Source organism: Cuculus canorus, chromosome 1 (assembly GCF_017976375.1).
Source record: "Cuculus canorus isolate bCucCan1 chromosome 1, bCucCan1.pri, whole genome shotgun sequence".
Lineage (NCBI taxonomy): Eukaryota > Metazoa > Chordata > Aves > Cuculiformes > Cuculidae > Cuculus > Cuculus canorus.
The window spans coordinates 31,006,973-31,151,151 of record NC_071401.1 but is presented as its reverse complement, the minus strand read 5'-3'; the positions used below and the strand labels follow the sequence as shown (position 1 = coordinate 31,151,151).

The following is a 144,179-nucleotide window of genomic DNA, read 5'->3' as shown; positions in this document are numbered from 1 at the left end:
GGTATCATGGTAGCTGGTTTAGGTGTATAAAAATATTAATCTAAGGATGTGTCTACAACATAGTACACATCCTTAGATTAATATTTTTGTTTGCACTGGGAAGGTGTTCCTGAAATGCATCCCCCAGGCATCCCTGCTTTCCATGCTATAGTTTGTAGTCTCGGAGGCATCATCTGGATCCCTTGCTGATGAAACTAAACCAGAAGATGTTCCCTAGAGACACATGTGATGTGTTGATGGGATGAGACTGGAGTGAGACCAGAGTATGTAGTGTAAACATCAAGCTTTCAGCACTGTTTCTCCCTCTCTCAATGTGCTCCTATTGTACCTGCCATTGTGGAGATGTCTGGATACATCCTAGCTAAACTGACTTAGAAAACTTGCTTCTTTGCAGTTCATGTTAGAGAAGGTGACTCCACCTTGGGCATCAAACTATCATTCTATCTACCCACCTATCAGTTAGGACGATGCCTATGGAGGCAGCTTGACATGATTTCAGACTCCACAAAGGGCTTTTGCAGAAAATGTATCGGGAGTGAAGAATCTCTGCTCTGAAAAGTGTAGTTGCAGCTCCTGACTCCTGTCCCTCTTGCATCCCAGGAATTCCCAGAAACCTGCTTCCTGGCACAGCACAGCATGTTGTGTAGGCACAGAAAGTAGCTAGGACTCAAGCCCCGAGCAGAAACACTTCCTAATGATGCTGTGTGCATTGTAAAGCAATTTCTGGAACCCAGACTATGTAAATAAACTCCTCTGCTGACCTCTTTCTCCCCTCTCAGTGCCCAATCTTATAAATAACTCTTACTTCCACCTTCAGAGTTTTTCCAGAGCTCTGCCGAGGCTTTTGGTCTGCCTATTTTTATCTTTGCACTTATTGACAGTGGTTTCCTTCTCTGTCTATTCAAGCTGCAGCCTAGAAAATGTAAAGGTTAATTGATTCCCAAACTGGCTTTCTGTGGATGGGTCTGTAAAGTTTCTGAAGACAAAAGGAGAGGTCATCATTTCTTTCCATCACAACTGGCACATACACCTTCTGAGAGTCACCAGGGGAGCCACACACTGTCTGCCTCGAAAAACTTCCTGAGACTCAGGAACACGCTCTCAGATACCCAAGTACAATCAGTCATCTCTGGGGAAGCCATCAATGAAGGCTGTCATGCATGTAAGAAGCAGCAGAAGGGCAAGATGCATTTTAGATGCATCTAAAGAGAAGACATAAAGACAGATAGATCCCATAAAATGTGATCGTTTCTGATGTCTAGTTTTATTCCCATTAAACAAAAGGAGGTACAACACCCCAAACCATGCGTAGTTTCAGCAGCAGATTTTTTTTTACAATGGTAGTCCTTTCTTGTGGAGTAATAATGCAGAAAAATGGAAAACAATGATATTGACACTTTAAGCCACAAAAAGTTAACTGTTAGACAAGCATAATCATTTATATGAACTTTTATGCTTACTTGATATTCTGCTTCAGGCACGGAATTTCAGACAAATCCAACAAAACAGCTAAAATGACAGAAAAAGCTGCAATTTACTACAAAAATTGATTTTTCAGAGGTATGTGACACAGGCCCAATTTTCAGAGACATGCTTAAAGTGGGACACATGATTAAAGAACTTGCTGAATCAGAGATTTTGTGTACAAAAGACCGGTTATGCAGCTAACGGGCTGTGCAAATAGACTGTGTGATTTCCTCATGCAGTTGTAACTGCGTACAGACGAGCTGCATGTTCATTGCTGCTACAGTTTATGTGAACGCTACCTGAGAAAATACAACACTTAGTTTGGCTGTAACTCCAAAGATTTTCCACTGTGAATTGAGTTTTAGCTTCAACCTTGTCTCCACAGGTAAGATCTGCCTTGAAAAACCAGTAGGTTAGATGTGGTCTGTGGTACAATGATCTTCCAAGACATGAAGTGACTCAGACACTTGATCTGAGGGAGTAATTGATAGCAGCGACAGGTTGCCGTCCAACCCTTGGACCAGCAAGAAGATGAGGTTGATAGCACAGTTTGTGGGTGAGTTTCACAGCTGTTATTTGCCAACAGAGGAGTGTCAGGATGGGTTTTGTCCAAAACCAAGGTGAACATGCTCCAGCCTCTCCCAGTCTCTGCTCCGTTTTTTTTTTTTTTTCATCCCTGGCTTACTGTCCTGGTCTCCTAACCTTTGCAGCGTTCCCTATTTTCCAACCTGTGAGCTATTTGCCCTTCACCCAGCCTTTCCTCCCAGTCCTTGGTGCAGTCTCTGTAGCACTCCAGCCCACAGAACCAGTGCCCTTACCTCAGTCACGGTCTTTGTTCTTTTCTCTCTTCCTCTCCTTGTCAGGCTCCTGGTCCTCAGATACTTTCCACGTGACCTCCCATCTTTGTGCTGGTGTTTGTTTCCTTTGACATAGAATCGTAGAATGGATTGAGTTGGAAGAGACCTTTAAAAGTGACATGTGACAGTGAGGAAAGACTTGTGGCTCTGAGCTGGATCCAGCCTGCAGGGATGATAGCTCTGCAGTGTGTTTGGTATGTGAAGGCTTGTGAAAAGGTGAAGCATGCTTAAAGCAGGTGAGACCCTAGGAGAATTTAGCATCATGTTCAGACAAGACAAAGACAAAACCACCATCTCCCCCACAAACGAGGCTATGAGAATAAATTCATTAATAAGCCCGTAGTAGTGTTAAGCGGCACAAAAAGGACCATGGGGAAAGGAACAAATCTGCTTCTGAGACAGGCTTAAATAACACGTGGTCAATGGGGCATTGGGCTGCGCATCAAATAATGGTGAAAAACAAAACACTGAGGAGGTGCTCACTTATTGGGCACCATCCTTTCTGGGCAAGGAAAGAGACAAGGGATTGTGACTGGTGGGGGAACGGTGTGACTGGAGGGTATCACAGCAATCTGACTTGAGGGCAATTCAGAATAAGAATTCAGAAATCTAGTTGGTGAGGAGAGGTTGTGCCCACATAGGCTGAGATGGGAGGTATGAATACTCCTTTATCATACAATTAATGAAGTCCCGAGGCTTCTTGCAGAGGCTTGCAACTGTAAATTTCACAGTCCACTTTCATACAAATGTTTCCCAGGTGTATCCCACTTTGCAGTTTAATATTCCTTCAGCGTAGTTTTGTGTGTGCATGCACAGCATTGTATAGATTGAAAGCAACACCTCCTACCACACCCACAAATGAATAGCTGGAACAGATGATAAGGCAGATGTGTAAGACATTTGTGGTATGAAATGCTACTGAATAAGCAAGCAGCTGTGTATGATCTAGCTTCTTTTTCCAGATGGTCACAGCGAGCAGCATCCTGCAGGGAGCATTATAATGGTCAAGTCCTGAGCTGACAAAGGCTGAGTAAGTGTAATAATATCTGCAACTTGAAAGAAAGGATTGTACAATTCCTGCCAAGAACAGATGGCAAGATAGTGTTCTTTGCCACAACTGATACTGACCCACTAGCAGGAACCACAGATCTTTATTGCAAACATATCTTATGACAATTGATGCAATCCCTTCATCAAAGAACCTTGACTGTTCCTCTGGTTAATTCCCCCATCCAATCAACATTACCGGGCAGTATCTGGTATAAGGCTTAGCCACATAAGCAGCTCCTAGATTCCTATCTTGTGAAGATGCTGGCTTGTATCATTCATTACATCAGCCCAGTCAGATTAGATAGAGAAAGGGGCTTTATTCACACTGCGTATCAGCAGTGCCGCACGTAGATGCCGTGACTCTTAAAGGATCAAAGGAGTGATGAGTGATCCAGATCCCAGACGTCATGGCAACAAGAGGCCTACTTGTGGCACAAAATTCAGGCAGATCCTCTGTTGAAAGTGCCTACATGGACCACAGCAACTACTTGTCTTATGTATCTTAACATAAACTGTGGCTTGGATTTTCCATGAGGGTCCCTTTTGGAAAAATCACGAGTTCCATATCTTGAGGAGCTAAGGGTGGGTACTCAACCAGTGCTGCAGATCAGCTGATGAAGGGCAACTTGATCAGCTACTACAAATGCTTACAGTCATGGACCTGTGCCCTTAATCCAGACAAGGAAAACTATTTTAGCACAGATTTGCCAGCTAGAGCAAAGTTAGCTCCTCATCAGCCTTCACTTCAGTTTGAGCTGTACCTTTAAATATATGATAATGAATTAAAATTATAAATATTACTTAATTTGAATGTTAAGAGGTAGCAGTTAGAACATGCTAGCTAAATAATTTTACAATAATACTTTTTTGTCCTAAACTAAACAAGTACTTACCAGCTGGTAATGAAATCACCTCTAGTGTTTTATTGTTCATTCATCTTAGCTTTCCTTTTTGCTGTATATGCACTCTGCTTTCTTTTCCCACAAGACCTTCCATATTTATACTTGCTTGGGAAAGCTGTTGCTCTCCAGCCTACCATACATAATATCAAGCCTGTGAAATCGAGTTTGCCCTTGACCATTCACCCTGAAGCCAGCGAAGAAAGAGATGGGAAAGGTGAGAAGAGGAGTATTTTTTAAAGAGATATGCCAGTGACTTTTTAAAAACCACCCTTTACCCACCGTTTGTAATGGCTAAGGGATAGCCAGGACATGCAGATGAGCACTGAAATGGAGTTGGGGGAAACAGGTCTATCCAAGAGGAAAAGGTGATTCCCATGCACAGGGGATGCCAGGCCCAGGCTGTCTCAGTGGGCAACACCCTGAAGTATGGACCATCAAGGTAGCTGTGGGGCAGTCTGAACCTGCCCCTATAAGTATGCCCCATCCAACCTCCAACCATCCCTCCAAACCCAAGCACATGCTAAAAATAACCCTGGTGGCCTCAGGGAGAGCCCAGGGCTCATGTCTGGTTTAAAATTCAAATCCAGGTGCCCAGAGCAATGCCAGCCTGAGCATCTACCTCCTCTGGGCAACACTTGTTCCTCTCTCAGCTCCTCTGCACACCACCAAACTTGCCCACTCAGCACAAGTCATCTTTTGTAATGTCAACTGAAGTGCATTCATTTCCCAAACCCACAAATTAAAAGCAGAAGCAGCCTCTGCAATTCCCATTGCACTTCTAGGAGGGATGGGTTTTCCTCTTCCATCCATATAGCTTTTCATCTTTACTGCCATACATTTATATTAACTGTTGGGGTTGAGGGAGTTACCGTTTTCTTTTCAAACAGATGAAAACTTTAATCTTGCAGATCAGGCATAAGCCTAAACGCTCTCTGTGGCATCACAGTCTGAACCCTCCTTCAGTGCTGAAAGCAGGGTGTTTGCCTTCCCCTTTCATTAGCTCAGTGGTTCCTAAAAACCCAAACACTTGTCTTTGACAGTCTGCACTCTGGTTTATTAAGATTCATAGACAATACTGTTGCAAACACCAGTGGGAATAGAAAGAGTCTGCACATACCAGCTGAAAAGTACTGAAGTGACATTCACTCACAAAACTAAACATAATACATCTAGGGAAAAAACAGCGGAAAGGCATATGTTCAAAGGGATGAAAAACCTAGAAAATCAGAGCTCTGGAGGAGAGATGGGAGCAACAGAAAGTGAAGGATGTGCTTTACAAGGTACTGTGAAAGGAAACGCTCAGGGTGATTTTGACCTGATGTTACTGTAACCCTGTGGGCACACAGGGCAGTGTCAGTGGTACGTGCTGAAGCCTGCTGCACATTTGCTCAAGCAAGGTGCCAGACCATAAAGCTGAAGACACAGCAGAGTGAAGCATCTCTGTGCTGGAGCCAGGCTGCGGTTTGCTTTTCCCTGAAGATTTTCAGCAATATACACCTGCAGTCCAGCAGAATTACTAATCCTGTCTTCACCCAGGAGTTTTCCCACCTGCCCATGGCTGCTGTGCCACACAGTGGCTAAATTCTACCCTGACAGCAACAGCAGCAGAAGTGTCTTCACCACATCAGTCCCTGAACCAGCCAGGTCTGCAGAACCTCCTTTGTTCCTTGTGTTGCAACAGGAGACATTCACTCAAGCAATAAATCAGGAGATGCAATTTTTAAATGTTGGTGTGCTGCAACACAGTTGTAGGTATCGAAAGGGTTTTACCCATCTATAGAGCTGCTGATGGAAAGACTACAGATCAAAGTTCAAAATGTATAGCTCATAGTGCTATCACCTTAGATTAACCTTTCAGTATCTCCCTTGCACTTCTCGGAAATGTAGGAAAATACACTTCAAAGGCTCATCGATTTCAGTGGGACTCAAAGCAAAGTGTGTGCTCAGGGGATGGGCCGAGGCAGGACCTATAATGTCTTCTTTGAACAGTAGATCTGGGATGTTATATTTCAAGTGTATTTTGGATATGAACACACTTACGGTTCCCTAGGACCTGTTCTGCACTGGGACACATTCCCTTTATTCTTCTAAAATGGTGCAAAGAGAACTTCACTGGTCAGAAACGGTCAGGGAAGCATCAGTTCCATGCAAGCAGACATCTTCTTCTGTTGCCTCCTTTCTCCTACCGAACCAAGAAACCCAAACTGTATACATGAGATCTGCACAGAAGCTCTTACACATTCCCTGGGAATAATCTAGCACACCTGAGTCTTCTAGGGAAATCAGGCCACCAATGAACCTCTGTGACAGCTGTAGAAGTTAGAAAACTCCAGTGAATCCTAGCCTCAAGGAGCTGCTGACAGGTTCCCTTTGTTTCCTTCCATGCATGTGGGCTCCATGCAGAATGTAAAGACCCTAATTTCCCGGGTTGATCTTAACTCATTAAATAAGAGCATTTTTATGACATGATAGAAAAAAAGGAAAAGCCACACTAAAAGATACATCGAATACATACTGCGTCTCTCTCTTGCACCCAAAAGGTAACGTAGAAGGAATAAGAGACTTTACACTGGGATTTTCTTCATTTCTGTTTGCCAGAAGCTCAGGTATGTCTTCGTCTCCTTGGTCTGCCTCTGCTCATTCACTTTGTTCATGGCTGAGGTTCTTGTGTGACACAAGCAACTCCCTGTGTCCAGATGTCTGAATGCCCAGACATCTTCCCCAACATTTTTAACTTGGAAGGGCTTTACAATGGCTTCCCTTACAGCCCTTCATCTACATCTGATCCTCTTTCTGTTCTTTTCCTCATCCTGGTGTTGGTATTCCTAAAGCTGCATCTCCATTCAGAGGGCTCTTCCTCAATTTAAAGGAGTTTTTTAATCACTTCCAGTCTTAATCTGCTTTTAAAAGCAGAATGCACAGAAAATGTTATGTATAAACATGGTTTAAGGCAGTTGATGTAGCTACCTTTGATCTTATCTTTTTTCATACTTCCCTAGAGGAGTCTGGATAATGATGTCTTTCTGGTGGGTGTTTTCTGAGCCTTTTGGGGGCTTTTTTGTTACATGATTTTATCTTCTAGATAAAGGCAAGATCCTTGACTTTTTCAAATTATTTTGATTTGCAGACGTCTATCCTGTGTGCTGAAATAAAGGGTTCAAGCCTATCAAAGGCTTATTGGTCTTCACTGCTTTTTATAAACTCCTTCGAAGCATTCCCTCAATGTCCAGAAAAGCCCTGGGCTTGACCATGTTTTAAAAAATCTGAAGATGCCTCTGTGTTGATAAACATTCAGGCCCAAGACATTTGAAGAAACAATGTCCTCTTTCTTATTCCCACTGTGGTGAGCGCACGTCCGGCTGTGCAGGGGTCTGAGCATCCCATGGCCCAGATTCCTTTCCTGACTTGCAATTGTTTTGCTCCATGACCTATCTTCGTCATTGCTCCCTATAGCCCTGATTGCTGTCGCCTTCCAGTCCTGGGAAAGGAACTTAACCTCTCTGAGGTTCAGTCGTGACCTCTGCGAAAGAAAATGCTTTAGAGCCTGACACGAGGAGTGCTGTGGAAGCTGGAAAGGAGCTGCTTTTGCTCATTAACGGGAGCTCAGAGGAGTTAAAATGAAGGAAGAAATAGCGTATGGTTTCAATAATCCTTCCTGTTGTCTGAATCATGCTGGCCTGACAAGAAGTGGTGCCCTGCTACCTGGCATGCCTCTTTTCTGGCCCTTATCAATGAGCCTGTCCGAACCGCACATCTCCTTGCCGCTCAGTGGCTGGCAGGGTCCCAGACAACGGGCAGCTGTTTGCAAGGCATCTCAGCTTTTTGCCCCACGCTCTCTGACACCCAAATGTTGGTGGAGAAAATGTCAAACATTTTCATATGTTTTCATTTTGCTGAGGCTTCACTGGACAAGCCAAGTTCTCTCCAACCCTCCTGGTGGGAAATAGGGCTCTGCTGAAATGCTCACCTTCTGGTGTGCTGTTTCCTTGCATGAACCGAACACCAATTCCCTGCTCTTAAAATCTCAGAATTCCTGCATGAAATCCTTCCCTGACATGAAGAAAGTTGTTTTGTTTAAGGACCACAGCACATTGCTGCAGGTTTCATGTTAAAATGTCTTTTCTACTAGTAACCCTTCATATTCTCCTAGACTCATCTCTCAAGCCAAGCAAAGAAGGCAGATTTACATGTCATGGTTTTGAACATTTGGTTAATAACAACTCGTTCATCTCCAAGGAGCAGTCTAAATGCAAAAAGCAATTACGCTACAATAATTTTCAATAGTCTCAATCTCTGCATTTTATTGTGTCATGTACAGATGTTCTTTTTCCCCATTGATGATTGAGATGAATTGGCTGAGGGAGGGGAAGTACATGTTTCATTTTAGCTCTTTAGTACATTTTGAAACTAAACACAAATGCTTTTATTGTGATTCCTCCTGTACAGGCTATTGTTATTTATTAACTGTGTAGGAAGTCTTCCGTAATGTGAATATGTGGTGATACCTGACATCGACAGAATATTTCTTGAAAATCAATTCCTCACAATTTGTTAACACTACCACACTCTCTTAACATCTTCATTTCTAAGAATTTATCAATTATGCCATCAAGAAAATCTCAATTTATTCCTAATGACCACTTATATTAACAGGACAGTGATTTGTATTTTTCTGGATGCCAAAATAAATAGAGAAAATAATTTAGCTTTACTCGCGTTCTTTCTATTTTTGCGATTCAGGTCACTGCATACTATCCTAGAAAATATTTTCTGGTAATTCCACTTCTGGAACTATAAGTGAATTAGGCTGCTGAATCTGTGAGAGTGCCAGCACATTTTTGCTATACAAGCAAAAGGAAAAAAATAACAATAATTATTTTAAGTGTCCATTGAACCACAATACATGAAAAAAAAGAGTGAAATCTCAGAGAAGTATGGTTTTGGGGACATAATATTGCTGTTACTAGACAAGTAACTGTCACATCTGTGCAAGACTTTTCTATTTCTATTGTATTTCTCTTACTCTTTCCTACTTTATTATCCAGCTTCAAGTTAATATTAAGGAAGCAGTCAGCTCCATCATGAATGCTATGTTGGATGAAAGGTACCCACAAAGATGCAACATCCATGGAAAAAACACTATAAAAAATAAAATCCCACAACAAATAGATTTTCTTCCCACTTGAAATACAGTACAAGTGTTGGATTAGTACTTAATCCAGTGGCTTATAAAGATGTGCCTCTTAGCATTAACAGGTAGAAGAAAAATACAATATAAACCAACTTGAGATCAATAAAGTACTACATTGCAGCTTATGGGTGAAATTAAATCTCAGGCTCACAGTTTTTAAATTATGGTGCTTCTAATAAAAGTTACTGTGGGGTTTTTTTTAATTTATATTGCCTATTATATTTCAAAGAAGGAAAGACTTAACTTTGAGAGCATCTCATTTCAGCTTGCCATCTGCGTATTCTGTGCTTTTCCATTTTCCTCTGATTTTTGATAGCACCTTTGAAAAGATAATTAAAACATATGAATTAGCTGAGGATAAGCATTATGAGCAGCAAGCTCACCAAGAGCAAGGTCTCTAAAACCACAAGATGGATGAGAAGAGGTATGTATGCATGGTAATATTATTATTCTTTCCATTAGGCATTTACTGCTCTCGATCTGTTACAGAGCTCCCACTGGTATCAAATGAAGTCATATGCATTGATCCAGATGGAAGAAAAGGCTCTTACAGGAGGAATATTTTTATTCCTTGCTCCTTGTGTGACAGAGAATTAATCAAAGCATAAATGCATGGATTGGGGAGTTTGTCACAGCAAACTCAAGGCCTGATCCAAGGAAAGACTTGGGCATCTCTGGGTGGGAGATACTCAACACCTGGATGTCCCAAGTTAGGCAGCTATGTAACCTACATAGCATGTTTAGGGATGGATTCAATGCCTACAGCTAGCCTGGAAAGCCCAAGGCACAGGCTAGACATTGTCCACAGATAGGGCAGATGAAGCCACCCTGTTTTGGGGAGAGGTGAAAGAGTTCAAGCAGAAGGATGGAAGCTGTGTTCACCGTCAATACTCAGCAGCTCCTTTTCCCTGCCAATACAGATGGCATCTGCTGGTGTGTAGACCATGGTCCTATATCCAGTGGGGCTATGAGAGATCTCCAAAAGGTTTCTGCCTTTTTGGTGGTGGCACTGTTAATGCTGAGGGCCAACAGCCAAAGGCCAGCTCACTCCTGGGGTGAGGGCATTTAAGCCACAACTCCTCAAGAAAGGGCATCACCATAGTCGTCTTCTGCAAACTGGGCCACTAATGCAAGGGGAAATGCAAGATCTGGAGGGCCAGATGGGAAAAAGGCTTAAATTTATAGGCACTAAGGAAACCCCTGTTCCCAGCAGTGTCTCTGCATTCAACCTTGTCTCAGAGAGAAGAAATGTGGACACCACAGCAAAGGCTGGCTGAAGCCGATGAGATGAAGATGCGGATGCTCAGGGTCTGGATCTGACCCTGAGGAAACTTTGACGGTGGGAGCTCTGTTGCCTGCCAAGGAGATGCCACAGCAGCCAGTGGCTGCTGGGAAGGAAAGGCTCCATGCTGAGTTTTGGGACATAGCAGTAGGAGACATCATTGCCTGTTGCACAAACTACACAGTTCAAACCGTATCAGATATCCTGAGCCCTTTAAAGACCAGTCCCAAAAACTTGCATGAACTGGAAACCTGGAAATAGGGAGGGTTGGACACAGCCAAACTGGTGAGGTGGAGGCACTGCACAGCAGCACAACATCTGCCTCTCCATAGCCATTGCACTATGGAGATTTTCAGACCCAGCAAACTCTGTTTAGCCTCTTTGCCCTTTGAGTCATGTCTGATTTATACTCATCCCCCACATGTATAACATTTGTTTGTTTCTGTAATATATTAAAATTCAGTAACATTCCATACTTGGGGGAGAGCTTAGAGGGAGGGTAATGACTTACACATGTACTGGGCTACATTGGATCTTTTCCAGTATCATAAATAAGAGGGAGAGCAAGATTTTACAGCTCAGCCATTAATGAGAACAATCCACTATCACATATGGAGAAATACTTTAGTCAGTAAAAGCTGACACAACACTGATGGCTTCTAGCTGTCCAGTATGAATCATCTTCATAGAATAAATTCCAAGAGAAAATATTATATCATTAGTTGATTTGTAACCTCACTGCAGGCAGCTGCAAATAAGTGTTTGCACTGATGTGCTCTAAAACAGATTAGCACAGCTCTAGAAAGAAGTTAATTAAACTTAATTAAACAGTGGGAACTGGACAAACACACTCTATCAAGGGTTAAGCCTCCTAGGTATTCCTTTGCACTACCTGCCCTTAACTCCTTCTGTGCTTTTTTCCTCCTCTCCATGCTGTGTTTTGCAGAAAGAAAAACTGAATGAGCAATGCAGAGGAGTCAGTGTTCTTTTAAGAAATGGGCATGACTTGAAACTTCTTCACAGCATAAAAAAAACCTCAGCATCCTCAGGAAGACACTCAAACACTGAGTGGAAAGAGTCTGAAAGGCAGAAATGCAGGTTCAACAGCCGTCCAGCTCCTGGGTTTGGATTACACCAATGTCTCTATCCTCCACTCCTGGAGGATAGAGCTCAGTCTTTTTTTCATACTTTTGCTGTTAACAGAAGTGCTTTTCCATCTCTGACACAAAATTTCTCTCCAGGCTTATTCATGGACCACATTCTTCAGGACAGGGTTTATCTTCCTTTGCAGTCTTGCAAAGCACCAGACATGCTCTTGCTGCAACCTAAGACAGCACAGCTGGGAGCCTGTTTGAAGTGGGCTCCCTCCACAGGGATGTGTTGCCCTGAGGGGTGGCTCATGTCTGAATCACCCCCAAAAGCGCCTGTTTTTTCTCACTGACTTGGGTGACTAAGCTGCAAGCGTAAGCGCCTCTGCAACGTGCCTGATGTTAGATGGGGAGCCAGCGCATATGTGGAATATAAGTGCCTAAACACCTGCGTGGATCCCAGCCCTTTGGCCTTCCCTAATAAGATGGTTAAGCTTTATGCCTGCCTACGCATGCAACGCTGCTAGTAAAATAAGAGCTCACAGTCATCGATAGTTTCTGTAGCTAATCATTAACTTTGCTTGCACGCGTTTGCCCATGCCTTGGGAGAATCAAAGGACAAGTTTTGCATAAACATATTAGCAGAACCATCATCAGTAAACTGCTGATTTTCTTAGCATTCAGTGCATGCCTTTAAACATCCTCCAAGTTGTGCCACCCCAAGCCAGCACACTCCATTAAGAGCACCACCACAAGCCTACGCAAAGTCTGAGGCTGAGATCAAATTACACCTGAGGCTCAGTCTTTTCTCACTAATTTATTCTTATAAGGATATTTCCTTTCTTTAAACTATTAAAGAGAAAGGAAAATAATGTTTTAGGAAGCTGCACACTGTGAAATGTTTTTACTAGTAAATAACAAGTAGCTTTTAAAAGCTGACACATCTGAATTCTTGCCTGGACTTCCACGAGGAGCTGATTTTACCAACAGCAAGCACCAACGTTCAACCTGCAGCGAACAGCAAAGCAGGCAATGTGCTCATCACTCCTCTTTCATGAATTTCACTGATACCTCAGGACTCTGGGCCCAAATCCATTCCATTGAGCTTGAAGAATGAGTGAAGTCAACTGTCCATGATCCAGGGTAACAAGGGAGTTGGGTTTGCCAAATAACTGAAAAATGCAGAAAATAGGAGTAAAGAAGAAGAGCCTGCTGGAAGGTTTGAGCTTTATGTAGCACAAAAGCAATTCTCAAATATGAGATGACCTTGAAAATCATTCAGCTCATTTTCACATGAACTAATTAGCCCAGGTGGCTCCTGCACATAGGAAGGAGCTCGTTCCTGTGTGCATCTAACCAGCATCTTAGATAAAGCAACAGGAAATACTAACTCTGTGCCCGAGACAGAAATGTATGGGGAGTAGCAATAGACGGTGGAAGACAAAAAAGGGAAGAGACATAGCAATAAAACCATAGGTATTTCTGCATGGTGGGCACCCATCTCCGCTTTTGTGTTGATTCCAGCAGATCAGGATAAGGGCTGTGCTGCCATGGACAGACAGCCATAGGCTCTCAAATGGCTGTTGTGAATGGTCATTCCCCATGCAGCAGAAGCACTGAAAAAAGCCAATTGCTAAGTAGCCACAATAAACATGAAAGAAGTACTGCCTCTGAAGTGCTGTATAGGTGACAAAAACAGGAACAGAAAAGTTAGACATACAGACAAAAGTAAATAGGGCAGTCTCTTGCGACAAGGCATCTAATTCAGTATGAACTTGTTTGAGCCCAAGCCAAGATACTGCTGTCTAGTGAACCTGATCTATCTGTGGGGGTTGGCATGATCCCAGACACAGCCCAAAAAAGAGTAAAAAAGCAATCCCAAATAGCTGCTTATGTTAAAGAGAGTTACAACAACTTCTTAGCCCTGCCACACTAGCACTGGGAATTTCCCCTGCGCAGGCACTGTAGAATATTTTGGGCATCTGAAGCTTCTCGGTTCATTTTCGATTCACAGCTTTCAATTCACTGCTTTGCTCTTCAATAGTCTTATTAAGAAGCATGCAGCAATACATTTGCATGGATATCTAATTATATTCTGACAAGATTTCCATATAAGGAAATATTATTGATTAAATTAAAAAAATTCTATAGAGTCATTTCTATACATTGTGCCAGACCTCAGATTTATTTTGGACACTGTCAGCAGGAAACTTTGTTAATGAAATAGAAAAAGGGAATTGTATAAATTCTTACATTATGCGATAGAAAAGATTCCTGAGATTTGCATCCAAATCATGTTGGATTTTTGAGAGATTTGAACATTTAACAAGTCTTTGTTCCTTATCAGCACAGAGTAGAAAAGAATAAATTAGCCTCCCAGAAATTGCCTGATAGTTCTGATACCGTTAGCAGCAGAGGAAATCTCAAGCAAATCAATCACCATATTCCAGAGGAATTACTGCCTGTGAACCAGGCTATTAGACTCTCAGCCTCCCTCTGCTCCACTTTGCAACAATATAGGGACCGGACAACCACAGGAATATATCAGTTTTTCATCCAGATATTTTTCTCACAAATGCTGCCTAGCTAATTCATGGGGTAATTCTACCCCTCCCTAACTTAGGCAATTTGTTAGGTGCCTGAATGCTTTCCTTCTTTGATTAAGAGTGCAAACTTTCGGAGACAAAAACAATATTCCCTTTGTTTTTGTGCAGCACCACACACAAGAATAGGACTCGATAGGTAATTAGAATAATGACCGTAATGGCTTAGCAAACAGAATGAACTCTTGAGTGCAGTCGCAAAGGATTGCTCGCCTTAGCTATTAAGAGGGTACTACAGAATCGAGGTCATTGTCTCTGCAGGTGATCAGCAATTTAACAAGAGTGCATTGCGCATGATTTCCATCTCCGCGATAGCCAAGCCTGCAGTATATTCTTCATGAATCTCACTGGAGCAACTGCAAATCTCTCTTTCAGATCACTCAGAAAAACAGAGATGTGTTGGTGTGCCAGCAATATTGTCTTTCCTCTGACCAAGTCATAAATGAAGTGATCTCAAGGATCAGTTCACGGCCTTTAATCTGTAATACATTAAATATAATTTATACCTTCTCACTAGCGAGAGTTATTGTTACAGAGCCAAATGGATAGTTTCTGTGACGTGTCTGATGACATTTGCTGTTTTTCATGGGTTCTGCAGTTCGAATCATTTTGCATGTCTAGATAGTGGGGGAGAAGAGGGATGACTCTCTTTCAAACTGGGATAACTGCATTCAAAAGGAGACGCAGCTATATTTTGGATTCCTGACCATGATGGATTCATCTGTAAAGTTAACGCTTGATAGCGTCTGCTCTAACTATGGTGATTTGGATATAAGTTGGATGGATAATTGGCTGGGTTGCCAGAGTCAAAGGAGGGTGGGCAGTGGTTCAGAGTCTGGCTGGAGGAGTTTGTCAGGTTTTGAAGTCAGGAGCGTGGTTTGTCAACAGGACAGATTGCCTCATCACTAAGGTCACAAGTGGTACTAAATCAGGGGGAACAGTCACAAAGCTCCAGAGCAGGACCATCGTGCACAAGGTACTAGGGAAGTTGTCCAACAGGAATATTAGGAAGTTGAGGATAGGAAATGCGAAGCTTGGGGAGGAATAACCCTTTGCACCAGTGGGGGCTGGGAGCAGCCAGATGGAAAACAGCTCTGCAGAGAAGGACCTCATGGCAGCAGAGGAGATCAGCATCACTCTGGGCTGCAGGAGCAGGAGCACAGCCAGCCTTCTTGCCTTTGCTCCTTCTGCTCCTGTTGGATTACAGGCCCCACTGTCCATAGGATGGTCTGCTGTACCCAAACATATTACGATTCCACCATCCAACAGATGCTATTCTGTGTGTGGCAATTCCCTTTGGGTTTTGTCAAATGCAGCCTGTGCTCAGGCCAGCACACTTCTTAACTCATCCTGGTAGGTTATGAGGAGAGAGAGAGAGCTGGGCAGCAGACTGCACTCGCTCAGCCTGCAGATTCCTTCTGCACGAGCTAAGTTTGGGCACAGAGCTCTTATTTAAGTTCTTGAACTTTCCATTCCCTTTTTGGGCTAGATTATCCCAGCGGCTGAGGCAAATAACTACCTGGCTCCTCTCATCAGCGGGGGTCGTTCAGCATCTTGCACGCTTAGGTCCTTCAGATACACAGCTCTGGTGTGGCGAGCAGGCCTGTTTTCAGCTGACATGGGAATCTGTGCCTATTGTTCATGTGTGAGACAGGAAAAAAACGCTCTATTCATATCTACTGCCAATGGGATGTCACAAAAAATATCAGACTAATGAGGCACTTTATAACAATACTCAGTCAAGACTTTTGTTATAGTCAAATCAGTCTCTATTTTAGCAGTTCCCTGTGGCTTGTACATGCTCGTGATTATTGTGGGCATGAGTGCGGTCATTGACTCCAAACACTGCCATCCGTTTGCATACTCCAGCTCGGAGGCATTCAGTCATAAACCCCGGATCTGCTGAGAATCTGCAAATGGGAGTTAGCAACTTCTCACATGCAAATGCAGGGAAGTGGAAAGCATTCAAAATCACTGGGTATGCTTGCATAAACCTTTTATGGCACACATTAACAGTTTGTGATTAAGTGAAAGGAGGAAAAACTAGATTGACCCCATGATTCAATAGTAATGACATTTTATAGAGTAAAGAGGGATTTCAAATCTGACCTCTAGACATGGACGAGGAAGTCATTCAGTTTTGTATGTGCACCACGACATACATGGTAGGATCCAGTCTGGCCAATCTAAGCAATAAGCTTGTATGTAGGTGTAATATGCATGGTGTCATCTGCTCCAATGTACACTGGGCATGCCTACATCTGACTAGGTATCTGCATTCACCAAGCAGAGCAATGAGCTTGTTTTAAGCTGCTGTTGCCTTTTTACTGTGTGTAACAGGTGAGAGGAATGGCTTCCTAAAAGTGTCCGTTCCTGCTTATTGACTATCAAGGGTGACTAGATCTGGCCACGTGACCAACATGGTGATAAATTTCATTAGGAGACAAAGAGAGGTGAATAGTACCCTAGTCCCTTGAGAGTCCTGTAATGTTAGCAATTAAAAGATTCCAGCAGGAATGGACACAGAGCCTGTGTCCCAGCACAGTGATCTACACCGGTCTACAGATGTCTCTCTGGCATGCCTTTGTTGGAGACCTTTTCTCTCTGCTCTCTCTTTGGAAGACCAGTGGGTGCCTGCAATATCAGCACAAGCTATGGGCCTGAAGGAGGCAGGCTGCTTCCCAGCGCATCAGCCATTCAGAGTTTTAACTTGTGTAAGAGATATGACCCAGCAAAAGGACGTTATGAACCAGAAAAGGTCAGAATTATAGCAGGAGTTATTGGAAACGGACCATGTCAAGACTGATGTCCCAGCCCTCTAGAGCATTGGCTGCAGATGTAGAACTTATTCAAGGCAGTAAGTGGTTTCTTCAAATGTGTGCATAGTACAGGGTTTGCTGGAATGGATCCCTTTTCATAAGGAAGCAGCAGTTAGAGCTTTCTCTTGAGTGCAAATCATACAGTAAAAGTTGCAAAAATAGTTTCTACTATAAAGCCGTGCTTTCATGGCATACCAAAAAGGTTGCCTTTTCAGATGGGATGTTTCAGGGTTGATTGCAATTCAAAGGTCACTGCTGGAAAGTCAGAACAAAAGGTTTTTGGTCAGTTGTGAGCTATGATTGTCCCTGCATGTGCAAGGAATTCAATTGCTTTCAACTTCCTCTGAAGTACATATCACAGACCAGTGCGGTAAAGCCATGATATGGGATAACATAGAGTCATAGAATCATACAATCATAGAATCATAGAATATTTTGGGTTGGAAGGGACCTTAAAGATCATCTAGTTCCACCCTCCCTGCCATGGGCAGGGACATCCCTAGATCAGGCTGCCCAAGGCCCCATCCAACCTGGCCTTGAACACCTCCAGGGATGGGGCAGCCACAGCTTCCCTGGGCAACCTGTGCCAGTGCCTCACCACTCTCATAGTGAAGGAATTCCTCCTTATGTCCAGTCTAAATCTGTCCTTCTCCAGTTTATACCTGTTCCCCCTCATCCTATCACTACAAGCCTTTGTAAAGAGTCCCTCCCCAGCTTTCTTGTAGCCCCTTTCAGGTACTGGAAAGTTGCTATAAAATCTCCTCTGAGCCTTTTCTTCTCCAGGCTGAACAGCCCCGACTCTCTCAGCCTGTCCTCTTAGGGAAGGTGCTCCAGCCCTCTGATCATCTTTGTAGCCCTCCTCTGGACCCATTCCAACATCTCCATATCCTTATGTTGAGGATTCCAGAACTGGACACAGTATTCCAAATGAGGTCTCACAAGGGAGGAATAGAACCACTAGGATGAGTTGGTGGGTCTATCACTGTGTTCTTGAAACCATGTCGCATTTATAACCATCGCTGTGAACCCAGGACCAAACCTGAAATGGCAGGGAAATGAAAGTCTAGGCACTTTTCAGATCTTTCCTGATAAGGCTGCATATGAGACATGGGCTTGTCTGACAGTATGAACTTTAAGGTGACATTACTTAAAAAGTGTCTTTCAACATTGCATCCTTCCCATGGAAATCAGCAGTCATTCTAAAAAGACTTAAATATGGCTTAAATGCTTTAAGCACCTAGAAGACTTAATAAGGCTTTAAGTTGGCTTTAATGCTTACATTGTGCTGCCTTAAAGATTTAAGGCAGCTTAAATGCTTATGTGCCTTAAGAAGTTAGGGTAACAATCCCTTTGTCTGCACAAAGCCCAAATAATCAGGATTTATTTGGTGAAACACTTCAGGAAGGTCTTCACCTCTTTCCTGAGGATACTAGAAGTGTCTTCATTAAGGTGACCTGGCAGCACCTGCTTACAGTTTTGCCTCTCTACTTAATCATCCACCACTTCTGCCTGGCACCCAGCACCTCAGTATTTAAGGTTTATCCCATCCAAACATATATGCCGTGGGCCTGAGAATAACTCCTACATCTCTCTTGTTCCTGTAGGGAACTGAGGCACCATCAGTCTGAGGGATTTGCCTGATGCAATGCAGAAGTATGAATTAGAGTCTCTGATCCACCAGGATCCTGGAAACTGCACCAGTGTCTCCCATGACAGCTGGAATGGCTTCCCTATGCTGGTTTTTCTCCTTTGAAAACACAACCCTTAAGTCAGCTCTATGAGCATGGGTGAAACTGTACTGACAGGAGGTTGAATTTATTACTGTTCTAGCTTGGTGTAGCCCCACTTCTCTGGGACTCATCTATTTCCTCTTGGTCAAAACCCATTTTCACTTTAATGCCAGTCTCCCTCACTTTTCTGCTTCATTATGTAGAAGCCAGGAAGGCACGTTTTGCTATCCAACTGGACCAACTTCTGAGAATTCTTCTCCCTTTCCCTCTGAGAAGCCAGTTCTCCTCAGGAACTATTCCTGTTGCTGGAGTTTGGGAGTGCAGCCTGGACATGGACCTGGGCAACTGGCTGGTTTGAGCAGGAAGCTTGGACTGGATGACCTCCAGAGGTCCCTTCCAACTACAACCATACCGTGATACTGTGAAATGTCCCACATGCCTCAACATCTGCTCCTCTGACAATTTTGAAGTAATTGCAGAGGAAGCTCATTTCTAGCACATAGTTTTCCTCGTTGACAGCAAAATTCCATAATATCTGTTGGATAATGGTTGCAGTCGGCCTGGAAAGAAGAACACACAGCACGAGAGGAGAATGTGTTGTGTCTGGGAGGCACAGCTCTGGGAGTAATCACTGTCAATTGTCCCTGTTTCCATGCACTTACGGAGTTATAAAGTTTCTTCTTCCTCTCCTCTATCACGTTCTCTCAGTTGCTCTTCTTGGAAATCTTTTATGCAAAACAAGTGCAGCCCCACAAAGCAGGACCAGCTCTAGGCACGGGCAGAGTGCAGATACACACAGGGGAGAACATCCTGAAGCAGGGAAGGGGGAAGGCACTAGCTCAAGGTCTGTGACCCTGCTCTTCACTTTGCCTGTGCTGGCGTCCTGGAAATCAGAGAGACCACTGCTGATGCTGCTGAAGGAGAGGCTGGGGTGTAGCGATGAGCACGGTTGCAGCCTCCACTAGCAGAAGGAGTTGTTCTGTTCAGCTCTCATGTTCTACAGACAGGCTTAACAATCATAGAATCATAGAATCGTAGAATCACTAGGTTGGAAGGGACCCACTGAGTCGTTGAATCCAACCATTCCTAACACTCTCTAAACCATGCCCCTCAGCACCTCATCCACCTGTCCCTTAAACACCTCCAGGGAATATGACTCAATCACCTCCCTGGGCAGCCTCTGCCAGTGCCCAATGACCCTTTCCGTGAAAAATTTTTTCCTGATGTCCAGCCTGAACCTCCCCTGGCGGAGCTTGAGGCCATTCCCCCTTGTCCTGTCCCCTGTCACTTGGGGGAAGAGGCCAGCTCCCTCCTCTCCACAACCTCCTTTCAGGTAGTTGTAGAGAGCAATAAGGTCTCCCCTCAGCCTCCTCTTCTCCAGGCTAAACAACCCCAGATCTCCCAGCAGCTCCTCATAAGACTTGTTCTCCAGCCCCCTCACCAGCTTTGTTGCTCTTCTCTGGACACGCTCCAGAGCCTCAACATCCTTCTTGTGGTGAGGAGCCCAGAACTGAACATAGGACTCAAGGTGCGGTCTCACCAGTGCCAAGTGCAGAGGGAGAATAACCTCCCTGGACCTGCTGGTCACACCATTTCTGATACAAGCCAAGATGCCACTGGCCTTCTTGGCCACCTGGGCACACTGCTGGCTCATGTTCAGTCAGCTGTCAACCAACACCCCCTGGTCCTTCTCAGCTCTCCATCCAGACTTCTTATATTTCTTTCCCTTGATCACGGCACAAGCCACTGCGTTCATCTTTGGCCTGGCCTTTGTCACTGATTCTTGGGGTAATTACATCCAATTTTGCATGTAATGCTTCATAGCTTAACCTGGTATCACTCTACACTGAAATTACATGGACAAATTCAGCTCTGATGTGTGAGTGCTCCCTACATTATTTGCCTGCAGCATTCCTCCATGAGGCCACTGGAGCTGTACCAGTCCATCCACAGGCATGTTCAGTGCGCTGAAGTTCATTCATTAGAAGTTTATTCTTCATCCGTGCCAGTTCAGAAGCAGGGGGACAGGGAAACGCTTGGGTCCACACAACCAATTTGCCATTGCCTGGCTGGCTGCTGTAACAGCACAGCACAGAAAGCTTCCCTTAGGATTAGCCATGCATTCAGCATGCCAGGAGGTCTCCTGGCTTTTAGAATGGGGAGAGCATCCTTACGGGCAGAAGGATTTTCACAAAGCACAGCCAGGCTGCCTGGCAAGGGCATGACTTACTCTCCACGGACGCTCCAAACAAGGGTTTGTCAATATTGCTAGGGGCAGAGAGAACCAATCCTTTGTATTTGCACTGAATTTGTTTTGCAAATGTTGTTTTGAATATGCTACAAAGAAATGGCCCTTTTCTGGCTTTTCTCCAGTGCCTGAGACACATCCTATTTCCTAAGCAGGCCATGAATGGAGAGTTACGTGGAAAGCATTGGCACCATGAGCAGCCACAGCACAAATTCCTTGTGCCAGGTGTTCTGTAACTTATGTCCCATTTGTGCCAAATGGCGCTACGAGCTGCTTTTCTTCTGAGGGGAAGTTTCAAATGTAAGACAACCACTTTGGTATGTAAATGGGGTAAACTTTCCATACTCAACATTATAGTTAATATTTAATAATGGTCATTACTATAATAATTGTTATGAAGATGTCTTCGTCTTTTCTATTAGTACTTCACTTTGAAGTTACCTACCGCTCTGATACAACTAACTTTTCCTATTTATTTTTTCTTTTTTTGTAAGCAGCTTTGGAGAAGTAAAAAAATGGGGAATGCAGCTGTTTATGCTAATAGCCTTTTTTTGGTGTATTTTAACATGAGATAGATAGATAGATAGACAGACAGACAGACAGACATCCACTGTATGGGCTGGGTTACAGGTGATACACATTCAAGTAAATATATTCACACTGAAGAGGAATGTGGAAACTCTTCCACAGATTATTTAGCACACTACAGAGCCATGAGGTTACTACCCGTCCAGAAAAACTAGAGAAACTAGCTCTGATCCTTTAGAAAAGAGCAGTTGAAGGGGACTTCAAGTGGTTTAGAATATAATGACAAGAAATCAAGGCTCTAAATAACTTATCACCTTCAAATGTTGCTGCTAAGCTGCACGAGTTGGGATCCAGTTTAATTTTGAATAGTGCCTTTCATGCAAATCACATCTCTGTGTGCTTCAAGGCTCTAATTAGAGTGTTATGACCAAGAGAAAAAGAAAAATTGGAGATATGAGCAACTGTGGGTTTAGATAAGCTTTGAGTAAATGGGAGAGGCAGTGAAGCAAAGAGCTAATGTCATCTCCCAGTAGGGGTCAAGAATTTAAGCTCAGTGTATGGAGGATGGGTGGGTCCGAAAGGAATGCCAGATGATTTAAAATAGCAGAAGGAGCTAATGTACAGGATGAGCTGCTGTGGGGGAGAACACCAGCAGCTGGTAGAACAAGATTTTTTACCGTCTTTTGTTCAAATGAGTTACAAAAGACAGGGAAAAATACTTGGAGGTGAATGCAAAGGTAACAAATTTGTGCAGACTTCTTAACATGGTCATTAGATGGGCTGTCTTCTGGAATATGCTATTGTGTGATTAGTTCTTGAATTAATTAGGAAAATAACAAGTGGCTCCTTCTCCCCGTGGTCAACACTCTAAAACACATTAACACCAGTGCACAGCCAATTAGCAAAGGGCTTGCAACATCAAACCCAACAAAGGATTGCTGGTGTGCAGGATGAGATCTGGGAGTCTTTAGCAAGTGCAAGAGCTACAACCAATTCAGGGGATAAATACTTAACACCTGCGAGGGCTGGACAACGTGGGGTACAGGAAGGACTCCATGGGCCATCTAGACCGATCAAGAATACCAACAAACTTTTGTATGCCTGATTTTTCTTCTGGATAGCATTGGCATTGCTTTGAACTGCTTAGTGCTCATAGTCTTGGGATGTGTTGTTTTCCAAGGCCCAACAAGAGAGAACTTGCAGACTGCTGATAGCCAAGTGCAAAAAAGCAGGGAGTAACGTTGGGCTTTGCAGCTTATTTTCTTATGAAGGTGGTTTGGGGTTATATTTTTCCCCCTGAATTTTCACAGATAACTACATTAGTATAATCTGAGTCATGTGTACATGTATACAAAGAAAGAGATGTCCAAGGAGTTTATGGATTTGTCATCCCAGCACTGAATCTCTGAGAACGATCCTTCCAGACCATAATGAGATATTGTGTCTGCTCATGGAGACAAAGCCTGTCCTTGGTTGCCTGTCCAACTTTTCCAAGGGAGTGAATAAGAGTCATGTGTATGTAACCCTTCTGCCAGGACTTGATGGGCAGTAGTGAAGGCTGGGTTCAAGTGTAAGGGCATCACTACAAACACTCTAGCTTGAGCTCAGAAGCAGCAGCCTGGGAAAACCAGACTAAACTGTCTTATAGGCAGTCATTCTCAAAGTATTGTCAAAGAAGAGTTAGATAGGAAATCAGAAATTCGATTATTAAAGGGAAAAAAAAAGGAAACTTGAATAAGGTAGGTAAACAGCATCATAATAATGAGTGCCTAAACTGTGACACTTTCACTTTCTCTTGCTTTGGGATATAACTGCTTGGCAGCTTTCCCACTCCTGCATAATCTTCGCTGATGGTTCCAGAGTTACTCTTGCGGGATAGCAAGGACTTACGCAGCTGTGAGTCTGTGCTCTGCCCTGTGTCCCCGGCTGCTGGGTGCTCCAGAAAACATGCTACAGTGTCTTCCCTTTGCAGCTCAGATGCTGAAAGCTGTGGCAATAAGTTCAGGGAGCCGCTCATCCCAGGCTCTCAGTAAAAGATCTGCTTAGCCTGTGCTTGCACTTGTTATTGCAATCACTAACTTTTCTGTATGCAGTGCTATTTAAGCAGCACATTCAAAATGAAGACATTACAGCCCTGGCCACTGGGCTTCTTGTTTCACCTGCTAGCAACAAAGCCCCTCCAGGTCTGGGCCCTTTGGCCTGTGGGAATTCCTGGAGCTGCAGGGGAATGCACAGGGGGAGTGCTTTCACCGGAGTCTCATCCATCAGGTTCGCATCTATTTTCACTGTCTAAAGAGAAGCTTTTTTAAATGGGAATTTATTTGGCTTCCTGTAGCACGTGCACAGCATCTCCAACTGATTGCAGACATTAGCTAAGGACGTCCCAGCCCTCTAGTTAAATCAGCCGAGTTATTTGCTTTCAGAAATGTCTAATCCTAGAAGAAAGTGAAAGGATCCCAAAATAAGGTACATCTGGAGTACATCATTCATGGGATTTATTTTTTTCCCACTAATCTTAGGCAATTACTAATTGGATCGCACCTCAAAGTGGGACGGCTCATAGATCATTTTTTCCTCTTGATGTACCTACTAGGCCTTTATAGTCACATAAAAGCCCACCATTCCTCGAACCTGGCTGAATCATCTCTTCTGTTGCAACCTTATGAAAATAATTCTTGTGCATGAAGCAAAGCATTTGTTCTTAGTGTCATGAGAGAAACAAGAAATCACACACCCATGGACATGGCCCTGTATGCAAACAGAATGAAAAAACACCTGCTCAGTTATGGCAATTAAGGTGTGTGGTGCTCTGAAAAAGCAGCATTTCCTTTCAGGATGTTTATATCCATTCTCTTTCATTTTCATCTGGTGTCACTTTGCTCTTGTGTTAAATAAAAAGAAATAATATGTTCAGCTGAAATTCTCTGTGTTATTTCAGCTGACGTGTTTGATGTTATCTACAGTCATTCTGTCAGGTGCTTCATATGTACCATCACTCTCACATAAGTCTCTTCATCTTTCAGTCTCTTCTGCTCTTCAAGTCTTTTTATTGCTCTTTCTAAAGAAAGACTATTTTGACTTCATCTCTGAAGTGCCTCACATGTTTTTCTTGCTTCCATTAACCTGGGCAAATTGATGTCTTCTCTTCCCCTCCTCCTGCCCTGCCCACGGGGACGCCTGTAGCCAGGTGATGCCTTGGCCATATTGCAAGTGAACTTTGGCTTTACACGCTCGTTGGCAAATTTTATCCATGAACAATTTTACCCAAATGCACATTTAGTTTTCTGAGAAGCATTTTTAAAATGCTACTGAGAATGTAAATCTAGGTTTGAACAGGTTCTTCTTTTTACTGCAGCTGAGCTAATAGATGACCAGAGAGCCAAAGTCTGTCATTGCAGAAGCCACGCCAGTCTGCTGATGTCCTGCTATATTCACCAAATTGTTTTAAAGTAGCATTTCAGTTATCGGTTCAAACAGGGCTTCCTGTTCCTAAGTCAAGACTTCCTGGTCTACAGCTTTTATTTTCAAGACTGGAGTAAAATCACTGTGCTTTGGAGGGTCTTAGCGGTCCAGAGGAAAATGTCCCAAATTCCTTTAGGACTTAGGGGGAGTGTTTTTACTGACAAGTCAGTCTGATATTGGTTCCAGTCCCTGGTTATTTGATACACTGTGCGGAAGGGGGAAAGAAAAGGTTAATGAGCCTCCAAAGGGTTGGGACTTTCAGGCTGGGAAAAAATATCTGATATCCTGTCTCAAAGGTCAGTCCCTAGGAGCCTCAGGTCATGATGAGGAGTGCTTCTGGAGGGAGAGGTGGCTGCCCAGAGGGCTTCTGTGGAAGCAGCATCTCCTGGTGACTGGAGCATTTGGCTCAACCTGGGTCCAAGGAAAATGCTGGACAACACAGAGGTGAGAAGAGCAATGACAAGTGTAACCAGGCTTTGCTGAAGAGATGGACCGTGTTTGCTTCACCCAATGCATTCCCTCTTCCATGGCCAATGATAAAGCCTTACCAATTCCTCTTGTATTTCTTCTTTCAGACTCCCGGTTCTGTTTCTCCTAGTGAATTTACACTTATTGAGGTGGGTAGGAGATATACCTGCAAAAGTGGGGAGCCCATGATTGTAAAAACCCTGCATTATGGTTTCTCAATGGGTTCACACAAAGGATATAACTTTGGGGGCAAAGAGATTCATTAGTGTGGCTTGTGGTTATGGGCATAGGGATATGGGGACAATCAAGAATATCTGTGTGATAGCCGAGATTTACCAACAAGAGACTCTCATGTGGGCTGGTTTGTCCTGTGAAACTCTTTAGGACACGGCACGTCCCAACAGAACATAGCAGAACCCATACAAGGACATTCCCTCTCTTTGTCATTTCTACTAATACAAAAGTACAGTCAAAGCCATAGAGCATTGAAACAATCCCTTCACTGTGTGATGACCGATGGATTTATGCAGCCAGAGCCATCACCTTTGCACTGGGGTAATGACAGAGGATTTAGCCCTTTTTTATGAGCTTTAGTTAACGTAACCCCGTGTATACCTGCTGGTTGCACGGTTATTGTAACATAGGATTGTGTTTTTCTCAGTAAGAAAGAAATGGCTTTTCCTCTGTCTTGTGTCCAGTCTCTTTCTATGAGATAGATCCAGAGAAATGGTACAAGGCACACAAACTCCTTGTTGCTGTAGTAGTCAAAGCTTTTGGCTTTACTGCATCTCAATAAATAACTAAAATGTCCCATCAGTCCAGTAGCATGGGGAGTGAGAACAATGTGTGATCAGATAATTAAATGTCTTGTCTTTAAACAAGAAACAAAGTCATTTTCAATAGAGGCTGCTAAACCAAGCACCCTTGCTCATCTGACGTGCTTTCAGGGCTGTGTTTGGTATTCTGTGACAAGTGATTGTGTGGGGATTTTGCTGGATGGAAACACTGAAAAAAAACTTGTTTATTCTGCTGTTCTGGCTTACTCATCCCAGATATGACATTTCCAGTCCCATTGAGAGCCTTAGAGACCACGGGTAACCCCGTTCAGCTCTGCCCTGGGTCAGCACAAAGAAGAAACAATACCCAGGCAGCTCTGCTTAGGCAGGGCTATGTCCTTGCCCTGTGTCCCACAGAAGCCATTCTCCATCTCCTCTAGAGAAAAAGGTGCTGTAGGCTGTGGAGAAGCATTCCCTGGCCTGATTCTACCCTATAGATCCTTCACTGGGCATCACTGAATTGCTCAAGAACAGCCTCCAGGGCCAAGTGTGAGATGCTGGAATTTGAGAATGACTACGCACAAAAATCAAAACTCTTCCTCAAGCTGCCATTTGCTTTATGACCTACAAGATATCAAACATTTATTTTATTCTATTTTATTTTATTTTATTTTATTTTATTTTATTTTATTTTATTTTATTTTATTTTATTTTATTTTATTTATTTTAATGTTGTGTAACAAAATTGATCAAACCAGTAACTGAAATAATTAACCTCAAGGAGGTAAACAGGATACAGAAGGAATAAGGAAAACCAGCTAGCTCTAAAGGACAGTTGTGTCCTACTAATCTACTATAACACTTTGCACATTTAAACAAAGAAAAGTAGATAGATCATTTTGACTTGGATATTGTGAAACAAGAGCACAAAAAAATCCATAGAAGGGTTAAATAGTGAGGTAACAAAAATTGCTAATTATGCTTTACTTCCAGTTGACTGAAGGCTATAGGGAATTATGCAGGGACCAGAGCAGCTCAATGCTACCTGAAGTCCCCAGATGCCAAATGCAGTCTGGTGCATGCTGGGAGGAATGCCGTGAATACTCAGTTATACCTCACAGAGGGTTTGACATGCATCAAAACCACTCTGAAAACAAAAGCAAAGGGATTCTCCTATTTTTCTTTCGTTGTCCCTCAAAGCTTCCCATCAGCCACACAGCTGCCTCCCACAAACCACTCCTGAAAATGCCTTTTGATTAATACAGTTTTTTTTAAAAGGCGGCAGAGAATAGTCAGCTTGTACTGCTCTCCTTTATGGTCCCGTGTCTGACTTTGCTTGTTTTATACCTTGAGCTCGGTGGGTTTGCTGTATATGTCTGCAAAACCTGACTGCATGCAGCCCTGCTCCATTGGCCATGACATTGGCCAGAACAGTGGGATGAATAAAGTTGCATGAAATTGAAACACAATAGCTTGTAAAGGGATTTAAGGATGTTTTTCAAAATATAATGCAGAATTACTGACCCCCTGGACCACCATGCCACAAGAAATCATTGAGATAAGATGCCCCTCAATAAGCATGAAGGTTTTAGAAACAAGAACCCATTATCCTTTCTTTCTTAAAAAATATTTTCATCTCATTTTCCAATGTCACAAACTAGTTGTGAAGGGAAAGATAAGGGAATGTCACCTGAAATTTTATTCCCTAATTGTCCCTCTAAAGGTTTCTTGCCTCTGAAATACTTGTCTCCTCTTACGCTCAGAAATTGCACAGGAGGGGAAATGGTTCCTGGCTTTACATGGGATGCCAGCTCTTATACCCAGCAAAACCTTTTTGGCTGTATTCACCAGTTACAGCAGATACTTTATGATTCCCCTAAATTCCAAGTTATTGATCTGTTTTCCAGTTATCTGGGCCTGTTACACAACAGCATTCCCAGGGAAATCCCAGACTCAGAGCAGAGCCACACCTGGAGTGGACAAGAGACCAGCAGCTGTGGCTGGGAATTTTCTCCTGGGCTCCCACCTCCTTTCCAACTTTCCTGCGGTTTTATAGGCAGAGAGAGAAAAAATCTGGGCTGGGATACTGGATTCGCTGGCCGACTGACAAGCTCGATCTGGTGCACATCGCAGCCCCAGATTGAAGATTGCGTGTGACCCCCAGCAGCCTCAGCATCACCCGCCAGCTGCCTCCATGGGCAGAAGTGAGAATGTTAATAAACACCCAAATGAAAGGAAGTTGTTGGGTTGTAATTAACATATGCTATTAGTATCTGTCGCTTTGGCCAGCCGCAGCAGACAGGCTGAACCCATACATACAAATGAGTGTCTGCCTGAACTGCACGGAGGGGAGGGAGAGATGATTTCATTGTAAGCGTCTGGTGCTGTCAGCAGCTTTAAATCACACGGGTACTTACTAACAAAAACAGTAACGACCATTGTGTCCTGGAACAATAATATGGCTTTTAAAACCTTGTGTTATTCAATAAACCGTTCTGAATGCTTGCTTGACCTTTTCTTTTCACCGGAGATGCTTAATTTAAAAGATATTCCAAGGGAGAAAAATCAAGGTCTGGTCCACCAAAGGTGTTTTTGGTGTCGTTGGTCAGTACCTATGACTCTTTTGTGACTCTCCTTAGTGCCACTGCCAGCAGGACAGGTGACGGAATCACACCAATCCAGTTCCAAAGAACACCACCAAGGTGTTCCGGAAGGTCAATAAGAAGCCTGGAGCCACCTACACTGGCTGGGACCATTTCACTGATGCAGTGATGGTACTATTCTGTTTTCATTACATTTTGATAATAATTATATTTTCACCGCCTACCTCACAAATTCCACTCTCTTAGAGGGCAGAAAGATTAAAATGCACAGACAATTCTCTGCCCACTGGCACTGTCGGAGACCTCCTCATTACTTGCTATTGCTCTCGCCTTGCTCCAAAGAGATGTGTCAGGAACTGAAGGCTTAGCAGGTTGCATCCTCTCTAAAAATTTGAATTAAAGAAGTAATAATAATTTGTAGCCCCCAAATATATTGCTGTAATTTCATTGCAATTCTTTTTTTTCCCAGTGATCTTAGCCCATCTCCTCTAGGTTTTAAAATGTTTATTTACATAAGCGATTAGTTCAAGTACCATCACTACCAAAACCAGTAGATCTAGGACTGCAAACCTAATTCTGCTGAATTGCTAAACTGTGGCGAAAAACAACAAAGTCAGAAATGCCTGGGCTTTGCTCCAAGACACGGGATTTATATGATCACATTCTGCATCTTGGTTCAGTCTGACAGAGTATTTTCCTACTTTCTGTGTTAAAAGAGCTTCAAAGGTCTTTGCAGGAGTTTCTCTTTGGAGGCATTTGAGGTGGCAGATGATAATTAGACATTTCTATAGCACAGAAATTATTTCCTTTTCATTTCCAAGTTTGCAGGCAGAGCTGTGGTGAACAACCCTGTCTGACTCATCATCTCACCTTACTGCTTTTAAAAGCCTACAATTCCCCTATTGACTTTTTTTTTTTAAAGTCTCATTGCCTCTGAAAAAATCCTGTTCTGTTGTCCTTGCTTCCAGCTTTCCACAGCAAAGATGCCACTGTCTCCAGTAGAATTTGTGTTTGAAGAGGCACTGCAGAAAACCAATAGGATTCATCCTTGGTCAGCAGACCCAGCTGGATGCAGCCAATGATCCCCAAGATGGCCTGGGAAAGGCTGTGGGACCTTCCCTTTCAGCTGCCGCTGCTCCAGGGAAAAAGCTGAAGGCCAGATGAATGACGGAGCTGACAAAGAAGTTGTTCCATTTCATGATTTTCCCGAACTTCATAATAAGATCCTTAGAGGTGCTTGTGGTGATACGTCCTCCCCTACATGCAGAGATGGACCAGAGAGCTTGGATGCACCCAGTGCCACTGGATGCACAATGGAGCTGCAAAGTGGTGGGCTTGGTTTTCCAGCCTTTATCTTTACCTCCTATCTTAGCCCTGATGTAATTCCCACATTTCCCTTCTGCTTTACATCACAGCACGGGCGGGAAGCCATTGCATCCACCCTAGCTCATCATCAGGACCTTGGAAGGTTCTCCTCACTGTACCTTCATCAGTCAGTGCCCTCTACTGGAAGAAAGACCCAGGCTGACACCCTGCTTTCTCCAAAGACCCACCACCAGTTCCTGGCCCTATACGGGCCTAGAGAGAAGTGAGAGGGCTGCAGCCCACCCCAAGGAGAGCAGGGGGCTGCAGTCTGTATGATCAGGCTTGCTTTGGTGCCACTGCATTAGTGCTGCAATGCCAGGTGGTACTGGAAGGATGTCTTGAGATGGAGGCCTCAACATTCTGTCAAGATTATTGGGTGGAGAAATAACTCTGTAACATCATATCATGAAGCTGCTACTTCTTGCAAAAAGACTGCAACAAGATTTATTATTCTTCGTTCAACATAAGGTGGGCTGGGGAAAAAGTCCTTGACTGGGAACCTGCAGCTTGAGCCCAGCTCTTCTGAAGTCTTCAGCCAGCCAAGGAGTAGATTTCAGAAACCATTTTTAACATCAAGAAAAAGGGGATGATCTTGTACTATGGGTATTTTCCCCTGCGTGAAGTCCCACCACCTGTATTCCCAGGGAGAAAACTCATCTTTTTTAAACCAAATTCCCAGATAAAGACCTAACTCTGAGGGAGCTTTATGGAAGCTGGTTTCACTGGTTTTGTCCACAGAAACTATTTTCTTGATGTTACAAATTTAATTCAATCTTTTGATGATGCTGTTTTGACTTGGGAATCTCTTCCACCCAGTAGTGGTTGTTCAGCTACATAGTGTTCAAAAACATGAGAAGAAAAGGTTGCCAGCAAAAAGTTCCACTAGGAAGTAGTTTTAACCTTAAAATATGTATATTCATCATTACTTAATGTATTTAGTGCAGTGCCCAGGGCAACACATTACATGAGGTGGGGATACAGCTCCAGCCTTGTGCTTTTTCCTTTTTATAGGTGCAACTTCCATCAATACGAGCCAGGACTGTCCTGCTGCCCTCTTCATCCCCATGCTCCCATGTCCTTCATGGACCAGCACTGATGCCCACCCACCAACAGTAAACGACTCTGCAAATAATGGCAGTTGTTTTCTGCCAGTCTTACTCAGTGGCTCATCCCATCTCTGCTGAAGGAATGGGGACCAAAGTGCCATGGAACCACACCCTGAGCTTCCTATGGGGTCCCTGTCTTATGCCTTCAGTTCCTGTGGGCTTTTCCTATGCCTAAAGTTAAGTAATCTCGCCTGTCACATTTGCAGGATCAGTCCTCACATTTCCACCTGATGGTTCCCACATATTCTGGTTTCATGTGGGTTTTCAGGTTTCTGGGGAGCCGTTTGGATATATTGAATGCAGAACCAGGGAGCAAGCAGCTCTGATGGCCTCAGAAAGGGTTCAAGGTTTACTTTTCCTTTATTTTGCATATACTAAAGTATCTCAATGTGCTTCTCCATCCAAATTTTGCCCTAGTTGAAAATATACATTTATAATTCCAAAGGTAATGAGCGTTAAGTCCAAACACACTGAAATGAAAACAATCATACTTTTGCTTGATATCAACCATCTGCTAGAAATAGATGACAAGCAGGCATGTGTCATTTTTGTTGAACTGATGGTGTCTTCACAAGAAAGTGTCAAGAAAGGCCAATTGGCTAATCTGGAGATAAAAACTTCATTTTCTGTGTTTGGCGCCTTTATGAAAAGAAAGCACGAAGACTCCCCACGAACACGTCCCATCCCCTCTGCCCTGAGACATTGTCCCCCAGAGCCTTGTTGGACATCCTCCAGGAGCTGGTGTCACCAGCACCCTCAGGGTGGGGGGCAGCCACTCTTGTCAAGGGCAGACCCCAACACTGGAGATGTTGGGGTGACAGCACCATCCCCACCAGGTGCTACTTCTATTGCACCACCACAGAGCCCAAAAGAGGGACAGACCTTGTGCAACAAAGAAACCAGGTTTTCTTCTGCAACTAAATTTTTGTTGTTTGTTAGCTTTCTTTACATAGAAAAGAGGGACTTCAGGAAGAGGAAAAAAGTCCCTCTTATGCTTTTTAATTCGTTAAAAGTACCTAGAAGGTTATGGAGTCTGGTATAACAAGCAGAGCAAGATGAAAGTACAGCAGTTTTAGTATTAACATCTTTTCTTTATTAAGTGCTTTGTTGCTTTGAAGAAAAGCTGAGGCTATTTGTGATTTGTTTGCATTTTCGTAAGACAATCATGTATCCAGTTTCAAGTCTCCAAGACACACAAACTGAGTGCAAGTATCACAGCATGATGAATCCCATAAGGCACTATCATCTGGAAACACAGGATTACATGAAAATATTACATTTGATTTTTAGTACAAATTTATATTTTCCTTCCATGGCTGTGACTCCCATATATACAGTGAGAAAACTAAAATATATCAACAGGATTGTGGGGTTTTTTTAGAAAAGTAATATGTTTTAAAGCTCATTTCCTAATTGCAAAAGGACATGACTCACGCTTTCTTGCATGCTTGGATGTGACTGTACTGTTGGTAGCACACAGACATGAGTGTGGCAGCTTGAAAACCCCAGTTCATGTAAGAGAAAACCAGTTTTAACAGCTACTTTCTTCCTCTGGATAGTTGTCTGCTGCGTGAGGTATCTGAACACGTGAGTGTGGATTTTTAAATATGACAAAAAACTTATCTCCCAATGTCCAATCTGCTCCCTTAAACGCAGCTTACACATATGTAGCCCTGTGCTCTCAGAGGTCCCATGTTTCTCCCAGGCTAACAGTGTGTTATGAGTAAATTCTTCCAAAGGGAAAGGTGGATTCTGTGCCAAGTTTGAACTTTATTGAGGTTATTTGTGTGGAAATCCTTCATTTCTGGCTGCCATGATGGAGAACCTTCAGATGACTTGGCTTCTTCTATAGTGTATGTGCTCATGGCTTTCAGAAACCTTTTAGGATGTCACAGACTGAATGGTGGAAATTGCTGGTCACCTTTGAAAACATATCCCTTCGGTCTTGTCTGTGCATCAGGATGACCAGGTGAGCAGCAAGCTGAGGGCTGTTGCTGTCAGCAGACAGAGGAAGGAGGGTGGTTGTGGTTGCAGTGCTCCTGTGCTGCTGGAAATCTGAAAGTCCTTCATCAGCTGAGCCTCCCTGGGAAAACAAGAGCAATCTGAATTTCTAATGTAGCAAAACAAGCAAGAAGAAAAAAGGCCTGCTTTCGAAGGTCCTTCTTATGCCTCATTAAAACACTGAAAGAGAACCAAGTGAGGTCTCACTGCTGAGTCCTTTTAATCTCCTTAACTTTGTTATGAGTTTGTTTGGGGGTTTTCCCCTGTTTGTGATTGTGCTAAGTCCTGACAGCCATGAGGCAACATTTTCTGAATCCCTGGCTTTACATTCAGCAGTAAAGGCTGAAGAACAGGAGTTCTGCTTCTACCCACGTTCAGTGCTCTGGAGATCAGTTTTCTGCTTCATGCATTCATCCATGTACATAGCTGAATTTGTTATTCTTCCATCCAGTCCCCAGCATGGCCTGCATCTCAAGTGGCTGCAACTCCATATCTGAACTTAGGAAAAAAGAGTCAATTCTTTTGGCATCATGTCACAGTGGCTGCTGGCACTCAACAGAAATGGAGAAGCCTCCAGTGGCCAGACAGGAGAAGAGCTATAAATGTCACAGGTTGGCCACAATAATATGAAAGAACCATGATCTTCCACAACCTTTCCAAGTATATATCATTCAAAATTTATTTGACCTTTCTGGCTGATTTTTTTTATATATATATGTGATTTGACAGACGTTTCTCCCTCAAGTTTTTTAATGCTTCAGCATTACAAAAATGCATTTCTAGTCAGAAGTTGGATGTGTCGTCCAATAACAATTATATAGCACAGAGTAATAAACCTATTGTTTAGCCCAGTAAATCAAGCTGTTTAATCAAAGAAGCCAGACTGTTATTTCTTCACTGAACATTTGTAGTTCTTTATTTGACTTCTTATACATTGATGTGTGTATACATATATCTATACATATAAACTCATATATGTTTCAATGCTTTGAGCACTGTCATCTGCAGTACAAGAAAAGTAGAGCCCCCGTGTTGGCATGGGGCTGCTGATGCGTCGGAAAAGTGACCCTCTGAGCAAGGCTGGGTCCTGAGGTTAAAGTGTCACTAAACTGGTATCAGTAAGTGTGCAAGCTGATGCTCTGGCAGTGCCTTAATCATCTCTGCGGCAGGAGCAGTGCTTCCCCTGGGACCTGACACATTGAGCAGCGGGCAACACAGAGGACCCATGCGCTGCTGCTTGGATCCACAGCTGCCAAACAAGTGCAGGCATTGGGCAGGCAGCAGAGAAATCTAGGGGGTGCCTTGACCCCCAGCCAAGACAGCTTGAAGGGTGGATGACCAGCCATCACTGGCCTTAGGAGGAAGTTTAGAGGAGCCAGAAATGCCAATTCACAAATGTGAAACATTTATTAGCAGCCAGCACTGTTCTTCCACTGAAGTTGGCAACAGACAGAGGAAGTGAATCTGCTTTTCTGATGATCATACACAGTGATCTGCTCATCCTTCCCCAAAACACAGTGATGACTGCTGAAAAGTCTCCCTCACCTGAAATGACTCTGTCACACAGTGCTATCCAGCACACAAAGGTCCACTTGGCAGTGCTCTGTCCCCCTTCCCAGACCCACACCTTTGCAGCTGGGTTGGGTGAGCTGGAAATAGTGAGTGCTGCCGATTTACCCAGGCTTCCTTTTGCTGTTGCAGCTTCCTCTGCTTTGTGGTTTGCATGTGGTTTCTTTGCAGAAACACACACACCTCCAGATATAAGAAAACATATCATCCCTATTAAATGCATTTCCGTAGGATTATGTCTGTCTGGGGCACTCATGGATGGGCAGCTCTTCATCTTGCAGGCTTCCAGCACCAGGTTTATCTCAGCTAAGCCTTTCCCTATATAAATAGACTGTTGGCAGATAAAACACATGCAGGGACTGTGTTCTGCCAATAAATCCTGGTTTCTGCTCTATCTAGCCCTTTAGCAATTTGTCTTCCAACCATGCTTTTGCACAACAGCCTCCATTCTTGCCTGGAAGCTGCCTGTTGTAATTTTGTATGGAACAGGATATGTCTTGTTCTTCTGGAATTTGGCATTGCAGAAAACCTCTGCCCTCTGTTTTCTGTCTCTTTTTAACGCTACCTGACAGCAGACAAATAGCACTTGATGTGCTACCCTTTGTCTGTGCCTGGGTACATAGATAATCATTTTCTCCTTCTTTTTACTGGAGTGAGCTGTGTGGGCAAACTCACACGAGGCCCAGACAAACTGCACTAGAAATAACGCAGGTTTGTGGTGTACAGCTTTTGGGTTAAAATTTTTACCAAAATCTAGTCTAGGTCGATTCCCCTACCAAAACTGCAGTCCTAAAGTTGTGGCAGTTTCCATGCTGCAGCCAGCTGCATTAAGTCGTATCAAAAAAGCCTGATGATCTCTTCCAAGAGGCAGCCACCAAAACTTCCTTTTGCATCAGCCTGGCTGTCCTCTGCCCTGGAGATAGGCAATCCCAGCTCCCCGAGGCTGGAAAAGTGCATTAGGTTACCGCCAAAAATGAAAAAGCATGTAACAGCAAGAGATTCAGGCTTGCTTCCCAGATTTGAAACCATTGTCCTATACAGCCTTATGCAAAAATCGCTTTTTTTTCTCCGTTTCCTGTAGCTCCTTAGCAGGAAAATTGGAACATTTCCTTACTCCTAATCCCTTCCTGCCCACCAGAGGGGTCAGTTTTGCAGGGAAGAAGCTGAGTTTTGCTACAAAAGGGTACAGCACAAGCAGGTCCTGATCTGATGGGAGCTGGGGATGGCAGGATCATTTTCTGAGTGCAGAGAGGCACAAGCCATCTGGATGTTTCTTTAACTCCCTAATAAATCATCAGAGGTTAGAAACAGCTATAGCTTCTTCAGGATCAACGGGGATCATATTCCCCACCAAAAAGTTGCCCTGAGGTCATCAGAAGTTTACAGGCCTTAAGATGCTTTGACTTCTCCAGTGGGGACACAGTTTTATGGGAACAGAGTGTTTATGGGAGGGGGATGACTTTCACCTGGCAAGGCAGGGAACCATCGGCAAAGCTTCCACATTTTTTCTCTGTCTCTTTTGCCTGTCAGTGCTACAGTGTTCAAATCCTTGAGCAGAACCTCTCTTGGCTACCAATTCTTGTTGATTTCTGCAATGCTTTTCAGGAAATTATGATGTAAATACTACCAGGTGATATTCTTATGTGGAGCCTGTCGAGGACTTAGCACATGAGTGAGGTTGGTTTCATTCTGGGAAACATGCAGCTCTTGAACAAGTTGCATATAGAGGAGAAACATTGATGTTGAAGGAAGTGGTTTTCTTTTTTGCTAAGTATTTATGTCAGGGGATCTCTCCTTGGACCAGGTTTTGACTGGAGATTTTTGGAGGAAGAGACTGACCTGCATTTTGTCAACCTGTGCTGGCGGCGGTGGCATCTCACACCAAAAATCATTGAGCTCCACGTGTCTGCTGTCTCCACCACCAGTGAGCTGCAAGGGGAAAACATTGCTAGGGCTCAACTGAGCCACAACACAAACTGCTCAGAAAAAGCAGCACTTTAATTTCAAGGAGTCTTTTGGATGTCAGCGTCGTGCATGTCCCCAGTGAGAAACAAAATCATTCATGATGATGTGCCAGTCAGGCTGCAGCCTAGTGAATTTGAGAGCAGGAACAGCTGGATTTCAATGGACTACTAAAGTGCTGCAGTCAAATGCCATCACTGTGGACCTGCTCACATACCACAGACCTCTGGAGAGAATCATCTTTATAATGACAAGGATCACAGATCTTGCACCTCCCCTATCAATGAACATTTTCCTTTTGGGTACAATATGTTCCTGCAAATTCCAATGATAAACGGCACTAATGGTCTTTGCAGTCATCTGATTTAGCTACAGAAATATGTCCTAGTGCTGAGCTAGAAACACAGCTCCCCACAGCATGAATCTGCATGGGAACAGGGTGTGTGCAGCATGTTCCATCCATGGATAAGCTAATCCTTTCTGCAGATAAAAATTGCCAGCAAAACATAGCTTGAAAAAGTAATTACTGAGGTTGTTTATTTATTAAAGGATGGATAAAATTTCAGAGCGATAAAATCATTTCCTTGAAATATTTTATTCAAATAATTTACTTCCTTTTGAAAGGCTTAATCTTTCCTTTGCTGAACTTATTTTTTCACTCCTAAGCAAGCGAGCAAGGGCAGAGATGGCCCTGATCTGAATAGGCGGGATGTGCAGCCACAAAACTGTGTTTTGTGATATGGGAGCACGTGTCACGCCAGCTGGAGCTAACGTGCGTGGAGGGGGGACGACTAACACCCCACAGACCCCTCCAGTAAATGTTGCATTGTGTTGGTAAATGTCTCATTGTGTTAATTCACAGGAGCTCTGCAGACAACTACAATGAAAATTGTTGTGCAGGCTGTGTCTGTGGCTTGGATCGTGTTGGTGGGGTACACCTTGCAGGGACAGAGTTGGTGGGAGGTGCAGAAAAGGCATCATGTGTGTGTTGCAGCCAGCCCAAAGCTTTTGACTTAGGGATGGAGCTGAGGATTTATTTTTCAGTGAGCTTCTTTGATTAATCGCATGTAACTTTAGGCAAAACACCAAATAGCGCAACATTTTCTGTAAAGCCACAAAAAGCTGGCAGTGCTGGAGAAGTGGTGAAAAATGAATTGTTTTTTCAAAGTTGCATAATTACTTTAGTAAGGTTGAGAGCCAAAGCCTGGAAAACTCTACAGAGCAAAAAAATCAAAGCCACTGAAAAAAATAAAGGGTACATCTCTGGCTTAAGTGTTGTCCTGGACTTCTTAGAGTATTCTCTACCCCTGCTGTGCAGTGCAAGCTGCCTTCTGGGAAGCAGATTTGCAAACAGAAAGATTTAACCTGACTGCTATGGAAGTAAGTGAAGTGCTGTGAGATTGAGCTGGGAGTCCATCACTGGTGGATTTGTGCTTGCCTGCGTGATCTGAAAGCCCACTGCCCCAAGGCTGTTATGCTACTGACTTGGTAGAGAACAGTAGCGGGAAGCATAAAATGTTATGAAATAGTTCAAAAGATAAAGAAATGGTAGAACCTTCTCCCTGGGCCGGCTGACCCATGATGTAGCATATGGGTACATCACATCCAGATGCCTTTTGTTGTCAAACATCTTAAAACTGGTTTGATGGGTGGTGTCTTCCAGTGGGCATTTTAACTGACTACTCTTGCAGAGAGGCAAGGCAAAAGAGGGTGTTCAGCTCCTGAACAACAGCAATGAGGGACCAGTGATTCATCACATTTGCCTTGTAAGGGATTTTGTAGGCTTACCTGGCAGAAATTTCTTTGTGAATGCAACCTTATGTCGTAGCCTGGCATAGATTTAAAAGGGGACAAAAGGAGAAAGAGGGAATTAATGCCTTCTCTGCCCCTCAATATTAGCCACCAGGTATCAATACCTATCCTTGTTCCTCTCTTAAGTAAAAGGAATGGCCATCTTATATGCTTCCTCTCAAACCCTTCAGATGGCTTGAAGCTGCTTACGTCTATTTTTGTGTTGTCTGCTAGCCCATTTCCTAGTTCTCCCAAAGCGTCTAGCAAGCAGAGCACTATACAGATCTAAAAGATAAAAAAAAAAAATATGAAAAATAGGTGAGGAAGCTGAACTACAGCAACAGAAATTTAGCAGGATTTGATGGGCTGGCATCAAGTTGTTTTTTCCACCAGTGTAATTCCACCGATGCAAATGGCAACTAACTCACATAAGCAAAAATCCTAACTGGAGTTGGGTCTGTTGCTGAAAGATGGTGAAAGAATGATACCTCCAGAAGCTGAACAAATTGCCTGTTTCCTGGAGAAAACTTCAACAGAGAAGTAGAAGCAAGCGTGACTAGAACTGAAGTAAATAGACATGGAAACATATCTGGACAGGGACTGACGAGAAAATCGAAGTGCGTGGCCTGGGACCTCTGGAGGGCCAGGTGATAGGTACTTATCCTGTATCCCACAGAGTTGACAGCGAAGTAATTCCTGAAAAACAGGGCGTCTTCTTGGAGTAACTTTGATGTCACAGCTTTAATGGTCTAAAGATGTAAATGAAGCTAAGACTATGGGGACATGTAATATCTGTCAGTAGATCAGCTAAATAGGACCAGGGGGAATGAGTATAAACTGGAGAGGGGCAGATTTAGACCAGATATAAGGAGAAATTTCTTCACTGCGAGAGTGGTGAGGCACCAGAACAGGCTGCCCAAGGAAATTGTGGATGCACCATCCCTGGAGGTGTTCAAGGCCAGGCTGGATGGGGCCTTGGGCAGCCTGGTCTAGTGGGAGGTGTCCCTGCCCATGGCAGGGGGGTTGGAACTGGATGATCTGCAAGGTCCCTTCCAACCCAAACTACTCTATGATTCTATGATTCTGATACAATTGAGGGAAAACAGCCCATAAGCCTCCTTTGAGTACCTTCTCCATCAGGCACTCGTGTAACATAAATCGGTTTAATATAAACTACATTTGGAGAACTGGGTATAAGTGCCTGACAAGATGATGGCAGGCAACTGCCTCTATGCAAAGGTGCTAACAGCAGTGATTTGGTTGTAATACTGACAGTATAAAAATATAAGCCAGGCAAAGTACAGGGAGAGGTAATATTGTGCAGTCTATATATAAAGCTGCATTGTGCAGCTAAATACAGATCTCTGGTCTATCATCTTCTGCGACATAACCGCATAAAGGTCTGTTGTTTCTGTTCCAAGACCTTCTGGAATAAATTACGGTATAAATGCAAATTGAAATCAATAATAATACAAATGAGTGGCTACAGTTTATGTGGTTTCTATCTCACTTTTTCATCTTTGTTAGCTTTTTAACAAAGCTTAGCATCAACTATTCCAAGTAGGGACTGATCAATTTTCCCAGCACCCCAGTAAAACAGGTATGCTGCTTTATGTTTTAGCAGATGAAAAACACTAAACCAAAAAGTGAAGAGGTTTGTCCAAAGGCTCAGGGCAAGCTTGTGGCAGAGCCTAACTGAGGCTTCCTAATGTCCTGCCTGCTATTTGGCCATACGGCCTCTCTTTCCACCAAAGTCACCAACATAGCAGCTTGCATAGGGTTCTAGAACTCCCAGAGCACTCACAATTTGCCTACATGGTTTCTTGCATAAAAATCCAAGTGAAAACTCTCTGTGTTCTGAAATTAAGAGCTCTGTAAAAGAGAAGAGAGATAATTAAACTAGCTGAGAGCACAGAAAATCCCTCCTCTCTGACTTCTGATGTGACCTGAGCAAGTTTGAGCCTTAATCTCATTGACCCCAGCTTCCCACCACTAAATCACTATAAAACAGGAAATTTATAAAAAGAAATCCACACAAAATTCAATGGTACATACTTTATATGCATAATATGCATACATGCTGTACATACAATAAATATACTTTACATGGTATGTATTCCTTAGTGCATAATGAGGAGATCCCTAGCACCGAAACCTAACAAAAGAGGAGAAGCTCTCCTTCTCAGATTTTACGTTTGAGCTGGAATCATCTAATTAATTTAAGTTTTTCTCTTCCTCTCATTTCTTTGCACTCAGCTTCCACCAGAACAGCTTGTTGGCATGTGTGCCATTAGCTGCAGTGTTTGCACAGTAGTTGCTGCTTTTGGATTTCTTACTTGCTTCGGAAAATGCAACTTTGTGGCCTGTAGTGACAAAAAATATCCAAAAGCCTCTGGATTTAATAAAAAACCCTACAAAAATCCTTCCCAGAATTCAAACCAATTTCTTCTGAGGGAGGTTTCTTTAAGAAAAAAAAAAAAAAAAAGCTCCCACACCTACTGTTCAGATTCTCTGTTTGCAGAGCTATAAAACAGAAGTCATTCCCAGTCAGCACAATTACAGCCATGTAAAATTGCTGCTGCTGCTGCTGAGCAGGTTCACAGACCTCTCAGTTACAAGCTCACCTACACAGATGATAGCCTGAGAAGAAGGGTTGACTGTGAGGGAGGAGCTGACTGCACTCTGAAACAACAGCAATAGGAGGCTTTGCCATCTAATATTTGCTGCTTTTTGTTACTGGGACTGAAATATTTCTCTTTTTTCATGATTCCATGGTAAGCCAAAGATGCTAGCACAGTTAAGGGAGCATGAGCTGCAGCAGTATTCAAGCAAAGGACTAGAGTTTTGCTCACCAAATAGCTTCTAACCTGCTCCCAGTGAGTGAGACCTGTCTTGTTTGAGCTCTTACAAAGCTAACAAGTCATTTTCCCCAGGTAAAGAAGAGCAAAGGCAGGAAGAAAATGGTAAAAGCACCACTGAATTAGATAACCTACCTTTGGCAGCAGGGAGTGTCGGAGAACGGAGCAGACCCTCTTTCAGCAAAGGAGTCACAGAATCAAAGAATCACTAGGTTGGAAAAGACCTTTTAGATCATTGAGCCAAACCATTCCTATCTGCCACTAAACCGTGTCCTTGAGGAAAAACAAGAAAACTTCATTTGCAGTGAAGGAATTGCATGTCGGCTCCTTGAAGCAAAGCTTTCTGCCCAGCTTTATTCTTGCTAAAGGCAAAAGAAAGCCCCAGGGAAACCCCTGGACACCACCTTAGCCAAGGGCAGAAGTTGACAATGTAACAGCCACTCTCAGAGTAATGACCTTCAGAAGTATAGCAAAACTTTTGAAAGTGAGGAGTAGGTCAGAAAGAGCAGCCAGACAGTAAACAAATAAACAAGAACCAACCAAATCCCTGAAAAATTAAATGAAAAAACCCCAAACAAGTCCTGGTCACCCCCAAGGCGAAGTCCCACCATGCTGCCTAGGTGCACCAGTTTAGTGCTCTGTGAAAGGAACTGTTCCTTGGGCTTTGAGGATCCAAATACTAAAAGCAAGTGAGTGCTAATTATCAACAGTAAAAGGTCTGTTCATCATTAAAAGTCAGCTTAATGGATGCCAAATAGAAGTGGCAAGCAGCATTTCCTTTGCGCCATGAAGGCATGGGGGAAAAATTATTGTTGCTTCATATTTCTCTCTAAACAGAGCCAAAGGGACTCAGAGTGAACCTTGGTGTGCAACCAGGCAAACACAGAAGCCAAGGGAGACTTCGCCTGTTCAACGTTAAGTACATGCATAAGCTCAGGATCCAAGAAGCCAAATATCTCCTAAACAAAAAAGTGGACAGAGACACTAGTTTATGCAGTTCTTATGTAACTTATTCCTCATCTTAGTAGGTCTGCTTTCAAGTTGTATAATTATGTAAAAATATCCCACCTATCCCCTCTGCCTTTGGCTTGCCTGTAGTGCAAACCCCAGAGAGGAGCAAAGCCAAGACTTGGAGACCACCAAATCTACTGTGATGTGCCTTTTGAAGAATAACTTGGATGGATCCCCAGAGCTGGAAGCCCATGTATGAGGCAGATCTTATCGCCAGTGCACGACTGAAAGCACTTCCTGTTGCACAGGAAATTTAAGATCCTGAGGGGGAGAAGCTGACAACATGCAGTGTGTTAGCTGAGAAGTATGAGACCATGATTTGCGGAACAGTCCTTGGAGGGCAGACTAACCCAACCTTTGTCATGTTTAAGGTTGTTTTAAGAGTATGCATTTCTCCTATCTGTGTTTACACAGAAATCTTCAGTCAGACCAGATGGAAGAACTTGAATTCATGACCAAGTCGCCAGTGTGGCTTCTGGAGAAGTACATAAGCACAGTGTCAAAGTTGGATACAGCTACAAAGGGGGCAACCGCAGAGCTTCATGTGTCGTCTCGTGACACCATCCATGTGCTGGATGGTGTTAATGGAGGAGAATGGCAAAGGCCTACTTAATCCCCATCAGTAAATCTGCTCCTGTAACATTGCCAAGTCAAGGTCTCAGGCCAAGTGTTTGCCCCAGCAGTTCTGCCTTGTGCAGAAAGGCCCTCAGTGGGTCACAGCCTAGGTTGGCCAGTTCTCCTCCATTTCTCCATGGCATCTCTAGAGTGGTGGGAAAGAGGTGCTTGCTTTGCAGTGCAGAGGCCATTCCCAGGTTTGACAGAGGTGAACCCTTCCAGCACTATGGTCAGGCTGAGGAATTTCCTTCCAATGGCCCCTCCAAGCATTTCCCCACCCATCATCAGCAGAAGCATGGCAGAGCTTGCAGCCACCCACCGCTGCAGCCACCCACAACTGCACGCTAAGCACATTTGACATGGTAACTTTAAAGAACCCAACATTTAAACAAGTGATGCCATGAACTTTAACGAGTCTCAAAGCCTCACTCAGTAGCCTTTTGTCTGTGGCAGACAAAAAAGTGGAGGTATTGGACTGCAAAGCCTGGCAATCAGAAAATAGTTTTTGTCATGGAGAGCAAAGAGTGAAGAAACACTGGCTGTGAAAGAAGTAAAATAAAGTGTAGTGCTCAACAAAAGGGTGTAGGAAGTGGCAGCTCTAATGGAACAACTGATACTCCTGAAAATCACTGGATGAGAGTAAAATTTCAAGGCAAACAATTAATTTCAAGCAGCACCTGCTGCAGAGAAGATGCTCACAGCACTTGAAGCAAAATCATGAGCTGAGCATGCTTAAAAAATACCCAGTCTGATTGAGGGTAAGAGCAGTTATAAATAACACCAATTGCAAGAGAACCATAGCAAACAGGATTTTAATCGTGCAGAGAGCTGCAGCAGTCAGTTGAAGAGCTGAAAGGCAAAGAGGGCCAAAGATGCTCAGTGACAGGGACTCACTGGGGAAGCAAGGAGATGTATTTTCTTTCTGGATTTAAGCAACCTGCAGTCTATGCCGTGCTGGTTCACGTGTGACCTTGAGGAAGTCATCCAGTGTGTTTCACTGTCCTGACAGAGAATAGTCTTTATGATAGTGCATCTACAAAGGTTTGTAGAGCACTTTCTGATGCTCGAGTAGAAAGGGGCACTTGCTTGTTGGGATTGAGAACTGGCTGGCGTCTGAGAGCACTTATGATCACCCATATTTATAACTGCCTGCTGTTAAGGAGAGTTGGAGCTTTCAGCGGCTTGGCTGGCAGTGGGACAGCTAAAGCAGCTCTCGTCACTATCCCAACTTAGAAGCTGAACTAAAATCCGGGTGTTAATGAACACAGCTGTAACTTCCGTACCCAGATGTCCAAGTGAGCAGCCGCGGTGGTTGCCAGCATGAACAGACAGTTGAGAAGTTTATCCTAGAGTCCTTATCTTTCCCCCTGCTCCTTGTCTCTAAGGATCTGATCCCTTATCTGAAAAACCTCTGTGGATCTCTCCAGAGCTTGCTTGTTTGCACCCCAAACCCCTTTCATTCCTTTGCCTCTCATTCTGCATGGTTTATTGGAGGTATCGCCTGCCTGTGTAGAGATAACCATAGGTATCTACAGAGCTCCTGTCAGACTTGTCTTCAATCACCATCAGAAGGTACTATCCTGTGCTGGACACATGCACAATCCGACCTCCACTCCACTCCCTGCCACCAAGTGCAGATCCTCCCAGGGAGGAGTTAAATGGTTTATTTTGATTTCCTGAGATAGGTAGCCCATAAGTGAGGCACAGAACGGTCCCCAAGCAGCCCTAACACTTCTAGAAAAGACCAAATGCAAGTCAAAGGTTTGAGTCTGACCCTCCTTCCTTTACTATACTCCCTCTACACATCTATTGCTCACTGTACTAGAAACACGCCTGCTCCTGGTGTTACCACATTTCATAACAGATCTAGATTGCAGCTGCAGTTGTTCCTTTTTTTAGTTGATCCCGTTTTCAGTTGATCCTTTTTGTTTATAGCCAGCAAAAGGTATGTTGCGGTTGGAATAAAGTGCACTGAATTTCCTCTCGCACATGATGGTCTCACAGTGGTGACATGCCCTGCCAGAGGAAGCAGCCTGGCAAACCTTGTGGCAGGGCATTGTGGTAATCTAATCAGAAAGAGATAAGAGACTGGATGAGCTTTGCAGTGCCTGATATGGATAAACACCAGACCAAGCCTTGTCAGCGTTTGTGAGAGAATAAACTGAAGCATTTAGATAGCAATAAAAATGATCATCCAAATGATGAGAACAATTGAAATGAGATTTAGCAAATTCATTTCATCCATGTCTCTGTACTTACTTCCCGCTTCCTTTGGCAACAGAATAAAAGCGCTAGTTCGATTAGCTTCGATTGTGCACAACTCCAAGCTGAGAGAACGCTTCTCAAGGACTAATTTATGCCACAAATATAACATATTTTTCTGCTCACAGAATACCCACAAACACATTGCAGTTTCCTTACATATTTTTCTTTGAATTTTTTTGGCATACTTTCATGAATTGTTTGCAAGTTCACTGTTTGCAGTATAATCCCTGGAATCCAAGCGGTTGGTTAGTGGCTGTTGGTCACGTACATCACATGCTATTATTTCTGCTGGTCCCCGGCTGAGACTGTCCTTCATTGGGTCTGATTCAATGGCCTTTGATGTCAATGAGAGTCTCTCCCTTTGACTTCAGTGCACTTGGGCACAGCCCTTTGTTAGGGAGAAACTGGAAGAAGCCATCAGGCTTCGAGTGCCTCAAGCTGGGCTCAGATTTATTTGGGAATGCAGCAAACATTCATTCTTCCCACACAGGCCTTTCTCAGCTCCACTCCTAAGAAAAACTGAAGTTTTCAAACATCTAATGAGGCCAACATTTTATTTCCTTGCAACTTGCACAGTTATTCAAACCAGTGGAAACATGGACATAAAATGGTGCCCCGCTTAACTTCACACTCTGCACTCGCTCATTGAGTAAATATCAGAGGAGTGAAGGATGAAGCTCATCACTTGGACCCAGGGTGGGCCTTCAATTTAATTTCAGTGTTGTAAAATGAAATTCCTGCCTGCACCTCACCCAATGGAAGTCCACTATTTAGAAGTTCAAACCCCTTCTTTCTCACCAGGAGGCACAACCTCCTCCAAAATGACCACATTTCTTCCTGACTCTCTCCCCGGGCTTATGAACATCTGCCTCCATACTTATGTCTTAACAACACCAGGTGACGAGCTGCCACAGGAGAACTGTGGGGAGAAGCCTGTGTAAGTTGAGGTACCTGTTTTGATATCTATCACTCATGGTGATGTGAGGCAGTAGAAGAGCAAGAAGGACTGACACAGAGATTTTTCTTTTACTACTCCTCTTGGGCAGCACTGTGCTGGCAGCTCATATAGCTTGAAGACTGTCTGCATGTAAAATTACAAATTGTCTTCTCTTCAAAATCTACTTTAAAAATAGCACTATTTGAGAGGTATATAAATAAGTAATCATTTGGAACACAATATTAGAGCTCCCTTCTTTAATTAAATGGTTCCTTGATGCATTTCGAAGCTCTGTTTGACTCAGTCTTCCTGCATCTCTGTACTTTTCCTGTTATGAACAAACCTCAGCTAGTTGCACCATGAATTTTAAAGCAAACTAGATGGCACAAAGTAATAGGACTATTAATATCCTAATTGCTGAGCTGTGCTTGAGATTAGCCCATTCTTGCATGGACACAGGAAGAAATAGTGTCTCAGACATGCTGTTAAGCAGGAATGGCCTCAGTGGATATCACAGCCTCCATTTGACACCTGGTTTACAGCAGAATATGAAGAAAATATCCTAACATAAGAGCACATACATTTTTCCTCTTAACCTACATAGCATTTGCTACACAGCCAGGAATGTAATCCTGACTATTCAGACCAGCTCCTCTTCTGGTCCTGAATGCTGCTGGAGTGTGAGTAGAAAGGCCATGTGTTTCCCTTTGTTGAAGTGCATTCTTTGTTTAATCCCTGGATTGGGTCAGGCTCTTTTTCAGTATGGCAGAAGTGGGGAATGAAATAGACACATGACACGAGGCCAGCAGTTCACCCCATCCCAGAGCAGGATTATTGACTCTGTTTCTTTTATTGATGCTGTTTCATCCACCAGGGCTCTGTCTTGTCCAGTTTTGAAAGTCTGAAGTCAAACAGCTTTTGCTCTTCTCCTGCAACGCTTTTAGAAAGTGTAAATTCCACTCTTGATAAAAGTTCCCTGATTTCAAGGCCTATAGCTTCCCTTTCTTAATTTTCCCCAACGACTCATGCTTTCCACTCAAAGCATATCAGTTGCTTTCCTCAGAGTTTTAGGGAACCATAGGCAACCTTTTGGCTCCTCTGGACGAATTCAGTAGTTCTTTTTTTTTGCTTGCATGTCCTTGTCCCACCAGGAGTCAAATTTCCCCAGCACATCGCTCTTCTCTCCTTCTGCAGGCTTGTGAGCAGCTGCCAAACAACCACTTTTTTTTTTTCCTGAATGACATGAGGGGAAGGACAGGAGGTCCAAGCTAGAAGAGTGCAAGGACAATCATAGCCTTTGCCTTCGGATGGTTTGCTTGCACACTTGCTTTTTGAGAGAGAGAAAGGAGATTAATTTGTGTTCAAAGATAGCCATTTTTCCTCTGACATGCATGGAACTAAACTTCCCTGGAACCTTTCCCTGAAAAGCCCCTTAAACTGGTTGTGACATGCTCCACACAATGGTATTGAAGTCTAGAACAGCCCTGGGAGGACACAGATATTTACATCGTGGAGCTGGGGATGAGACATGCTTCATGGGAGCTCACTCAGTACAGTGACTAACTTGCTAAGGCATCACGTATGGGTGGTACAACCTCCTAAGCTCTTTGGTAGCTTTCACCCTTCATTGCTTCATTTTCTTTGAGGAGGTGGTTTCTCCTTCTCCCCAATCTGAGGCCAATGCCCACCAATCAGACAAACACTGCTACAGCTCTAAACCAAATTACTTCAGCCTTCAAAGGGATGCACTATTTCTCACCCTGCATATTCCCCCCGAGGTTGGCATGGTGGCATTTGGTCAAAGCTTCTAAGGGACCAGTCCTATTCAGGGTGTGTTTCACACATGATCCCACCATAATCCCATGAGAAGCTTTGGGGCTCAGCAGTTGTTTTGTCTTGAGAGCTCCTGAAGGGCCAGGTTAGTGAGGTCTGTGTTAAGATTTGCTCAGATACCCTGCAGAGATGAGCTGCTTTTAAATTGCATGGTTAAATCCACTCTAAATTTACAGACGACTGTTTCGAGTTGCCAGGCATCTTCTTTTTGTCCTCTAAAATATGACCTCTGCATTAGGATGTTGCTCACATATTGTACAAGTGTGCTGATCCCTTTCACAGGTTTTCATTTGAATTTTTTCTAAATATGCAGCAATATTCAACAGAAGAGCTGATATTCAGAGTAAATATAGGTATACATTTTTAAATACAACTTATAAAGCTATCTTCTATCTTGAGTCCTTTGAAATCTCACCCTATTTATTTCGATGCTTTCACTATTATAAACATGAATCTGCCTGGTGCCAGGTTCAAGTGATGAACAAATATTGGATGGAAAACTGCTCAGGAGAGGGATCATACAGAGCTGATTTTATATTTTCTCCAGCTCTTCTGGGTTCGGGAGAGGAGGAGTGACTGACTAAGCAGGAGTAATGCAGCATCAAAGCACGCTGCGGGGCTGTGGCAGGGCTGGGAAGGAGCTCAGGCACAGAAGAGAGGCAGCTCAGGAAAGGCAATTTTCAGAGGAAAAATGAGGTGGATTCATCTGAAAACAATTTTTTTTTCAATTAAAAAGAAGAAGAAGAGATATTGCCTCACTCACTTTGCTCCTTATTTTTAAGCACTTGATGTGGAGTAACTTCACAGGAACGTTTTCAGCATCCAGAAGCAGTTCTTGTTGATTCCATGGGGTCTTCTGCTGAGTTGCTTGAGGCTTGTGTGGTAACAGCATTATTCAAAATAACAGTGGTCTGTCTTTTATCAATTATGAGTACAATGGTGGAATCATCTTTCACTAATCCCTAATCCTTCCCACAACTGCTTGAGATCCCCATTCACAGAATTTTTGTTTTATTTACATGTTTTTGGGGATGGCAGCTGCAGGATTGGATCAAATATCTTTCAGATTCTGGGGCATTATGAGCCTCATAATGAGAGTAAATAAAGACTACAGAAAGAATTGTTTAGGGAACAGTGCAAGAAAAGTTCTGCTTAAAGTTAGAAATATGATAGTTGCAGTAATTATGAAATATAAATGAAGAATCGGCCATCCTCCACATGTGCATGACTGTAAGAACTTCATGGGATTTATTCCCCTTCACAATAGACCAAAATGTGGCCAGTTGATTGTTAAGCCTACATCCGATGCTGGCAATAGGAGTTTTGCCATTGCCGCTTTTGGGTTTCAGACTAGGTGCAGGGAGTTTGACTGTCCTACACAAAGCAGGATTATGAAAGCATTGAAATCGATGGACACTTCTTAATAAAAACTATAGGGTTTAGATACAAAGCTTGGAGCCACTTGCCAGCGTTCAGTTTCTATCCTGTCGCAGGTTGCAGTTCCCTGTTATGCAGTGTCATGCCAAAATGGAATTTAGAATTCTGGCTGGATGCCATTGCCAGGGTTGATGATCATTGTTGTGTACAGACCAAGTAATGAGGAGCAAACAAATCTCCTGAGTGCATTCTGGAACAGTCATCTTCCTTTCTTGGTCATTACCAGATCTGCAGGTTGGCTGGTTTGGAAACAGCCATCAAACACAGCAGTTCTGGCATTGCCCCGTAGCAGCTCTCTCAGTGCTTGCTTAGAGAGGCTCTCTTCAACTATTCTTTTCCACCCTGACTGTTTTTCCAGACAGATCCCTACTGAGCCGATGTAGTCACAGAGTAAACGCTGCGAGAAGCAGGCCAACATATGGTATCACTTAGGTACAGAGCAGTCCCAGCACCATCGTAATGGTATTTCAGTATCTCTGGTTCTACTTCTAGTCTCAATGAGTCAGTTCATTTGTGCACAAAGTGGGGAGGAAGAAAAGGTGTCAAATAAACTTTTATAACCCATAGAAAGAGTTTTCATTTGATACCATGCTTAATGCCTCCAGTGGGAAGAGACAATGTCAGGAGGAGAATAGCGCCCAAGAAGAAGTTGACTCTGTAGTCATCTGATTGCTCTGCTACAGGCTAGGTCAGTGAGATGTTAAAAAAAATAGCTTTAAAGTCTTGAAAATTACACTAGTATGCAACCTTACCCACCTTTGCTAACCTAATACAAGAAACTCAAGCCACCGCAGATGCAAACAAATTTGGCAAACGTGAGCCAGCGGGACCTAACAGAAAACTATGATTCCCATTGTGACTGCTTCTCAGTGTTTCAAGCAGCAGCAGAAAGTAGGATGGCAGGCAATGCAGCAGGAACTGGATGCGTAAAGGAGAAGGAAATTCTGGTGTTCGGCAAGAGTGGACAGCTTGGGACCTTGTCAAGCCGTGTCCTGCAGGTTCACCTGCAGGAGTGGAGCAGTGTAAAGTTACTTAAGACCGCATGAGGAATCCAGATGTTTGGCAAAGGAAGTTGATGGAAGCCTCCCAGAAAGTGATGGTTCGTAATAGCACAAGCCAGGTCAGAAGTGATGGGTTGCAGACTGCCTGTACCAGTGTGGACTGGCAAGGCAGGAGCAATGGCTGTATGAAGGGGAGGGTAAGGGTGTTAGTTTGCCTCATAAGTGAGGAGCTTTACTGTGTTTGACAGTCCTGCGTAAATCAGCTCGTTGCCTGTCAAGCTGCTTTTACATCAATAATGCAGAGCGGTTACAATTGTGTTCAGTTCCAGATGAAGTCTTAACTCACACTTAGACTGTGGCAGCGGGATGACCTCTCTGCAGTGGGCTGTGAGCCGAGGTAAGGCAGGTTGGCCTTGGTTATGACAGCAGTAGATAGCATCCCTCCCCAATTGAGCATATGAGAGTTGTGTAATAACATACAAGATACACCACACAGAAAGGAGGACGTGCCTAAGCCATTTAGAAAAGAATTGGAAGAGCATTCTTGCATTTTAATAGTCCACATAGGTACCTGTGGGCAGAAAATCCTTTGGAAAATCTTTTTCAGAAAATTGGTTTCCTCCAGCAGGAAATCTAAAGGTACTCAAGGAGCTCAGAGTCGTTTGACCTCAACCACATGGTGTTCACATGTGCTCTTTCACACACTCGCGAGGTATCACACATGAGATTCTCAGCTGTGGGTAAGTAAAGCTATAGAAGTGCATCTATATTTGGAGCCATAATGATGCACCTCACAACTATGGAGCAGGACAGACTCCTTTCCTGCAAATTAAGCCACTTGTCTGCTTTAGGAGCATCAGATTCCAACACCTGCAATTAAACTGTGAAGTTTCTAAGGTTTGTTAGACATCCTTACAGAGGGAGACCAGCACAGTCTAATTCAGCAGGCCACCTCTTGTATAACAAGATCATCACTAATGACAACGTGTTATACTGCATTTCTCCAAATCAATTATCATCTTGCTCATTTCTAGGTCCCTAGCTTGAAGCAACTTGAAGTAATTGCAGTCTTCCAAAGGCAGGTATTCAATGCTTTCTAAAAAAATTAAGATCATTTTAAAACCACCTTATAATGGACAGCTGAAAATGGAGGCATTTTGAAAATTTTGGCTGTCATAAGGGAATGATCTAGTTCATTTTCTCACTGAAGTGCCTTTGCACTGCCTCAGTCCTCAAGCAATGAGAGGTGGTGGGAATGGTGAGCAGTTGCTTAAACACAGATAGGAGAGACGTGATGTTCTCAAGTTGTGAATATTGTAGGTTGAGCTGTTACTGAGTTGTTTACAGTACAGAATTGTTTTGTTTGTTTAACTTCAGATCTTAAAGAATTAAATCATCTCTTGAAGGCTTTTTAAGAGACCACGGGAACAGTGGAAGTTGCAGATGGTGGCCTCCCCACCTGAAAGGCTGCTGGAGACTTAGTTCAGGTAGAAAGCAGCTGCTGCAGACCAGTTGAGGGAAAAACAAATGGACTCCAGTAGTTTAGGGAGGTGTCTGAAGTTAGTCCTGCCTCAGCCACCTTAAGGAAGGTGCAACATATAGTGTGTCCTGGTTTTGCAGCCTCTTTCTTTCTCTAAGAGCTTTGTTCCTGCAGTAGTACAAAACGGGTAACGTTATCACTTTGGAAGTACACAGGTTCAAGGAAGGAAGGAAGGAAGGAAGGAAGGGAGGGAGGGAGGGAGGGAGGGAAGGGAGGAAGGAAGGAAGGAAGGAAGGAAGGAAGGAAGGAAGGAAGGAAGGAAGGAAGGAAGGAAGGAAGGAAGGAAGGAAGGAAGGAAGGAAGGAAGGAAGGAAGGAAGGAAGGAAGGAAAGCCTGGGTGAGAACTGTGGTACTGGAGTTCTTATGTGGACTGGTGCCATGATCCCCCCACAGAGGCAGTGAAGGCATAAGGCATCACACCCAGGTGCAGGTACCAGTGGCAGCAGAAGGGATGCATAGCCTCGGGCTGCGAAAAACTGAAAATCCGTCTAATTTTTAACAAGCACTGCTATTACACAAGAGCCGCACACGTCACGCTGAGCCTTCTGTGTTTGCTGTGCATGTGTTTAGACTGGTGTTGCAGGAGAGGGTAAGAAAGAGTCCCAGGACTATGGAAGCCCTTCTACTTATAGCTATGAATTAATTCTAATTACCCTGGAAATGGGCCTCTCTGGCTCTTTGTTCTCTGAAATTGTGCTTTTCAGAGGCAGACTGCTCAATTAGCAGCTAATTATGATGGTCTTGCCTCCTTGCGGCTAGAGAGGGTATAAAAAACCCACAGTCCCTGACAGCTGTTGGAGATTTGCCTTCAGCTTGAGCAGCAGAATTATTGATATTGATTTCAAGGGTGTTTGGCTCTTGTCCGTAAATCCCTCACAGACCTGAAACAACGTTATTTGTGACACTGTTGAGAATTATTTGATGTTGTGAGCTCTGGAAAATACATCACAATTCCAGCACTCACCAAATGTAGTGAAAGCGAAAATAGACAAGCCTTGTGTCTGATAGCCTGGCCCTCCTCTCCTTTCCTGGAGCAGCGAATGAGGAATCCAGATGCAAACTCCAGCAAGCTTTGAAGAATACTTAGATGTTCACAGGCTGTGTTTTGCTATCACCAACCTTCCTCTGCAACTGTTGTTGGGCAATGATGCTAGCAGATCCCAGTACCCTTAACCTAGATCCAGATCTAGCATCCTTTATGCCAATGATCCAAACTAGCTATTTTCCGACAGGCCATCTGCAGTTTTGTGACTACTGAAAGCCTCAGCAAAGAACTTTTTTACCCCTGTGATAGATAGGTATGGCTCTGGAGTCACAGGCGGGGCAGACAGGATGGGGAGGAGATGCAGTTCATAGGAATATCAGACTTGTTCTACCAGGGTGAGAGACCAGTGTTCCCCATCACCTGCCTCTGTTGATGGTGGTAGGGAGTTCAGTGAGTACAACCCACTTATTCCCTTTAATGTCTCCTTACGGACCTTTTATCCATTAATTCATCTAAGTCATCTAACCACTTCTTGAACTAGCTGATAGTACCGGTACTCATAACCTTCTGCAGGAATAAATCACAGAAGTTTACTACTTATATAAGAAATAGGCTTTCTTTCATCTGTTTTAAGGTGATGTCCTAGTTCAATCACCATTTTTCCAGTGTTGCCCCTCACTTCCAAGCTGCACTCAGTTTCTTCTGCATGCTGGAGAAAATGTTTTTTTGTTCTTCAATCTATCAGTCTGTCCTAGGGTCTGTCTGTACAGAATGTATCTGCTAAAGGACATGACAGAACTGTACTATCATCACAATTTTAGGCTACTTGTAGGTGTTCAGTTGTTCTCAGTTAACTGGAAATACAGTCTGCTTGGCAATTCTCACATTATTCTTGTATGACAGTTTCACTTCAGGTCTCCATGGAGCATTTATTGTCCGATATTTCCTTGGTAATACCAGAGGGGGATTAGCAGTACTGGAAGGACTCAGAGAGAGCACTGTTTTAAGATAAAATTTCTTTGCAGTAAAACTAGAGATGAGAAAAACACCAGCTTGAATCAGCCACAGACTTTCTCCCACTGCAAATCCGCATCTGGATATCAACTTCATGCAGATGTTAATTATTTCCGTGCTGCAGGAGACAGACTCTCCAGACCAAAACTAAATTTTGGCTCCAACTATATAACAATATCCCCAGTCTAGAGCATGGACCTGGGAAGGCAAGGACACCTAACGCTGCATAGGTACATAACAGCACCACCTTCCACGTCGCGTAGAGTAGAGTAGAGTAAATTTGAATCGTAAGAGACCTACAGTGATCACCTAGTCCAGCTGCCTAAACGCATATAAAACACAGCTACAAAAATCTGTTTCCATGTTGCATTTAAGAAATGCAGTGTATTCATTACTACTGTAGTATTATGGCTCCCAGTATGTTGAGGTTTCTCTCCCAGTGCAAAAATCTATGTCCTGAAGGGAAAACAATCATCGTTAGACTAAATTAGATTACGAAACATTTATGCTATCAAATATTTTGTATGAAGATTTCTGGCATTTCTCCTTTCTACAGAAAACTGAAAGGATCACAGCAGCAAATTCATGTAGTTTGGCTGGGTTAGTAACTTGTCATCAGCTCTGTATTTTGGATCGCACAGAGTGGTTGGAGGTATAAAAGTACAGGGTAAGGTTGTCCAGGGGGACTGGAGTTTGCACCACTGCAGCTTCAAAAACAAGTTAAACAAATATCAATCAGAGAGGGTAGTGATGTATTTGATCCTGCCTTGAGTACAGAAAGAAAGGATAACTTCCTGGGGTCCTATCCAAGATAATTCGTGTTATTCTGTAAAACAGCAACCAATTAACAAAGTAGAAATATGGCTTCCATTCCACACAGCACTTCTCAAGTCTGTCTGCTAACAAATGTGCAAGTCTGCTGCCTCCTTAGATGGCATGGTATAAGCAAAGAGTAAGTTGCTTGAAAAGGGACAACTTACAGCATACAGACAGAAATACTGCTGCAAACAAAAAAAAAAATCCCTAGGAGAGTGACATCCAAATGCTCATCCGTAGCAACATAATACAAACTGGTGATAACAGTGGGAAAAAAGAGGGAGTAATGAGGGAAGTAGTGAGAGAAGTAAAGAAATAAAGATGGAAGGGAAGGAAGTAAAGACAGAGGGAGGGAAGTAAAGATGGAGGGAAGGAAGACAGAGGAAAGGAGGAAACAAGGAAACAAAGAAAGGAAGGAAAGAAGGACATCAGAAGAAACCTGGAGTGCCATATACTCCATACTTATCATCACCAGGAAGGCTCCACACCAACAGCTACTTCACATCGCAGTAAAAGGAAGAGGGTGGTTCATCAAAAGGAGGAACTTAAGCAACCATTACTGACAAATAAGAGCAACAACTAGAAAGAAGCATAAAGATATGACTCAGAAAGAATAAACTACTTAGAAACACTAAAAAAACCAGGAGAGACTTCAAACAAGTTTGTGCGAGAGAGTAAACAAGTAGGGAGAGAAATGTGTGCAGTCTTCTGTAGGGGTTCTTACTGCTATGTTTTTAAAATTACTATATTGCAATACTTCCCAAACAAAAAACAACAAGAACTTTTACAAAACTCAGTGTTACTACATTTCCAATGCACTTAAATGGAACCACTTTCCCATTCACACAAACCTGTAAATTAACATACTTTGTATATTTAGATCTGTTTTCTCCTCCTCCCTTGTCACCTCCATTTGTTTATATCCAGATATAAAACAGCATCAACGTTGCCATTGAGCACTAAGGACAAGTTTCCATCCCCTACAAGTCACCTTCCATCAGCTGAACTGTAATCACTGATCTTAAGTGAGCTTTCAGCCTGCCTCATCTGCAAAGAAAAACACAAGTATTTAAGTAAGCTCATTTCATCATGCAATTGAGGCAGGCTAAGAGCACACACATGGTTAATTAGTATGGTTCAGCCAACAGGCAATAACTCATTAAGCTGCAGTAACTCTACTATGTTGATCATGTGCTTTATGCCCCAAGGCACTTCATAAGTAAAGCAGTAAAGTCAACTTATCTACCATCTAAATTTCTTTCTCTCTCTTTCTTTTTTTTTTCCTAACCACAGAAAATCTTGGTTAAACCACAGAGGATAATTTCTGGACACAGAATAGTTCACCACCTTCCTCTTTTTGGCAGACAAACCGAGCTTGAAGATTGTTATCCTGTCTCCTTTCAGCCTTGCCTTCCCCCGGCTAAATACAGATGTTTTCTCTCTCTCCTCCTAGGTGTTGTTCCGCAGGCTCTTTGCAGCCTTGCTCTCCTTGAGACTGCAGATACATCTTTCCCAACGTGCTTTGCTAGAAGCTGGTCTGAGTGCTTTGTGCCTAAAATACAGGGAGTTGAGTCTGTCCAACCCAGCTCAATGTTTCTTCCTTCCACAGCTGATCATGGCTCCATCGTCACCTCCAGCTCTGCTGTGGCAGAGCTGCTACCTGGCTTCTCTCTCCTACTGTGTGCCTGTGGAGCTGATTATTTCAGTGTAGGTGCAGATCACTAAGCTGCATCCTGTTTATTTCCAGACCCTTCCTCTAATTACTGAGATCTCCTGAGCGCTAATCCTCTCTTCCCTAATGTCTCTTGTTTTTAGATGAAACTCTAACAAAGGGGCTCTCTACCCCTTCCTGGAAATTATTAGTGAAAATACTGAATAATCCTGAATCCAGGATTCATCCAGGAATCCTGAAGGCCATAACCTTAGGGAATCTTTCCATTTTGACAGGATTCACCTGGTAATTGCTCTGTGTACTCTCAGTAATTTCACCTAAACAGTTTCCCCTTTATTTTCTTATAAGATCACTGCTTTTTTAAAGGTTAAGTATTGTAGCTATAGTTTCTCCTTATTATATAGACAGCAAGGAAACCTATATTTTTAATAGTTAATGTTAAGATAACATGTAGAAGGAAAACATCCATATGTCAGACCTGAATTGAGTTGGCTTCTGTCTGTGGAGGATTAAGGATGTGACCATACACTGCAGTCTATTACAGCATTCAACAAAAGTAACCGTTGGTGGTTTCTGCTGCAAATGGGATGATGGACAAAATGGAATTGGTAAAAATTTAGCGTAATAGTTCCTAAATCATGGGCTTCCCAACTTCCAGGAGATTTAAATAAGGCCCATATGAGTCCAAATTTACTTTCCAGATCCAAATACAGGAGATGGGTTTCCACCAGTGATCTAAATTCCTCCAGAGATAAAATTGCTGAGCTTCAAGCTCAGCACTGGAGTGGGCTGTTCATTTTTATACAGAGGAAAGAAAGTCACTCATTTCATTACCTTGTTCTTTAGTAATTTTGTGATTTTGTATAATGAAGTATAGGAAGATAGTGGGTAATAAACCCAGATATATAGAGAACTTGCTGTGTTTTTCACATCATCCTGGATAACAAGAGCATAAAAAAGGTAAAATAAAGTATAACCCTAAACACCTGTTATATTGCATGGCATGGTAATTTAATATTGCTCACTTAAGCGAGAGCCTTTGAACTGCTCACTAGAGAAGTCCTTCCCTCTCCGTTAGTTCTTACAGGCAGCCTAGGGAGATTATGTGCTTAAGTTAGTCATTTAAATGTAGATACCTAAAACAAACATTGCAGACTCCCCTCCTCCCGCCCAGAATAAATACTTTGTGATGACATAAGACCATTCTCCTTTTAAAAAAGGACCAGTACCGCAAGAAAAAAATTAGGAGCAAAAAAAAATTTCACTCACTTTTCAACGCGGTGGTTGGTTTTTTTTGTCCTTCTAATATCAATTGTGCTTCATAACTGAACGGAAACCAATGAAAATTAATGAAGGGCATTTCTGATCACTGGCCGAGCACTTTCTTTGTGCGAATGAGAAAATGAACTGTAAAATCAAGTCAAAATATTTTTTCTGTAATTCCCAGTGGAAGTCAAAGCAAATGCACATTTGTACTTCCTCTTGCTCCGCAGGCGGCTTGGCACCCCTTTTACTGACATCGAGTCCTGCCAGGAAAGCCCATCAGGTTTTTCAGGTTCCCACTGGCAGGAAAAGTACCACTCATTGCACCAATGATTGGAAAACAGAGAATGTGCTGAGTCTCAATGTCCTTCAAGTATCCATAAATCATTCATAGAAAAGAGCAAGGATTAGTTGGGCAGCACATTGTATGTCCAAAAACAGAGCTAAAGGAGGACCTCCAGAGTCGCTATAGAGGGATTCCATCACGAGGAAGGAAGGCTGAGCAAACAGCAAGGATGCCCTGTAACAACAACATCCTGTCCTTGCAAAGAGGAGAATGGCTTTTGAGGGAATGACAGAGCTTTGGATCTCAGCTCCCTGAGGCAAGTTCAGGCAAGTTCAGACTCATTGCTTTTGTGCAATGGAAGGTTTGGGTTTATTATTAGATCGAACTCAAAAGAGCCTTGCCAAGTTTGAAAGTTCATGATGTTTCAAGCAAAGAAAGTAAGACTCTTACCTCTTAGCAAGGCTAGTCTCTCCATTATGAAACAGGCTAGGACTTATTTAGCTCTCATTCCCAGTGATGAATGGAAGATGGCTGAAGAATAGTCTGCTGAAATCCAGAGGAAGATCTGCCCTTCACAGCTGGCGAGTGAGGGCAGTGCAGTGTTTCTTCTCGGAGTGAAATTTCCATTTTCTGGGTTTGCATTTCTGCTCTGTGGATGAGATAAACACCAATACAGCACAGAGCCCTCTATGAGGCTCATCAAGGGATTCAAGTGGCAAAAAAAAGGGTGGGAATAAAATTCATATAACCTCTAGTCTTGCCTCTTTACTTACAGTTCACTCTTACACACCCCCAAAACTCCGTCTTCATGCCAGTTGGGCATTTGACTCTGTCTGAAAGCTCTCCCAGAGCTTCACTGCTCTCAAGCTGCAGATAGCCTCTAGTTTACAGCCTTAGCTAATAACAGCCAGTATAGACCCATTTGCTTTTGCATCAACCATTTCCTTAGCTTATATAGCTCATATCCCTTCTTTGAGGTCCCCTGCCTTATTTCAATAGGCTGCACCCATAACTCCTGTCAGCCTCAGTTCTGCTAAGGAATGCAAGCCAAAGCTTTTTATTTATCTTCTATCAGTTGAGTCATGTTTTCCCCCTTAGACCAGTTTTATATCTTTATCTGACCTTGATTTTGGTAAGATTTCTCTCTCTTTAAAGTGAGTAGTTGGAGTTGTATAGGTCAGGGTTTGCTAGTGCCCTCACTGGGGCTCATAGTACTTTCCTCTGTTATAGCTTTCAGATCTATTTGGGCTGCTTTGCATTTTTGTAGCCGCTTCATGTTCTCATCCATAGTCACCTAGAGTCGAGTCCAGTGCTCAAGTCTCTCCAGGTTAGATGATTTTTCAGTGGGCAAATTTCCCAGAGCAGGGCACAAAGAAAACTGGTGTGTTTTAGCTCAATGCATTATCTGAACATCTCTGATGTCTGCCTCTTCCCTTACTGCCTCCTTACTCACCTCTTGTCTGCTTTCTCTTTATGCCACCGAAAGGACTTAGCCGCTTGCTGTCCTTGCAAGGTCTAACTCATCTTGATTTACATCAACTTCTTTATATCAACCTGTGGAAAACCCTTTGCTTTTCCCAATTTGTTTTGGTCCCTTTTCTTCCCTGGTGTCCCTTTGTCACTTGTCCAAGTAGATCTGGAGCCTTCCTTTGCTACACCCCTCCAGTTTGTTAAAGCGACACTATGCCTTCAGTGTGTCTTACTTTAGGAAAGGCAACATCAAACACAGATCAAGAGTGGAGAGGCTGTTCTGGTGGCTGAGTTAATGGCACTTCTCTGGGCTGGGAGATGCCACCTCCTGCTGAACAGCTCTGTGTCACCTGTCCCAGCTGGGAGCCACTTGCACCTCTGTGATGCTATATGCACCCTTCTTGTTCTCCCATGCCTCTGGCTCTAATCACAGAGCAGCAGGCATTAAAACAAAGGCTGAAATGTATCTCCTCATTCAACACTTCCAGGTCTGCGGTTTGCTTGCACAACAAGGCGCCTCATTCATTAGAAAGGCTTATCGTACCCACAGCTCCCATCTTTGAGTGAAGAAAATGGGACAGGTGTGTCCAAAGCACAAAGAAGTGAGAAGTGCTTTTCCCTGTTGCTTTGATAGCACTTACTGGTGGGAGCATAATCCTGAGAGAGGTGGCTGGAAATGACGGTGAAGCTAAAGAAGACTGAAGTTTATTCCTCTTGTTGCAAATTGGGAGTCTCAGACCATCCAGCAGACCCTGACTCAAGGCTGTGCCATATGTATTGCAAAGAGTTTTCTCAGTTTGTCTGTATGGGAAGCACAAAATTAAAATGCCTACCTCTAAACAGGTTAGATTGAGTAAGGCCTGATGCAATGTAAGCTTTTAGATAGGAACGGCTATGCCATTGCCACCAGCCTCTTCTATCTCAGCTGGAGCTACCTCTCCCTTTTCCAGTGGCTAATCCTGTGAATTACAAAATTAAATATTGTTTTTTTCCTGAGGACCCATGTCCATCTGCTGTCCTGGATCCAGGGAGTTCTGCTTGGCTACTTGCTGCTCGGAGCACCCTTCCCAGCAGTCTCGTATACGCTGCACCATCCCACAGCACTGTCCTGTTCTGGGGGGGCTGAACAGCAATTGGTTTTCTGCTGGTGTCTCCTTTCCGGTGTGCTAACTCTGAATGATGATGTGGCAGCAGAACTGATGTTACACGCCAGACCAAATGAATGGGAAAGAAATATTTTTGTTATTTTGAAATGCTGGATTGGGTTTACATCCAGCTGGCACTACTTATATATCCTCCTTTCCCCCCACCTCTTTTTTTTTTTTTAACACTGCCCTGATTTCACAGGCTATGATTGTTTCTGCAGCCCCTTCTCAGGCCAGAGCTTTTGAGAGAAAAAAAACAAACCCAGTTTGTTTTTTTCTCCTGCACTGACATCATTAACTGCCCATCACTTTCCCAATGAATATGCTAGTGCTGTCATAAGGCATATGCTGTCAGTGGGGTTTTCTTCCCACCCCTACTCTTTAAACATAGCAGAAGTTCTCTTTTCTCTGTAATGAGAAGCTGAAAACACTTTAGAAAGCCAGAACTGGCACCAGCACAGGCAGTAGATACACCCTTACCCAATAAGAGGCAAGAGAACAGGCTCACATAAAGCTCAAACCTTTGGGAACTGGGCCCTGACCATTCTTCTTTGGTGCATTTGTCTCTCTTCTGTCCAAAATATCATTGATTTTGTTTCTATTAGGCAATTATCTTGGCCCCAGCTCCTTCCCAAGGTTTTTCCTGTGAAATGCAACAGAACCCACTGCCTGCACCCTGCCAGTCTCAGCCCTCCACAAACAGGAGAGGCTGAGGATGATGGAGAAGTGGTGTTGAAGGAGAGCAAGTCATCAAGCACCTGGCTGGGGGCTTCCCGGCCGCCTTCCCCCTACACCACCATGCTGCCTACACCATACTTTGGAGGAGTTTATCTCATCTTGGCTTGAATACATCTACTGTTTGAATCATAATTTTATGATTCAAATTAATCTATCATAATTTTAACTCCTTTATCTGATGTCCTTTCTGGTGGGCATTTTTTCTAGCGACGTGAACTCAGTTTAGCTTCTCTTAAACACCAGTAATTTGTTCTTCTTTCTGCTTGCTAGTACCCAGCATTAGTAGATGTTTTTTTTCCATGCAAGCCTTGTCCATCATGTAGCTGTTTTCTTCCATCCCGGTGGATTGAGGCAGGGCATAAAGACTGAATTTGTAAATAGTATTTTTAAGCCTTTGGCATCTCTATGCTTTTTATTCAAATATGAAACTTCAAGATTTAAAAACTATATGGAGGGCTGCAAGTGACAATGGAGTCAAGCTTTTCAAATCTGTGGAAGCAGGAGATTTCAGATAAGTGGACAACAGCCTTTAAAACAATGTGCTCTTACATCCTTTTGGAAGGGACTCAACGTCCATCCCAAAGTTATGCAAGATGAAACATCAGAAAAAAATTACTAGAGGAAAACAGAAAAAGAACGTGAGCATGAAATATCTCTTTGTACCCAAATAATTCCTGAGGTTTCAAGCTAATGTTATTAGAGCCCTCAAAACTGAGCAGAAATGTCCTAAAATTAATAGCAAATTTTATAACAAACCAATGAAGAGATTTCAAAGCCAAAGTAATCTGATTAAATTCTCTGAGTCCAGTTGGCATCCTCCCATGTCATTCTGTATCAGCTGCAATCTTTTAATAGCACAAACCATGAGGTTCAAAAATGATGCATCGCAATGGCATACAGTTCCCTGAAATACGATTAAAATTTCATTAGTCGAATTATCCCATAAGAATAATCACTTTAAGCTGAATACAGTCATATTCTTTAGTCTTTTTGCGTAAGTCTGATATAAAATATTTGACAGGGTTAAAAAAAAATTCGGTAAGAAAACCCCTAAATACAGTGGTTATGAAAATAATTTGACATCCCTGAGGATGTGAGAAAAGGAAGGGTAACTACCCAGAAAGGGTGCCTGGAAATTCAACAACTCCTCTATCCTCTCCTCAGCATCAGATTGAGTGGTTTAAGCAACAACAGAAGCAAAACTGTGGTTTGTTCACCTTTTTTTTTTTTCTTTTTTTTTTGAGACAAACCAGTGCCACTTGAAAGGAACAACCACTCCTACATGCTGGTGTGTTGGAGTGTCTGAGAGGAGCACAGAACTGTTTTCATAGTTAAGGTGTGTTCTCTGCACATCCCACAAATTATAAGCAGGAGGCTTACGGGAAGGTAAGCATACCAGGAGGACGTTGCCTGGCAAATTCTGGCATTTAGCATGGCAGAACCCAGTCCTTCCTCTGAAAAATGTCAGCCCAGCTGCAGATTTTGCACTGCAGGAGTCAGATCTCCTTGACACACGCAGAAAGGGGCAGAGCTCAGCTCCAGCCAGCCCCTTCCTCCTTTGTGGCTGCAGTAGATCCCAAGAAACTGGAGTCACCCTGTAAGTTGTCAATTTTACTTATTTTTAGATGCCTCACATAGTTTCAGCAGCAGCTGAAAGCACCTGCTGTGGCTGGAGCTTCACAGACACTTTCACGTTTTTTTTGCAGTGATCTTCACGGAAAAATATATAGGAATGAGCATACTATGTCATAGAATAGAACTGAAAAGTGGTAAAAGTGCCTATAGCTGGTGTGGGAAAACATCAGGAATGAAAAACCAAAACACACTGGGTGAGAGGCAACATTCTCTCTGAGGATGAGCTGAGGAGTAATTCACTTACCCAAATTATTTTCTATCTCACTTAAGGACATGAAGCACACTCTTAGATTGGCAATAAGGGAAATAGTGAAAGTAGCACCTATCAGAGAGGACTATTTTTTTTTCCCAGACCAAGCTGTTGAAGTTAAGAGCCCTTTAATGCATTATAACTGTGCTGGAGGCAGCCATGAGATTCCTCCTTGCCCACACACTCTGAAACATGCATGGATTCCCCCAGATATTTGATATTTTTGCAGTCTTGAGGCCCAAATCTGCCTTCCTTCTTCATGGACAACTGCAGTCCCTTGGAAGCACACGAAAACTGTGTGCAAGGTAGACAAGCAAAAGTCTGATTCAGAATATGGAACTGTGGCACTGGACACCTTAACCCTGATTTTACTGAGCCAAAAGCTTAATGTCCACAGCACTCAACATCTCTCTATTTGACTTCCAAGACGTCTGGCATCCCCCTTTTGCATGTGATCACGAGGAGCCCTGCAACAAGCAAGTTGGGGGGTATTTTTTCCTGATGAAAGGAGGAGGCGAGTTCAGCTTTGCCACCAGCTTCCAGAGGTGCTCCAGGGGTTCCTATTGAACAATCCTATTCTGTCTGCAAAAAATGTACTTTTCCACATGGATAGGAAAGATAATTGCTTTAATTAAATATTGAAGATCCCATTATTTTGCAGTGCAGAGAAAATTCAAAATATCTAACACGTTTTTGTCCGTGGTACTCTTGTCAAGCGTTGTGTCAATTCGATAGACTTCAAGACTTCAGGATTAACTCCAGTAGCTCACGTTACTCAACTTCACTTCCATGAACCCTCGTGGAACAAATCACACACAATTTTGTAAGTGCTTCAGAGAAAACAAGGAGATCAGTAACAGCCAGCATGCATAGAACTGATTGAGTTATGTCAGGCCAATCTAGATTTTTTTCACAACAAGACAGTAGGAGGATCAGTAAATATCCCGTATCTTTACTTTTCAGAGCTAGAAAAGTGTGGTCTAGGTTAAATTATTCAAGGTCATTGCAGGAGCGGCTGGCAAGTGATAGAGGGTAGTTCAGTGCCATGGTCTCACCTCACTGTAAGAGTGGAAGGACAGTCAGGCAGCAGTGTGTTCTGTTCCACATCAGATAGCACTCCACATTTCCAGTAACAACCTGGGGATTGAAAAGAAGGGACATTTGCTAGTGACATGAAGCTGGAAGATGTTGCCTGTAAATTAGTGCATAGATTAAGAATTAAAAAAAAATTAAAAATTAAGAAATCCCCTGCAAAAGACTATGTCTCGGTTTTGGCTAGTCAAATACAAAGTTCTGCATTGCACAGAAAAAAAAACAACTTCACAAAATCACACCAGGGAATTACCAAGTCTGGAGTAGTTTTGGGGAAGTGGGCTGCAGGCTGAGCATAACTCAGTACCTTGGTGCTGTAAAAATGGTTTTAGGTCTTGTACAGGATTATGTAAACACAATTGTTCCACTGTGAAAACACACGATAACTCTGTTCTACTTTGCTTGATGATCTTTTCTCAAAGCCCTGAGTGGGAATTAACTGCCTGACTTGGGGAACATTACTTCAAACACCATCTATATAATGAGTGGACCAAGCAGAGAAAGGTCAGAGGAGGGCAGTCAGGTCTAGAACAAAATTATTCAATGGTGAAAGTAAGAAGTTAGACATTAGGAAGTGAAGATAAGTAGGCACTGGAAAAGACAGAGAAAGATGTGGTTTCTCTGTCACTGAAGGTCTCCACCATCCACCAGTGGGCAGACATCTGTCAGGACAATGCCCTGGGGCAGAAGATGCACCACAAACCCTACCACTGCAGAGCAGGTAGGTGTATGCCCTGGTGCAGCATTTTGGAGACATCAAACCATGAAGCCAGATCTGTGGCTCGAGAAGACTGGAATGCTGTCCTTAAAAATGTGGCTGGGACGATGCTTCCCTAACTTCAGATCTGCAGGTAGGGTGCTGCTGCTATGTGCTAGATACATAGCACGTGGACCACCTCTGAAAGATAACATAGCTAATACTGGTGGAGAAGAAAGGATGTTAGCAGGAGAAAGACAGACAATAGGTAATCTCCAGGGAAGCAGATAATTCATTTACTTCTCCTGGAATGTAAGTTTGAGAAGGATTGTCATGTACCATAAAACAGTGTCAACAACAAGTCTGCAGTTCATGTTATCCAGGAAAGCAGCAAGTTTAAGTTTGTGGATGTATTTAAGTCTCTCAGCTCTGAAGTAAGCTGCCTCTACTACACACCTGGAGAAGGATTTCTGAGACTGAGTTTTTAATGCTTTTTTTCAGATAAACCAATTTGTCTTACAAAAGGTGCTACCTATATCTCACCACCACCTTAACATGTTGCCTTACATAAGAGAAGCATCTCTGTTTTATGCAATAGTGTAGGGAATTACGGAGAATGAGGTGGAAGGGCTCTTTAGTCCATGTAAAGATTAAAGGTATTTATTTCATTTTTGGTCAATTGCTTTTTCAAATAATCTTAAAAAAATCTTGAAATGGAGATCCTGCACATTTCCCTGAACAAGCAGCTTGTTCAGACGCTTCATTATGCTTCCCTGCAGACAGCATTTTGTAACTCCTAACCTGTATTTCCACTGATGCAGGGAAATTAAGGGCATTGCATTGTTTTCACAAGTAAGACCTGTACACATACTTTATACACTATATATATATATATATATGTTGGTTTTTGGGTTTTTTTTACAAAATCATTATATGTCTTTACCAACCTGATTGTTCCTAACTTTAGTACTCCCTTTTGTCCCTTTCCATAACTTGCTAAAAATAAGGGCATTGTGCAGCCTGGGCACCACACAGTCACAGCCTTTGATGTAGCCTTTGAGCTCTCACAAAGGTAAGTATACAGCGAGTTATTTCACCTCTTTATTGTCAGACAAAAAAGAAAGCCAAAGCAGACTCCAATTGCACATACAAGCCATAGCAGAGAGGGATGTCATCTCAGTCTTCATTCGCAGCTGATTGAAATGATGATTGATGCATTTAAAATATATCAGTCCTTGTTAAGGTTAAGATCTCTGGGGAGATGGGCAAGAAACAACATAAATCTTCTAAAAGAAGAATAACATTTCTCCCTCCCTAAAAGAACTTGACCAAAACCCAACCCAAACAAACAAAGAAACAAAAATCCTCATGAAAAATCCACCCAACTTGCGAAACCAAGCCATGAGTAAGGTATATTTTGGGCGTCCTGTATTCTCTAACATCCATTGTTCTCAGGGAGGTATTGATGGTGACATGAGGTGACATGAAGGGCAGCAGAGGTGGCTTCATTTTTGCTTTTCTCCATCCGTTCATGTGAACTGTCTATGTTGTATCTCAAAAGCATATGTCAGCACAGCTGATGCACAGCCGATGCACAAGCAGACAAGGAACATCAAGCAGTGCCTCCAATTTTAATTGTTCCCTTTTGAATTTCACTGCTCAGGAAGGACGTCAGCCTGGCAGCTTGGAGACTGGCTGGTTCATTCACAGTCCACATGCTCCAAGAGTTTGGTGATGTCAAATCTAACACTGCAGATTAGGTTTGAGGTGTCCTGGCAGGAAGGGAGCAAGGGGTAATGTGTCTCCAGCCCAACCACAGACTTTTTGGACAGTGGTTCTCACCATGAGAAGGTTTTAACCCTGCAGTTAATCACTGCATTTCACAACTGCTCAGCAGACATCCTGTGGCAAGATCTGCCAGCCAGTAAAGATGGCCATACATTTGCACTGGGGATGGTTACCTGAAGTTCCCTCTATGCTCAGACAACAGAGTATTTGTTTCACAGCCCATTTTCCTCCATCTCTTCCGTTAGGCAAAGATGTTGTATGGCTCGGATTTCAGCCCAGGTCCATCTCACCCCCAAACACGTCTTGGGGACAGCAGCTCAGATGAGGTGGTGGAAGGTAGGTACAGCTCCTGTCCTTCAAGGGAGCCCTGATGAGATGTCCTCAAAATAACGTGCACCATTGTGGTCTTCTCAATTCAAGTTGCAACAGATACAGAAGACAGATGGACAGAATAATTTTTTTTAGCCTTCTTTTAACAATCACATAGTAAAAGCTGCAAATAAAATCACATGGCTGTATCCAAACATATTTTTCATCCTGAAGGAAAAATCTGAGCTGGCTTCAATTTGAAAGGTGAAAACTATGTGATAGCTAGTTAAACAGCACATATGATTAATAATTTACCCCAGCTATTTAGGACTCGAAGCCTTTACCCAGGTAATACCAGGAAGAAGTGAAAGGGGGACATGTAACCATGTGTGCTGCCCTGGGCCCCACAGATGATGCTTTGTGTAGGTCAGAGGTGGAAATGATTTACAGCTGTTTCAAGCTGGAATACCATAAAGTCTGGAGGGAGTGGCAAATCTTGCTAGCTATCATTATTCATCTCTTCTCTCTCGCGCGTTTGTCTCTAATTTTAAAAGTCAGATTCTTTTAAGAGCCATGATTAAGTTTTTAATCTCCAAACCTTTCAGTTTCTCAGGAGAAACAAATGAGGAAAAGAAAACCAACCAAACTTTAAAGCTCAGGAAGAAAATGGGTATAGTGTGATGGTTTACTTCTAGGAGATGAGTTGGTAAAGAATTTCCAAGAACAGGACTCAAATCAGTGTGCATTTTGTGTTCAGCAGTATTGCTGGGGAATTTACATACCTGCCATCTAATTGCCGCTTCCTTTGTGAAACAGGACAACCCAAGTCACTTGCTTTGTCTTTTTTTCTTCTTCTTCTGAATAACAAAGTGCTCAACACCCGTTTGATAAGAAATAGCAGATTTCCTCCATACTTTGGGATTCAGGGGAGGCTGCAGTCTTCAAGGTGTAAGCAAGAGTGGGTTTCCTTCAAGTCATTGTGGTATCAGGTGGTGCAATGTATTATTAAAATCCAATTTAAACTTCCTACTCTCAAGTACCAGATGGCCAAACTATGTTTGCAGTCCTGGAGCAGAGCTAGGATGGGCTTGTCACATCTAGCTAAACAGAAATTTCTAGTTTCGCTTTATTTTTTAAGTAGTTGGAAGGTGGTTGGTCATTTCAGCCCTAGCATGTCTCAATGCTTTACGGGTCTCAATACACAAACATTGCCATGACTGTAGAGATCTTGCTTCATTCTTGAAAAACTGAGGTCTTCCTTATCCAAGTGATCAGAATACAAGTGGGGCTGGACCTTAACACTTGTCTCCTGTTTCTCTGCTCTCATCTCAAAGCCCTAAGAAAACAAACAGAAAAACAATGCACACAAAGAGACTACATTCCCAAGGCCTGACCAGACTTTTCAGCTCAAGACCAAATACGAGGCTAGTAACAGCTTGTTAAACAATAAAAAGAAAGAGAAATCAAGGACAGAAATTTCTTATATATCTCCAGAGTTCAGGGGGGTTCTGCCAGGAAAGATTTCTTAATTTTTTCATCTGCATCTATTTCTCTTTGGAGTTTTCTAATGCTCCGTTATATTTCCTATTGCTTTGTAATTGAGGATTTTGGAAGAGAGGGTAACTTTTGAGCTGGCAGTGTAACAAGGACTAGAAAATCGTAAAGAACATGGCTTAGGTAGAATTTAGGCCATTGACATCATGGCTGTGTCACAACCTCTTCTGAAAAAAAGTGGCCTCATCTGCAGGGCAGGGCATCCTCTCCAGAGGACTGCCACGTGGTTGTCCTCCAGACAAATGAGATGACGGATGTGGCTGCAATGTGGCTACTGGGGAGGTGGGCATGCACCTACCTATAGTCTCATGGGCTGGAGCTCTTCCATTGTGCTCAGCTGCCCCCGTTTCTCCTCTGGGGAGGGTTGTCCTGCCGTTTCAGGCTCAGAAAGGACACCCAAGCACTTACCAGTGATTGCTCCATGTCTTGGAGGGCTGTCTACATTTTCATAAGAGAAAAGATGGGATAAAACCTGCCCTAAAAGGACATCTCATGGACTTCCTTGCTGGCTCTGTCTATGTATGTCCCTCAGAAATGCAGAAATCAAGCTGGTTTCTCATCCTTACTAAGGGGAAAGGAAACCCTCACAGGAGAGAGGAATAAAGAAAATGCCAGACGCTCCATGGATCACCATATGGGAACTGGGAAGAACACAAACTATTTGGAGGGACAACCTGCCCCCTTCATGGCTAACTCAGTGTGTTCAGTAGCATGGCAACATGACCAAAACATCCTTCTTAACACTAATACCATGCGGGGAGATTAACTGCAAGCAAGCAGGCAACAATAACAGGCTCATTGAAATGCAAGGAGAGTTCTGCTTCAACCACGTTTAAATGCCCCCTCTCCATTTCAAGTTTCTCTCCCTACTGCTGGTTGGAGTGCACTGCCTGCGTGGCATGAAGAAACCCCCACTTTACGTGATGGCTGTCACTAACTCTGTGCCTCCAACAGCACCGTGCCTGGAAGGTGTTGGAGAGTGATGAGAGACAGTGGGATGATGGCAAGGAAGTCCCCAGTCCCCAGCCTAGCATAAAGTTGGGGAAGGAAAAGGAGAGCGTGGAGGGGTTTGTGAAGATAAGGTCAGGTGGAAAACTGGAATGCAGTTCCCAGCAGGACTTCCAGGAAGAGGCTGAGCAGCTCACCGCAAAAAGGGGATTTCTTTCCTCCTCCTGCTCCCCGCAGGCCCTCAGAGCAAGTTAAACAAGGCATCAGATGTTTCTATTTTAAGAGCAACCAGGGAGGCTGGCAGCTACAAAACAAAAAGGAGAGGAGGGCAGAAGTAGTCTAGCAAAATTAACCACACATTTCCCTCCCTGCCTGCCAGAGAGTGTGCCCCCTTCCAGCAAGTTGGGGTCTGCACAGCATAAATTATTCACATCTAAATTTGAGCTTGTGCTGTTGTTTGTGCCAACTGTTTACTCTTGAATGCCATATTTTTTCAGGCACAGATGACACGGGGTGACACGTGTCATCACAGTGCATGTCCTTGAAAAATATGTGCTGTGAAATTGTACTGACGTTCTCTAGGATGTGCTGCTCACATGCGCAGAGAAAGCAGTCGGAAGCTCTTGGTCAAGAGACTACTCGTCTGTCCCACTGTTTCAAAGCTGGACTAAGGGATGGGGAAACTCTCTGCTGCCAAATGTCACCGAGTTCACAGATAATAACAGAAGCCTGTGTGCATTTGGCTTTTATAGAAAAGATCTCTGGGCACCTTCTCCCTCGGATATGTCTGCACTGCAGATTTCTCCATGAACGAGACCTGTTCTCCTCACTGCAGTGTGTACAGCCACGACTTCATTGTCTATCACAGGTCCCTTAACATCCAGAAGCTGCTTCAGGTGAGCTCCTCACAGCATAGAAATTGTGCACCACTAGCAATTGCCTTAAGGGCAAAAGATAGATGCTGGATAAATATTTGACAGCTATTTTCATTCTCCCAAACCTATTCACCCCTTTTGGCCACGCGCCACCTGCCAGCACTGAGAGCCTTTTCAGCAACGGATAGTCCCTTTGTGGTTATATTCCGATTGCTGAAAGCCCAGATCCATGAAGTGTGATCAACAAACCAAATCAAATACTGTGCAGGTCTATTTTGGTTGAGCCAAGTAATAGACTTTTATGGCTGGGAATGCAATGGCCATATTCGAGCATTGAAACCAAGGTGTCCAAGCTGGGCAACCTCACCTGGTTCCTAATCAGCTTTGGCCTTTACCCACTCATAGGTTTCTGTCCAATCTAAAGAACATGGATTAAAACAAACCATACGTTTAAAGAGAAGACCCCCAAATATGGAAAAATATTTTAAGTTCTTGTCTTACGCTTCAGTGTGGCAAGGTTAGAAATGTTTTAGTTTCATTGCTGTGACACCATATGGCCAAAGCCAACAAGAGGCTGATGTTTGTGTTTGATATATGGCAGCCCAGCATGATCTCATCTTTGGGAGGTCACAGGATTAGTGCATAAAACAGTCAGATATGATTAACATTAGGCACTGTGTCTGTCAAAAGATGTATAGGTCTGTTGCTGTGACTACAGATGGAAAGTTAAAGTTGGATGAAGGTCAGACAGGACATTCTGACTGTCCGAGCAGTCAAAACCAGTGACATCCTATCCCATGTGGTGCTACTGGTAGAGGAAATCTACCTATCCTAAAATGCCTCTCACTGCCATCAGTGTTACTGTGTTTAGCACCTTAGGTTTGCCCAGCACACCTGTCTGCTCTAACAGCACGCAGCAAATGGAGGAGGACATCTGTGCTGGGGAATTGGCTTCTGCCATCTTCTGCTATTTTTACTCAGTGGCTGTGAAAGCTTCCAAAATGAGACACATTGCCACAATTAAACTGAATACATTTAATAGCAAACTATATCACAAATTGCAGAGCGAAGCCACTTCATATTTCCATGGGGTTTGCTAGGAAAATAGCTCCAATTAATGAGGCACATTGTAGACTTGTTTATATTCAGTTGACTCTGTTCAAGCACAAATTATCTGAGTGTGATTATGAGGCCAAATTCACCCTATAATTTTTCATTTAGCCTTATTTTACTGCCTGGCCTCTTCCACTGAGCTGTGGAGTTATTCATGGAGCAAAACCTACCCGTCCTTGCTCCCAAGCTTCAGAGGAATTTACAGGTGTTGCACAAAGTCACAACGTCCCATATGCAGCCACCGCTCAGTACTATCATCTTACAAGTTCAGAGTTAGCAAGCAGAGGACTTGGTCACACCTGTAGCTTCTCCCTGGACTTGGTAACCAGAAACTAAAGAGAGAGGATACTCTGGAATCAGCTTGGAGCAGTAAAATGAATTTCACATGTGCCAGCCCCAGACAGAATTAGGGCCTCTGCATGTGGAGGGAGAGAGCTGATTTGCTTTCCCATCTGCCCACAGCATTGGCAGGGAAGAACATCCCAGCACACCTGCAGAGGCCATCCTGGTCCCAAGGCTACAATTGAAACCACCTAACATTGCAGTACCCTGCCTCAAAAAGGGGCAGAGGTTGCATTTATCGCTAATCTCATGGATTTGTAGATTACTTGTAGCCCGCAGCTACAAGTAGCATTCCCAGCAGAACGGGCGCAGGTGATTTTTTGTGTGCTCTTTGTGCAGCCATGTGGAAGGGTCTCTGAGCAGGAGCTTTCCCAGGCTTGAGTATTTTGGGGTAATTTAGGCCTCATGATAATGTTTCACTGCACACTTTAGAACAACCTGAGTCGCTGCTGCAGTCACTCATCACCATGGACAAGTTGGGATTTCCGTGCAAGCTACAATGCGGCAGGGATGAAGAGAGGCAGAGTAGATGTTACAATCCCGGATTAGGATGAAAGTCCCCAGCTCTTCTACAGTGCCTTCACCTGTGCCACATAAGCAGTACTGACCTCAAAACATTAAGTTTCTCTTTTCCCTTCCTTAAGCTGCTGGAAAAGGCATCCCATGGCAACCCAGCAGCAGAGCCACCCCATCACAGCACCAACGCCCGCTGCACACCTTGGGTGCTCAGTCCCAGGCACAGGGACACAGGAGAGATTCGTTTCCACAGTAGCAGTCGCACAGACTCTATATATTTACAGCTTCCCACAAATGTCCTGAACAGGAAAACATAACATAAAAGCACTAACCAGAAAAGCAAACAGAGAAGAACAGCACTGTGTCCCTGTGGTTCCACTTGTTGCTCAGATGCCTTTTATTTTTGGTGCCTGTCCTGGCAGTTTCCGAGAAATCTGCCCCTATCCTGATTCGATGGGGAAGTATAGCATTACACTCCAATCCTTCAGGCGTGAAGATTTGAGGGCAGAGTCAGGCCATGAGGTCAAGCCTGTATTTATAACACAAAAGGTGAGTGGAGCCAGGTCACTGGAACAGACTGCACTGAAAAACTAAAAAATACCCCAAGCGTCCCTGGCATGATCAGGAATTACCAGCACAGCCCTGCAGGGTTGGGTCTGCAGGTTTGCACCAGGCAGAAGAGCTGAACAGGGCTGCCACCAGACACACCTCACGCCTTTCCTAAGCAAAGTGGTGCCTCTCAGTGGGGCTCAGCAGGGGAAGGGCAGAACTGCCCGGCACTAAATTCAGATCAAACATTGAGTCTTTGGTGTTTCACCTGGTTTGATTGTTAGTGTAAGGGCCCTCGTTTTATTATACCAGTAAAAGAACGAAAGATAACATGCATCATTGTTGCTTCTACAGCATTAAAGCAGGGATGTATTTTGCTGTTTCAGATTTCTCTTTATATTAAAATTTGTGTAGTTCATCCATTTCTCCTTGGCAATAAGGTACAAGTAAAACAAAGGCAGACATTAGCAAGACATACCGGGAAAAAAACTTACTCAGGAGCATTCCTGTGGGCAAAACTTCACCCAAGTGTTTCCTTTTTTTTAATACATACCTCCTAGAGGCATTTTAACATGTGGAAAAAAAAAACCACTTCTTAGCCTCTTAGGTTCCACTGGTCCTGTTCATTTCTCACAAGGAGCCATAATCCTTTCCAGTGGTAACTAGTTGGGATGTCACGAATATAAGATTATACCTTCAGGTGAGGCAGAGCTTCTTATGAGCTTACTGCTTAGTTATTATAGATCCTGTTCTCATGCAGAAATTACACAAACGTATGGATGTTTCATTATTGAAGATGTAACAGCTAGATGCAGGTAGATCTTCTAGCTCAGGAAAGCAGAAATACTGATTATTGTTCTTTCTGTGTAGCCATCCAATGCTGAGGTGGGAAAAAAATATGTACGGGGCATTATTTGATGTTTCAGCTGCACTTTTAAAACACAGTGTTCAGAGGAGCACAAAAGTTATTATCAAGATGTGTTTCTTATAGTCAATTCAAAGCTGGATTTGGGTTGATATTTTGACAGGCTGCAGTTGTCAGCCCTGCGGTAAGGTTATTCTATTTGGATATTTCTGACCTTGTGCTAAAATTTCAAGATGACAGTGCACTTACATTTTTAATGCATATCCTGCTGACACACCACCCTTCCCTATGGGAGCAGCAGTGCCTGAGGAGGGAAGAGTAAGAAAGAAGATAAGTTATTCCTCCCAGTTGGATAAGCTCATTGATTTCATGTGCACAAGATTAAAAATAAAGGAACTCATCATTGTGTGTTTATTATTTCAGCGTGTGGCAAAATGTCATTCTAAAAATACCAACCTACCATGGGAAGCCATGATTTTTATCAGGATAATTGATAAACCAGACCTCTATCTAATGTTTCTCTTCATAGAAAATTACAGCCTTATAGAAGGACTCATTATTGTAGAGAAATTCAGGGTGAACACTGAAGAGCTTACAGGCCCAGCTGGAGACAGAGGTAGCTTTTTATGGATAATGCAACGTTTTACCAGTGCTAAACTTATTTGGACTATATGACAGTCAAAGTAACAACATCTACAGAGTTCAGTCTGCTCTATGACCTGAAGAGTTGCAAGAAGATTGACTTTTCATTGCCCTTATCATCAAAACATGTAATATATCTAAAAACATAGACTTGGAGGAAGTCTCCAGTGATCATGTGTTTTCCATCATTTCTCCCCAGAGAAGAAGGATCTGCTGTTCTGACACCAGACGAAGCCATTCCTGGGACACATTCTCTAGCATTGCCTGGGCAGAAAGCCCTCTGTGACAACAAGTGCTTGGAGCGGCCAGTTCGCAACCACTTCTGACAGCCTTGGTCATGGCTCTCGTCTTCCATTTCCTCTTCTCCAAAAGGGAAAGACAGACAGATGTTTAGGAAGCTTTGAAAGAAATCTGTCAAGAGTTTAAAAGAAGAAGGAGACAGTGTGAGTGTGTGTGTGTCTCCAGGTTTTGGCCTATCTCCAGTTGGCTGACAGTACGGCACTAGCTTTCTTCTTTGTTTCTAAGCTGCAAAACAGCCATAAAAACAAAAACCTAAGTAATGTATTAATGTCTTGCTTAATTTCACTTTTTCCACATATCTCAGTATTAATGCAGCCCCAGAGATGTTTCATTGTGTAACTGTAAATAAAGGAGCGTCTAACCGTAGAGGAGGATGAAGAGTTCACCAACAGCAAATCACACTGCTGCTTCACACCTACAGCAAAACCATATAAAAGGAGATGTTTCCATTCAGGAAGAATTAAGTGCTCTCCAAAATTTTCCCTGGGAGCCTCAAAGCATGAGAAGATGGGTATACTCTGCCTTGGATTCCCAAGGAAACTTCTGTTCCTTTGCAGCGCTGGATGCTGCACAGTGGCAGAAGACTTGGATTTATCCTGCTTCTGCTGACCTTAGGATGCACATCCATAACACAAGTACTACTTTATACAAATAGGTTTCTTAAGTAAGCAAGTTCTAGGAAGGACAATAAGAAATAGGTTTTGTTTTGCTTCATTGCTTAACTTCATGCTGGTTAATATTTAAAAAAATCAATCCTGAATCACTCAAAATTAATGTTGCGATTCAGTCATCATAAGCCAGCACAAATGTTGCATCTTGCCCTGGATCTGCAATTTGGTGAATCCCTCACAAATTTACAAAATTAAACTAAATTTAATTGAGTTTATATCTTAGCTCTGTCTCCAGCAGAACACAGACAAGCATGCACACACCTTTTCACGATTTGTGTTGCAAAATGCGCACATCACTTTAAGAGACGCAAGAAGCTGCTAACATGAACATGGGAGGCACTACAGACGAACTGCTTTTAATGATGCTTTTCTTTCTTCCGCTTGCAAATGATTGCTTCTCCTGGTGCTTTCCTCAAATATTACCATTTTCTGTGGCTGACTTGCAAGAAATAATCTGTCTGCTCTCAGAAGAAATCAGCAAAGAAACACAGATAACCTAAATCCTGACTCTGGTCCTTCTAGAGAGAGGAGTCGGTTTAAGCAAGCAGGGTTTGACGTAGTCTACTGTCCAGCTGTATTTTATGCCCTGCTGCCTTTATTGGTCATGAAGTGTCCATGTAAAGCCAAAGGACCCCCCTTAAACACTTTAGTTGCTTTGATGTGATTTCTTTATTCTGAAGAAAACCAAATTAAGAGCAATGCTAGATAAACCACCCGGTCTTTCCCAAGACATACCACTAGCGTTTTCGGCTTCAGAGTGCAGAGGAGCAGCATGATGCCCTTGCATTTTAATTAGCTTAAGCCTGAGGGAGTGAAGATTTGAGCTCTTGGGCTGTACCAGAGAGACATAGAGCTGAAGAACTGAGGTGAGATGCTGCCATCTACCATAGCCCCCCGCCCCATCATCTAGTCCCCATCAGCATGAAAATAAATGTGTTTACTTCCCACCAGGGGGTTAAATCAGAGCCTTCATACAATTTCTGTCAACAACTACTTGTTCACCCTGTTTTTGTGCAGGTCTGATGACTGCAGTACAGTGCCTCCATCAGGGGATGGGTGAGAGGCTGGATGGGACCTATTGCCTAAAAATGGAATGCAACAGCTATGAGAAGAAGTGCCTGTTTTGCAGAGGTTTTTTTATTCACTTTCTAAAAACGTTTCATATTAAACAAGCTAGGCTAATAGAAGTGGCAAATTAAATGCCAAGTCCAGCCTGCCTTGGCCTGCTGCTGCAGCTGTTAATCTGATTTTTGAAGCCATCAGTTTGCTGGGCAGTATGAACACACTTTTCTGGATGCTTTCATGGCTGGTGGTGCAATGTAAGCACAACGCTTGGAATACAATCCACCAGTGTCCCCACGCCAGATCCCATAACCTACTTCCTAGGCCTGCTGCCAGTGTTGTGCTATGAGTCACGAAGAGAAACAAACACAAGGAATGTCAAATTAAATAGGACACAACACTTTCGCAGCGTTTAAAAGCAGAGCAATTGTGCTACAGTGTACAAACCTCCCTGGACTCCTTTTGGACTGCTTCTCATCTTGGTAATAAGAAACATCCCTTTAATTAGTTCCACCTAATGAGATTCATAAACCAGGGAGTGGGAGTTTTGCTCTTGGGTAGAAACTGAAAACTTCTCTCCACTCGATCTGCCCGTTTTCTGCAGCAGTTATTAGCAAATTTTATCAAATCTCTGCATTAAACAATGGCAACTATTGTTCATCCAGAACACAAGTCCATTTATGAGCTGCAACACGACCCAGCTCGGAAACCCCAGATTGAAAGTCACTTCTTGAAAAAAAAAAAAGATTAGGACTGGCAAGAAAAAGTAGTTTCAAATTGTCAAGAACAAACAGTAGAGAAAATTCTACCTGATTTTCATGGCTGATGAGATCCAAGAGGTTCCTTTACCTTTCTTGGTTTGGGCAAAATAATTTACAAAATTTATTCCACCTTTCCTTACAGTTAAGGCGCAGCCACTACTTCTCCAGCTGAAGTTCTTGGTGCTTTGTGCTCCTTGCATCAGGGACAAGTGAAATAATTCTAGGAAGCCTCAAGATGTGCATTTGCTTCTATGGAAATATTGACCCATGAGGGTCTGTTTAAATCCATTTTGATTACGTGTCTCTCAAGACAAAGTGATATCCATGGTAACAAACAATTTCACTGCAGAAGAAAGAGCACATCCAGAAAGAATGTGTAATCGCTCTGTTTATTGATGACTAAAAGCCTGAAAGCACAAAGTTTGAGCTCTCAGGCACAACACCAGTGCTCTGCAGAATACTAGGGCCTTTTATTAAGATGCTTTTGCAAAAGCAACTTGTAGAGGACAGTGAGGGAAATCGAAGCCTTGCCTGCTGTTTTCATTTCCAAACTCTTTTGCAAAGAGTCATGGCTCACTGTGTGGTTGCAGTTTCCCTTTGAGAATGTAACATCTGAGGGTGAGAAGGAGGGAGCCATTTCTCAGCTACATTTGGAGAGAGCAAAAGCAAAAATGACCACTAAGACAAACAGTTAGTATGATAAGGATTTTCGTACGAACTCTTTTTGGCACCTACTGGGGCCCCTCAGTGTATTGGCATGTTTTCCTCAAAGTGACTGTTGACCAATATGATCATCCTGTTATTCCACATTGGGTCCCATAATTACAGTGTCTGATTTACAGGGTTGGTTATAGCTGCTATTATAGGAAGCTACAACACTGGGCACAGCTGCAGTGCTCATGGGGAAAGGAGGGAGCAGGATCACATGCGGCAGCTCTTGCATGGATGCTCATTGTACTGGGCAATGGTGACAGAGGGAAAGGAAAGCCACAGCCTCCCTAGGGTCTTCCCCAGACTCCTTCCCACTTAGAAAGCCATCTTTGGTTTAGGCTGTGAGGAGTAATTTCCTAGTTTAACACTCGGGTGAGTTTTTCAGAGATTTCAGCAGTAGCTCAAACCAGATCTGCTCTCAGGACCTGTTAGAGAAAGGTACCGGTGCTGGGTACATCTTGCTGTTGGTCCCCCTGGAGCTAAAGAACTGATTTGCAGGTTCAGTGCATTTTAACCCAGCAGTTTCTTGCCCTGACCTGAATCCCCTTCCCCTCCAAACCTGCCTGCCTGCTAGCATTTGCTCTTCTCTTCAACCTCAATGCTCTGGTCTCCATTCCATAGAGATAAAAAGCTCCCACTAGCATTGATCAAGGCTTCCAGGACAACTTCCTGAGGTGTTGGGAATCTTCTGCCTGCAAACCAGACCCACCACTCACTTCTAGCCTTGAAGATCTACAGAGGGTGGGTATGGAATTGCCAGACAGACCGACCGACATTGCTACAGAGTGAGTACAAGAGAGACCCGAAGTTGAATCTGTTAAGCAATTCTTGGGTGGCATGACCTGCCTAAACACTATACAGTCACTTGCAAATTATGTGATTTATTACAAATTACGTCAACACCGCCCCATCAGACCTTCTTGCCTACAGTGGTGCTGACAGAGCACCTGTCAGCTTCATTTCTGAGAACCCATAAAAGCAAGAGCTACAAGGTCATCACGCTCGGAGGCAAAAGAAGGGACCTTTGTTTTGAAAGCCAAAGCAGCTCTATTGGGAATTTGAATTCAAAGTACTCAGAGGGGCATACGCTGTCCCCTAAAGTTGTATGCAGGGTGAGAACACTTCCCACAGAAAACACCGAGTGCAAGATGTTTGCTTTGTGAAGGAGAAAAGCCAGGGTAATCATTTCTTTCAGGGGTTTAACTTCTTATATTGGGGCTTCTGTCCCAAAGAGGAACAGGTCCCATTTCTGGAGGCCAGAGCTTATCTACTGAGGTGAGAAAACTCTTTGAATATAATCCTGAATTTAGCATCTCCACCTGAGATGAGGGGGTAATTTTAGTGATTAGACTCACCTGAGTGAAAAAACAGCAGAGACACTTCCTTCCCCACCCATGCACTCAAAAGTGTCTACAACACCCACTCCTGCATCTACCTCATCCCACCCCTACAGGAGAAACCCCACCTCTATTACTGCAGGGGTTTCCGTTTCAGCTGCAGTAGATGGTGGCCTCTTGCTCTGCGGCAGCGGTGATGTATTACCCACCCAGGTACTGACCAGGCTCAATGCATCAGCTTATTTGCCAAGGTCTACTCCCATGACCCTTTGTCCCCGTTAGCCTGCTGAATTTGTGCTCCTTCTCTGATGTATTGCTACATGAAGCTGAAGGCAACGCTGAAGTTTGTCCTGGTGGTGCAGTTAAAACCATTAAAAAAAAGAACTGCCAGCAAAGCTGTCTCACATTACCAAGATCAGGTGGGATAGAACCTTGCTTTCTCATTTGGAACACAGCAAATACCAGTTGATCAAAGTGACTTCAGGTATAGCATTTTTAAATGTAAATTTGAAAGACCTGTAAGAAAACATTAGTGCAGTCTCAGGGGGATGCTGGTCTGGATTTAAAGAGACCTTGGAGTAATTGTAGCTCAACTATATGAGGCAGAATGAAAATTTTAACTTCAACAGTTCTCAGTGAGAAGACACAATACCAAGCTAAGATTTTATTATGGTTAACCCTTTTGATGCTTACTGCTGAAGTTATAAATTTAGATGCATATGTAGATACTGTCACTGGCTGCTGGTATAAAAAGCATCTTGTTGAGTCCAGAAACTGATGGCTGCATCTGCCTCTTGGATCTTTTCTCCCAAGAAATTGTGGGCATTTATAAGTTAGTACCCTCTCATTTGCTTGCCCTTAATAGGGCAATGCATTTCCAAAGCCATCTATCAGAGCTGGGCTGCCTGAGACTGAACAATTTCCCTCTCCTCCCTCCCCTCCTGTCCCACATCTTGCCCCAGAATGCCTCCCTTAGTGGTGGCCAAGATCCTGCTGAAGCAGACCAAATTTCAGACTACTCAGCAATCCCAGCTCTCCAGGGAGCACAAGACACAGGATAGAGAAGCCTTTTCTATCATTACTCCCTGGAGCCTTTAACAGTCAAGGAGTGGTTTTGCTGGATCACATCTCGTCTCCAGTTACACCCATGACCCTGAGCAGAAATTCCAGGCTTATAAAATTAAATGGGCCATTCCCACGGGCCACCCTAGGACTCCATGCTTGGAGCAGATCAGAGGAAAGAGCAGAGCCACGTCTGCTCCCAGAGTAGCACAGGATAAGCAGTGTACAAACCCAGGCTCTGAGATCCCCTGGCCCCAGTTTTCTCATAGCTGCCCGTCAAACCCGACACGGATGTAGCACAGTAACCTATTGAACCAGATCTCGTTAGCTCACCACAGAGAAGTCTACCAGACCATTAAAAGTTAGGCTTAATAATGGCACACATCACAAAATAGTAATTCTAAAGCTCTGAGCTTAATCCATCAGGGTGCATAACACATGGGATGTTCTTCAGATGATGCAACTGCAGCTCTAGTTAGCCAGAAAGCTTTAACCAGATCTCACCACAACCACAGGGAGGAATGCTGTGCTGCTACTCTGCTGCCAGAACACCCAGCCTTCTTCACGTCTGGTTATTTTCCACACTCAGACATGCACAAGTTCACATAGCAACCCTTCTCAGCCTCCTGTGGCTTGCTCCTGCTTTCAAGGCTCACTTAGTAGTCCAGAGGGCAGCAGAGGCTGTATTTCCCTCGAGACCAGAGGTGTTGGTGGCGATTGGTCATAAGCAGGACCAGCAGCCAGGACAGCTTTTAAACAGTTGACATCACTATGTCAGCCTTCTGGTCCAACCTGGAGGAGGCACTGCTGCTGCTCCTGCTTTTGGCTCACACCCGGGCAGCAAGGACACCTGACTAATAGTGCTGGCCATAAAGGGTGAGAAAACATCTTTTAATTGAGAGTCAGGTGTTGCACAGTGGTCAAAACACAAGGCTTGGTGGCAAGAGCTACAAACATCTCCACCTACAACCTTTGGGTTTTACCAGGTTCATGGAGGCAGAATGAATGAGGCAAATCAAGGAGAGGCCCTATGAGATATAAAACAGGACCTCCACAGCAGTCCCACGAGGTTAAATTAGTTTGTGTGAAGACTTTGAGATCGCAAGTAATCTTCTGGTTCAAACTTCCAACATCATGTGATACACAGTCCTTTGATAAGGGCTGAATTACTCTAGGAAACTTCAAAGCCATCAAAGAACTTGCGCTCAGTGACATTTGTGTGCAGCACTTTGAATTTCCTCTGCTTTTCCTAGGCACCACGCAACAGTCAATTAAAAAGCAATGCTCTCTTTGTAGGCTTTGCTGCAGTACGAGGTTTATTGTCCTATTTATCACCATTGAACTGCCTCAAGCTGAATTATTTATAGTGCTGGAGAAGATGAATTAAGTGGTAAATTTAAAGTGGGTCACAGGGATGTTGTCTTGGCCTTGCGACCCAGGCTTGTTAGTGCTTTGGAGTCTTTGTCTCCTTGGTTTAACAGGATGGAGCATCGCTGTCTGCACCCTCACTGAACCCTTCAGCTGCCTGCACACAGCCAGCACTCCTCTTCCCTTAGGCCATAGGGGTAGGAGGCAGGTACCAGCACCCAGCATTATCATCCAAAAGCTACTTGCCCCCCTCTTTTTACCTGTGCATACTCCGATACTTCAATTAAGGAGATGATTGCAGCAGCCTCGTCAAGAAGCTCCACTACAGAGCAGCACGTGCCATGGCACACCAACATATTGTGCTGCTGATGGCACATTGCAGGGTGAGCCAAAATGCCCCAAAAATTTAAGAAGCAGCCTGCCAGCATGAGATTTTCAGTTTTTAGCATAGGAACAGAACAGCTACTTAAGCGTGGGGTTTTTTAAAGGGAAATCCTTTGTGCACTTCTATCCCTAAATCCCAAATGAATCTCGTAATCCTCCACTGAGAACAGCCTGTGCTCCTTGCCGCCTCTAACTTCTAGAACGACAATGATTCAGCTGTTTGCAAAGGAAGAGAATCACTTTTTGCATTACTGCTTTTTTTGTTTGTTTCTTTTTACACATCTGACTGTGTAGCAGAGGCCCCAGTAAGATACTTACACTGGGAGTCTCCCAGATATATTCTGTGCCAGGGCAAGGGGATGGTATATGTGCCTGGCATCACCCTGGAACCACAAATATAAGGACATTAAACTTATAAATACTGGATATTAACATTATTTTACCAACGTCTGCATTAAAATACATTGCTCAAGCATTTTTAAAATCCATTTTAAAAATAAACACATACAAGAAGTGAAACACTGCTCCCTCCAAACCACCTTTGTTCCTTGGAAAGCACCAGATGTGTTGGGTCTGGTCATCTTCCGGTTTTCTCAGAGGGTGTAACAGGAGCTCAAACATCAGCTGTGAGCTCCCCTGTGTGGATGGAGGTCCTGAGCTAACAGAGACCAGGTTCTCAGAAAGGGTCACCTTAAACTGAGGTGGAAAACGCACTCCTGGCCATGAAGTCAACAGGCAATAAAGAAAAAAAACCCAACCTTTTTCCTATGTCACTGGTATTTTTTCTCCACGGTGCAAGGACAGGCGAATTTCATTCTCTCTTGTGAGAAAATCTGTATCAACAATATCAGCTAACAGCATAAAAGACAAGACAGGCACTAAAGTTCAGAATTAATTGTCTTGAATAGAAATGAAAACAGCCTCCAATTTTGGAAAGCTGCAATAACACTTTGTAACTGTATGATGCAATCACCTTCCCTCCAGTGTTGTCTGGTACAAAACTGACATCTTGCCCTCGGAAGTCAAAATCTCTTGGCTAAGAGACCAAACAAAGATTAAGAGGGTTTAGATTTAAGTATAGCAGGATGAAGAGTTTAGCAACAGTGAACTTGCTGAGAAATGAGATTTAACTAATCCTACCGCTATTTTCAAATTCAGGTTGAATTTATTTAATAGCTTCAGCAAATGATAGAGTATGGACCAGACTCTCCAACCTGGGCAGAGGAGGAGGATGAAGCAGACAGCTTTAATTAGGTGAATCAGCAAAAGCACTTGCTCAGGTGGCGATTATCTTGAGGATGCTGACCGCCATCCATGTCTCCCTGTCCTCCAAGCACCACATTGTTTCTCTTCAGCATCCTCTGGCTTTCCCCTCATTCCATTTGGTAAAGGTCTGGCCTCCCATGTGAGAGATTCAGCTGCTCAGCAGAGCAGCCTGCTCCCTCCGCTGCCAGAAGGAAAGTACGTCGGGCCAGAGCTGTGGGAAGGCAGGAGATGGGATTGGCTGCACCCGCACGCTCCAAGCACCCCTCTCTTGGGAGCTTGGAGACGAGGGTCACCTTCTCCCACAACAAGGAAAAGCTGCTCTGGCTTCCTCACTCCCATTATAATGGGAACAAAAAGCCTTTGTCCCAGGTGAAAAGAAAGGTTTCACCAATCTGAAAACCATGTCTCAGAAATGTTATACTCCAGTCAGACACTACAAAGAAATCTCTTCTTAAATTATTACAAACCAGCATACTTAGGGATTTTCAGCCATCTCTGGAACTGAAAAATAATCCCACTTGCCCAGATCCATCCATATGCCAATCCAATGGGAAATCCAGTTATTTTGCCCTAACCACTGGCAGAGGAAGCAGAATTTGAAAGGCACTCTGGTCTGAAGAGAAGTCCGCTGGTCACAGGAGAAGCAGGTCAGCACAAATACCAATGGTGGCAATTTTCTGTCAGCCTCCTCAAATTCAAGGTTACATTTCCACGATTCAAGCAGATCACCCGTTTTTAGAAAGTGAAGCACTATTTTTTCTGCAAAGTGAAGGAGGTGTTTTTTAGCCATCCTGTTTGCCCGTACACTCATGGAATGGTGCAGAAAACTGTAAAACTACTCTAGAAATCAAAGAACTACACAAAACCCTTTTAGCATGGTTGGTTTGTAAGGGAGCCAGGCACAGGTGAGAATGGAACAGGGAAGCAGGTTTACCAGGGAGTAGAGTGATAGGATGAGGGGTAACAATTTTAAGCTGAAAGAGGGGAGATTTAGATTAAATATTAGGAAGAAATTATTTACCGTGAGGGTGGTGAGGAACAAGTTGCCCAGAGAAGTTGTGGATGCCCCAGCCCTGGAGGTGCTTAAGACCAGGTTGGATGGGGCTTTGAGAAACCTAATCCAGTGGGAGGCGTCTGCCTATGTCAGGGGGGCTGGAACTGCATGATTTTTAAGGCCCCTTCCAACCTAACCCATTCTATGATTCTATAATTCTGTATTTGGTACCTGGTTTTTTGTGCTGTTTTCCTCTAACTACATTTGTTCCAATTTCTTGTCTCATTTTCCACAACAAATAACCTAGATCAGTGCCTTCATGATGACATTAGTTAAACTAAAAGAAAGTGTTCAGCTGAAATCCATGCTGGATATCTTCTCATCCAAACTAACAACTGCTCCTGTGACCACTTAGGGGTTTGGATGTGTCCGATATTCCTCAATGCAAGCTTTATTTTATTGAGCTGATATCACTTTTATACAACAGCCCATGCCCATACAGAGCCTATAGATCTCGCTTTACAAATACAATAAAAAAGATGGAAAAATTATACCACTCCAAGAAAAATTATACCACTCTTACCAAACAAGAGCTGCTGCCTGAAGGGTATATTTAGAAATCAGAGGACAATTTAGGAAGACAGTCACATAATACGAGCCAGAAAAAGTACGGAGAGTGGGAGTTTCTTTCAGGTACTGAGCACTCCCAGACTGCATCAGTCAATACCCAGGCTGACACAACTCTTTTTTTTCACCTCATCAAGTAGCAGCAAATCCTAACACTTATGTAGCATTTTTCATTCATCTGTCTCAAATTGAGTTGCAAGGAGAGTTAAAGCATTGGATTTAGCATCCCTCTCTGCAAGCTGATGCACAGAGCTGAAATTCAAGGCTGTGCAAAGGAAGACACCAGGGACAAATACAGGCCATGGATTCCATCCGTTGTTGTGGACGCTGAGTTTAGACCCTGGTGCCCCCTCTTCAACCTTTGAGGCAGCTTGTCAGCCTTGCGTGGGCAGGGCAGCCTGCGGAGTTTACCTGCTCTGTCGTTTCAGCAAGGGCAGAGCTTCCAAAGCAGCTGCTTTACACCAAGAAGTCATCTCAAGCAACACAACTACTTCAGCCCTTGGACTCCCAGCACTGCTGAGGCTGGCAGGCACCTCCAGAGATCATCCAGCCCAATCTCTCATTCACAGCAGGGTCAGCCACAGTAGGCTGCTCAACACTGCACCCTGCCTGATTTTGAGTATCTCTAAGAATGGAGATGCCACAATGTCTCGGGACAACCTGTGCCAGTGTTTGACCCCTTCACGGTAAAAAGGTTTCTTCCTATATTTAAATATCCTCTATTTCAGTGTTTTGTATTTTGCCTCAAGTCCTGTCCCCGGTCACCAGTAAGAAAAGCCTGGCTCTGTCTTCTTTTACTTTCTCCATCAGGTATCTATCCACGTGAATAAGATCCACTCAAACCTTCTCTTCTCCAGACTGTCTCCCCCTGTATCAAAGATGCTCCAGTCCCTTTCGTTATCTTTGTGGCCCTGCACTGGACTCACTCCAGTATGTCCGTGTCTCTCCTATACTGGGGAGCCCAACACTCGTGATACATCTCACCAGCGCTGAATAGAGTAAGGACCAACTACTTCAACCTACTGGTGACCAATCACACACCCTCTGAGACTGGTGCTTCAGCTAGTGTTCAATCCATCTCGCCACCGACTTACCCAGCCCATACTTCACCAATGAGGATTTTATGGAAGACAGCGCTGAAGGTCTTGCTACAGCTACAATAAGCAACATCCACTGCCCTCCCCTCAGCCACCAAGTAATCTTATTGTAGAAGATCATCCATTGTAGAAGACCAAGATCGAGCATTCCTCATTCACAAATTCATGCTGACTAAACCCAAACACCTTATACTTACTATGTCCAGAAATAGTGTCCAGGCTCATCCGTTCCACCACCTGCCATGGCGTCAGTTGAAGCTGATGACCCTGTAGCTCCCCCTATCCTCTTGCCAATTCTCAGGAACTTTCTCCTATTGCCATGTGCTTTTAGAGATATTTAAGAGTGGCTTCATGATAGCAATCTAGCATACCATGGATCAATGTCACTTCCACACACTTTGGAGAATGCAATATTCCCGCCCAGATTTCTGCCTTTGACAGAATGACCAGCCCAAAGAGTTTGTATTTGTTCCTTGACGCTTTTTAAACATCTCTGATTCGCTAAGAATGGCGTGACTGTTATTCATGAATAACAACTGCATGGCATGACTTGGATTACCAGTTAGAGGAACAAGAGGAAGCAGAGGGACACCCATTTGAAGGAGCTGACACTGAGGATCAGAGCGCTGCCAACAGGGATGTCATCTCTTTGGAGGAGGGTTAACCAAACCTCCCCATCCCCTGTGCGCTCAGGGCAACAATTGCAACACCAACATGTAAAACCAGTTGCAAAAGCCCTCTCTGACCAAGCAGTCATTGTGATTAGAAACACACAACACTTGTTTCCCCTCACTCGTCTCAGGAGCAGATGTGCTATAGCAAAACCTATGTTGTTCACATAAATTACCTGAGCTGCATCACCACAATTGAGTAAAACGTCATATCTTTTTTTCTCTCTCAACTCTTCTAGCTCAGTAGGAGAGAGATTTAAAACAAACTAAAAAATACCAAAGCCCAAGAGTGTTGAATTTAAACTAGACACCCACAATTACATTTTCAGCAGCTAAGTTACAAAAGAGGAAAGATAAAAATAAAATTTCAGAAGTGTGAAGGTTGTCACTCGAATATGTTTAATCTAAAGTGAGTCACAAAACCCAAGAAGTAGAATTTTTTTTCTAATAACACTGCAAAAAAAGCTAAAAAAAATTTAAAAAAAAAAATCAACACAAAACTACCATCTCAGACCAAAGCAAAGAGAAAGTTAAAGGCTACAGAAATCAAGACACTGGTTCCTGCAGCATGTCAGAAGCAACAGGCTCTCCTTACAGAGATACATCTTATTAGAAAGGAGTAAACAAAAACTCACAGCTCTGAATGCAGAATAGGAAAGTTGCAGGGACTGGAGAAGACTATAGGCATTTAGCAGTACCAGAAGAGGTCATTATAGCAATTTTCCTATCCAAAGGTTGAATCCGAAGTACCAAGAAAGCACATTGTTGAATAGCAGGAAGCAGTGTGCGAAGTCTGAACACTGCCCGGAAGAAGAGGAAAAGTAGGGAAGAGAAAGGGAGAGAGACCTTCCACTCACCCATCAAGACTGCAATTCAAGGTTTAATATCACTGCGGTGTAAGTCTCTCTGTGTCTGCTATATGAATTGGCAGAAATGGTCTGCTACAAGAACATTAGAGGTTCCCCATGTATGCAACAAGTCCTAAATTTCAATCTGATTTACGCTACGCTGGCCTTGCACAGATCTCCCCCCAAGGAAACCCACCTCTTCCTACCTACATGAAACAGACTTTAAAAAGATTTTCTTCTGACAAAGTTTTTGGTTTTGTGTGAAAGTTTAATATTCTTAAGTCCATAATGACAACAGTATAAAGAATTAAGATTAAAGGACGTTCTTTGTTTTGTGTTTTTTTAAACAAAAGGTCAGAGTGTACAGTCAAAGAAATCTCTGCCATCAATTCAGTAGGGACAGAAGCATGTTAAGGATTAAAGTGCAACTTAGTAGCAATCTTAAGACATCCATTTCTTTTCCTGAAGCTGTCACCCATGCTTTCAACAGCACTGGTACCACTCCACTCCGAAATCAGGTTCTGCCCGAGTGCCAGATCTCCACGGCTTAGAGTCCTTCGCTGGTATTTTCACTGTGGTATAACTATAAGAGCCATAAGCAAGTCTGTGAGATTGAGATGGCTCGTGGGACCATCATGGGAAGAATGAATCATCTGCCTTGGAAATATAAATGTTTATAATCAGTGCTTCTATTCTGCACATATATTCGAGACACTTTTACAAGGGTGTTGATATTTATATAATTCTACAAATTTAGACGGTGCATTACAAACACAATATGCAATCATAGCTATGAATAGCAGAGCAATGGGACAGAATTTCCAACTATTTCTTGTTTTCTGAGACGTATGGCATAATTTAAGGAACTACAGGAAAGAAAATATAGTTATTAGGCAAGAAAAATCCCCCATGTGAGTCTCTGTATTTCAGATGGTGGAATGGAAGACTAGTCTCCTACAAAAGAACAAGAAAATAAATTCAGTCCCTGAGCTTTAACTCCAACATTTATCCAAGACTAAGAGACAGAGAGCAGAGAAACATTCTGAAGTGTAGGTTTTTATAACAGATTATTTCTATAGCGTGTTTTCAGCGTTGGTGTAACAAACTAACACCTGTCCCTGACAAGAAGGATTCTGACAAACAAATGCACAACTTAACAAAAAGACTGAACTTGTATCTAAACCTCGGCTGATGCTTTTTTAGCGCTCACAACACTATGGATGTATGCACAAATCTGAAAAAAAAAAATAATCCCTGGATGCTGTAGCAGCACTGTAACAACGTACCAAGGAAGACATTCTTCCAGGAGGCCAACCAATAAGTTCCCAATGCATATAAAAAATGGGCAAACCAGTAACTCTCGGTAAGCTTTCTAAATTTTGATAATATTCTCAACAGTAAGAATTTTCTTCAACAGTTAGATTTGTCAGGCAATGACCGTAACAGCAGCTAAGGCCTAAGACTTAATACTGAGTACCTGAGGTCAGTCAGCAACCTAGCACTGATGCAAGCAGCCAGCAGTTACTGTACTTTTATTTATCTGTTTCTTTAAAAAAGGCTTCTTGCATCAGTGTGCACTCTCATTTCCATTTCTCTGCTCAGTTAAGTTAGTTCAGAAAGAAGGAGACTCTTGATGCAAGCAGAACTCTTAAAGCAAGTCAGTTAAATCTTCCATTTCATTTCTTCATTTTATACTGGATAAATGAAATTTATATTAGATACATTATATCAAACAACAGCTGGGGCAAAAAATATGCACTTCAAAAGTACACTGAAATAGTTCTGGACACTCCCAGACACACCAGACCATGATTTCACATGAGAAAAATTCATCCTACCACAAAATTACTTTGCCCTGGTGATGGACTGACACACATTTCATAACAAGGTAAAACATTCAGAGTATTGAAGCTCAATAATGGAGATCCGCATCTACTCTAGGGAAGGTCATACTCTGTGCCACTGCTGCCTTTCTGCCATGGGAAAACGCAATTATTCAACATGTCTGCTGTTTTCACAAGGAAATATCCACCTTGGGCTGAACAGATCAGAAAAGTGGTTTTAACAGCTCTTAGTATGTACTTTGATGATTATTTTGTTACACTGATGTCTTTCAAAAAGCATCAGTCAAGTATAAAATTTAAGCCTTTGCTTTACTGTCCACAACAGACATCCTCTACGATGCTTCTTCACACAGGATTGACGGGGTTTCCCACGTGTCCTCATCTGCCAAGCAAGCCATCCGTGAAGTCTGATCCACAGGTGCTTTCTCACCCTGGGCTATTAAGAACACATCTTCTTCTTCTTCTCCTCCTGCTAACTGAAGGTCAGAGGCACGAGAATGATTAGATTCATCAAGTTCGTCCGTCAAAGGCTCCACTGAAGTTGTAGGTATGGAGGACTGTTCAGTCTCTGTTTCAGCTTGTGGTTCTGTTTTCAGATTAAGTCCAAACACATTATTTTGGATGAGATATCGAACACACTGCAAAATCACATTCCTTTCGTGTCGGATGTCCTGGGCCAGTAACTGGAAAGAAAGAAGACAAGATGATGGACATTTCCCTCTGTTGTTCTGTAGGTCATTTAAGCCTAGCAAAATCTACTTACAGCTCTAGTCAGTAATTTTGAGCGTTTCTGAATTTAAACAGTTAGCTCTCTCACATGAGACCTGGACACAAAGAGCAGGAAAGCCACAGCACAGGAAAGCCAGGTATTGCCATGTTTGGTGCTTTCTCACTGACTGACTGGGGCTTTGGCAGAGCCAGCGAGCATGTCTGACGGCTCTACCACACAGCTTGATCAGCTGGGCAATCTAAGGGCTTGCTGTCCCCCACCCTACACCAGCTCACACTGATCAGACCCCTTACTGCATCAGTTCTGCTCACCAGCCAGGAGAAAACACAGCTGACAATTAGCAGCAAGTAGTGGGGCATTCTGAGGTTTTATTGTTTGGGTTTTTTGGGGGTGGGGGGGTACGTAAAAAATGGGGTTAGCAAAAGGCTCGCACAGCAGAGAAGAGGTGGGACCAGGAATCTGGAGAAGAGGTATCAGAGAAGGAGCTACCCTTCTGGGTAGCAGCAGGCTGCTACAGCCGTGCAAGGTGGTAGTGATAGAGGCTCATAATGGCCACAATTCACCATGGTACTGGCACATGACTGTACCACTGAAAAGGATAAAAAATAAACACATGCTCTTTGGGCACGTCAGTAAGCACTGCTCATTTAGCACCATAAATGCACTAAGGCAGGTAGAACGGGCTGACAAATCTAACCTTTGGCTAATCTGTCAGTCTCAGCTTGCTCAGGTAAGTAGAGAACATCACTGAATATACCTAAATACTAGGAATTTCCCCCCAGTTATCTGGCTGTAGACCCAGATGATGATGTTCTCATATCCTGGACTATTATACTAGGCCATGCATTCCAGTACATCAGGATAGTAAATCTATTTGCATCATTTATACTTCCCAGTTTACACTGTATCTGTAATTTAATATCCCATGCATTTTTTTTTATTAGAAAGCCCCTAGGAGTAAAAGATACTTATAAATACAAGGAAAGGGCATGTTTCATCAGGTTCCAGACTGTGGATTTAAATAGCAATAACTAGTTTGGGCTATAAACCACCAACCCACATCTAGTAGCCTAATCAAAGTGCTAGAGGCCTCCCTCATCTCTTTTAACCTCACTGATGTTCATTTTGTTCTTAAAAAGAAATAGCCAAAAGGCTAAAGGATCTTTTTTCATTGTGAGCGTCAGCAGGACTAATACTCTGTACAAACTACCTTAAAGCAAGTGGCTAAATCTGCGACAACCTGATCATTTGTAGCACATTTGTGTAACATATTGCAGGAGATACAGATAAATTTGGCTGCAATGTCACAGAGAAGCTTTTCTGTTGTTCTGTTTCAACAGTGGTTTAACCAGGCACTTTAAACTGTGCATATTTAGAGCAGCTACTAAGAGGCGTTGAAGCAGTAGACACCTAAAACAGGCCTTCGGAAACCTCCTGTCTGAACTCAGAGATGTACATTAGGGCAGAGAAGGGACAGTGTAGTGACGTTCTCTTTGCCATACCAGAAGAAACTAATGAATTCCAAAATGGTCAAATAGAAGCACAGACTGGATGCACTATCACCCTGTCAAAGACCATATCTTTGCATTACATTTTTTAATGCAGGGATGTGCATCAATACAGTGATGTTACGCTAACTTTTTATTTTGTCAGCATAGAGAATGGCTGAACACATTACTATTTGCATGGTAATGTTTTAATATTGTCCAAGCTTACTGCCAAATGACTGCCAACAGACATCTGCAGCTATTCTCTTAACTCCCTTTTAATTTTTTTAAAAAGCATCATTTCACTGATGATACAACATCCTTTTCTACTTCCTCACTTTGGAGATAAATTCTCAGCAGTGACTCACTGTCAAATTTCAACCTTGTTTCCTCAAGGTTTTTATACACTGAGCATTTCTGACAGCGGAAGCCTACCTGCAAATCTCAGGCACTCCTCTGTGATTCACAGCCACAGTACACATCCTTTAATAACAGTTTTGAGCAACATTAAAAACCAAAAAAACCTACCAAAAAGCAGTTTTACAAATGGACTACGCTGGCAAATGATAATTCAGACTTCCAATGTTCTGCCAGCTTCTCTCAGCATGTGGGACTTCATTTGACTTTATTTTCTAGAGTCCTTACTGCTTTGATCACCAACTACTTTGAAGCACAAGAGATAAAGACAACTGCGTGCTTAGAGAGCTACATAAAGGGCAAACACTTCCTTCTCAGTCACTAGGAGCTTTAATTCTTGGCAGCAGCGGTAGTACATGCTAAAAGGACTATCAAGGGACTTCTCCCACACCTGCAGCTTGGGATGTGGCTTATCAGGTATCTCTTGCCTAAACATCCTGTGCCATTTCAGAGCCCTGATGTCAGTGGCACTGCTTTCTCCTGTGTTCTGACCACAGCAAGTTTTCCCTTGATGTGGGAGCTGTATGCTGGCCATTCATAGAATCACAAGGGTAGTCTACTTATCTGATACCACTTTTGAGTTCTAAATGCAATAAAAGCTTCCAAGTTCTGTTTATACTACAGAAAGCCATGGAGCTTCCCAATAGGATGCTTTGCACTGTTACTGAGAACAGAATTGTAACACCTTGGACTCACCCTTACCAACTTCTTCTAACCCTCCTGAGACACCCACCTGCTCTTGTACCAGTGTTGTCACTTCCTCAGACTGATCTAAAAGAGCCTACAGAGAAGCAACCCATGCACATGCAGGTCGCAGCTCACCACCACTGTACAGTTGAAGTCACCAATACTAAACCCTCATCAATAAGATCTCTTTGGCTCCATCTGAAAAAAGTATACATTCCTTGATCAGAGGAAGGCAGCTGAACACCAACTGGAAGCAAAAGGAGGCAGCTCAGAATAAGGCTGATGAGGTCACACACAAACAAAACCTACTGGATGCTACCACAAGGAGGGAAGAGAGAGGAATAAAGGTTTTGTCCTTTCTGCAGCTCATTTTAGGCAAACGATTAAGTTGCCATCTCTGACTAATCAAAGTCAGCCATTACCCACCAGAGTACTTCTATTTGTCTATTTAAGCATCTGCACTTTCTTCAAATGAAACACTCACTTGGTTATTTTTAAGACAGGACCTTTGCTAACAAACTGCTCTAACTTTCCACAGGGAAAAAAAAAAAACTGCTCCCAAATAGTGCTACTCTTGTACAGGAGGCATTATTTTAGCACTAAGAGTCTTACCATTTCCAGCAGAGTTGGACGGCGCTTTGGAAGGAGAGGTAATGTTTTCTTGCCCCGGTTATCAGGCCCTCTGTGGGAACGTGCATTTGAATTCGAGCTTCTTAATGCTGTGCCTGCATGTTCTGGACATTTTTGATTTGCGTTTTGAGTCTCAGGAACACAAGTAGTTTGAGGCGTATTTCCAAGTGCAGCCTGGGTTTTCTCAGCTTTTGTTGCAGTCTTGACAGGAATTTCTTAAAGAAAAAGAACACACTTAGATTTCAAACTCAAAATCCTCTTTATATCCCCATGCACCAGCAGTTCATTAGTACTATTTTTGCTCACATAACCTGATGTGAAGGTGTTCAAGGATTATTTGGAGGAAGGGAGGGTTTTCTTTGTTTTGGTTTTCAAGTTTCTTTTATAATACAAGGAGTAATCTTTAAACATTCAGAGAAAGGAAAACAAGATATTTAAATTCTGCAGTACAAAAAGAAAAATAGAAGAAGTAAGGGCTCAACAAGGTTTTTCAACCTCTGCTTTGTCATTGCTTAGAAAGACCATTGCTTCTGCTTTAGAACATAGCTTGCTGCAAATTTGGCTGCTGAGAAAATCATGATACAGTTAGGGCAGAGGATGCCCAAGTTCAATTCCCTGACTGCTAGATGCTCTCTGTAGCTTTGGATAGGCCACCTAGGGCAAGTAAGGCATAGTAATTACCCACAAAAACAAGGAGCAGTAGCAGTTCTCTACCATACACTGACGCATACACTCAGTGAAGCACAAACTCCAGGTACTAGAGAGTTCAAGTCCTACTGCAATGCCCAGCAGCCTTCTATGGAAAAAAACATTAAGGACATGGAAATTAGTTCACAGGGTGAGCATAACAGCTTTTTCCTGGCACTATCCAAACAAGATTTGAAAACAGACTGAAGACAGGCTGCTTTTTTTTTTTTCCTAACTAGAGGAAAAAAGGCTTGGGAAATTTGATGACACACACCCTAACTAAAAACATTTTATGCCCTTCCCTTCAACGTAGGACACTCTGATCAGAAAAGGCAAGCACAGAGAGGGAAAAATCCCACCCAGTCTTTCAGGAAACTCTGTTTAAGGCTTTCTAAAATACACTGCAGGGCTGGGGACAGAGAGCAGGGAAGCATTATATGTGGCACAGACCAAGTAGAGGCCATCCCCATGCACCAGCTACCTAAACAAATGCTGTGTTACATTCAGGTGCTTCTCCAAGACCAGGAGCTATCATCACAAAGGGAACAAGTGATGGCTCACCAGTAACTGCAGTTAGTGCTCAAAGCTAGCAGGAAGGAGGAATGGGGAAACAAAAGAAGCAGAATAATGGCATATTCTTTCACTCCTCCCAGCCTGTCTTTATGCGTGTCTTACACCAGTACTAGCATGAACTGTCACTGAACGCAAACTGGAGAGGAACTGCACACAGGCTGCAAAACCCCTGCGTAATCTTTAACGAGCACTTCTCTTTATTTGTATAAGCCTAAAAATCAACAGGTATAAGACAGCTCTGAATTACAGCACCAGTACACAGGCCAGAAATCAAAAGGTGTTTCCATAGCCAAGTGTTTTGGAGATACAGCCAATGAACTGCCATTACTTTAGCATCTTTGCTAAATGTAAGGTACAACTTACATGTTGTATTTTCTTTGCAACATCTTCAATTTCTCTCAAAAGATTTTTCTCAGTCAGCGTTAGTACTATAGAGGTTCTGACTGAGAAGGGCATGTAGTGATAGGATGAAGGGGAATGGCTTTAAATTGGAAGGGGGAAGATTTAGATTAGACATTGGGAAGAAATTCCTCATGATGAGGGTGGTGAGGCACAGGAACATGTTTCCCAGGGAAGTTGTGGATGTTCCCTCCCTGGAAGTGTGCAAGGCCAGGTTGGATGGGGCCTTGAGCAGCCTGATCTGGTGGAAGGTATCCCTGCCCATAGCAGGGGGCTTGGAACTTGATTATCTTTAAGGTTCGTTCCAACCCAAATAATTCCAGGATTCTTTTATAACCTGCCGCTTTCAATAGCTGGAGATGCAGGTGTAAAGAGCTACCACCAGGCTACCGTACTTACACAGGAGTGAACAATGGGATGGGAGATGGCAAAGGATCAAATACAGGAGAGGTGAAGCCCCCTACCCTTCCTGAAGGGTGATTTGTGATCGAGTTTAATCATTGCTTGCAATCCATGCTAGCAGTGACACAGGGTAGAAAGGGAAAGGAGAAGGGCAGACGATGTGCCCCTACGCACCTTCTGGCTCGCTCTCAGATGCGCTGCCATAATTGGCTGACAATGAACTCAAGGCGGAGGTGACCATCTTGGGAACAACAACCAATCCCAGCTTCCCATCTTTGGCTGCTTCTTCATCCTTGTCAGATTCTGCAGGGAGAGAAAATACAAGAGGGATTTTTCCCAATACTCCGGCAACAATCAGCCTTGCTTCTAAATCCCTATCGCACTACTATGCAAGCCTGTCGTTAGTATTGACTGCTCAACACTGTGGACCGATAGAAAAATTGCACATTTCCCCTACCCTCTACAGACACTCAGTGGCAAAGTCATCTCACCTCTGGTTCAGTCCTGCCAGCAAAGGTACAGAAGCAAGAAGTTTCCTGAACAAGAGCTTGGGCTTTCTGGTTCTTTCTTAATATAGAAAACATAATTATAGGTTTTATTATCAAGTGTAGGTAAAGAGAGAGAGAGAGGATTTCACAATATGTTTCGAAGTCTTGCTGGATTCGGTCCAGCAGAGGCAAAGGTGTGGGATAAGGATCTAAAAGCCAGTCAAGGGGTTGAGGGTGCAAAGGAAGGAGAATTGGAGTGACTCAAAGTGATAATATAAGAGAAAAGAGATTTTTGTATAGTAAAAAAATTTCACAAGGGAAATTGCGAGAATAAAATTGCAATCAGTAAATCCAATCATCTTATTTGTAGCCTTGATTCTCAAAGAATAAGAGCTGCTCCTTCTCCCATCCCGGTATGTCTAAGCTTGCCCCTCAGGAAAGCTGCCTCAGACCTCTTAAGAAAATTCTACTGAAATAAACACTTCAGAGATCTTTATTTTGAAATCACAAATGTTTTCCTATCATTTTCTAATACATCATTGACAATTGGCTTTTTAATTTCCTGGAGCTCATGCTGTTTGGTAAAACAATTTTTAGACAAAAATTGGTATTTAAAAAAGGTATTTATCTAAACTACTTACTTGCCTCTTTTTACCTTGAGCTCCATTTGAGAAAACTTGATTCTCACAGATTCAGTAATCATGCCAATTTACAATTACATTGGAAATTCATGCAAAACAGTTCATTTTTCTAATGGAGAATATGTAGCACCTGCATTTACTCAAGCAATTATAAAAAAATAGCATTTACTTCAAGTTATTTAGATTCATTGCTGCTTTTTTCTCTCTCATCCAGTGTTGAGTGCATACTGTGGCTGGATGCCTTTTTTTTATTTTAAGTTTTAAAGAATTACTTTTAATTGGCTTTTTAGTAAATCAGGAAAATACATATACCAGTCCATTCTCTGTTTGAGTGTAATACATTTGGAGTTACGCATTACTGAATATGACTGTCCCTGGTCAGTAGATCCCTCAAAGTTTTACACCTAACAGACTCATCATTTTACCTTGTTCCTGCTTATAAATCAAGAGGAAAATTCTGTTTTCTTGTCTCCCATTCAATTTCTCAGCTTTGAAGGAACTAGCCACTAATCAGAACTTAAGTGAACACAGAAAACATGTTCCCTTTAGAGAAAGGGCTCCTGCCACTGGAAAGGTTTAAATACTCCAAGAAAATGTGCTTAATACAGTAAAATCATGGACTTCAGTTGTATGATTTTTTTTTTTTAAATCTGATTAATTGTATTGTGTTTGTTATTATTTGTTACAACTATATTTCTCAATAGTATAAATAAGCCACAACTGACTTCAATAATGTGTAATAAGCAAGTACCACATTCCTTTTCTACCTATTATAACAGAATTTACTAGATGTACTTCGGTATAGTTAGACTTTTTTATCATTAAATAAAACACAGATGGTGTGAGGAAATACAGTCATATTTAAGCGTCCTTAATTTTCCCAACACGCAGAGATGAGTGAAACAAATGAATTGCACAGCAATGCCGAGTTCTTGTTCCCACTAATTGAAGATTATGTTTTCAAGAGGAAAAGCTCAGCATCAGACATCCTTCCAGGGGATGCATTCTAGCCTTATTGCTAAAAATAGCCGAAGTATAAGTCAGTTTACACGCCATATTCTAGGAGTACTGCATCACTGCTGAGCATATTATAAATAGTTCTATCTGGAGAGTTTATATGGCTGCCAGCATGTGGATACAAGACATGCTCTCCAAAAAATCCTAAGCAGTAATGCTTCAGAGAACATACACATATGGAGAGTATCAGGAGTAAATTACATAAAGCAGCAAAAAAACAGAATTAAAAGAAATGCTGACATTTGAAGCAATATACTTAACTTGTACAAGGAAATCCATTTGTTTTCACATTCTAAGTACTGTTATTCCCAAAACCACAAAGGGATATTTAATAGTCTCTAAAAATAATTTGATTGTCAAAGTACTTTATTCTTGTTCTATGTTTATAATGATTGTCATTTTTATACATTAGTTCAGCAACCTAAGTTGGTGCATTTCCTTTAGACTAGTGTACAGTATTTACGTCAGAACATGTAATACTGCACACAAACTACCGCAGAACTTCCAAAACCCTGTCTAGCAAGTAAAAGTTTCAGCACTGAAACTTAAAGACAACTCAGATGGTATTTCTTCTCCTCTACTTCCTAAAGTTACTACAGCATCACTTTCCTATGGCCTGAACCACTTTGCCTTTGCCACCTCTCCCAGCTAACTATGCTGGACAAAATAGCATTCTTCATCAGGAGATTACAGGTAAAATAAGATCACTGTGGTAAATTGCTTGCTAAAACAAAGACAGAATTGAGGTACTCCATTAAGAGCCCAGAAACCCTCTTCAGTTTGTTACCTAAATATCAATTTAAAGCTAGTAATGTATTTTAAAACATACAAAGCTATGATAAATAAGCATGGTTATTTTTTAAATCCAAAACGTACCTACATCCCATCCCCTACCATCTTCTCCCCTTCAAATTAAGCATTTTTTGATGATACACAATAAAATTTAATGCTTCCTTATTATCAAAGAAAAATTAGAAAGACATAAAAGTAGTCTACTAGATTTTTCCCCTCTGTGTTTATAATACAATCAACTTGGCTTGCAAGCAAATTGTAGAAGTGCTTAATGCTGGTAGTACCTTAAATGTTCTTGCGTCAGCCTTTCCAAACCAGAATTTTTCTTCCTCTTCAGCGACTTTGTATTTCAGCTTCTTTTCAAACTATATCTCAGCCAAGTTTACTAGTTTTAGCTCCTCCTACCAGCACATGTGGACGTGAATTCAGCCAGGTGTACTGTCTCAAAGACCTCCAGACTACCAAGACAAGTTTCCTCCACAAGAGACCAAGCCTAATAGGGCAGAAGCTCCCCAAAATACAAGATTTACCCCATTCCTTTAGATAAAGCTCTGACTCACTCTTTCATAACAATCACACTGGCAATTTTCTTAGAAGACCATGTTCTGCACCACGATATCTGTCTGCTGAAATTCCCATTTAAAAGGAAGTCCCAAGTGCCACAGTTTTAGGCACCGGGATGTTGCATTACCTTCAAACTTATGACCCTGTTGTCCCTGGAACTATTCTAGCCACAATACAGCAATCCTGGGCTTCTTTGTTAGCAACGAGAAGTATGACAACAAGCTCCTCACTGTTCTTCTTCAAGAATACTGTAGAGCCTTACATCAATTTTCTACTAAGAGAAAGGTTTCCCATTTTAAGCATGCACAGTTAACCCTCTTCCAATCCAGAGTTTGCACGTTTCTGGAAATTCCCAGCTATCCTCAGGTTATGTAAAGTTCACTAAGCACTTGAGCAGTCCTACTTAAAAAGTTCTCCACGTTCCTTCATCTTACCAGCATCACTGTTTGCCAGAAGACTGAGAGGGTCCATGTCCTCCGTGTATGGCTGAGCTGCCATAGCATGCTGGTTTTCATCTTCCTTTTCACACGTGGTGTTTTCTGGTCCATTGGCTTCATTTCGAGTTCCATGTACATTATGATTGCCACCATTTTTCCTAAATTTCTTCCAGAATGGGCGCCTTTGCCTTCTCCTCTGTCTTCCTTGCTGCCCAAGCTTCTCTTCATTTTCTGGAGGTTTCCACATCCCCTTCATTTTTCTGGAGAACAGAAAGACAAAGATCATATAAATGACCAGCTATGAGAATAAAATGAATTCACATAACCAAATGGTTCAGGCTGACATTTAAGGTTCAACAACGCAGCATGATGTGAGAACTTAAATCCAGCTCAGCTAACATGTGGTGACAGACCAGATAGGCAGTGACAGCTCATCTCAGTGGCAGGACAACGTGACAAAGTTCCTTCAAATTCCTATCTTTTAAAAACGCAACGAGTAGATGGGCTAAGCAAGTTCCTTGATTATCTACAACGCGAGGACATTGTGTTTTTCTTTCACATTACAAAGTCAACAAGTATTTTCTTTACTTAAGCAATTAAATCCTCAACATAAAAAGGATATGGAACTGTTGGAAGGGGTCCACAGGAGGGCTACAAGGATGATCAGAGAGCTGGAGCACCTCCCATATGAGGACAGGCTGAGAGAGTTGGGGTGGTTCAGCCTGGAGAAGAGAAGGCTCCAAGGAGACGTTACAGCGACTTTCCAGTACCTGAAGGGGGCTACAAGAAAGCTGAGGAGAGGCTTTTTACAGAGACTTGCAGTGACAGGACTAGGGGCAATGGGTATAAATTGAAGAGGGGAAGATGTAGACTAGACATATGGAGGAATTTCTTCACTACGAGAGTGGTGAGGCACTGGCACAGGTTGCCCAAGGAAGCTGTGGATGCCCCATCCCTGGAGGTGTTCAAGGCCAGGCTGGATGGGGCCTTGGACAGCCTGATCCAGTGGGAGGTGCCCCTGCCCGCGGCAGGGGGAGTTGGAATTAGAAGATCTTTAAGGTCCTTTACAACTCAAACCATTCTATGCTTCTATGATCCTACGAAGTCATTGAAAACAGAGGGAACATGGAATTAAAAGGGAAGCACTTACCAGAGGCATGCTTCCATTGCTGAAATCTCCTTTTTCCAGTTACAGTGCAGAGAAGGATCTTCCTGCACAAAATCCATTCAGCTATCCGACACCACTAGTCATAATTTCTGCCTATGCCTGCCTCTAACTAACATGCCACTCATCTTTTTCCACTCTGATAGAAAAGCAATAATAAAAGAAATATCTATTAGGGAAATGGATTTTTTAAAATCTGAAACAAAATTACAAGTCCTAAAATATGGGGCCAGCATGCTGATTCCTCTTATCTTCCATGGTTCCATAATCTGTGTCTGTTCCTGGGAAGATCATGGAACAGATCCTCCTAGAAGCTATGCTAAAGGACATAGAGGGCAGGGAGGTGATTAATGGCAGCCAGCATCGTTTCACCAGGGGCAAATCCTGTATGACCAACTTGGTGGCTTTATATGATGGGGTAACTGCAGCAGTGGACATGGGTAAACCAATGTATGTGATCTACCTAGACTTCTGTAAAGCCTTTGACACAGTCCCACACAGCATCCTTCTCTCTAAATTGGAGAAATATGGATTTGATAGGTGGATAAGAAACTGGTTGGACGGTCGTATTCAGAGAGTAGTGGTCAATGGCTCAAAGTCTAGATGGAGATCTGTGACAAGTGATGTCCCTCAGGGGTCCGTCCTGCGACTGGTGCTGTTTAATATCTTTATCAATGATATTGACAGCGAGATTGAGTGCACCCTCAGCAAGTTTGCAGATGACACCAAGCTGAGTGATGTAGCTGCCACACCAGAAGGACAGAATGTCATCCAGAGGGACCTGGACAGGCTGGAGAAGTGCTGGTTGATGAGAAGCCCAACATGAGCCAGCACTGTGTGCTCACAGCCCAGAAGGCCAACCATATCCTGGGCTGCATGAAAAGAAGTGTGGCCAGCAGGTCGAGGTAAGTGATTCTGCCCCTCTATTCCTCTCTTGTCAGACCTCATCTGGAATCCTGTGTCCAGTTCTGGAATCCTCAATGGAAGAAGGATATGGAGCTGTTGGAACAGGTCCAGAGGAAGGCTACAAAGATGATCGGAGGGCTGGAGCACCTTCCCTACAGGTTGAGAGAGTTGGGCTTGTTCAGCCTGGAAGAGAGAAGGCTCAGAGGAGATCTTACTGCAACCTTCCAGTACCCTAAGAGGGCCTACAGGAAAGCTGGAGATGGGCTATTCGTAAAGGCTTGTGGGGATAGGACCAGGGGGAACAGGTATAAACTGGAGAAGGGCAGATTAAGACTAGACACGAGTAAGAATTTCTTCACTACGAGAGTGGTGAGACACTGGAACAGGTTGCGCAGGGAGGTTGTGGATGCCCCATCCCTGGAGGTGTTCAAGGCCAGGCTGGATGGGGACTTGGGCAGTCTGATCCAGTGGGAGGTGCCCCTGCCTATGGCAGGGGGGTTGGAATTAGATGATCTTTAAGGTCCCTTACAACCCTAACTATACTATTATACTATAACACTAGGATCTTCCAGGTTATACTACAAGCACAAAACATGTTTATAGGAAGGTACCTGGAGAGCTTAACAAGCTCTCATCAAAGCCTATAGATACAAGAATAGGTGTGACCTACACAGAAAAGCAAATGCAGAAAGGGCAACCTAAGTGTCCCAAAAATACTTACTTTCAAGCAAAAGAAACTCAATTCAACAAAACAAGACTAAAACTCATCAGCAGTACTTTACAACCAGAAAAGTCATACAAGATCTACCATCCTGAATGATCCCCATTCCTTTAGGTCAAGTACTCTCTCTCCCAGACTCACCTACAGCATGGCAGAGGTTCCCTTATCCCTAGTAAACCCTGTAATACCATACTTGGGCAAGAGGTGCTTCCTGAAACCTCTCCCCAAGTCTAGAGTTGTGCATCTCCAAGCAGTCTCACAGGCGTATTTCTAACCTGGTACCTTGTCACTATCAGCAGACAGTGAACATATGAGGAAAGGGAAAAAAAGAGCATAAAAGCAGGGTGAGCGATCACCTTTCTCCTCACCTACTTTTCTGTGGCATACGATTCGGAAGAACCTGTCTGACTAGAGGTGTTCCCAGGACACTGATGGTTTTGCATTTCATGCTGTGGGATGACGTGCGAGTGTCTGGCACCCCCGAAAACTTGTAGTAAGGTGGATTTTTTGTTTGTGGAAAAGGACTTATTTTAGTTTGTCTTCATTCTGATGTCCAAAATGGTCATTTGGTACCACCAACCTTCTCAAGTTACTAGCAACAGTGCCCAAGGAGGTGGTTGAGTTTCCATCCCTGGAGATGTTTAAAAGGCAGGTAGAGGAGGTGCTTAAGAATATGATTTAGTAGTGGACAGGTACAGTTGGAGCTGATGATCTCAAAGGTCTTTTCCAGCCTGATGATCCATGATAACTGTATTCTACTCACCTCTTCCCAGCTATGCAGTTTTTTTAGACCTCTGTCATACAGCCCTTCCAAGCCACCCACTTTTTTGCTTGCACAGAAACATTCCCATTACCAACATTTGTCTCATCCATACCTTTCCAGCCTAATTAATTCCTTCTCTAGAGAAGAACAGGGCCTGCTACAGCATTCAAAATTCCTTTGTCTCACAACAAATCAGTTTTCATTTAATTCTCCAGCCATTTCATGACTGTATCTAGCACTGATTGCTCAGCCCTAATACCATCAGCCATCATAGTGCTCTGGTGGCAGAAGGAGCAAGCCACCATCTTCCTGGGCATCAGTCTCACCCACAAAAGGAGGCTAATATTAGCTCACATAATTCAACAATATCTGGACAGAGAACTGCCTTTCTGAATTGGTACAACTGGGCTCTAAAGTCAGGACGTTGTTGCATAACCTAGAAGATACTGAATAAATACAGGCTCAGTTAGAGACGTCCTTGACCAAGGCTTAAAATCAACATTCTGATTTCCCTGAGGCCTCAAACAACCAGAAAGAAACCCCACGGTCACAAACACATCCCAATAAATAGCCTGGCTTCTGCATTCCCCTTATGAAAGATATACTGTTCTTTACTTCCCTTTCAGAGGGGATAGACCCATGTGCTATTAATCAGCTATTGCAAGATGCCACACAGGCTATCAAAGTGGTCCTTCTGCATCTCTAATCTCACACATGGGGATGCTGAGAAATAGCAGTTGTAGAGCACTTCAGAGAACCACAAATGGAAAGCACCGTAGAAGTGTTAAGTATCCAGTCCTTTCTAAATCTAACTTAGATTTGTACTATTTGTTTTAATAGTACAGCTTGCAGAGAACAAGCTGCATTCTATTTTTGCCTCACACATTTGCCAGATAAGCCCTAATTCCAGAGTCCTTACTGTTGATATACAAAGCAGAAATGACAGCTTTTTGGACAGTTCATCAAGTCTACGGTGTTAGCAGCCAAGTAAAGGGAGAAGAAAAAAGAAGAGATTTCTAAAAATCAACCAGAGTTAAAGGTCACTAAGTGAAAGCAAACAACCTATAATTTCGAGGGCTTTTTTCCAAACAATTTGCCAGATATAGTTGCTAAGAAATGTAATAGTATGGAATCGCTGACAGACATTTAAGACTACATAATGCATCTGACTCACAGCCCCAAAAGTTACTAAATAAACCTGTAGTTTGTTATGGTGACAGGCAAAACTCATCTTTGCTCTTAAGAATCTCCAAACACAATGTAACATACGTTTGTGGCTTTAGTCTCAATACCTATTATTTGGTTCATTGGGTCCAAAGCACTTCTGCAACTTTATATCCTTTGAAGGAAGTCTTACTTCAGTGTTTTACAACCCTTTCTTTCCAAAGTCACAAAAGACAACTGGGAGGAAGGGGTGGGCAAGTGTTGGGCCTTTGAAACACACGTTGCAGCAAGGTGATTTGCACTGTCAGCATTTAACAAAGTACACTAGACTGTCATGAACCCTATTCTGCACTGGTTCAGCCACTTTTTTTTTTTTTTAAGGGGATAACACCAAAGGAAAACAAAGTAGGCAAGCTCCAGCTTCACTTCCATGCAACAGCAAATGGAACTTAGCAAGAGCCTCTTACAAGTGAGTCTGCTGCTGCCTTTCATCTCTATCATTCTAGTTGAAACAAGTGACGTTCTAAGAGCGTAGATTGTCATAGCATTTTTTTAAAAAGTCTTCCTGCAGGTCCTGAAGTAAAGCTAATGAAGCTGGCTGGTTCCACATAACACTGACACTGAAGGGAAAAGTACAAAAACCATACTGAAAAGTAATTCACACTATAAAGGGGTGAACAGATGAATACCCAAGAAGAGTATTAGGCTCAGAACAAAGTTAGCAGATAAAGATAATGGAGGGTAGAAGAAAAAAGTAGCACTACTTATTTTCACAGCTTAAGTTCAATTTTCCTCCCCTCTACACTTGGTTATTGATCTATCATCTGAAAGGAGAGAGTAAAAAGCCAAATCTGCTCAAAGTCTCTTGGCCATTTTCAGACGTGAAAGGATTAGACCATGTGGATTTATTATGTTGTGTGACTTCCGCTCCCATTATTTCTTTTTCGGAGACCAAGGTTACACTGATCTAATGAATGGTCATTAGAATGCAGTTCTCTCAAACATACCAGTGAAGAATTCAGCAAGAACATCAGAATTCTATAACAAATATTCCTTAATTTAATTGGACTATGAAGCACTGTAAGCAAAAGAACATTATATCTGCAGTTTGTCAACTCTCTTATAGGGCAGCTAGATTGTGTGTACTGCGGAAGCAGCAAGTGCTGGGGGACCACAGTAAGCACAGGTACTTCTGAACTTATTCGGAGGAAAGTAGTATGCCTGTTTCAAAATACTTACCCAAACTGCTGGGTAGTCAGCACTTCTCCCCGTTCTTCCTTCTGCATCTGCATCGCTTTCTTCCTTTCAATGTTTGCCAGTGTAGGAAAGTTTCTAGAATGAAAAAAAGAAAAATTCACTGTCTCTTAAATGATTCACAGTACTTTGTCAATTCCCCCTTTATCAAACCAGCAACCCTCATAGATTGTTAAAATGTTTCATGCAAGCTTAACAGACTGTTTCCTCCAGACAATAATCACTGGTGAGGAAAAGAGATCTGAGCACGTTTATGCTTACATACTCAGATGCCAAAAACCTCAAAACTCAAAAACTTACCATACTGGCACAACTGGATTTACCAAATCATCAAATAAGCTGTAGACAAAACAGTTCAGTAACACTTACGGACCCTCTCCCTGCCTCAACACAAGAGCACGATCTAGTCCTGCAATATTATTTTTATGATGCTTCAACTGAAGCGCTTGAATGATCTTAAAAGGCACAACATGCCTTAAGCAAACCAAATGCTGAGGTCTTGTAGCATCGAGGAAAAAAATGAAAAAAGGGTTGTAAGAACAGCTTCTGGGTGCACAAGATTCAGATTAAGTGACAGTTCAGGAGAAGCACACAAGTTTCCTCCCGATCGATATCCAGTATTGTGCTTGCACACTGACCTCCGCTTCTCCAAAATTACTGTCCCTTTTTTCTTCCAGCTTCCAAGAAAAAATTGCTAAGTCATGCAGATCAAAACAAAGCTACTGTTATAATCATCTCCCAAACCAGCCCTCCTTTCCATTCCCTCCCTCCCCATCCTCCCCTGCGGACAAATGCCACGCTGGTTCCAACATGCAAGACCTGCTGCAAATTATCGTCAAAGCCCAAAAATGGCAATGCTGGCTGCTCTGTAAACATCAGTTAGCTAAATCCCAGGGCTTGGAGATAAAGGTGGTAAATAGGAAAACACACACGCACCCTCACCAGCTTCTGGGCAGAAACACATAGTGTAAATATTTCATAAGTCTATTAAAAAGGAGTAACAAGAAACTTACAACAGCTATTCACTATATACAGCTACGAAAAAGGAAACGTATCTTTCTTTAAATATTTAATCTTATCACATGCATCTTCCCTGTTTTACAACACCAATGCTAAGCTTCACACTGATGCGAGACAGCTTGAATCACATACCAAGGGAAAAAGATGAGAAGCATTTCCTACAAGACACACCTAAACACACTACAGACCTTGTCTCCTTTAACAGGATTTGAACATGAGCCGTGAGCGTCTATTTTCATTGGATTTTTCCGGAAATCCACCATATAGCTTAAGCGAGAACATGGATGTGAAGTTTTATCTCTGTTCTTCCCCTCACTGCATTTGCTTATCCATATTATAACACACCCAGCACACAATGAATTATTTAATCTGCAGAGCTTCACACTGACAGAGACCCCTGCGTTCGGCACCTCTCCAGAGTTTTAGGATAAGGTGCTTTCCTTCACATGAGTAAGGCTCACAGGAGGAGAGCGAGCTATAAAATAAAACAATTTCACTCAAAAGAGCCCCAAGCTTGTCTTTGCAATTTTTGTTTCATTTAGAAGACATAAGGGAAGACTCTTAAACCTGGCACAAAGGAGTCTTCAAAGTGCTCCTGTAGTTACACCAATTAAGGACATATTCAGACATGCTCCAACAACATGATTTGAGATGTGACTGCCTCCCATTTTCACAGAATCACAGAATCACAGAATCACAAGGTTGGAAAGGACCCATTGGATCATCGAGTCCAACCGTTCCTAACACTCCCTAAACCATGTCCCTAAGTACTTCATCCACCCGTTCCTTAAACGCCTCCAGGGAAGGCGACTCGACCACCTCCCTGGGCAGCCTGTTCCAGTAGCCAATGACTCTTACTGTGAAGAATTTTTTTCTGATATCCAACCTGAACCTCCCCTGACGGAGCTTCCGGCCATTCCCTCTAGTCCTGTCCCCTGTCACTTGGGAGAAGAGGCCAGCTCCCTCCTCTCCACAACCTCCTTTCAGGTAGTTGTAGAGAGTAATAAGGTCTCCCCTCAGCCTCCTCTTCTCCAGGTTAAACAACCCCAGCTCTCTCAGCCGCTCCTCATAAGACTTGTTCTCCAGCCCCCTCACCAGCTTTGTTGCTCTTCTCTGGACACGCTCCAGAGCCTCAACATCCTTCTTGTGGTGGGGGGCCCAGAACTGAACACAGTATTCGAGGTGCGGTCTCACCAGTGCCGAGTACAGAGGGAGAATAACCTCCCTGGACCTGCTGGTGACCCCATTTCTGATACAAGCCAAGATGCCATTGGCCTTCTTGGCCACCTGGGCACACTGCTGGCTCATGTTCAGTCGGCTGTCAACCAGCACCCCCAGGTCCTTCTCTTCTGTGCAGCTCTCCAGCCATTCTTCCCCCAGTCTGTAGCGCTGCATAGGGTTGTTGTGCCCCAAGTGCAGGACCCGGCATTTGGTCTTGTTAAACCTCATCCCATTGGTCTCGGCCCAGCAGTCCAGCCTGTTCAGATCCCTTTGCAGAGCCTCCCTACCCTCCAGCAGGTCGACACTTCCTCCCAGCTTAGTGTCATCTGCAAACTTGCTGAGGGTGCACTCAATGCCTTCATCCAGGTCATTGATAAAGACATTGAACAGAGCTGGACCCAGTACTGAGCCCTGAGGAACTCCACTTGTGACTGGCCTCCAGCTGGAGTTAACTCCATTGACCACCACTCTCTGGGCCCGGCCATCCAACCAGTTTTCAACCCAGGAGAGTGTGCGCCTGTCCAGGCCAGAGGCTGACAGTTTCTGAAGCAGAATGCTGTGAGAAACTGTGTCAAAGGCTTTACTGAAGTCCAAGAAGACTACATCCACAGCCTTTCCCCCATCCAGTAGTTGAGTGATTTTGTCATAGAAGGTGATCAGGTTAGTTTGGCAAGATCTGCCTTTTGTAAACCCATGTTGACTGGGCCTGATCACCCGGTTCTCCTGATCACCCGGTTCTTCATTCCTAAGAGTCACCAGTCCCTCCACCGAGCCACCATAACAGACTCTATGAATGCTTTCAGTTCGATTCATTGCCAAGGCAGATGGATTCCTCCTAAAACACCCTTACAGTTGTCACAGGCAGTAACCAACAGCTAAAGAGAGCTCAAGTCCTAAGCCCAAATATGCCTGCAAAAGCACATCTAAAGGCACCTGCAGTGGCTGTGTTTATTTTATGCAGCTCTCCTCAACTGTTAAATACCATTTTACTCACTGCCCTTACCTTGTGCAGAAAACATCCCTATTTTGACAGCACACATGAAATGCTTCATTCAGAGTGAGCAAATGAGCACCTACTAGTCTATTTTTCCACCTAAGAACTTGGTGGGCAGTAAGCTTTAGACATTCAAGCCCGCAGGCCAGCAGCCTTGCTGTAAGGCAGAATCCATTCACTGCTGCCTAGGTGCTCTGCTGTGGGTGGGTTAAGCCAAGGCAACACCAGTTGTCCCTGCAAGAAGCAAGTGGACCAAAAAGGTGGAAAGCCGGGGTAACCAAAGTCGTGTGCTCGCTCCTATGTATCAGCCTCAATGCAACTCCACAACTCCTCAGGTGTCACAGCCCCAGCACAAAGAGGTCTGTTCCATACACCTCCCAGCATCAGCTAGACCTGCCCATGGAGGCAGCAAAATCCAACAAGACTCAGATGGAGTCAGATGCCTACAATGGAAACACTATTGTCTGGAGGTACAATTTGATGGCACACTTTGCCAATTTCTTTGACTACAGACAGCCACAAAGTACTAAAGCTCAAAAATCGAGAAGAATTTAATACTTTTTTAATAGAGAAAATTCTTATTCAGGAAGGCTAAATTTAGGATGACTGCACCCGAACAGAGGTGTCATGACACAGAAGGAAGAGCCAATACTGAATCTCTCCACATAAAAGGTCACATGTTAAAATCCAATGAGCTGCCTTGGGTTTGAATCCTTCCAGAAGGCACCCCCTCCCATAGGAAAATGAGGTTCTTAAAATGCCACCTACCAACACCACTGAAGCAGAAGCAGGAGCCCAGCACTTAGTTCCTGCAAATAACTTTTCAGAGCTTGAATACAGACAGCTTCATCAGTCACTATAAAAGCTTTGCAAACCTAAGCAACTTATTGTAAAAGGAGGAGTTAAATCAGGATGTGAAGGTCTGAACCAGTAGATTTCATGCAGGAGCCAGCACTGCCTGAAAAGGCAGCCCTACTTCATAGCAGCTGCAGTTTGCTACCACAGACATTTCTAAAATCCAAACTGGAAGCTTTTCAGTATAAACTGTCACGATAACTCCAGAAAACTGGTTTTCATGCTATACGGAGTTTATTACATAGACACTAACGAAGTGACATGCAGGTAAAGGATATCCTAAGCTTCCAAAGATGGGGAATTGTGATGCTGACCATGATCACTGCTAATGTATACCTTAAGGAATAGATTTTTTTTTTTCCCCCCCAATAAATGAGTGCACTGGCTGGAGTCATACAAGTTTTATAAGCTAGCATACACTAGCTCACTCACAAACATCAGAGTAAACCAGCTCTCAGCAAGCAGTGGAAAAACAGAGCTTTGCCAATATCTAACGGAAAAGACCTGTTTCTGTAGCAGTTTACACAATGAATTTCTGAGTTGAGAGCTATAAAAGTTAATTGTCTTTAGAGAACAGCGCTGAGATCAAATTGCCTCAATAATTTCTTGAGCTGGTCTTGATTGCACATGCACAACCAACACCAAAGGGGACAGAGACAGCCCAAAGGGAAAAAAGATGGCCCAACAGAGAGCTAATAAAATCTTGGTTCAAGACACTCAGGCATTTTATCAAGCATTGCATCTCTACTGCGATTTTACCATAGGTCAGCTGAGGCACTTGCATTGCTAATCCATCCCCGCAGTTCAAAGTAAACTCTATTGTATCTGTATTTACCTTGATCTACCAACACATTCCTTCTACTTTGCTTCGTCTTTTACTAGGTGCTAAGAAATTATTTTCCTTATTACATATTTAATGACTATGAATGCAACACCAGAGAGGATTCCAAGAAACTCTAGGCTTACTATTACTCAACTACAGAACCACAAATTAATTAAAAGTGCTGTGGTTGATGATAGCGTCCTTCATTAAGTGCATGCTCAGCCTATGAGATGTATTGGAAGGAAATACAGCAGTCAACCTTCAACTGAACACAAAAAGCCCAAGAGATTAAAGAAAGCAGGGAAGGAGGGAGAATCCACAAGCAAAACTCAAGATCAAGAAAATCCTCCATCATTACATTAGGACCTAAGCAAAAGCAAGTTTAGTGACTCCGTTTGACACCAGGGCAGCCTTGCCACATTCTTTCTAATAACCTTTGCTGAAGTAGAGGTGGTTAGAAACAGATGGGCTAGCAGGACCCAGATCTCACTTTTGAAGAAGTGAAGACAGCAATACCTCATTCTGACACATTAAGGAAATGCATTGCACATAATTCCATTTAAGCTACTATTTAAGAAAAAATATGCTGAAACCAGCACATTTCTCAACACTTGGAAGGAACAGGACAAATCAAAACATGAAAAGTAATTGTAGTCACCAAAGCTGATGTCAGATTTCACAACCATCTGTCTGCAAAACACAGGGAAACCCTGAGATACCATGAGACTTCATCTCTATTGCTGTCTGCTTAATTAGATTGCCTGGCTCAGCATATTCAACAGGCCACAAACCATTAAAAAGCCTTTTAGGTAAGCAGAGATGTGAAGGCTGCAGCAATTAACAGGGTATTGTACAGAATCCAAGACAGGAAAACAGCATTCTGACCCAGCATATTTCATCCAGAGATACTCATTGCTTATCAGCTGCACATTAGACACAGGCTCTTTCTAATAGATGTTTAGTAGGATACACAAATGAGCACCATAGCAGCTAATTAAGAAGAAAAATCGCAACTCTAAGTAATTATTCATAACAGCAGAAAGAACAAGACAGTAATGTTAGGGATGTAGCATGGAAACAAGTTTTAAATCACTGCTACCTAATTAGAAACAAACTACTAATGACCTAAAAAGATTCATTCTTAGCTCTGACTGGAGCTTCTAGAAAGAAAAAGGTTTTTCCCTGTCACCATAAACAAAAGCTGCCTAATAGCTCAGACTCCCTCTGGTGTCCTTTTTTTTCCTGTACAATGCAATGAGTCAATAACAGACCTTCAGTACTAAACTGATGCTTTGGTGGGAACCAATTAATGGTTCACAACACATTCAGCTGCTTGGGGTTTTTTTTTTTTTAATTATTTAATTAAAAAAAGAAGGATGTTAGTACAGCTTCCTTGCTGTACAGAGTCACAAAAGCCACCCAGGTAGTAATTCTACACCCATCCATTACAGCTAAACAAGACACCTACAGAAGGGCTGAAGTACTAAAATAAGCCACAGCACTACTCCATCTAGTGGCCTTGGCTTAGAAGGTCCTAATCCCATAGTGCCTTTTTTTGGTTTGTGGTCACGACTACAAGACTTTATTGACAGTTATTTCACTGTGCCGCAGTGAACAAAGGCTTTCAGTAATATTGTACCACAGCCAAATTGCATGCATCTGTAAAAAACTCAACAGCATGTACCATGAGATCCCCTAGAAACTCAACAAAAATTATCTCAGAGTCTCATCCTCGCAAATAACTGCAGTTAAAAGGTAGCTTTTACTCACAGCACCTACTCCCCAGGCAAACAGCACCTGAACATGATTGTATGTACAATTCCTGCTTCCCAAATGTTCTAGTACGCTGGAGAACATGCAGTGACATACACACCTCAAATACGATTTCAACATCTAAACCTTAGCACCAGCTACTGCGATGATCTTGATGATACATCAGGAACTCTTCCAAACACATCCCAAAATAGAAAATTGCTGAAAGCATGTCCAAAAGAACATTAAACTTGTAGGCATTTTTTTCCTTCCCATTACATGGGGAAAAAATTTCCTTCTCAATACAGCAAAAAGTATACTGCCCAACCTCATCACCAGTGATCTTGAAATTAAGCTTGTATCACTTCCCACACTGTACGAAGGACTGTTGCTCATGGCAACAAAACCCAGGTACTGTCCACTCACAAGAGTTGTTTTCCAAGCCTGGAACAGAAGTGAGTAAAGTCTACAGCATTTGTCACCTGCTGGAAAATGGTAGATTTTAGTCTGCTCAGCTTAGGCAGAAAAAAACCCCCAAACATCAGTGGGATAAGATTCATAAAGTCCAATGTGAATTTTTAAACACTTCAATCACAATTTAGACCAGACATAAGGAAGAATTTCTTCATCATGAGAGTGGTCAGGCACTGGCACAGGTTGCCCAGGGAAGTTGTGGCTGCCCTATCCCTGGAGGTGTTCAAGGTCAGGTTGGATGGGGCCTTGGGCAGCCTGGTCTGGTGGGAGGTGTCCCTGCCTGTGGCAGGGGCGTTGGAACTAGATGATCTTTAAGGTCCCTTCCAACCCAAACTATTACATGATCCTACGATTCACAGTAAAAGGCAAAAAGTTGAAGCAGAATGAGAACTACTACTTAAACACGAACTCTATCTCACATCCTAAGTGCAATGCAAGTCAGACTACCTGAGACAGGACCACACATAGATTCTGTTCTCTTTCAGTAGGAAAATGTCAACCAATACAGAAAGTTCTTAAAAATTAGGAGAACTCCCTGCTGGGGTCTAGCCAGTAAAACCTACCGTGGAAATTTGACATTACAATTACTATCAGTATAAGAGTCCCAGATTCCTTAGGTATTAAAAAACCCATCAAGCAAAGACACACACATTTCTGATCTAAAATGTCACGCTGAACAGGCTAAAAGGAATGAGTCGTTCACCTAACCTGGGTACCAAATAAAACATCTGGGAAAGCTACCTCCTTCTAAGTTGGTACCTTGTGTTCTATTATAATCACCCAAATAATTATATCTCTGCAGCCCACAGCCACCTCACTCGGGTGTTCTGACATAGACCAATATCATAGAAACTCTGCAGAGGGAAGAGTAAAGGAAGAGCAGCAGAAAGCACATTCTTCTATAGCTTTTTAGCTGTCACCTGATGGTCACACAGGGAAAATGAATTAAAATCCATAGGTCATGAGTCTTACTCACTTTCTTCTTTCTTCTCTCCATCTAGCGATCTCTTCTGGACTCTCTAATCTTATTCTTTTAGCACCAGGTGCATGTGCCTAAGGAAAAAGTATTTCATAGGTGTTTAAAAGGGGAAGAAAAAAAAAAAACCACAAGAAAGAGATTTAGGGGGAAGCATCGTTTTGCCAGCTATAGTAGCATCACAACACTGTTTTCATTTCCAAAAGTGGTGAGACTGCACACAGCAATTACAAAATTAACCTGTTAAAAAAACCCACACACACATTCATCCACAACATCATCTTACAACAGATTCTACTCAGAGGTGATACGTTTTTCTTGCAGAAGGAAGAAAGCAAGCCTCTGAAGGATGAGAAAAGGGACTACAGTAAAGATTGCATGCACTCATCTGAGCTCAGGGAATACCTACGTTCTGCCAGTGTATTTGAACTATCTTCTCATGTGCGCTGAAACTGCAACCTTCTTCTGTGCACTGAAAGATAAGGGGGTGAACTTAAGATATACCAAGTTAAGCAAACAAATTATAAACAAGCATTTGAGCACATTTCAAACAAACTCAGTGCTAGATACGCATACAGTCAGTTATACAGAACTTCTAAGTTACCCTGTTTCAAAACACACGATTGTAAAAAACAGTAAAAAGGAATAATGTATTTCTAAATTTCATCTGACTTCGAACAACCAGTGAAGGCAATATATCTGATAACCAGAGCTAACGTGAAGCTAACCTACAATACAGATTTGCAAAACTCACCCATTTCAAATTTTGATACTTTGCAAGAAAGGAGTGGATTTTTAAAATACATTTTCCACATAAACCCTCCCCATACAACAACTGTACACACTATAATAATGTCAATGAATTAATTCCTACCACTGGGGTGACTTAGCAATGCTTCACAAGAAAGAAATTAAAATGATTTCAGCAATAAAACTGAAAACATAACCGAGACCTCCCCTGTAAAGAGCATTCAGAAAAAAAAATCCCCTACTAACACTTGCTGTAAGCCTGGAATCTCTTTGCTAAGTCTTCCATTCAAAGAGTGACAACAGTTAACTACTTATCAGGCACAAGGTTAAAAACCGAAGTGTAAATAAAACAAGCCAAACTCATCAACCTGTTTATGTTGTGAAATATGTTCATCGTACTTCTCCTGGTTTTTAAAGCCACGGTCACAGGTATCACAATAATGAGAGAAAACTGGCTCTTTTTTCTTTTTGGTCTGCAAAAAAAAAGAAATCATCTCACAATTGCAGTTACGAGATCATAAGACATATTTATCTTCAATTACATGCAAAACACTTTCATAAGTAATTTTTTTTAATAGAGCCATGAATTAAAACATGCTTCGGAAGTCTCAAGGATAAGCCAACATAACATCAAAGTGAAGTTCAAATCACCCATCTTCCAAACAAAGTGCCCTGTAGGTTGGGTTGCAAGAGACCTTAAAGATCATCTAAGTTTCAAATCCCCTGCCATGGGCACGGAGACCTTCCAACTGGATCAGGTTGCTCATAGCCTCATCCAACCCAGCCTTGAAAACCTTCAAGGATGGAGTATCCACAACTTTTCTTAATAACCTGCACCAATGCCTCACCACCTTCATCACAAATAATTTCTTCCTTATGTTCCATCTAAAGCTAACCTCTTTCAATGCTCTTTCAATTTTAAAATCATTGCTCCTTGTCCTATCACTACAGATCCTACTAAAAAGTTTGTCCCCATCTTTCCTGTAGGCCACTTTTAAGTAATGAAAGGCTACAATAAGTTCTCCCTGTGGCCTTCTCCAGGTTGAACAGCCCCAACTATCTCAGTCTTTCTCTGTAGAGAGGTGTTCCAGTCCTCTGACCAGTTTTGTATCCCTCCTCTGGACCTATACCAACAGGCCTACATCTTTTTCATGCTTAGGACCTCAGTTCATACCTTTGGCTTTTTGTTTTGGTCTTGAAAACGTTTACTAAACCCAGGTACTTGCTTGCCTTGCCAGTTCTGGGAGAAACTGCCATTTCCACCTTCAAAGGGAAAAAAAGAAAATAAAGGAGAGCCAGTTACACATCCAGCCTACAAAACCACACCCCTGCCACCTCAGTGGCCACATTGTGGAATGAAGAGTTTGGGGAAAGACAAACCAGGGACGCACAACCAGCATGGTCAGGAGGCACATGCTGGGAGGAAAGGGGAGGCAGCCTCAGGGTCCTCACTGTGGAGGGATGTAAAAGAATCCTTGGGAGTGATACCAAAAATGCCAGCAAACAAACCCTCTAAGACTTGTTTTGGAGTTTTAAAAAGCAAGCATCCTTGAGCTGGGGAGAGAATATATTTCTCACTTACATGCATATGTACAACTTTCCCAGAAATCCTACACATGTTCTATTACTTTCCAAGGATTAATTTTAATGTTATTGTGAAACTCTCAACAGTCAAATCTCTTACCAATCTGGAGCTGCAGAGCCAACTCTGCATGGCCTTGCATTTGAGATAGGGAAAGACTGCAAACAGAGGTGATTACAGAAAAAGGAGACATTTGTACAGCACAGATCATACTGCACACAAGACGTTATCACCTCCAAAGAACGGTGTCTAGAAATACATTTCTTGAAAAAACATGCTTAAAAAAGCATGCTATCAGAGGGACATTCTGTCTACTTTCAAAAAAATACAGTTATTTCTATGAAACTTAACTCTGCCTTCAGCTTAAATCAAAATATTCTACCCTTTCTAGCAGTAACCACTTCTTAAATCAGCTGCACAACCAGCACGGACAGAGGAGCACACGTTGGGAAGGACAAGGAAACAGGCAAGGCCCCAAGGTTCTCGTAGAAGAGAAACCGGAAGGAGCCCATGGCACTGAGAAGTCACCTCTCCCTCCCCTCACCGTCGCGCGGGCCCGGCGGCTGCTCCCCGTAGGCAGGTGGGTACCAGGCGGAGGGAGGCACGCAGCTCTCGGGCGGCGGGAAGGGCCCGGGCCAGAAGCTGGGCTCCCAGGCAGGCGGCGGGCAGAAGAAGGGCGGCGGAAACCAGGGGAAGGGGTTCATGTCTGGCCGCCCAGGCGCAACCAGATGCTGCGACCAGCTCCCAACACCGCGTGGGGCCCGCGCCGGCGGTCGCCACAAAGAGCATCACTTCCGGGCCCCGGACGGCTCGCGTTGCGATGCGTCATCCGACAGCGCCAGAAGTTCTGGGCGAGGGGGCGGTGCCGCACGCCTGAGCCGAACCGCCTCGAGCCCAGCGCCGTGGGCCGTAGTGTGGGTGGGGCCTCAGTGCGCGTGCGCAGCGTCGCCTCCCCTCGCGCCATGGCGCGGGAGCTTATCGGCCCGGCGCTACCGCCCGGCTTCGCGCGCCGCGCCGAGGCGGACCCGGATGAGGACTGCGGCCAGGGTGAGGCGCGAGGCGCGCGCTGTTCCGCTCCCGGGGTCCGTCCGTGTGTCCGTCCGTGTGTCCGTCCGTGTGTCCGTCCGTGTGTCCGTCCGTGTGTCCGTCCGTGTGTCCTCTCCCCCCGTGTCGGTCGTGGCACTGGTGAGGCCGCATCTCGAATACTGTGTTTAGTTCGGGGCCCCTCGCTACGAGAAGGATGTTGAGGCTCTGGAGCGCGTCCAGAAAAGAGCAACGAAGCTGGTGAGGGGTCTGGAGAACAAGTCTTACAAGGAGCAGCTGAGGGAACTGGGGTTGTTTAGCCTGGAGGAGGCTGAGGGGAGACCTTATTGTTCTCTATAACTGCTTGAAAGGAGATTATAGAGAGGAGAGTGCTGGCCTCTTCTCCCAAGTGACAGAGGACAGGACAAGGGGGAGTGGCCTCAAGCTGCACCAGGAGAGGTTCAGGCTGGACATCAGGAAAAAAATTTTTGCAGAAAGAGTCATTGGGTGCTGGCAGACGCTGCCCAGGGAGGTGGTTGAGTTGCCATCCCTGGAGGTATTTAAAAGATGGGTAGATAATGTGCTCAGGGACATGGTTTAGTGGCAGATAGGAGTGATTGGACTTGATGATCTAAAAGGTCTTTTCCAACCTAGTGATTCTATGATTCTATGTGTTTCTTCCCCTTATGTGTTGTGTTGTGTGTGTGTCCCCTCTCCCCCCATGTTGGTCGTGCACGTGTCTGTGTGTCTGTGTTCCATGTTGGTCGTGTTGTGTTTCTCTCCCGTATCTATCATTTCTGTGTGTGTCGTCCCCCCCATGTTGTTCATGTGTGTCTGTGTCCTCTCACTGTGTCACTCGTGTGTCCCATGTTTCTCCCACCTTCCCTCGTGTTGGTTTTGTCTGTGTGTGTTGTTCTCCTCCCCATGTCAGTCATGTGTTCATCCCCAGCTTTCCTGTGTTGGTAGTGTTGTGTGTCCCGTGTCCCCCGCTTCCCCCATGTCAGTTGTGTGTGTGTGTCCCCTCCCCTCAGGTGTCAGTCGTGTCACCTGTGTGTGTCTCCAGCCATGTCAGTCGTTTTGTGTTTCTCCTCTGTATCTGTTGTGTCTGTGTGTGTGTGTCCTCCCACTCCCGTGTTGGTTGTGTGGTCGGTCGTGTCTATGTGTGTGTCACATGTCGGTCGTGTCACATGTCGGTCGTGTCTATGTGTGTCGTTCCCCCCCGCCCCCATCGGTCGTGTGTTTGTCCCCCTCCTGCCCACATTGGTCGTGTCGTGTCTCCCGTGTCCCCTATGTCCCCCATGTCAGTCATGTGTGTCCCATGTGCCCCCTCCTTTCCCCCATGTTGATCATGTGTGTTTGTGTCCCCTCCTTGTGCTGATTGTGCGTGTCTCATATCCCCTCCACATTCCTCCGTGTCAATTGTGTGTGTGCATATGTGTTCCCGTCCGTGTTGGTCATCCCCCAGATCTCCCTCCTCTTCCTTCCCCCTCCTGGGTCTTGTTGTCCCCTTGTGCCTCGTCCTGCCCACCCCTCTCCCATGCCATACCCTCCTCACTGCTCATTGGGGTGCAGTGAGGGAGCACTCCTGTTTGTGGGCCCGGGTGCTCTGCAGTGGGGGCTCCCCACAGCTGCCAGGGCCTCTCAGTGAAGCCAGGCTTCACGAGTGGTCTTGTAGTGTCTCTTGAGGAAAAAAATCTCATGTGATGGGGCAGTACTGGTTGGGTATAGTCTGAAATTTGTTTTGAAAACACACTGTCTCTGAAGATATGAAACTGTGGGAACTGGTCCAGAGGAGGGCCACAAAGATGATCAGAGGGCTGGAGCACCTCCCATACCAGGACAGGCTGAGAGATTTGGGGTTGTTCAGCCTGGAGAAGAGAAGGCTCTGAGGAGATCTTATAGTGACCTTCCAGTACCTGAAGGAGCTTACAAGAAAGCTGGGGAGGGGCTTTTAACAAGGGCATGTAGTGATAGGACGAGGGGGAATGGCTTTACATTGGAAGGGGGAAGATTTACATTAGACATTAAGAAGATATTCTTCATGGTGAGAGTGGTGAAGCACTGGCACAGGTTGCCAAGGGAAGTTGCGGCTGCCCCATCCCTGGAGGTGTTCAGGGCCAGGTTGGATGGGGCCTTGGGCAGCCTGGTCTAGTGGGAGGTATCCCTGCCCATGGTGGGGTGGTTGGAACTGGATGACCTTTCAACCCAATCCATTCTATGATTCTATGATCATTTTCCTGCTCAAGCCCCATGTGTACTTTCAGACCTGTATTCTCGAGTAGCTCATAGTGTGGAGTTCTTGGGCAGAAAAAAGGGTGATGGTTGGGTCTTCACAGTGTGCTTTCCTTCGTCAAACAGAAACCCTTGGTTAAACTGTCTTTGTTAAGTCAGATTTCCTCGGGATGCAGAGCTACCCCTGCCATCAGCGAGGCTGAAGTGCCTCGTCTGCCGTAACACTGAGAGCAGCCACCTCAGACGTGGGATCTCTCTGAAGCCAGCTGAGTGCCAAGCCGCTGCATCTGCAGGGGAGCTCCGTTTCCCCCATTTAAACTCTTAGATGTTCTGCATTGGCATGATCTCTGGAAGTAGCAGTTAGAGCATTTAATGCTGTCTGTCCTTAACTCGGGTTCGGATTGCTTGTAATTCCAAACAAAGCAGCTCCGATGGGAAAGGTTTGCTCTGGTCATCGGCTCTTTTTATTTTTCAGTCCAGAAGAGGGAGCAATAGGAAGAGAGAGCAAAGCTGCTGCCTTAGGTGCTGCCATAGCAACACCAAGCTCCGGATCTGTCCTGACTACCTGCTTGTTTGAGCTGATGCAGCCTTTCTTCTCTGTGTTTGTGTTGATAGCTTATTTACCTTCTATCAGTTAATATATTAATATGTGTTGTAGGCGTCTGTATTGAATCCACTGAACAAAACAAGTTAGGCTTATCATTAGGCTTATCATTAGGCTGTGGTTTCGTGGTGCTAAGTGTTTTGGGAGTATCTGCTCTAGGTTATTCAGCCTAGTTTGTCCACTTCTTGTCCCAGTGTACATTAACTCTATAGCAGTAGTTATACTCCTAGATCTGCTTGGGGATTTCTGTGTGAAATGGATGAAAGATTTTATTAGCCTTTAAAAAACAAACAAAAAAAAAAACCGAAGAAAACGCTGCTAGAGGGTTATTTTTGTTTTTATAAATTCTATAAAATTTTCTGACTTACCATAATTTGGCATGACAAGTAAGCATACCTGCTCAACACATGAGGCATGCTGCTGCAGTGCAGAAGAGGAAAAGAGAGCACGTACTTTGTCGTAACACACTTTGTTGTACAGAAGTACAGCTCCAGCTGGAGCCACCCTGTGCCTGGAGGTTCTGAGTGATTATGTGATGGGGCTGCCACGAGCATCTTTTGTGCTATAACACTTGCTGGGTTCTTAGAATGGCCCTACTGTAACTATTTCTTCCCGTGTTAGCAATCCTAAGAGATACTTCAGCTTTTAAAGCTGAACAGCTTTTCCTGTACGTTTTCTTTCCTTGTGATTGCACTGATGTTTGGGCTGGTCTTTGGTTTGCTTTAAGAGCAGTTGGGGGTTTTATTCTACTTTCATAGTTTCTGCCTCCCAACGGCAACAAAGCAGGAGCCTGGGCAGCCGTTCTGAGAATTTGGTCAGAAAGATCTCATTCAGAACAACAATAGAATGTAATGAACTGTTTCATTTGGAGGGGATCTACAATAATTGTACTGTCCAGCTGCCTGAGCAATTCACAGCTGACCAAAAGTTAAAGTGTGTTATTAAGGGTGTTGTCCAAACAGCTCTAAAACGCTGACAGGCTTGGGGCTTCGACCACCTCTGTAGGAAGCCTGTTCAAGTGTTTGACTACTCTTGTGGTAGATAAATGATGTCAAATGTCCAGTCTGAACCTCCCCGGCACAGTTTTGAACCATTCCTATGCATCCTGGCACTGAGTACCCAGGAGAGATCGGCGCCTCTCTCTCCACTTCCTCTCCTTGGGAAGCTGTGGAGAGCAATGGAGCCACCCTTCATCATCCTTTTCTCCAAACTAGGCAAACCCAAAGTCCTGAGCTGCTCATCACAGTACCAATACCTAGTTCCAATACCTGATGGAGGAGCTCTGTTAGTAGTTGTGACTTTTAGCATGCAAATTCTTGCCTCTTTTTTTTTTAAATGAAGAAAACATGAAGATATTGTAATTGTAGCTTGCGTAATCACATTGATGTTAACATGTGGTGTTTCATGTTTTGAAACGTGAGAAGGCTTATAGACTCAGTTGTTGATTTCCTTGTGTATCTCTGCCTCGGAGGGTAAGGAAGTAACCTAGGCAATAGTGCTAGTTCCTGCTCTGCCAGGAGGTCAGCACAGGGGGAGCCAGAATAGACTTAGCCAGGAGATACAGGTGTCCTTTGATGGCATCAGAGAACTGATGCTACTAAAACCCTGAGAGCTTTAATCACAACCAGGGAAGGAGCAAACAGTACTTAAACAGACTCAAAAGCTCATCCTTGGGAAATCCTTTACCTTTCTTTCTTCAGCTTGTCACTGTCCAACCCATGGGACACATCTCCAGATTCTTCATCACATGATGGTTCTGCAAAGCTGGCCTAAATGTGCTCCTGCCAGAAGAATTGTACTTCCTTTGGCTCATTTGGCCCTGCCTCTGTGCTGTTCTTGTACCAGCAGGAGAAAAATGCTAAGGAATGGCTAAATAAATAACCAGAGATGCAGAAGGCGGGGTGTGTCTGTTTCAGCATTGAGGCCTCATTTGTTAAAGTATGTATGCATTGATACATGTCTGAGTTGATCTGTCACTGTTGCTAAAAGTGAAAGGCCCTACTCCTAGCTGTCCTTGAGAGATTCCTGCTGCCTATCTGATAGCATGGTAGATTGTTTAGAATTACCAAATACAGCAGAAATTAACCTAGAAAAAGAAATAGTTTTTCACTTGTTTTCTGAGTTGAATTGACTTAATTTTCAGGCAGAGAGTCACCAGAGCCAGCTCAACAGAGAGGGCAAGTCAGAGCAACACAGTAGGATGTCCATTTCCAGCAACCGTGAAACATTCACTTCACTCTGACCCGAGATACATCCATGGCTCTGTTTCTCTTATCTCCATCTCTAAAGTTTTCTTATCCCACTTTCCTGCCCCGAGTTGTTCTGAGTCCTGGTTACTTTCCTCACTTCCTGGTTCGTCTAGCATTGCTATGTCTATTTTTTTTCTTCACCTCATTGGTTTTAGTTTCCTGGCTCTCTTGAGCACTCCTCCATTCCTGCTTTGGGCTCTATCTTTCCTTTTCTCCAGGGCTTCTAGGGAATTTCATTTACAGACTTCTCATTAGATCTTGGTCTCTCTCCTTACCCTTTCCTTTCCTTGCGCCTAGAATATGCTTAGCAGTTCCCATTCCTTCCTCTCTGCTGTTTTTCCTTTTTTCTCAGATCCATAACTGTATCCTCACCTATGCTGGTTATTAGCCTCTGTCAGTACTATGACTGTATTCATATTTAAGCCCATTCTCCCAAGCCTTTTTCTCCTCCGCTTCTTTCACTGTGTCCAAATGACTCTTCTGCAGAATTTAAATGCCGTTTTCTCTTCCAGAACCAGTCTCTGTCTCTCTTTATTTTGTTTCCAATTGTCCTGCTTAGGCTGTAGTTCCATGAACAAACAGCTCTTTCAGAGGAGTGCCAAGTTTTGCAGTGTTATTGTTATGCTTCCTAGGTTCCCTTATCCAGTTTATTGCATTGCCCCTGTAAATAGTTGTGCCATCATAACAGAGCGGAATTAGGATAGAAAGCATGTATGTTAGCTTTGATGTCAGTAGAATTGATCTCCCTTAAATAATTTGTGTTTACATCTTTTTCCAGCTCACAAAGCTGTTACCACTTTCTTTCTTCCTCTACAGTATCGGACTCATCAGACTGCAGCTCACTTTGCTCCTTTCATTCCAAGTCCTTTGCCTTACTGTCTGCATTCAGAGCAAATGAAGCTCTGCTTTTATGGTATCGGGATACCAGGCAGCTGGAGAAAGCTGTTGTGCAGGTTTTGTCTGATTTTTAAGTGATTTTTATCCAGTAGTGTTTCTCACACCAAAATGGGAGACTTGTTGATGGCAGTCTTTATTCCTATTTATCATTAATCTGTTGGTTCCCTTTTGTCTGGAATTTTACCTTTACAGGCTGTTGTACAGGGGTGTTGTGAGGTTTTTTTCTTTCTTAGTACTGTTTATATGTCCTTGTCAAAATCTTTCCCATTAAAAGAGAAAACAACATAAGTGGCAGAGCTGTGTTGCTGCTTTGTAACTATTAGACTGTCCTTGTTCTGTCTTGCGCTATAAATGGGTAAAAGTTTTTACAAGGCTCACTTGTAAGACTGTTTCTGCCTAGCCTTTGTCAGCTGTCAATGGAACCATAATCTGTATCTGGTGTTATTTTGCACCGTGAAAACTCATAGTTCTTTAACTGAAGATGTAATTTCCTGGAACCCTTCATTTATGTGATTTTATTACACCTCATCTTTTCATCTAACACTTGACTGTTCATAAAGCCAACAATGTCTTTTCCCCGCCAAAACATCTTTGTCCTGTCAGTCTTGGACTCAGTGTTTGAAATATTAAAAGGAGGAATTACGTCAGTTTTTCAGGATGCTAAGTTATCAGTAGGATCAAATCTCCATTATGGCGTGTGTGTGTGTATAAACTGGTGCTGGCCTTGCCTGCCCTGCCCTGAATCTTGGGACCGTTGCTGTTCTTTGCTCCAGCTGACTCAGTGTTGGCTGAGCCTGTGGGCATATCAGTGTGAAGTGTCTCGTTTAGGGGGTACTTGTTAGGATCAGTGGCTAAGCTACTTCTAGACCCAGTATACATGCACTGTATCCAAATAGGTCTATAAAAAAGGGAAAAGAGAAAAAATAAAGGAACTGTGACTGCTGGTGGGGACAATGCCAGAAAACAGCTCAGACCTGTTAGCAGTGTTAGCATCTGAATTTTTCCTTTGCTGAGATATCCCACTCCCCCATTACTCCAGGGAGTAAAGGGTTGATTGGAGCACGAGAGCTCCATCCACTGCCCAAAGCAATGGTTCTTTGAAGTCTGAATGCCAAAATCATCCCTTTTTCAGCAGAGTACTTAAGTCTGGGCCTGCTGTTCATGCTTAGCTGAACTGGGAATAACCTTAATTGTTAAAGCATTTCTAAAGCAGGCTGGCAATTAAAATCCACTCATCTATGGTCTTGCATTCTGTCTATGTGCAAATGCTGTGATTCTTCAAGTGCTTTATTAAGGTGGTAGATTCTTTTAAATGTATCAGTTTATACCATATGTATTATAAATCAGCTTTTAGATAAACCGGAGTTTTCTAGTCCTGTTCCAAAAGATATTCAGTAATGGATTAGTGCTATAATTTAATTCAGGGGGGTTGTTCATTAAAATGTGGTTCTGAAAAAAGGTAACTTCGCGAAGTTTGTTTAGATATCTTTTCTGAATGCTAGACAGTGCAATGATTGAAGAAACTTAATTCCAGGTAGATCATGCTCATTTGAAATGTTTAATAAGTATCCCAATGACTCCAGATGTTTAGTTGCAGGACCAGCACTGCCTCCAGGCTATAAAAGCAGCTGTAGCTCAGAAACTCCTGACAGTGACGATGACTCGGAACCTCTACCCAGAGACACAAACAGAGATTCAGAAGAGGAGACAGAAGGAGATCCATCACCCAAGTAAGTATGTTCTTAGGTTATTTGCATATTTACATTGTATTGCGAATGACATGTGTCTGCATAGATTATAAGAAAGTGTCGATATTATGTAAATAGAAAGGTAGACCTTGTACCAGTGTAACACCTGATGGCATGTTCTGCGTGTTCTTTGTGATCAAGAATGTTCAGCTGACCTGTTTGATATCCTGCTGTGGAATTAAGTTATTTAAGACAATCAGATCTCTGTGTTTACATATTTTATTTTATTTCTACCATTAAAGTAATAAAACCCTTAGACACCACTTAATCATGTATTTAAGTGTTTGGGTTTTGCCCTGTTTCTGGGATACTGCCTCTCATTGAGAGACCATAAGAACTACTTATGGGCATGAATTGATGCATTCAATTAAGTTTGCTTTAACAAAAAGGAAACCTGAATTGTTTAACAAATAATAGGACTCTGCCCATGCCGTCGTTTAGTGGGGTTCATTACTCAAAACTGCTGTGTTAAGAACTTGTGTATGTTTATGCTAGATCTTGTATAAAGGATGTGCCATTTTAGTGAGTCTTATAGTAAGTATTACTCGCTTTTCTCTTCTGAACTGAAAAATCATTGAATAAGAACTGAACTGGTAAAAATACTTTTCAAAATGCAAACTGTGTAAAAATGGAGAAAGCAGCGTGCTGAATGTTAAATTACTTTGTGACTAGAAAATGATATTTCAACTTTATACTACTCTTCTTTCCACAGAAAAAGCATTCTTAGTATTTTTTTAAATGCCAGAGCATTTTCTGAGTGAAGCTTATGCTCCCAGTTTTTTAATTGCTGCAAATTATTTTGGATCCTTTTTCATAGTTTCCTTGGTAACAGCAGGGTATTTAGTACATAAGACTGTCTGAAATAATTTTATGTATTTTTTCATTTTTGAAATGTAGATAATTGCTATTCATGTCAAGGTAATTATTAAGTGAAATCTTTTTATTTGCAGAAAGCAAAAAAGAATTCAGGAAGATGATGATGATGATGGCTTTTTTGGGCCTGCTCTTCCTCCTGGATTCAAAAAACAGGATGATTCTCCAGAGAGGTAATTAAAATGCAATTATATTTAGAATCTTTTCCTTAGAACGCAATTATTTTAGATTAAATATTTTGTGGCACTATTACGTAACACTTCTATTGTGCACTTCAAATTCAGATTATTGGAATTGCTTCCTCCGCATCCTGAGAACAGGAACAGCATTCTCTTGAAACAGAACACGTGACCTTCCTAGTGCTGGTTGGAATGTTGAAGAGAAAAAGCGAACAAGTGAATTGTCTTGAGTTATATTTTGAATGTCTGATTTTTTCCATTTCTTATGGTAGGTATCAGATCAGTGCAGAAAAAAACAAATTTCAGGTACAGGGACCCATAGTTCTGTAGTTCATCCTGGTCTGCGAGGGTGTAGGGCAGTAGGGCAATCTGAACGGTGTAGGCTTCTAGAAAGCAAGCTGTCAGGTGAGCAAGTAAGCATTATTTACAGCCTCTGTCAGGAAACTTTCCATTTGATTGCGCACAATTATAGAATACTTCCCAAAAAAAACTCCTATGAATTTTCTTTGCAGAACTCACAGCCTTCTAGTCTTTATATCAATTTTTGCACTTACTACTGTAATGTGAAATGGTAATCCATAGTGAAATTGGTACTTCCAAGGGGATGCTTATTGATAAAAGGTACAAGAGAGTCCCTTGATCACTTTTATCTTCCGTAGAGCAGTAGAGAGCTGTTAGATAAAATAAATGAATACCTGCCTGTTAGGTATGAGTGTTCAGTTCTAGGAAAGTGATGCAATATGTTGTCGAGCTATGTATGTATTTGCCCTCTCAAAGGAAATTTCAAAGTTGAATTTATTTTTTTTTTAGTTTGGATAAATTTTTATGGTGCTTGGCAGAAGTTGGGTAAACAAGAATTTATGTAACTAAGGTCATTTGGAAGTATCCTCTTCATCTGTTTGATTGCACTTTGCTTTAATTGGCAAACAATTCTGCAGTTGTGAGTGTCGCGCTTAGTGGGCTCGTCATATGATCTTAGTCTTTTATATGGTCACCTAACTTTTATTTCTGCTTAGCAGTTTACTTCTAAAATGGTGGATAACTTGCGGTTACATTCAGAGGGAAGAATCTGCCCTGTGTCTGTGAGAGTGAGAGATTAAAGCAGTGAAAGGCACTTGTTAGGTTGTAGGGGTTTTTTTTGTCCTAGCTCACAGTACAACTGCTCCCCGCACAGACTGAGAAAGCACACTGAGCAGAGCTGTTTTGCACCCAGCCCGATTCCCTGAATAGGTGGGAAAGATGTGATGTGTGGGAAGAGCCTTGTCTATCTTCCACCCCCGTACACCTGGCAGTCTGGTGGTGCTGACACGCTGAGGCGCATAACTTGTGCAGGGTAGACACAATGCTCTTAACCATCTCCGCGCTGCATTGCCCTAACGTTGAGCAGATTGCCAGCTGACGATCTAGCCATGAATTATTGAAACAAATACAGGCTGTTTGTTTCAATGTATGGACACACTGTTTATTAGCTTTGTGTGATATTTGCGTTCTTTTAGAAAAGCTTTTGTTCTCTTGTGTCTTTTCCAAACTTGTCAAAGCAACATATTCATGATCAGGAGTAGCTTATGTGCCGATTTGCAGCTTGTTAAAAATTGCTTCTATCAGTGCCGCATAAAAGATACGTATTTGAGCAGGTTTCCTTCAGCTTTAGAGAGGATGTTGGTGTGCATCAATATTAAACAGAAGCACAGCACTCATAAATATTCCTGAAGTATTCACGCACCAAGGTAAAGAGCAAAGGTTATCTTAAAAAAAATGAAGTTAAGCATCACAAGAATGCTGAAATGCCCATCATGAAATAGGAGTTAGCAAGGACTCTTAAGTCTAACATTAGGAAAGCATTCTTTGCCATACATAAAATCTGATATTAAATGAGAGCTTAATTCATTCTAAGTTTGGGGTGATTTTTTTGTATGCTTATAGATAGGTACTGAAGTTGCCAACAGCAGCAAGTGTTTTTAATAGTTTTATTTAGTTTCGCTCCACCTGTACAGAGAGCCTTTAGACATCCAGGAAACTGTCAGGAATCACATTGGCTGTGTGCTGCTGGGGAAAGACCCAAGCAACAGGGTTATTCATGTGGGAAAAAAAAAAAACGTAGAAATGAAAAGCGTGGGAGGGATGAATATGGAAATATTTTTTTTTTTTTTTTTAATTCCTTGGAAGAGCCTTTGAGCTGTGACAGAAGCAAGGCAAAGTATTTGAGATCTGATCTTTTTCACAAGTTGCACAGATACAGTCCGCAACATAGATCTTCTTATGTATTTTAGTAGAAAGCTTTTTTATAGTTTGGTTTAATCTTCATTTGATGCAAAATACAGGTACTTGTATACTAAAATAAAAGATTATTTTGGCCATATCTGTGTAGGTATAAATTCAGTCCCTTTAAATTATATTTGGAACTTTATATGCAGCTTTATACAAGAAAATGTTCAGAAGGGAACAAGGGAAAATAAAAGCTGTTTCTTTTTTTTTGGAGCCAACTACATAGAGGTGGAACTTCAGATTTAACCCAAACCTCTTGCCTGGGTTTGAAACCTCCACAGTGCCCTTGTGCTGGCCTGAGTTCACATTTATTGCTTCTGTATGTATATCTGTGGTTGACTTTCTGGCATGACTATCTGCTTTTTATCTCCCCTCTTTACTTAATATCACTACAGCAGGGCTGTGCTGATTAGATTATGTGGGATTTAGCAGAAGACCATAATTAACATCATTCAATTCATGTTGTGTTGCATTTGATTGCCCTAAAGCTCAGAAACTGAGGATCATAATAAGCAAAATCTCTGCTGATACATTGTCAGGATGCTGTCACTTGGATATTTCTTCAGGTGATAATTGTTTGGGGTTTTAATTAGCTTTTGTTAGCTTTTAAGAGTATGATAGTGGATTAATGCTTTTCAGTACGGCAGGCACACTTTGCTTTGGACTGTTTTCACCATTGAAAGGAGATTCTCACCTTTCTGTGTTCCTCGAGACAATTGAATTATGCTGCTTGCAGAGCTGCTGTGTAAAAACAAATCTGTGAAGTCCATTGGGAGAACGAAAGTTTTCTTCTCTTCTCATCCCCGCTCCAAGGGAAGATAAATTTAAAATCAGAGCAATTCTCTGATTCTGTTTATCGAAGGGCAGTGAAACTGTGGTGCAAGGCACAAATGAACAAAATTGGCTTATTGCTAGAGTAGTGTATATTTGATCTCCTGCCTTTCGTCAGTCTTGAATCCAATGAAGCAAGCTATGGAAGAAAAAGGTGGATTTTCTTGACTACATGCTACAGCTTTCCCAGTTTTCTTGCATCCTAGCGAAGGTCCTCCTTGGAAACAGAGAAAGGCTTTTCTTATTTAGATATTTCTGTGGTGTGTACTTTGGGATGCGCTTAGCTTAGAGGAAGGAGAATTGTGCTTTTCATCAACTTGTGATTTTTTATTTTTGTATTAATCTATTACAGTTTTTCCCTTGCAGCGGACAGCAGAAGCTGTTGCTTAATGTTGGTTACGTTACTGCTTTTTTTTGTTACTCCAAATGAAAACCAAGTTTGGTTTATTGTTTGTTTTTGTTTTTCTTCCCTTCAAGGCCTATTATAGGTCCTGCATTACCACCTGGCTTTAGGAAACAGGACACCGGGAATAGCCGATGTGCCATAGGACCGTCTGTTTCATCAGAATGCCATACCCAGGTTTGTGAAAATAGAAGCCTATTATTTTAGTACAAGCTATCTGAAATGCTTAAACGAGTAGGAGCCTAAAAAAGTCAACCACACACACTTTTCAACATAACAGGCTAATTTTAGACCACAAAGTGTCTGGTTTATTTTTGCCTGAGTCAATACCAAAACATAAATAAGCCTTAAAAAGAGAAAGGTATGGTTTGTTGTGATTTTGCTGTTAGATAAGCGATAAACTGAATGCAAGAGATCTGGGTGTCCTAAACTGCAGTCGCAATAGTTCTTCCTGATGTTTTTCCATTTTTTCTTTTGGTGTGATGTCCTTCACAAGTGAACATCTTGGCAAAGTTGAAATTTTTAAAGGTGTCAAAAGAAGTGATGCAACCTGTTAGAATGAAAATGTTTACCTGTAATTCAGGCTTTTACTGCTTTCCTGATGGGGGAGCAAAATGATTGCATATTTCATCTATCTTCACCTCCTAAAAAGAGTTCTTAGTGGATGTGTTAAATAAGTTTATCGAAAAGAATGCAATCAAGAATGATGCTACAGTTTCACTAATTGTTCTTATCAATAGTAAGCTGATATCTGTAACCAGGAGCAAGGTGGAGCAGGACAGTGACACGTAGTTTTTTGGCTCATGTTTTTTGATTGTTCTCGCCAGGTTAGGTGAAAACTAGGTAGAAGTCCTACAGTCTCATCCCTGGCTGCAAAATAATACATGTACTACTGAAGAACATTCAGGAATTAGGTGTGTAATAAAATACAGCTAGAAGTATGGGAAAGATTCAGCTCTCTAAACGTGGGCCTCTGGTACCATTCTGAGGGATCCGAATCATCTGCAGTGGGCTGGCAGATAGGGAGTAGCACCTTAGAGAAGCTTGCATCCTCTTTAGCAGCACCTCTTAGGCCAGGCAGGATACCCTAAAACATCAAAAGTGGTGCTGGGTACCAGTGTTTAGGCAATTTAATCACTTTCATACTGTGATAAACGAAATATTAATTCCTTGTGAGAATTAACTTTTGTTTCCACAGTTATTCTGTTTATTTCTAAGGTACTTACATTTTTAAGTTTAACTCCTGGACACTGTGGGGCATGCTAGGGAGGAATGAATCATAAAATCATAGAATCACTAGGTTGGACAAGACCTCTTAGATCATCAAGTCCAACCATTCCTATCTGCCACTAAACCATGTCCTTGAGTACCTTGTCTACCTGTCTTTTAAATACCTCCAGGGATGGTGACTCAACCACCTCCCTGGGCAGCCTCTGCCAGTGCCCGATGACCCTTTCTGCGAAAAATTTTTTCCTGATGTCCAGTCTGAACCTCTCCTGGCACAGTTTGAGGCCATTCCCCCTTGTCCTACCACCTGTCACTTGGGAGAAGAGACCGGCACCCACCTCTCTACAACCTCCTCTCAGGTAATTGTAGAGAGCAATAAGGTCTCCCCTCAGCCTCCTCTTCTCCAGGCTAAACAACCCCAGTTCCCTCAGGCTCTCCTCGTGAGACTTGTTCTCCAGCCCCTTCACCAGCTTGGTTGCTCTTCTCTGGACATGCTCCAGAGCCTCAACATCCTTCTTGTAGTGAGGGACCCAGAACTGAACAACAGTATTCGAGGTGCAGTCTCAGTGCTGAGTCCAGGGGCAGAGTGACCTCTTTGGTCCTGCTGGCCACACTGTTTCTGATAGAAGCCAAGATGCCATTGGCCTTCTTGGCCACCTGGGCCCACTGCTGGCTCGTGTTCAGTTGGCTGTCAGTCAACACAGGCAAAAGCTGCTTTGTAGGTTCACTTTTTTGAACAGTAGTTGCAAAAGATATTGTTCTTCAGCCTCCTCCAGTGAATGTTGTCATAATGTTTTATGGAGAATGGTTGTCTGACATTTTTAAGACACTCATCATCTTATAACTCCAAATAACCATTAAGCAATTTATCATAATGATAAGTCTATTTAGACATAGATGTCAAAACTGGTCTGCTTGTATAATTTACCAACAAACACATCTCTTTTCTCCTAAATAGATCTTCTAGCATCAGCTTCATTACAGTTATTACAGAATGTAGCTTATTTTATTTTTTCTCTTTCTAACAATGCTCTTTTTACCTTTTTATATGGGTATTTTTTATTATTATTTTGTTTGGATTTATTTAGTTATTTTGTATTCTAGTACAGCTGTAGAGACAGCTTATTCTATGCTGACTCTTTATATTGATGTCCCCTTCAAACTTGAAGGCAGTATTTTTTAATGTTTGCTTAATTTCATCATCTTTGATGCAGGTGGTAACAGAGTGAATTGAGCTCAAGGCTAATGAGAAAGGAAATGAGACATGCTTCTTCAATTAAAACTCAGTGTGGAATTTGTCTTTCATCCTCAAACACTTTATAATACAGTTTATTATAGAAGTCTTGCATCTTTGAAATTTTTACTTGTTTGTACACAGAGAGGGAAGTGTATTACTACCTTGGTTTCTCAAGATGGTTATTCCTCTTCCCATCAGCTCCTTCTTTCAAAAAAAGGAAGAGAGAGTGTAGTTACCCCATTCTTTAATAGTTGAAGCAATATTGTATTGTTAGAGAGCCATTGGTGTTACCTCCTTGCACTGTTAGTCTTTCTAAATGACCAGTTATCTCTCACCCTTCTCAGTCTTTTGGATCCATGTCATGCAACTGATCATGCAGCCAATAAGTTTGCTAAGCCTTTTCTTGCACCATGTGGTTCACAACCATATGTAGCTGCGTCTCTTGCTACCTGAAGCTTGCCTTTCCTGCTGCTCATACCTTTGAAGATTCCAAAAGGCAGAGAGAGCCAACTTGGCTACCTTGGAGTGTCATTAAAGCGCAACAGTTTCTGTGGGAAGTGACACATGTGGGAGTAAAGTGGCTTATTTCACATCTGCGGTCTTCCTTAGCCCAAATTCTTCTAAAGCAATGGGATGCTATGAGCTATGAGCAGCCTGAAGTATGAACGCAGTGTAGCTTTTCTGTTCTCCTCCTTTCACTTGTCCTCCGTTCCCTATACTCTCACTAGGTGACTCTTATAGTGAGGTTCTTTACTCTGTCCTTGTATTTTCCACTCGGTCACTTCTGCCCTGGGCACCTTATTTTACGTAGAAGGCTCCTGATACTCTTTTCCCACTGCTTGTCGCTCTTCAGCCCTTAACTTCTCTGGTAATATCATTCATATCTTGGTTCAAGCATGTCCAACTGGTAACCAAAGTTTGCGGTGACAAAAAGAAGCCGTTTCCTGCAACCTTCTTCATCCTCCATTTGAAACTTCTTTGCCACCACCTTATATTCTCAAGTACGGCTCTGTGCTTCCTGAGTATACAGCCTTGTCATCCTACTCATATTGTTTTGTCACTCACGTTCAGGCTGTAGCTGAATCTTTTCCCTTTTGTAGATACTGGGCTCCTTAGCTCTGTTTCCAGGGCATGAAGGCACTCACGCTTTCTGTCTAGTTCTGCCTCCATCCATATCTATACTGTTTTAACTTGGAAGGACCTGTGAGCTTTCTGTACGACTCTTGGCAGCCACAAAGATTCTTATTAACACTGAGTCTCTTTCAAACTCAGTTTTTTGAACCGCTTTCCAAATCATGGCTTGGAATGCAGTGTTAAAAGGGATCAAAGAAGTGAATGACAGAAGCGAGAGGTCAGATTGGCAGGTACCATACATCCAGGGGTGCAGTACCATGCATGCCAGTGTACCCTAGTATGCATGTTAGTCTTTCGAGCATCCTTACAGAATGTGAGCATGAGACAGTTCTCCTTGCAGTGCAAAACTGTCATCCTTATTATGAAATTTGTCTAAATGTTGCTAGTGATGGTAAAGCCCTAACTATCAAAGATGTACCCTTATCATTTCAAATTTACCTGAGGCTACAGAGGCTACATAGTTGCATGCAGAGCAAGGTAAAGTAGCAGGACTTGGATAAAAACTGTGGATACACAACAGTTTTGCCTCAGACAAGTGCTTTTGGAAACCTGGAGACTAAGTATCCACAGTAAAGTGCTTAAACCTGGAGGTTTAACCCAGGTTTTTGTTGTTTGACTGGCACATGCATTGTATTAGGTTTATATGCTCTTCCTGTCAAAACGGAGTGACAGAATGGTTTGGGTTGGGAGGGCCCTTTAAAGGTTATCCAGTCCAACACCTCTGCCACAGGCAGGGACATCTTCCACTAGTTTAAATTGCCCAGAGCATCCTGACCTTGAATGTTTCCGGGAATGGGTTCTCTACCACTTCTCTGGGCAATCTTTCCGGTGTTTCACCAAATCTTTCTAATCCTATAAAGCTGAAGTGTTTCTTGATGGTTTTACCACTATAGTTGAGAGAAATGTTTTATTTTCGGAAGGTAACAGATAGTAGCGAGGAAGATGATAATCTTATAGGCCCAATGCCTGCAAAAGGACCAGTGGAGTCTGATGTGACTAAAGAATTTGAACGCAGAGCACAGAGAATGAAGGAAAAACTTACTTCAGCAGACAGCGTAAGTTGTATTTCTTAATTTCCAGTAGTTTGTTGCTAGAGCGTATTTGTGTTTTTCTTTGCCTATTTCCATGTGGACCTAGTTGCAGCTCTGCTTGGGATGCTAAGTATTTGCAGTTGTTAAAAGAAACAAAAATCCATAATTTCTGCTGGAAGCTAAGAGATTGAGACAGCAATTTTTGATTATGCTTTTCTACATATACCCTCCTTTGCTTTTGTAAAGGATGAACCCAAGCAAGTTACCAGGGAATCATGGATGACTGAGCTTCCACCTGAACTGAAAAGCTTTGGATTTGGCCCAAGAACATTCAAAAGAAGAGCTGACGACAAATCAGGTGATAGATCTGTTTGGACAGATACTCCAGCTGACAGAGAGAGAAAAGCCAAGGTGAGCATTTATTAATTCATACACACCTGCAAGCAGTCTGTATGTCGTTGATACTCTCTGAAAACAAAGTAAACATACTCTGGGCAGTTCAGTGACTTTTTATTCCCAAATTTTTCATTGTTATCAAAGCCTATTCATTCAGACTTAGAGGTAACAGCAAGGAAATAATGATTTTAAGTGTCGTTGATATTCATTTATTGCCTTTCGCTTGTGCAGTAGTCAGGTACTTTGTATCAGCTCATTGAATTTCAAATTAAAGGGTGTCCAGTTTCTTCTTTCATCAAGCTAAGCAAAGGAAAATCTGGTGGCCTTTATCATGGCCTCTGCCCTTCAGATTTAATTAAAGTAAATATAGATTTCCTTGCTATTCACTTCAGATATTCTGATTACTAGTGTATGATTTGCTTCTACTCATCAGGAAAGAGAAGAGGCAAAAAAGTCAAGCAGCAAGGATAATGAAGAAATTGGATTATCTGGGAGAGACAAGAGACTTGTTGAGCAGGTGACTTCATACAATGTAAGTGTAATAGCAAAATATTTCCTCTTCCTGCATGTCTTTTAAGTCTTCACTATTCTCTTCTGGTTTTCATTTCTAGCACTGTGGTTTCTATGGAAACGCCACTACAGTCTCCCCTTTTAGTGCCCAAGCTTGCTGCTGTTTAAGTCATTGGAACTTTTGCCATTGACTTCAACAAGAGCAGGATTGGCTCCTCAAGCTGCTGCTGAAAACAGACCCTGACAAGACTGGCGTTTGTGTATCTTTTCCCAGTTTTAAGTGGTGTTTTCTTTAAAGCATCCTCATGTCAGGACACAGTTGCTGGGAGAAGACAACCTTAATTGAAATGTGAGCTTGCTTCACCAGATTACCAACATCCCAAGAATAAAACACTAGTAAAGATTTAACTTTTAGAAGGAAATATGCATTAACCCAAAAGAAGCCTGATGGGCTAAGCAGATCAATGCATTAATTGCACTATGCAATTAATTACTTTAACTGCTCATTACAACAGCATTATTACATGAAGTTTTCTTGTCTCTGCAGAAGCAGGTAATTTTCAAACAGGTAGATGTTGATTACTAGAAATCTGAACTCTATGTTAAATTCCCTCTTGCTGTTTTGTCTGCCAACCCTGTCCACCAGAGTATATGGACTGTTGCCTGCTTTACAGCTGTTTGTTCTGGTTTCCCTGACTTATGGCGGGAAGTCTTATGGAAGGCAATCTCGTCTCTTGAGAGTATAATTAATTAACTTGAGAATCACAGCTTTGGTTTATATTCCATGATCGAAGTTTATCTGGTACTTTCAATGATTTATTTGTGGTTCATTAAATCATGTCCCTCTTGACTTAGAGGCTTGCGAATCCAAAGCTATTGGACTTCTGTCTTAAATGTCTTCTGTTAAGTCTGTTTCTACTGTCATTATGAATACAGTAGAATAATTTTCATATAAATCTACAAGGTTTGCTCTGTACCACTGCCAGAATAAAACATATTAGATTGATGCGAAAATATTTACAGTTTTTATCATTGTAAATGGTGATGCTTATTTTGGATTAAAATTTTATTTCACTTATTTAACTGTGTTCGTTCATATACCATTTAGAGTGTGAAATTTGCTCTACTCATTTATGCTAATGGTTTTGTTCTCACTGTTTATTCTTTATACTACATTGCCAACTGAAAGATGGAAAAAAGCAAATTTGAGCGATTTTGTTGTCTGCATTAAAAAGGGGATGTAAAGCAGCAGAAACTGCTAGTGATATCAACCAAGCATTTAGCCAGAGGACCATCAACAAACATACCCTCGCAATAAAGGTCTCACGTTGCCTAGACGTGAGAAAAAAAGAACTTATCATCTTTTGCTCTTTCTGATGAGAGAATTGGTTTGGACTGGTCTCTTGGCTGTTTTGCAATGATCTCAGAGTCTGGGAAATTGACTGCTTAGGGATACAGAAATACACTTTACCTGAGGAAAGAAGGGTCCACATTGTCTTGTGAGAACTAATCCTGCTCCTGGGTGAAAGCAGTAAAAGTTTTATGTTGTATTTGGGCTGGATAATGCTCTATGATAAAGGCAACTGAAGTCCTTGATTTGGCAAAACGTGTGCTCTAGCTCACACCTATGGGCTGGCAGCAGATGAATAAAATGCTGAAAAGTTAAGAGCGTACATTAAAAACACAATAGTGCATGAGAGTAAGTTCAGAAAGGGTACCCAGCTTGTTCCTGCCCCTAGCAGTGACTAAACCAGATGCGCAGGGAAGGTGTGTAAGAAACTGGGCCTATACTTTGAGACATTTCTCTTGGCCTATTGTCGTCATTTGTCTCTGCTGATAACAGCAGAGCAACATTTCTTTCTTTTGCGTTATTTTTATCATTTATCTTCACTGTCTGTGGAAATTAAACATTATGTGTATCTTTAGCGTCAGTGAAGTATTAGTATTTTACTCAGCATAGACAAAATTACATGTGCTTTCTGGTCTGTGTATGCTAAATTTATCATTCTATTTTACTAAGGTGTCGTCGTCTTCTGGTATTTTTTAGCCTTCCTAATTCCAATCTTTCCATTTGGGTTTTCTGCACATTGTTGATATTTTGTAACACGCTATTTCCTCTTCCTTCTCCCCATTTTTCCAGGAGTCAAAGAGGTCAGAATCTCTCATGGACATACATAAGAGAAAGCTAAAGAGCAAAGCATCTGAAGAAAAGAGCAAACCTCAGGAAAGAAGGCCGTTTGACCGAGACCAGGATCTCAAAGTCAATCGATTTGATGAAGCACAAAAGAAAGCTCTTATAAGAAAATCCAGAGATCTGAATAGTAAATTTGAGCACAGTAAAGGCAATATGTTTTTGTAACATAAAATCATGAAGCTTTTTTGAAGTTAAGTCAATTAAACTTTGAATACTTAATTTTTTAAGTATTTTTCTGTAAATATTTGTATGCAAATAAATATCCTGATCTTTAAGTACTTTTCCTTGTCTGTAAATACTCTGTTAGGGAGGATCGTCTGTACTAAAACTAAAATGGTAAAAAGGAGTCCTAATATAAAAAAAGATAATGTAGATTTGATACTTTAAAACATTGATAAATATATTCTTTCTTTTTTTGTTAGCATGAAAATAATTGATTAAAATAGGTGTTACTTTAAGGAGTTCTGCGTATGATCTTGCAGTGGAGTTGGCAGTTTCCCTCTTTCTCCTGCCATGCTTAAGATACTTGCTGAGCCTGACCTGAAGACCATGAATAAATCCCCTGTAGGCTCATGGGCAGGACACTGCTTGACTAGAGCTCCTGCTGGAGAGTATAAGCTCAAATGACAACTTTTATGTCTGCCCAGTGCTTTTATTTCTATGATCCTGTGTCTGCACACAAATACAGATTTACATATACGCAGTATAATTTCTGTACTATAAGAGGAAGAGCTAGTGCTAGCAGAAGCAATAAAACCTCAAGATTTGCAGATTTAATTATAAAATGATAGTACACAAGATGAGAAAATCTAATTTGAGTTTCAATTTGCAGGGCCTATCATCAGACTATCCATTTTTTTTTAAGCAATTACAACGTGAAAACCAAACCAAAATAAAGCTTATTTTGTCAGTTAATTTGCAGAGCAAAACAGCTCTTTGGTATTAAAAAGGAAACAAATCTGGCATTTAAAAAAATCTCCATCCATGTTTAGTTCTTTAGCTCTTCTCTGTGTGTGCAGAGCAGCTCAAGGGAGGGTTGTGTTACCTATTTAAAATTAGACTTGTGCTTTCATTCTTTTTTTCTCCAGTAATGTTTGAGATCCTTTTTAAGGAGCTACTGAAAGTATCTAAACGTGAACATTTTGTACATGAGACCTTGTCAACGTGTTTGGAAGTGTGACATAATTTGTGTATTAAATCCATGGAGTTCACTGTAATTTGAAAAAAGGCTACCGTGACAGAGGCTGTCTGGATTGGTTCACATTAACAGAGCTGTGACCTGATGAGGCACAGCAAGAAATGGCTAAAAACTTAGGTGTTATTTTATTGCGGGTGTGTATGAGCCCAAGGCACAGCCCTCTGGTGCTGAGAATATTCACATTCACAATTGAATGCTTACATATGATGTATTTAAATAAATGCTTCTTTTTTCTTAATAGGGAGTTTATTTTGCCATCTGAAAAGTCTGCTACCTTCAGGAGGAAGAGGGACTAGTTTTGTGTTTGTTTTTTCTTTAATCAGTTTTGAATTTCTGAGCCTTTTTGTTTGGAGGCGAGAGAAAGGCTGAAATGAAGGCCATTTACTTTTCCTCCCCTCAAACTGTTAGTGCCTTTTGCTTTTTTGCTCCAGCAAACAAGTTCCCACTAGGTTTCTGCCTTACGAGTTGTCTCTCTCCCCTTTTTGGGAAGCTTCTCTGCAGCTGAGGGTTAAATAGCGTCTAGCAATTTAGCGAATGAAGATTTCTTAGTTGGTATATTTGGGTTTCTTTAGGCAACGAAAGTAGTGACAAGGCGAGCACTGCAGGACCAGCTAACTCTTCGTGGTTGACAAAAAAAAGATTCTCATGCTTGCTTTTGGAAACCCTGCTGCTGTGAGAAATCAATTTATGATCGGTGTTGTCTTGTGCTGAAAGAGCCGATCTCATGAGCACATTGTGCAGTCTTTGCTAATTCAGAGAAGACTAGCAGGGACGTTTGCACAAACGAAGGCTGATGGAATTACGATGTTGTTGTTAGATGTTTCATTTTCATTTTTGTTCTTTAGCCCCTCCTCCAAACCGAGGACCGGTCACAGGCATTGCAGATGGCTGGATCTTGCCATCCAGCTGCATCCCTGCCGTTTGCTCACTGCCCTCTCTGGCCCCACCACCGTCTCTTGCCCTTTCCAAGGACACATTTGAGTGGAAGCTCCATCATGTTTCTCAAGAGGAGAGCTCTTGTAAGGGGAGTGCAGGCAGCCCCTTTGCAGTCACGTGGCGGTGTGTTACACCTCTGTACGTGGGAGGTGCAGTTCTAATTAGAGAGGCCTTGATGTGAGTTGGGAACGTGTTTTCTCTCATCTACTTAATCTTTTCTTTCCACTCTGTAGCAGCCTCTTGAAGACCTGATGAAATCTGTTATGAACTTGAGAAGGGGGGGAGAACTTGGAATTGCTGAGAGTTCAAATTAAGCCTTTCATTACTTTGAGTAAATTGAGTGAACTTTTGAATTGCATTAATACACAAACTGATCTCCTCCTACCAACTCCAAACCATTCCCTCAAACAGTCATTAGAGCAAACAGTAACTCAGTAAATTACAAGCTCTGTAAGCCTTTGTGGGAAAAGATGAGCTGTCCTCTACAATTTGGACAAGCTGTAAAGCATTTCTGCAGAAATGTTAGTGAGCCATTTTTCAGAATCTCATTTGAAAAACCAGATTTTATTTTGCTGAAAATGCTCCCCATAATTACTATGTAAAGTTTCTGGTAACCAGCTCCCAGCATGGATTTAAAGTATTCTATTGTGCTGCCAGCCTGCGTTGCAGCTCAAGGCAAGTCAGGAAACTCTTTTGTAAAAAAAAATGTCAGGGAAGTTTTCCTGGATGTGAAAAGCCTGCCAGCCTGGATTTTAAAGCACTTGCCTTTGTGTTGTGCTGGCATAGGCATCCTTCATTAATACTGATGTTAAAAATTTCTGCTCAAGAGTAGGGTTTCCTCCTTCTGAAACATCAAATAGATGTGGAATTCACAGTGAAGTCAATGAAAAGAAGGCTTTTGTGGTAGGCATACAATAAATTGAATATTTAGGAGGAATTTTAAGGAATATTATATAGTAATAACAAAAAATAATGAAAAATACCCTGCTGAGTCTGCTGTTACCAAGGAACAATTAAAAGCAATAAAGACATTTCAAGAAAACTTATGGATCTCTTTGTACGTATCTTTAGGATAAAATATTGAGCTACCCTGATGTGCGATCTAGACAATTTTGTGGGGTGTTGTAAAGCAATACTGTCACCTGAGGAAAATCTCTGGTCTTGATTTAAACACCTACTTTTGGAGAGTTATTTTTTGCTTCTGCTGCTGCAGTCAGTGGATGCATCGTGCACATTGGCTTTTCTGGATGAAGTGTGTTTCCCAAACAATAAACTTTGATGGTGTCATGTTGATAGCACAAGAGCAGCATTATCAAAATAGCTTTCTTCTAGAAAGAAACATTGAGATGAAGCATTGATATGTTTCTGTTCAGTAGAAAAGGCATTTTTTTCTGCATAAAAGATGTTTCAAAGTGCTCCAGAGGGCTCCTGGAGTCCAGGGCTACTCATGCTCAGGGACTTGTTTTGTTTCTGAAATTACAACTTTGTTATTTTTGTCTGGCCAATTAGCAATTCTCTGTTCACTTAAGAGTAATATAGCATCAAAAATTGGAATCTGAGAAAACATTCTCTTTGTGCATTGTCAACTTCAGCTGTCCTGCTTGCGTACAGTATTAGTTTCTAATTGCATGCTTAGCTAATTCTCAAATAAAACACATATATATTACTTTCTGTCCTTATGAATTGTGTGCAGCGTTTTATATGCTGGAAAAAATAAAAGAGAAAGTTATGCAGTGTCGTTCAGTCAATGGCTTTAGATTTTTCTCATGTATTCACTAATGAAGTTTATGTCTTGCTACCTGAAGCCAGTGAGGAACTCAACTGTGGGCCCCAGTTGTTGCATGAAACTCATCTTCCTGGTGCTTCCAGCTCTGACAGCCAAATGGGAAGCAGTGGCCCTTAACAATAACTCACTCAAATGTGGCATTTCTGTTCTTTTCAATCATGACATTAGACCGAGGGAGTACACTTGCAGGGCTGATATTTTAATAGCAGCCACTTTTGTGTCCTTCTGCGGTGGCCATCACTGGCCACAACAAGCAAAAACCCCTTCTCCATCATCCTGTCTTCATTCCTTGTGGCTTATCTGTTTTCTTACACTGGTCTTTAAACCAGTAATAAATCCCGTTGCTCTTTGTACCCACTTAGAATCAGCATGGTAAATCAAGTCTTACTTTTTTTTAAAAAAAAGTCTTTCTTTTAGAGTGGGAACTTGAGGTCTCTAGGAGGCAGCAGCACAGATTGTTTGTCACTTCAGCAGGAGCAGCTGCAGCTGTGACTTCTTCCAATTAAACAATCCAAACGTAAATATTCAAAAGCAATTCTCATAAGCAGGCTTCAGAGGGAGTAAAAAGATTAAAAAGAAGTGGCTGGGCCAGGCTCTCAGCTGCTTAACATTGCCATCGCTTGCTTCACTTCATAGGCTTGTAACCACTTGTGCTTGCACGTCTACACCTGATCAGGAGTATGACAACTTCCCAGCCTCAGGGCAGATTGCATTTTCTCTCTGTCCTTTCATGATTGTCTCTCTTGAGGAGCCTTGCTCCCTAGTATGCCAGTACCTGAGCTGCTGCAAAACAGTTACATCAAGAAATAGTTTTTGATATGTCTTAATTTGTGTGGACCCTGTGAGAGCCGTTGCAGCTCTCAGCATCAATTCTTCTTGTAGCCTGGCTCTGAGAGCCAGCCAACAGCAGAGTATTGCAGCCATTCCTTTATTTCCCAGGATCGGTCCTTAGATCTTGCTGACCGGTGCAGGATTGCCACCCATCAGCAGCTTAGAGTCAGGAAGGAATTTGCCTGAGCACAGCCACAATAAGGAGAGGACCAGTGATGAGTTATTACATTGGCCTTGGCTCATGGAAAAGGAGGTTGATAGCAGGGTTTATGGTAGAGCAGCAGAGCTGTAACAGCACCTTGAGCCCAGTGATCAGCCTTGTTAAGTCCCTCAACTCAGTCTTAGGTTCAAATACAAAATAACCCAGATCAGAAGAGCCCCCGTGGGTACATGTCCCCCTCCCTTAGCCTGAGTAGCAGCCCCATCACTCAGCAGGACCCACCTTTGTGCTCCTATGCCCCTCCCTATGCCCTGTGAACCTCTCGAAGACACCTCTCCTCTTTGGTGTCTGGCCAGATGGCTTCTGCAGTTGTGCACTGCTGGGCTGGATCCAGCCTGCTTCTTGGCCCAGGTCTCTGAGGGCACTTACACCTCCTGACACCTACCATCCCCCGAGAAGATAAGCGGAGCAGCCATGCAGCCAGTATCCTGTAGTCTACCCAACATAGGGTGGAATAGTCCACCCTTATTTTTTTTTAATATTATTTTTTTAGGCAGTTCTGAAGTCTCCAAAGTGAGTGCTCTGAAACTGGCTTGGTGCTCGTTATATAGCCATGCTGTTTTGACCTGGGGTTTAGGGATGAAAAAGAAATTAAAAGCCCTGTGAAGATACCTGGGCTGTCTCCCTGGGCAGGATGCAGGGAGCCACCAAGCTCGTGTGTCTACCCAGTCAACACTAAAACCCAACTGTCCCCTCCCTCCCTGCAGCACATCAGCACCGGGGGTGGGAGGACTTCCCTGGGGTATGCCAAAATCACCTCCGGTAGTGTCCCCTCTTGTTGGTTATGAGGGTATGAGGGATTCCCATGTTTCTTGCTGCCTCGCCAGCCACCACCCTTGGATTGCCACAGCACAAGCTGTCTCACAGAGCCACGCTTCTCTTCCTCTATATTCTTTCTCCTCCTCCTAAATAGCATTAGGAGTTGCTGAAGACACAGAAATGTAATACCATAAATTTTGCCTTCAAATATTATTGGGAAGGAAATTCTGGTGTGGCTCCTCTTTCTTGTCCATATTGGTTATAGATACATCAGAAAATTGCACTGTTAAAACTGCAATGGCTGTGCGTGTAGTTAGGACACCAGGTTTCAATCCCATTAGATACCCATTTGCATGGCTTTCCTTGCCACTGGGGATATACTTAAACTAATGTTTTCCAGAGGTCACCTCCCTGGACGGGGCAAATAGCCAAAAAGAGCTGGAGAACCACAAGTGTGAAGGAGCCAACAGGTCAAGATGTTATTGCCTGTGTGACATTGAGGTGTTCTGCTGATAGAAGCAAAGGGAAATGGACTCTCAAGTTGCCTGAGAACAAACAGGATTACCTAACACAGCTATTTGTGCTCTGCCATACTTTAGCCCTCAGGTAACAAGCGTTTTCCTGAGTTTTCTTCTCTAACACTGAGCAAGGAGCTAGGAAGAGCATCCCCAGGGATCACAGCATGAAAGGGATAGAGGGGAACACGTATGAAGGAGCAAAGCTGGCCAACATTTGCAGTTCCTGGGGCCCTTCACAATCACTGCCTTAGTCAAGACTAAATCAAGATCAAGGTTGCTGGCTAGAGTAAGTTTCTTTCTACTTGGCGCAGACTCTGGACACCTGTGGTTGCACATATGGACCTCAGTTTTTCTTCTAGAAAGCGCTGTGTTCACAGTCCTCAGGATAACCGGGCACAGCTAAGCTCAGGACTGCCTAACAGCCACAGAGCTGCAGCCCTGCAAGCAGTGTGCTTCTAGGCATTTATTTACTACTGAAAGGCATACCCTTAGAAACTAAAGAGGGTTTCCTTTTTCTGCATACTCAACAAAAATATATACGTGTAAGAAAAAGCTCTGGTAGCCTACTCGCTCCCTGTTGGCAAGAAAATGTCTG

The 144,179-nt window shown here is 42.8% G+C and overlaps 2 protein-coding genes across 3 annotated transcripts; one reads left to right on the top strand and one right to left on the bottom strand.

The window, feature by feature from the left end:
• Positions 1 to 87,829: 87,829 nt before the first annotated feature.
• On the bottom strand, positions 87,830 to 117,120 carry NUFIP1 (nuclear FMR1 interacting protein 1). The gene is made up of 10 exons (XM_054062975.1): positions 116,848 to 117,120; positions 115,896 to 115,984; positions 115,090 to 115,194; positions 114,381 to 114,443; positions 113,972 to 114,048; positions 105,842 to 105,934; positions 99,881 to 100,143; positions 96,119 to 96,247; positions 93,866 to 94,098; positions 87,830 to 90,615 (listed from the first exon to the last, which is right to left on the bottom strand). The coding sequence occupies exons 1-10, from the start codon at positions 117,005 to 117,007 to the stop codon at positions 90,265 to 90,267; spliced, it is 1,563 nt and encodes a 520-aa protein (XP_053918950.1). The 5' UTR covers positions 117,008 to 117,120; the 3' UTR covers positions 87,830 to 90,264.
• Positions 117,121 to 117,186: 66 nt separating this feature from the next.
• GPALPP1 (GPALPP motifs containing 1) lies at positions 117,187 to 141,180 on the top strand. Of its 2 annotated transcripts, XM_054062982.1 has the most exons (9): positions 120,905 to 122,100; positions 123,228 to 123,364; positions 124,892 to 125,038; positions 126,007 to 126,102; positions 129,682 to 129,784; positions 134,126 to 134,260; positions 134,483 to 134,647; positions 135,066 to 135,164; positions 137,283 to 141,180. In XM_054062982.1, the coding sequence occupies exons 1-9, from the start codon at positions 122,050 to 122,052 to the stop codon at positions 137,499 to 137,501; spliced, it is 1,152 nt and encodes a 383-aa protein (XP_053918957.1). In that variant the 5' UTR covers positions 120,905 to 122,049; the 3' UTR covers positions 137,502 to 141,180. The 2 variants fall into 2 exon arrangements, with proteins under 2 accessions (XP_053918963.1, XP_053918957.1); XM_054062988.1 differs by lacking the exons at positions 120,905 to 122,100; positions 123,228 to 123,364 and adding an exon at positions 117,187 to 117,350 and having other exon boundaries at positions 124,900 to 125,038; positions 137,283 to 141,179.
• Positions 141,181 to 144,179: the final 2,999 nt, after the last annotated feature.

Bases quoted from the DNA above. Each gene is read 5' to 3' on its own strand.
- GPALPP1 (XM_054062982.1), top strand. From the start codon at position 122,050: ATGCAGAAGGCGGGGTGTGTCTGTTTCAGCATTGAGGCCTCATTTGTT. The intron at 126,103-129,681 runs GTAATTAAAATG...CTTCCCTTCAAG, and splicing joins CAGGATGATTCTCCAGAGAG to GCCTATTATAGGTCCTGCAT. The intron at 134,648-135,065 runs GTGAGCATTTAT...TCTACTCATCAG, and splicing joins ACAGAGAGAGAAAAGCCAAG to GAAAGAGAAGAGGCAAAAAA.
- NUFIP1 (XM_054062975.1), bottom strand. From the start codon at position 117,007: ATGAACCCCTTCCCCTGGTTTCCGCCGCCCTTCTTCTGCCCGCCGCCT. The intron at 115,195-115,895 runs GTATGAACTGAG...TTTTTTTTGCAG, and splicing joins ACCAAAACAAAAAGCCAAAG to ACCAAAAAGAAAAAAGAGCC. The intron at 114,049-114,380 runs GTAGGTATTCCC...CTTTTTCCTTAG, and splicing joins TTCAAATACACTGGCAGAAC to GCACATGCACCTGGTGCTAA.